The sequence below is a fragment of the Leptidea sinapis genome, chromosome 6 (genome assembly GCF_905404315.1).
Source record: "Leptidea sinapis chromosome 6, ilLepSina1.1, whole genome shotgun sequence".
NCBI lineage: Eukaryota > Metazoa > Arthropoda > Insecta > Lepidoptera > Pieridae > Leptidea > Leptidea sinapis.
Window position 1 is genome coordinate 8751086 of NC_066270.1, and position 121896 is coordinate 8872981.

General features: G+C 34.3%; 9 protein-coding genes and 2 long non-coding RNA genes across 27 annotated transcripts in view; 6 read left to right on the forward strand and 5 right to left on the reverse strand.

The window, feature by feature from the left end:
* LOC126964947 (nucleosome-remodeling factor subunit NURF301) overlaps positions 1 to 13747 on the reverse strand; it is a 25973-nt gene extending 12226 nt beyond the window's left edge. Inside the window, exons 1-12 of one of the 3 annotated variants that reach the window (XM_050808282.1) lie at positions 12179 to 13747; positions 9886 to 10168; positions 8846 to 9279; positions 8536 to 8757; positions 8220 to 8392; positions 7940 to 8137; positions 7596 to 7836; positions 4982 to 6717; positions 4239 to 4470; positions 2029 to 2555; positions 1311 to 1817; positions 1 to 69 (exon numbers count right to left, since the gene is read on the reverse strand). The exon at positions 1 to 69 is cut by the window's left edge and continues 46 nt beyond it. In XM_050808282.1, coding sequence (XP_050664239.1) covers positions 1 to 69; positions 1311 to 1817; positions 2029 to 2555; positions 4239 to 4470; positions 4982 to 6717; positions 7596 to 7836; positions 7940 to 8137; positions 8220 to 8392; positions 8536 to 8757; positions 8846 to 9279; positions 9886 to 10168; positions 12179 to 13196 — 5640 coding nt within the window. In that variant the 5' untranslated portion in view covers positions 13197 to 13747. Of the gene's footprint in view, positions 70 to 1310; positions 1818 to 2028; positions 2556 to 4238; positions 4471 to 4981; positions 6718 to 7595; positions 7837 to 7939; positions 8138 to 8219; positions 8393 to 8535; positions 8764 to 8845; positions 9280 to 9885; positions 10169 to 12178 lie in introns of all 3 variants that reach the window. The other 2 variants (XM_050808281.1, XM_050808280.1) reach the window with 2 other exon arrangements.
* A 14810-nt stretch (positions 13748 to 28557) lies between these two features.
* LOC126965082 (cyclic AMP response element-binding protein B) lies at positions 28558 to 41172 on the forward strand. Of its 6 annotated transcripts, none has more exons than XM_050808537.1 (7): positions 28558 to 28684; positions 29013 to 29183; positions 29260 to 29412; positions 29990 to 30152; positions 30404 to 30475; positions 38683 to 38805; positions 38903 to 41172. In XM_050808537.1, the coding sequence occupies exons 2-7, from the start codon at positions 29028 to 29030 to the stop codon at positions 39103 to 39105; spliced, it is 870 nt and encodes a 289-aa protein (XP_050664494.1). In that variant the 5' UTR covers positions 28558 to 28684; positions 29013 to 29027; the 3' UTR covers positions 39106 to 41172. The 6 variants fall into 6 exon arrangements, with proteins under 6 accessions (XP_050664494.1, XP_050664495.1, XP_050664493.1 ...); XM_050808538.1 differs by lacking the exon at positions 28558 to 28684 and adding an exon at positions 28692 to 28862; XM_050808536.1 differs by lacking the exon at positions 28558 to 28684 and having other exon boundaries at positions 28692 to 29183.
* Positions 41173 to 51679: 10507 nt separating this feature from the next.
* On the reverse strand, positions 51680 to 53032 carry LOC126965069 (UV excision repair protein RAD23 homolog A). Its single transcript, XM_050808519.1, has one exon. It carries the CDS (start codon positions 52928 to 52930, stop codon positions 51959 to 51961), a length of 972 nt encoding a protein of 323 aa, XP_050664476.1. The 5' UTR covers positions 52931 to 53032; the 3' UTR covers positions 51680 to 51958.
* A 2670-nt stretch (positions 53033 to 55702) lies between these two features.
* Positions 55703 to 56144, forward strand: LOC126965165 (uncharacterized). The gene is made up of 2 exons (XR_007729487.1): positions 55703 to 55984; positions 56050 to 56144. It is a non-coding gene; the product is annotated as an uncharacterized LOC126965165 (long non-coding RNA).
* Positions 56145 to 62824: 6680 nt separating this feature from the next.
* Positions 62825 to 66071, forward strand: LOC126965087 (uncharacterized). 2 transcript variants are annotated; one of them, XM_050808546.1, is made up of 4 exons: positions 62825 to 63123; positions 64349 to 64495; positions 64781 to 65006; positions 65700 to 66071. In XM_050808546.1, exons 1-4 carry the CDS (start codon positions 62986 to 62988, stop codon positions 66044 to 66046), a joined length of 858 nt encoding a protein of 285 aa, XP_050664503.1. In that variant the 5' UTR covers positions 62825 to 62985; the 3' UTR covers positions 66047 to 66071. The 2 variants fall into 2 exon arrangements, with proteins under 2 accessions (XP_050664503.1, XP_050664504.1); XM_050808547.1 differs by having other exon boundaries at positions 62830 to 63105.
* A 2382-nt stretch (positions 66072 to 68453) lies between these two features.
* On the forward strand, positions 68454 to 69384 carry LOC126965189 (uncharacterized). The gene is made up of 2 exons (XM_050808630.1): positions 68454 to 68576; positions 69124 to 69384. Exons 1-2 carry the CDS (start codon positions 68454 to 68456, stop codon positions 69382 to 69384), a joined length of 384 nt encoding a protein of 127 aa, XP_050664587.1.
* A 3757-nt stretch (positions 69385 to 73141) lies between these two features.
* On the forward strand, positions 73142 to 89216 carry LOC126965006 (actin-binding protein IPP-like). 2 transcript variants are annotated; one of them, XM_050808405.1, is made up of 10 exons: positions 73142 to 73566; positions 73653 to 73797; positions 74186 to 74324; positions 75121 to 75286; positions 75746 to 75925; positions 78161 to 78324; positions 79430 to 79565; positions 81662 to 81872; positions 84139 to 84359; positions 87606 to 89216. In XM_050808405.1, exons 1-10 carry the CDS (start codon positions 73414 to 73416, stop codon positions 87840 to 87842), a joined length of 1752 nt encoding a protein of 583 aa, XP_050664362.1. In that variant the 5' UTR covers positions 73142 to 73413; the 3' UTR covers positions 87843 to 89216. The 2 variants fall into 2 exon arrangements, with proteins under 2 accessions (XP_050664362.1, XP_050664363.1); XM_050808406.1 differs by lacking the exons at positions 79430 to 79565; positions 81662 to 81872; positions 84139 to 84359; positions 87606 to 89216 and adding an exon at positions 78570 to 78700 and having other exon boundaries at positions 78161 to 78353.
* A 767-nt stretch (positions 89217 to 89983) lies between these two features.
* Positions 89984 to 102592, reverse strand: LOC126965046 (lanC-like protein 2). Of its 6 annotated transcripts, none has more exons than XM_050808483.1 (9): positions 102343 to 102590; positions 102113 to 102220; positions 101785 to 101967; positions 100380 to 100537; positions 99010 to 99148; positions 96956 to 97096; positions 95935 to 96120; positions 94176 to 94322; positions 89984 to 90551 (listed from the first exon to the last, which is right to left on the reverse strand). In XM_050808483.1, exons 2-9 carry the CDS (start codon positions 102194 to 102196, stop codon positions 90369 to 90371), a joined length of 1221 nt encoding a protein of 406 aa, XP_050664440.1. In that variant the 5' UTR covers positions 102197 to 102220; positions 102343 to 102590; the 3' UTR covers positions 89984 to 90368. The 6 variants fall into 6 exon arrangements, with proteins under 6 accessions (XP_050664440.1, XP_050664442.1, XP_050664439.1 ...); XM_050808485.1 differs by having other exon boundaries at positions 102449 to 102584; XM_050808482.1 differs by having other exon boundaries at positions 102113 to 102590.
* Positions 102593 to 108474: 5882 nt separating this feature from the next.
* Positions 108475 to 111891, reverse strand: LOC126965157 (uncharacterized). 2 transcript variants are annotated; one of them, XR_007729479.1, is made up of 5 exons: positions 111678 to 111891; positions 111066 to 111260; positions 110694 to 110777; positions 109456 to 109523; positions 108475 to 108692 (listed from the first exon to the last, which is right to left on the reverse strand). It is a non-coding gene; the product is annotated as an uncharacterized LOC126965157 (long non-coding RNA). The 2 variants fall into 2 exon arrangements; XR_007729478.1 differs by lacking the exon at positions 111678 to 111891 and having other exon boundaries at positions 111066 to 111414.
* A 3328-nt stretch (positions 111892 to 115219) lies between these two features.
* Positions 115220 to 117325, forward strand: LOC126965065 (uncharacterized). 2 transcript variants are annotated; one of them, XM_050808513.1, is made up of 6 exons: positions 115220 to 115498; positions 115571 to 115805; positions 115888 to 116047; positions 116132 to 116242; positions 116810 to 116965; positions 117041 to 117325. In XM_050808513.1, the coding sequence occupies exons 1-6, from the start codon at positions 115329 to 115331 to the stop codon at positions 117244 to 117246; spliced, it is 1038 nt and encodes a 345-aa protein (XP_050664470.1). In that variant the 5' UTR covers positions 115220 to 115328; the 3' UTR covers positions 117247 to 117325. The 2 variants fall into 2 exon arrangements, with proteins under 2 accessions (XP_050664470.1, XP_050664468.1); XM_050808511.1 differs by having other exon boundaries at positions 115223 to 115498; positions 116129 to 116242.
* LOC126965093 (lys-63-specific deubiquitinase BRCC36-like) lies at positions 117288 to 121559 on the reverse strand. The gene is made up of 6 exons (XM_050808556.1): positions 121203 to 121559; positions 120902 to 121112; positions 120732 to 120829; positions 120541 to 120651; positions 119610 to 119756; positions 117288 to 117473 (listed from the first exon to the last, which is right to left on the reverse strand). The coding sequence occupies exons 1-6, from the start codon at positions 121305 to 121307 to the stop codon at positions 117348 to 117350; spliced, it is 798 nt and encodes a 265-aa protein (XP_050664513.1). The 5' UTR covers positions 121308 to 121559; the 3' UTR covers positions 117288 to 117347.
* Positions 121560 to 121896: the final 337 nt, after the last annotated feature.

The following is a 121896-nucleotide window of genomic DNA, read 5'->3' on the forward strand; positions in this document are numbered from 1 at the left end:
TTGTGGTGTTAGGTTGTATCCGTGTAGACCTTGCAATACTATACTTGGGCCACTACTAGTCTGCATAACCTGAAATTAAACGATAAAATGAAATCATGACATTGAATTGAAGTAGAAGATTTAACCTTCGACTATTAACCTGTCTAGATCAGCATTTCCCATTAGCCGGGTCACAACCCGGTGCCGGGCAAATAAAATAAAAGATTATACAATTGCCAATTCAAGGTATGCATGAATAATAGTTCTACCGTAATAAAAACGACAGGGAGAATAATAGATGAAGAAGCCAGAAGGGTGACCCATAAAATGTCTGAGCTTAAGTTAAACATTGATAACAACCCTGGAACGTCGGATTGCGAAGTTGCAACAATTTTCGAAACCTTATTTACAGATATACCTGTTTTCACCAAAATTTTGTTGAACTCATCACAGGACTCCGCTCTTTATCATTGAAAGATTCTTGAATGTGACATGATGTTATAATTGCTTTTAAATCTATTAAAAATAAGGCGACAAATAATATTTGGGGCATATCAGTTAAACACCTGTTGTTGCGGAATCCATGGGCGGTTGCCTCACCTCTCCCCATCCTGTGAGCCTGTTGCCTGTTTGCCCCCTCTTATATAAAAAAAAACTTGTCAAGTCTGCAAAGTTGCACCAGATTTAGCTGTTAGAATTAACAATTGTATAGGTACCATGGGGAATTTCCTGACCTAATGAAACTTATTAAAGCATCACTGCTTAAATTTAATGTTTGAGTATTTTTGTTGCATCAGTATACATATTATATTGTAATTGAAATTATTTGTAAAACAATGAAGCAGTAAATTGACATTTCAAGGAGTGTCAATGAGTTTCTTCCTACATCTTCTCAAAAAATTCTACAAATTTTTCAGAGTGTAATTTCCGTGACATACATGAATAAAGTGATTTTGATTTGATTTTAATACAATTATTTCGGTTTGAAACTACCAAAAGTTGGAGACTTGGATCTTGATTCCCCGTAACTTCAGTTAAAATAGAAATTATAATATATGAACTTATGGGGTGTTACAATTAAAATACTCATGAATGAATAATCTGTTAGAGCTGTTACAGCTTCTTGGATCTTATAATATCTTGTCCCTCTTCTTTTTTGTTTCTTCTGCTTCTAACTCTCAGTATCTCTTTTGCAAGCTGTGGCAATTTCTAAGTGGGTCTACAATTTAACAATAATATGCAAGTACCTCATTTTGTTTAGTTTAATAATGATTAATTGTAACCCATTGATTGTCCTTAATAAATAAATAAATAAAATAAAAAATCTGTACCTGTGCAGTAACTGCTTTGATGACAGTTCCGGGTGGTTGTCCCGCCAACAACCGCTTCTCGACAAGTTGGTCTTCCGTCAGTTGCTGCGCAGCGGGCGCCAGGGTGGGCGTGGCCGGAGCCAGCGCGGGCGGCCGGATCACAGCGGGGGCGGGGGAGGGCTGCGGGGGCGGCGGCTGCGGCGCACTCACGGGGCTCTGTCCGATGTGCGCCACGATCTGCGCCTGGTTGTGGCCCGTGGGCCGGATCAGCACCTGCTGCCCGTTCACGGTGGCCAGGTGCACCTTGCCGGCGGCGATCTGCTGCGCCAGGGCCGAGTTGTTGACCAATATCTGCTGCGAGGCGGGGCGGGGCCGCGCCACGGAGGGCGGGGCGGCCGCTCGCTGCAGCAGCTGGCCCTGCAGCAGCACGGCTTGAACCCGCGGCCCGGGCGCCCGGCCGCCCGCCTGAACAACCATTTGATGCGGCGACTGAACCATCACTTGCTGCGGTGTTTGCATTACCACCTGCTGATAATGATAAAACTCTTATACAACAACTTATCCTGCAGTTGTCTGTCACTGTGATCACTGTTATCTTGACAAAAATAAAAACATTAAATTTATATGAACTTATTATTAATTTAAGTTTTATTCTATGTAGTAGTTAGAAGTAAACAGTTACTGCAACTAATTTTTCAAGGTCTTATATAAATTATTTTTTGTATACTTTAAACTGTACCTGGGTAGCGGGCTGCACGACAATATGCCTTCCTGTTGGCGTGCTCACTTGTGACTGTGTCGTTACGCGACTCGATATTATTTTATTATCTTCTTGGCTAATTTTCACTGTCATTTTTTCATTATCATTTTTATCTATTTCCGTGGACTTTGCAGGTATGCTTGCTATAACTTGCCCTGGAAGACCTGTTTGCCCTGCTGATGCAACATGTAATTTTCCATCAGGCAATTGTAGCAACTGTTGTCCAGGTAGGAGACCTTTGATTGTTAATTTTCCATCTGGTGCTCGTATTATTTGTACTCTTTGAGGCCCATCTTTCTGGGTAGTCCCAGCTTTGACTGTGCTCTCTGTCTTGGCATTTGTTACCGGTTGACTACTAATGACTCTTGTTTTACCATCAGCACCTTTCGTCATAATTATTCTTCGTGTACCTATAACAGTTTTCTGATTCCCTGTTGTAGGAGTATTTGTTGTTAGCAGTGATGTTAATGTACTTTTGCCAGAATTGGGGGTGGATTTAACTGAATCTGCAAAATTTGAAATAATTCATATTCATATAATAACTTACATGCAACATAATATACAAAACTTTAGTAACTCAGTAAACTACACCATTATACACCACCTAACTACTTTATTACATTCTACCTCTGCAATATAATTCGGAGAATTGATATGAATGGTGTATTATTATTTGGTTCACATGTAGCAATGGTGGCGCCACATGGCTCAATATTAGGGCCATTTCTGTTTGCTATCTGCATTAACGATCTACGTAAACGTCTGTTAGAGGACGAAAAAAATTCGTAACCAAAAACCATATCACATTTACTTTAGTAACTTTCACAGCACCATGTGGCCCGTTACTGTGCAGTAATGCCACAGATATTGACTCCATCTTTGTGGTCGGAAGACCGATGTCCGCGCCATATATAGAACTGCACGTGAGTCGCTAAGAGATAAATTCAAGAAGATAAAAATAATGACTTTTTACTCTCAATATATATTTGAAAATAATTTGTATGTACATTAAAACAAAGAATGTATTAGCATTAATTGTTATTTATATACTCTTTTGAATGGTATTCAATATTTGTCAATAAATAGATTTAAACTATGTATATATAAAGTAAATTAAATTATAAGACCTTATGCAGTTTAAAATAATTCATTCAAAGGTGCTTAAAAGTGAAATAGATTAATTCTCTTAATCAGCTATGTTGTTTATTAGCTATTAATTATTATTGTTTATCATTTATATTGAAGATTTCTTCACTATTAAAGTGTTCCTTTGTTCCATTGATTTGAGATCACTCCTCTAACTGTCACAGGTAGTATCGGCGTCGATATATCGAGCAACGTTTTGTTCCCGGTCACTTGGAAGAGAAGGCCAAATTGGCCTCTAAAAAGCTTAGTGTACTCAGTAGGGAAGGACAGTACTTCACTTCTGGCCACCGCGTGCAACTATATTAGCCGCAAATTCGACCTCACATAGAGCACTATAATCAACTCTGGGCTGGCTCTCCCCAATACCAGCTTCTTCCATTTGACCGCATACAACGAAGAGCAGCTCGAAACAATGACGATCAAGACATCTCCGATCGGCTTGACTTTTTTGTGTATGTGACACTTACTAACGCACGCACGGCATTCTCTAACGCACACGCGGAAGTCGTTAACGCACACGCAATTTTTTTATGAAAATTGTTGACGAGATGAGCAGGACGTTCAGTTGTTGGTAATTGATACAACTTCCCCATTACAACGCAGTGCCACACAGGATTGAAACATAAGATGTTAAGCCTCATTTGCCCAGTAATTTCACTAGCTACGGCGCCCTTTAGACCGAAACACAATAGTCTTTACACATTACTGCTTCACAGCAGATATAGGCGCCATTGTGATACCCATAATCTAGCCGGCATCCTGTGCAAAGGCGCCTCCCACTGGTAAATGGTAGCTAATCTGTAATCACCATTACGATCGGCCCTGCGCTGCCCTCATCCAATTCCGGTGATCTTGACCAGATCGTTTCATCTTATGGGGTCCTAGATTTCCTTAATTTAATTGCAAACCAAAGAGACCTAAATATGTTCTCACAAAAAAAGTATCATTGAGTTTTTTGTGGCTAAAAGCTTAAATGCTAAATTTAGCATTTAAGCCTAACAATTCTAAATGATTATTTTGATCATCCATATATATCTACACACCTTGAGACATTTCATGTGCCCTCTTCTGTTGATGTGCTGCTCGTTGCTCCTTTAGCTGTTGCTCCATTTTGTCTTTTAGCTCTGAAGGATTAGTAGGTGTTGGTGCAATATTGCGTGTTGGAAGTTTCCCAGTTGTAGTCCGAGTAACAGGCGTAATACGATCAGCCCTTTCGCCGTACTGCCGCACTTCCCATAACTCTAGTTTATCTTCATCAACCCATTCCTCTGAAACCTACAATTTTAATTTATATAATTAATGCAAATAGGTCAGTTTCATCTATCAAAATTAAATTATGAAAGTATGCTATTTATAGTGTTTTTGCCATTCGAAATACGTATTCAATACTAATTTAATATAAAAAATCGAGAATTATTCATATTTTCAAAATGAAAATCATAGTTTTATTATCTGTATCTGTTTAATTTGATATTAGCAACACACCAACGATACCGACTATGAAGTCATTATTTTTGAAAAATCAATTAGGATTGAACCGCACATTTGACGTTTCTTTGTTTATATTATAACGTCACGATCATGGCGGCTCTCTTTTTGGCGCGACTATATATAATTTAAATTATCTTTTCTTTGAATAAGGTGGAAATATTTTGAAGAAATAAAAATACCACTTGAAAAATTGAAGAATAGCCTATTGTATCATATTATGTCGTACTTGTCATTGTAGGAATTTATTACATGTCATTCATATCGTATAAACTATAAATTTAAATAATATTATTACCTGGGGTTCAGTATTTTGTGGTGACTCCGCACGTTTTCTCTTCCGTAAGCCACTGCGAATAGAAGTTACTTCTCGTACAGTTTTAGGTAGTTCTAGAGGTATCACAACCTTCCTTCTTAGGTATTGTGTCCTATCAGAAAACTGACCAATATGTCTATGTTTCAGCAACTCAAGGGATACAATTTCAGTGTCAGTTGTAAGCTGATGCTTACCATCAGCAGTAGCAGCCTTGGCTGCCATATCATCCCATCGTAAAGATGCCCACATAACTCTCAACTGAAGAGCTGCACTTGAAAACCATTGCAAGTTTACTGTTCGATACAACCAACAAGTCTTAAATAAAGGCCTGGCACAAGGATATGGCCAAACTAGTTGATTCGGTTTGGCACTTTGGCTGAATCCAGGAACTGTACTGTGACCTGCTTGTCTGCAAAGCTTTTTTAACTCATGATCTGGCAACACCAATATTGTTTTTGCTTTACTTTTAGTATGAAATGTGGAGCATAATGGGTACTTAACAGCAGTTCTTTTCTTTTTACTCTCAACTGAAACAGATTTCACTTTTTTTAAATAAATTTTTCCTCTAGCATCAGGATTTGAATAAATTCGTACAATTCCTTCCTCTTTTACTTCTTCTTTAATAGTTCTGTCTTCTTTTTTCATTGTTTTGTTACCACCAAATCTTCTATTAACTAATGCACGATATTGAGGTGCCTCATTTTTTTCTGTTTTTACAGAACATTCATAGTTCTTTGACTCTTTATTTAACTTCACTGATTTTCCTCTAGTGATTTTAAGCTTTGGAATTGGTGGACGTATTTCTTGGCTATCTTTATCAGCATTATCATTATCAGTTAATTCTTTCAATGGACCTATCTCAACTTCATTATCCTCAATGTTGTTATTTCCTATATCTATATCCATTTCATTTCCAACTGCAGGAATTGCACTTTCTTCTAATGTAGTTTCATTTTTGAGGAAACATTCATCTTCATTATTTTCCAATTTATGTTGAGCCTCAAACTCATTTGATCTCCGCTTAACGAAAGTTTCCACCTTTTTATTATCACATTCTTGAGCACATACTACTGCTGACAGCAGATCAGTTAAAATGTTTTCGTTAGAATTAGATCTTTTACCCATAAGGTATTGTTCTAATATTGATAGTTTATTACTATCACTTGACTGTAAATTTGTATTGTTTGCAGCTTCAGATTTTAATAATGCTAAAAGTTTATTTAACATATGCTCCTTTTCTATACATAAAGGTGAATAGCAATTAAGCTTGATATTGTCCTTAAGAACAACAGCCTCTAAATTATTACAGTCTTTTGAATAGCATTTATAATGCCTTGTTAGATTGCTAAGTTTCAAATAATTTTCTCTAAGCACATCAATATTTTTGTTCTGTAAATATAAATAATTATCTTTTTTACCATCACTGCTGCACATTGCAGATGTGTCTGAAGAATCGTGAGTTTCAACATCAATATTTTCTTCTTCTTCGCTTTTTATATTACATTCTTCTTTTTTAACATTGTTTAGTAAATTTCCTAATTTTTTTTCCTCCAGTAATTTTAAATATGTCCTTCTTGAAAGTAAATCATCTAATTTTGATTTTCTTGCTATTTTTGGATAATATCTTCTTGTTGATGAACTCAATGCTTTTTCTACATCAAGTTCCTCAATATCATCTATTTCTGTTTCTAGTTTCATGTTTTGGATTGATGGTGGTACTGAAAATAATAAAATACATATTATAAATAATATTAAGTATTAAAAATGTTAATTTTAGTATAATAATAAGGGTATAAGACTTAAGTATAAAATGGCAATTTTACTTTGAATTAGAATAAAAACGTCTTGATTCGAAATTTCATACTGCATCTCTTTTGTTTTGTTACATGACAGCTATTCTACAATTTCGATTGCTTTTATATTCGGCCTTAATAGAAAAGATGGATATATTGGTAATTACAGCAGTCTATCGTCATAGAAGTAACACAGCAGCAACAGCTTACAATGTGAATGTAGAAGATATGGTTAATTCATCACCCATTTGAAAGGGACGGTAACTATTTGAAGACCACTTCGTAATGCAATTCACTACAGGTTCCACAGACTCAGTTAAGTAATAACAGCCAATTTCTATTGTACTAAACTGCGGACCGACACTGGAAGAGACAGCCCCGAATCATCAACAAATCTTCATCACTTTTGCTCCATAACAGAAGTGGTCCCACAGTTCAAGAAACCATTTTAACTTTGCATTACCTACATTTAATAACCCTCTGACAACCTCCATAGTAATTGGACCTGGCACCAACCGACTACCATTTTTTCAGCAGTTTAAATAATTTTTACATGGTAAAAATAAATAATTTCAAGGAGCAATAGACCTGGACCTGTCAGTCCAGGTCACCAGAGAGCTATCACAAAGGCATAAACAGTATTTCCCTGAGATGGCACCAACGAAAAAGTAAAACTTTGAGGGGTAAAATAATAAAAAAGAAAAAAAAATGTTTGAATTTTTCAAGACCAAAAGGCAAATAAGTAATATTAGGGGTTACACTATGAAAATATATAAATTTACAGTTATTTGTTGAATGCTTACACTTTGATATTGCATCTGGATCATTCGTGTCATTGGATGTCAAATATTCATATGTTTTTGGTTCTACAGCCAGCACTTTAATTGTATTTCCCTCTCTAACTCTCACTGCTATTTTGGCAGGTCCATTACACAAGCTTAATTTATTTGATGTGTTCAGTTTTTTCCATTTTCTTGTGATTGAGTTCCATAGCCAACCCCACTGTCCATGAATCCTATACTCTTCACCTTTTTGTTTCCACACCTATAAATAAATTTCGTCAGCTCTAAATAGTTATTCCTAGAATATTATATTTATTACTTTGATAACATATAAAGGAAATATTTTGATTATAGTTATAAATTACCTGATGACGTAAGCCTAATGAGTATTTTACAAAATTGAATGCAGTTCTATTTCTCTCCTCTTCTTCATCTCTTTCTTTTTTCTCCCTCTTATCCAGCTTCTTACGCTCTTCACGGTCTGCTGCAGTGGTGCGAATGAGATGAACATGTCCCAGCTGTTCATGCCAGGCTGGTACCCACACAGCACTTTTAATGCACGCCTACAAATATTACAGCAATTTAAATTAAGTCAATTAAAGTAAACCATCTGATGTATCAAAATCATGACATACATAAACTTACTTGCAATACACATAGAGCTCTTGAGAAATCCTTTGGCGCTTGGCAGAGCTGCACAGCCTGTACCCAGGGTTTTCGTAGAAGATTCCAATTTGGATGCATGAATTGTATGACAATACTTGTCTCCAACTGCAGTAGGGTCTGTCTTAATGTTGCAATAAGGAATGGCTTTGTAGCTAGAATGTAATAATTAAGACTTAATATTTTTGTGTTTTTATAAATTATTTTAGCATTGTTGTATCTCAACTATAGCATGAACACTTAGTTATTCAATAAATGAATTTGTGTATGTGGAAAAAAAATTCATCAATTTTATTACCATTCAATAAATTCATCCATTTGAATTCTTGAGCTGATGACAATGAAAATTTATGTGAAATATAACGTTTTTTATCTCTTTCTTCATTTCTTTGTGGTTTATTTAAAGCCAATGGATTTGAGGTATACTGATTCACATAAGTTTTGAAGGTGTTCTCATTGCCCAACTTAAACAAGTAAGTCCCATTGGATATTTGATTCAATTTGTGTCTAGTTACTCTATCTGAAACTGAAATACATATAATATAAATAAATTCATGATGATAATATGATGTTTATGAAATAATGCTCACTAAAACTTAAGTCTTTACCTTCTTCCTTCTTACTTAATGATATAGATTTACATTTATTTTTTGGTTTTGACTCATCCTCGATAGTTTCGTCATAATCTTTACTTGTCTTTTCTTCATTGCCCATTGTAACTTCGGAAGCACCATCTTTATCAGAAATAATTGAAAAGTCATTGTCGAGTTTTTCTTCCATGTAACCTCCAGATCTTCTATTTTCTTCCAATTTTCTTTGCTTTATAATATTAGTATTCTGTACTTCCAAGTAAGACTTCCTATTGCCTTTAACCTGATTTGTAAATTTCTCTGTGATATCCATTTGCCTTATAATTTCTTGCTTCATTTCCAATAATTCACGAACCAAAGGTGCTTCCATTTCTTTACCATCTAATACATTTAATAGTTCTTGTAATTGTTGAGATGTTGTGTAATACCAGACTTCACCACTTTCAGACTCACTATAAAATTTTAATACAATTAGATTTAGATCATTAGCACAATTGGATGTTATTCCAGAAAAATGTTCCAAACAACAATCATGTTGTCAACAATTTAGTTAAGAACACAAGACTGGTCATGTGATTCGTATTAACCGACTGACATAAAATGGCAGCCCTACTATCACTCTTTAAATGACATCATGACATAGTACAACCCACATGTATGGAATACACTAATATTTGTTAAACTTTAAACACAAATTCCTTAAAATGTGATGTTTCTGGCTTTCGGAACGTTTTTCAGGAACTACGTCCAATTGATTCATTCATACTATATTCCTATCATATTTGTCTATATTGCTCAAAACATAATTTTATTTTTAATTTTTTAAAATAATATTGTTTAAAAAAAGAACTTTTTAACCATCAATATTTTAACTAATAAAACAACTACACCTTGTTAAAATATCACTTGGGCTTTTACGGTCCAAGTTAAAAAGACATGACAAATAAGTGAATATTCTCTAAATAAATCTTCATTAAATAACATTTAATCAAGGTTTTAATAAATAAGACAATAATGAGTTTTAATACTACCAAAATATATTTAAACACAGTCCTTACATAAAAATTCTTCTTGCAATGAACCAATATTTTCTGCCATGCCTGTCAAAACCCAAATGTTCATGGCGACACAAGAGTCCCTGTTTCTCAGCATCAGATAAGCAATCAGTTACTCCAACAGTTTTATGTTGCTTACAAAGTGCACATTGCCAATCTTCTGAAGGTACATCTTCTAACGGTGGATCAACACATTCAAGATGATATACCGCTGGACAAGTTTCGCAGCATAATAGATCACCAAGCCTGTGGCAAACCCGACAGTGGTCATCATAATGTATAGGAGCTGCAAACCGAAAGTTAAAAATAAGCCTTCACAGTATTTTCTTTGGATTAAAACATGTGTAAGTGTAACTGTGTTTTTACATTAGATTTTTAATATGAAATGATTGATATTTATACAATATTTGTGCTGTAGAAGAGGGCTACTCGCGCTATTTATAACCTAGGTCCTAAAGAAATATTGAGAGCAAAAATCAAAGAAGTTAACATCTTGACTGTTGCTTCTCAATATATTCTTGATAATGTAATGTATGTATAACCATAATGTTAACACCAGGAATAGACATAAACTTATAATGTATACTACTTGGCTAAGTTGAGTTAGTAAGTCTTTCGTGGGGTGATGTATATGCTTTTACAACAAGATCCCAGAAAATGTTCAAAACAAAAGTATTACATTATTCAAAAGAATTGTTAAAAAATGTTTGTGTGGTAAAGATTACTATAACAAATGACTTTCTTAATGATACCACAGATTGAGAGTGGAGCGACCACCCTCAGGCTATTAAATAATAAGTTTAAGTGTACAATATTACTTTGTAAACATATTTTTTTGATTAAAAAAAAAAGCCCGCTGAGTTTGTTGCGCCCATTCTTCTCAGGTCTGAGGCATTCATTTTGGAATGGGTGGTTGTTTTTGACTTTCAATAAGTGATGTCACATCCTATTTTGAATAAAAATATTTGAATTTGGATTTTGCATAAATTTTAAATTTTTGTTTGTTTATTGATTATTGTTTGTTTATTATTTAAGCTACCTCGACATTACTAGATCATGTTTTCAGAGGAACTGTGGTTGAAATGAGTTAAGACAGTATTTGTCATAGTTGACATTATAATGTTAAGTGCCATAAATGGCATTTTAATCCTTAAATAAGTGTTATATTTAAAAGATAGCCTTTACACTCAATAACTAATAGATCAGTTTTATATGTTATGACAGTTCAAAATTAGTTTCTGATAATTCGGGAGCACCAATCTGTCATGCACTATGGTTGGGTGAACTTTTGTAAAATTTGTTGATTTAGCTCCCAGAGACTTGAGGAATGATTTTCACAAAATTGTTTAAAATAAGTTAGTAAATGTTAAAAAATAAGTTTTAACTTTATTGGTGATTAAAAATTTAAATTATTAAATGTTTCACATACATTGGCAAAGCATGTTACATTAGGAATAAAATGAAATAGAAAAGTCAGTACACTTGCATATGTTGATCAACTATTTTGATCAATGTTCCACATTTAAAAATCACTAAGTCACTGTTAACTGAATATGCATGATATGGTTATAGCGTTGGAGTGTCAAGTGACAAAGTCATTTTTGCAACAATCTAGAGTCTACATGGAAGAGATAATGAAATTCTCTGCCCCACAACCTTGAAATGCCTCCTATCCCTAGTTTGTCACTCCTTTTCTAAATATTCAATGTAAATATATTAAACAAAATAAATGTCGTATTCACAGACTATTTTCCTACAGCTTGATGTCTTCTGTGTGCCTATTTTGTGTCCACCCTGGGTTTAAGCCCTTGTATGCCAGTTGGTCCATTTTTACACCGCCTGTGAATGTCTTTGCAAGTTTGTGAAAAGTTTCCTAACAATGTTTGCCTTCACCAAAAGAGTGTTGAATAAACATACATAACATATTGGTATATAGGGGTTGGACTATTGAACCAGAGATTCCCGGATGAAAGGCAACATCACTAACTTTTGTGCCACTGAACATCAAATCCACAAGTTTTATAGGGTGATCCAAATCTTAATCCACTAGACCAAAATGGACTATAATCACATATCAATCAAACTTATCTATTCATGCGAGATATAAGAGAATTATTTTATATTTTATACTACTCGCGCGGCTTTCCACTAGCTAACTGTGCAGATGTTATAATTCAAAAGTAATAGATAACTATTACTTTTGAATTATAACTTACCATAAGGAAAAAAGTAGTTATATAAAAAGGTAGGTAGATATGTAAAAAGGGATTCATTCAATTTAAATTGTTAGTCTTACCTTCACTTATTAGATCATCTCTCACTGGATTTGTGATAAGAAATTGATTACACAGAAATTGAAGTACTGTAAGTCTGTCTTCAACACTAGTAAATGGATATTCACATGAATTTAATATTCTGGAAACATTTTGGCCAAACATTTTGTCACTATCCACATAAACTCTTAAAATTTCAGGCCATGTCATTGCATCCAACAAAAAGAGAGTTATGTTAACACTGTCCTTATGGTCCAGAGGACCAAAATGTGTTTGTTGTGCATCTTCTTCTCTTAATAATGCTTTCAACAACATTATATGGACTTCAGTAAGTAAACTGCTTTGGTCTTCACAACTTAATGCTGCACATAAGTCTTCTAATCTAAATGGTGACAATCTTACTAGATGTCTGAAATGGCGCAAGACCTCATATATACCAACAACCTGTAGCACTAAGTTTTGAGGCATTATCAAGTCATCAGAAGATGGAGGGAGTTCTAGGTAGGGTATATGTCTTTCCTGCAGCCAAAGAGGCTCAGGGCTTGGTGGTCTAGTATAGTTTGTGGATACCTTTCGGGGAGTTCCAACATTAGAATTGAAGCTGCTAACAGAAAAAGCACTATCACTTGCAGCACCATCACTGACAGACCCATCAGAGCTTTCACTAACATGATCATCTTCTTGTTCTGATCTATCACTGGATTCATCACCAAAGTCAGAGCCATAGTGATATTCAGATTCGTGATAGTCAGCAGCTTGGGGGTTGTATCCTCTTCTTGAATATGAATTTGATAACCCTCCTTTTCTGCTTTTATGTGTCTTACCCCTTTGTTTCCGTGTACTGCGTTTACTAGTATCACTTCCTTGTGGCGATGATGCCCTAGAGGCTGAAGGTGTACTAGTCAATGATCCTGTCGATATATTTTGCGCTTGTAAATATTTTGGTTTTTTTAACAGATGATATTGGAATTTTCTACTTTTTTCAAAGTTTCCCGATTTTGGGGGACGTCCGCGTTTTTTTGCCCCCCTTCCTGACATCATAACAACTGTCAATTGTCCACAATTTGCACGTGTATCGCAAACATAATCTTGTTTACAATAACAAAATATTAGTCTTTATTTGAATGTATATTCATCATAGATTGAAAGGATCCTTATTCATAGCCTTATATGAGATTGCACGTTTGAAATGTGTTTTAAGTCACAAAAACGATAATTATAACATTTTTCGTAGCATAATTCGAATTTTTATCATCACAAATAATTACAGCATCAGCACGCAATTTTTAATTTCTGAAGGCACCAAAAAGCAAAATGACGCGAAATGTGAGTACCTATAATTTTGAAACGCTTGAATCTTGCTTCTGATTGGTTGATTATGAATCCGCCATGTCAGTTGGTGGGTTATTGATATTAAATTCCGTATGCATTTTACAAATGATATTAATCACAAAAAATATAATAACATAACACAATTGCAATTTAATTATGAGTACTTCCCGTAAAAATTCTTACACTGAGTTGTATAATTGAAATAGATAATTGGCGGCCATTTTATTTGCAGACATTCATTGAAACGTCTAGTGAATAAAAAACAAACTAAGTACTTTTTATTAAAACCAATATTTATATAGGTATTAATATAAAAACTGCATATCCTTAAAATTATGTTATTATTAAACAGTAGGAATGCTTCATATTTCGAGAAATAGAAAATCGGAATTATTGTACGGAAATACAATTAAATACAACGAATTGTCTATGCCTGAGCATAGATCAAAACATTAAAATAATATTGCAACAGGCAATTTAGCCAATTTTATGGTTCCGAAGCTTACAATATTAAGTTCTAACATATTGACACTAAATTAATATAACAATCACGTTTACCAACGACGTTCTATCTGTCAAAAATATGCAAGTAACCATGGTTTACTTTATAATGAAAAAAAAAGTAATGTTTTAGTGTTTCGGTCGGGGCGAGGTCCTGACTGCGTCCCTCCAATATATCTCAATAGAAAAGAGTTAGTAAATGTTAATCAATTTAAATATTTAGGCCATTTTGTTACCAGCACTCTAAGTGATGATGATGATATATAGAGAGAGAGAGAGAGAAGAAATTTGTCAGTTAGGGCGAACATGATAATTAGAAGATTTCAGAAGTGCAGTAGGAATGTCAAAAAGCTACTGTTCACCACCTACTGTCAGTCCTTTTATACAAGTAACTTGTGGGTGAAGTATACACGTAAAACTATGAACATTTTTAGAGTTCAATATAATAATGCTTTTAGGATGTTCTTGGGATTACCACGTTTTTGTAGTGCATCTCATATGTTTGCCTTATACAGAGTAGATGATTTTTATGCTATTCTGAGGAAAAAGATTTTTTCAATTAGGGATAGAATTAATAAAAATGAAAATAGTATATTAAGAGTCTTAAGTAATGTACATAATTTTATTAATAGAAAATGGAATATTATTCTTAAATCTAAAAATAAATCTTTGTAATATTACTAATCCTAGAATAAGTTAATACCAACAATATATGGGCAATGCTGCCTGAAATAAATAAATTTATTATTATTATTATTATTATATACAAATGGACATATCATTCTCATTTCTCAGTCTGATAGCGGAGCGGCAAAAGTGTGCGTAAAGACACTGTAAACACACTTTTCTCCTTAGTCGTGTGTCAACTGTGCGTCAATCACCAAGGCTAAGTGCGCTATAAAATAGTGCTCAAATAATACATTAACGATGCAAAAAAAGATGGTATGACTTAGCACAGGTAAGTTTATTTTATTTGTATACGATTGGTTTGCAAAAAGCGTTAATAATTTAGTAAAAGATTTTTTTTATTAAATATGGTACAATTATTGACAGATATTCACATCCCTTTCTCTGCCGCTAGTCAGAATGAGACAGATGAAAGGACGGCACCAGCACACAGTCAGAAATAAAAACTATAGAGTCGCTCTTTTTTTAAACGCCTCGTGAACAATGATTAACAATATTGTATTTTGTGTACAGAAAATTTTTGCCGATAAAGTAGCTCGGTTTTTCAAAGGCCCAGTGAACAATGATTAGCAATATTGTATCTTGTGTACAGAAAGTCATTACATAATTGATACATATTTTACACCGCAAATCTGTAAAAGCTTATATTTGTTCAGCTTTTCTGTACACGAGATAATGAAAGAGAATTGGCGTCAGTTGCTAGCAAGAGAGATATATGAAAAATTTCACAAACAAAATAAGTTTGAAAGTGAAAGCAAATATAACTGCTACAAAAATACCCTGAAGCTAGAATCAAAATTGTATCACTGACCTTCGACGGATGCAAATTCAATTGCATGAAAGCACTCGATTATAACCTAGAAAATTACGAAAATATGAATACACTCTCAGCACCCGAGCAGGGACTAAAGAGTTTCTGTGTTCTTAGACAAAAATTTTGAAATTTAAAAACTAACACACAACTACCAAACTAACGACAAAAATTTTACTTTAGAAATACTCTAGAAAATAGATAGATAGATAAACACTTTAGATTTAAAAAAAAACCATTGGATTACAAAAATTGCAGCAGATGTTAAGTATGTCTTTCTGTGCCGAAACAAAAAAAGTACTTGTTTTCCCTGAAAACAAACAAACTTAATACAGAACCCCGCATTGCATTTTAATACTAATTCATTAACTCCAATCACCATAGAAAAAACCCCTATCTAATTTGGAACTAAGTTCCAAATTTAATGGAAATTCTGTTTATCTTGATAGTTTCCCTCTTTTGCATAGTGGTTTGAAAAACATCAACAACTCTGAGTGCAGTTGTCGCCATGAAGACATAGAAGGAGACACCATATAACTGCAACGATAGTGAAAAAACGGCTCAATGAAGATGCATCAGAAAAACATCATAAAAGTAAATGCTATTGTAGGTGAAACTCCAAACAATGAAGTTAAGAACTAAATAGTTGGTTCAATTTCAGCATTTGTGATATACTAATTACTTAAATAGTTACAATTTGATGTTTGAAAAAGCCACGGAAAATTACTCATTTTCACACGTTCCATAAACTAGTCATTTAAAGGTACTAAGGTGACTTATGCTTTGTATCGGATGATTTATTATTGATAAATGTTAAAACAGAAAACATTGTAAGACATTATAATAAAATCAGCGGTGGCAAATTCGTGCTCAAAAACTATGATTAAACTTATTTAATATCAAAAGTATTGAAATCCTTTCGAATGTCAATATGTTTAGTCAAATTGTCGCACACACAAAAGACCTACTTAGCCACACTTATAATGTGACAAAAGCTGTTATACAAAGATATTTTGATGTCCGCTTACTCTACATATAATGCCATAAAGATGCCCTGGAAAAGATGACAAGGCACCAAAGACAAGTTTTTAACAAATTACATATATTTCAGGGAACTTTTCATTTTAATATCCAGTTTGCCGAATTATTTTATGTAAATAAAGGTATAATATTTTTCAAAAGTGCTTGTTGCTGTCATTATAGACCTTAATTTATTAGATCCAAATCCAAAGGAGTTGCAAATATGCACACAAACCAATAAATAAACTTACAAAGTGTCGCCTTTGTAATACAAGTTTGATTTTTGATTAAAAACATAAAACACTTCCGACTGAACGGACACTACGACAAAAATTGTGTAAAACTACTTGTTCCGACAGAAACCGTGCGAGTGAAGAAGTGCGAGAATGCTTGTGTATGATATACAATATAATTTGGAAAAAATAACTACTGAACTACATTGTACGATAATTTTTCCAAGTAAAGTAAATATATTTCAACATATTCCAAACTAAATAAACAGAAAAAAAACATAGAAAGGAAACGACGCTTCAAAGTCAATATTCAATTTGAATGGAATCTTGCATGAAACCCTATTTCAAGTCTAATTTACATTAACAAATACTATATATCCATACTATTATAATTATATAATATGATTATGTTATAACAATTGTTTATTATGATTGTGAATTAAATAGTGTTTGTTTCTCTCATTATAGCTTAACTTATTAGATCCAAATCCATTAAGAGCATTAAGAAGTAACAAATATACATAGAAACCAATAAATAAACTTACATACTTTCGCCTTTATAATATTAGAGTGATTATTGATTAAAAAACTAAAAAACCTCCGAACAGATCTTAAACAGATAATAGGGACAGACTGACAAACGTAACACTTATAGCATCCTCTTTCTCGCCAGGGCTTATAAAAACATCTAATTGCTACTCCTCTGATGTCACTGTCCAAATCGGGTTCTAAATTCAACACAATATGCACTGAATATTTTTTTTACATTGCTGCATATTTACTCATAATATTTCAAGCAACTGGAGTAAACGCAAAAATGTATAGATCTTATATAATAGCAGTCGAAGCTTATTATGATTGTTATTAGTGGCATGTGACTGGGCATGTGCCATATTTCGATTTTGTTTTTGCATGACGTGAATTATTTATATGTATAGGACGTCATTGGATGCACCTTTATCTTATATCCTTAAATGAGCAATTCTAGTATATATATATATAATTGGAATTGGAATCTCGGAATCGGCTCCAACGATTTTCATAAAATTTTGTATATAGGTGGTTTCGGGGGCGATAAATCGATATAGCTAGGAATCATTTTTAGAAAATGTCATTTTATTCGTGTTTTATCGATAATCAACTTAAACATAAACTTGTAAGAAAAATAACAAAAAGGAGGCGTTTGAGTAGTCTCAACTGAAAAATATGACTCTTCCTGACATCTATTGCCGAATAATAATACTATTTTTTGTGAGCAACCAATTGCTTTAACGACACAACAGCAGATGGCGTTGTTAAGTAACACGAAGTCAATGAGTGTTTGCTTTGAGGTTAGACTAAAATCAATTGTTTATGTTATTATTATTTATGTCTTCTTAATGCACGTGTTCACTTAAAAATGCCTAAACGATCTTGGAAAAAAACGCTTATAAACAATCTAACTTCACGAAGCCGCAACTCGTCTCAAGAACACCTTGAAGAGCATCGTCATCAAACTGATCAGGATTCTCAAACTTCTCACAGTGAAGACTCATTAAATACAGAACATAATCAGGTTTCTGCTCGTCCCACACGTGCTGCTAAAGTGAGATGCTTGCAAAATTTGACTGAAATTACACGAGCAGAAAGGTCTTATGATTTAGATGTTTCACGAGAGCGTGCGGCCCAACGTGTAGCTAATGAAAATAACGAACAACGAGAGCGACGTTTACAAGATTTGCGGCAGCGTGCGGCAGAGCGTGTAGCTTCTGAGAATGACGAACAACGAGAGGTCGTCTGCGAGATTTGCGGCAGCGTGCGGCACATCGTGTAACTCCTGAGAATGACGAACAACGAGAGCGTCGTCTGCGAGATTTGCGGCAGCGTGCGGCACATCGTGTAGCTACTGAAAATGACGAACAACGAGATCAACGTCTGCAAGATTTGCGGCAGCGTGCGGCACAACGTGTAGCTAATGAAAATGAGGAACAACGAAAGCACGGATTAGAAGAACAAAGACGTCGAGACGGAAGACGACGTAGGGCTTTAGAACTTAATAATTGTTTGCCGACTTATAAATGTGCCGTTACTGCAGCTGTGCAATATCACGCCTTAGGACCATTTGAAATTTTTTGTATCCATTGTGGTGCATTGCATTTCGCTGAGGAACGCGTTTCTAATCGTATAAATAGAAATTCTTTTGGTGACTGTTGTTTGCATGGACGAATTGTAATGGAGCAACCAAAATTTTCAAATGAATTAGTACGTCTCTTTTTAAACCGTCACCCATATTCGGAAGAATTTCATAAAAAAATAAGAAAGATAAACGCATCTTTTGCTCTAGCATCCTTCAATGTAGAAGACGATAGAACAATAAATAGCCATGGAATTTATAGTTTTATTGTTTGCGGACAAGTATATCATAAAATGAATATGGCAGCACATCCGACCCAAAATCATGTTGGTGTCTTTGAACGGCTACAGTATGGACAACTACACTTTTTAGACCTTGATGAAGCCGTGAATGAAAGAGTTAATCATCCACTCAATTCAGGAATTACTACCTCAATGATGAAGTTATTGGAGTTTAACATTCGAGCGCAAAATCGTTATGCACAGGGATATATAATGATGCGAGAAGTAGAGGATGAAATGAATATGTTAACTTCTGCCCAAGGGTTGGCCCCACCATACGTTATTTAGACTTCCAGATGAAGCTGATCGCAGAAGGTTCAATATACCGGCGTGTAATGAGGTTTGTGCAGTTTTTACACTAAGTGCTGATCAAAGCTTTCCAAAAAATGAAATGATTGTTCATCAGCGCAATAAAAAAATTGTCTCTTTAAGTAATGTTGATAAGCGAGTTGAGCCATTTACTTATCCATTATTTTACCCCGCTGGCACGGATGGTTTTAGCCCAGATTTGAAGTTACAAACGCCTTATGCAAGCCACAGTCATTTAACTCGGCTTGAACTGGCACAATATAGGCTTTCGTTTCGACCAGAATTTGTTAAATTTTTAACAGAGTCTCCATCAACAGAAGTACCCGATGTACGGGAACTTCCATTTAATGCACTGCACTTTGGGGGTCGATTATTTCAACAATATTTAGTGGATATTTACATTCGTGTAGCGCGTGACCATATTCAGTGGATGAAATACAACCAAAATAAAATTCTAGCTGAACAATATACGGGAGTAACCAGTTTCATTAACCAACTTGCCGAGAAAAAAAATGCCAGAGTTGATGAAAAGATTATTTTACCCTCTTCTTTTCCTGGTTCGACGAGGTATTACACAGAAAATTTTGAAGATGCAATGGCAATCGTTCGATGGCTTGGATCACCTGATTTCTTTATCACCATGACATCAAATCCTAACTGGCCAGAAATAAAACAGGCATTGCAAATAAATTTAGAAGATAGAACAATCTTGTAACAGCTTCCGCAGGATCGTCCTGATATCGTGGCTCGAGCTGCTAAGTTAAAATTTTACCAATTAATAGAAGATTTAGATAAAAAACAAATCTTTGGAAAAGTATCGGCTTTTGTATACACTATAGAATTTCAGAAACGAGGATTACCACATATGCATCTGCTAATAATTATGTCATCTGATGACAAGATTCATCAACCAGAAGAGCTCGATGACTTGATTTCATCCGAAATACCCGGAAATGATGACTTAGAGTTAAGAGAATTAGTACTCCAATGGATGATTCACAACCCATGTGGTGATTTAAATCCCAATGCAACGTGTATGGTTCATAAAAACGGAAGAACAAAATGTCGGTTTGACTTTCCAAAATCGTACCAGGAAGTTACGTCTTTAGTAGATGATGGTAAACCAAATTACCGACGACGCTACAATCCGCAGTTGGACCCTCAGAGTCCCCAATTTTCACACGAATATGCGGTTTATCGCAAAGACATAAACGGTCGTCGTATAACAAGAGATAATCGTCATGTAGCCCCCTACAACGCCTATTTATTGAAAAAATATAATTGTCATATAAACGTTAAGTACGTAGGGAGTATTTTGGCTGTGAAATATCTTTACAAATACATTTATAAAGGACACGACTGTGCATCGAACAAAGTTGTAGAAGAACAAAGGACACTGATTTATGATGAAGCAAATACATACATTGAAGGACGTTGTGTCACGCCACCAGAAGCATGCTGGCGATTATTTGCTTTTGAAATTCAAAAAAAAAGTTATAGTGTCCAACGACTGGATATTCACTTACCAGGACAGTATCGGATCGCAAACTTGGACCAAACCCATGAAGATTTAGCCGATATTGGCCAAAAAGGGTCTACTCTAGAGGCTTATTTTAAGCACAAACAGAAATTAAAAGACATAATCATTCAAGCGATAATGTCTCACGTCAATATCATTTTTATTGGCAGATGCCTGAAAATTTTAAATGGATCGGAAAATCTAGCAAATGGGAGCCAAGAGTTCGTCATTTGCGAGTCATTGGTAGGATTCATAATGTAAATTTCGTTGCTCAACCGGAACTTTACCACTTGCGATTGTTACTATTTCATATGAAAGATGCGACAAGTTTTGAAGACCTTCGAACCGTAACAGATATCCAATATCAGACGTATAAACAAGCCTGCTTAGCACGTGGCTTGACTTACGACGATCAACAATGGATAGAAGGATTACAAGAATCCGCATTATTTAAAATGCCTGTAGCAATGAGAAGCCTTTTTGTTCAAATTTTAATTTACGGATCTCCTGAAAATCCAAAGCGTTTGTGGGAAACATTTAAAGAAAATTTGTCAGAAGATTTTATACATGCAGCCCGGCAAAATGGGCAGCCTATAGAAAATGCAATTAATCGTGGTTACAGAATTATTGCTAAAAAATTAAACACTGAAGCAACAGAAGGCCGAAATTTCCAATACTGGGTACAAACTTTTGGCTTTGAGGACATTGATAATTACGATCTTGAAGATAATAAAGATAATTTAAACACGGATGAATCAGCAGTATTAGGAGAGCAAATGTACCAGTTACTAAAAGGAAAGCAGATAGAAGTAGTTAATTCTATTCTTCAAGCTGTAAATAATACAGCTTCTGAAACGAAATGCTTCTTCATTGATGGTCCGGGGGGTACTGGGAAGACATTCATATATAAAACATTATACTATATGCTGATTGGAAAACGATACAAAGTAAAATGTATGGCTTTTACCGGTATTGCTTCCATATTATTACCTAATGGACGTACTTCTCATAAAACTTTTGGACTAAAAGTATCACTGACACCAGATTCAGTCTCAAGTATCAAACCTAATTCTTCTAAAGCTAGACAATTAGCAGAAATAGATATTTTTCTTATGGAAGAAGCTCCGATGCTTCCAAAATATGGTTTGCAGAGCATTGATCAACTTTTACGATCCATTGGAAATTCGGATCTCCCTTTCGGTGGAAAAGTAATAGTACTAGGAGGAGATTTTCGCCAACGTCTGCCTGTACAGCCACGTGCAAATAAAACTGAGTTAATAGATCTTTCTATCAAACGATGCTCCTTATGGTCTGTTTTTAAGACTTTTAAACTAGAAGAAAATATGCGCGTTGATATAGAGCAACGTCAATTTGCTGATTATTTACTAAAATTAGGCAACGGCGAACTGACTTTAAATGCTATGGAAGAAATTGAATTGCCACAGAATATCATTTCAAGCAACAATCCTATTGATGAAGTATTTGGTAACTGCTTAGCCAATGAAAATTATGAAGGGATGAAAGATAGAGCAATTCTCGCGCCTCTTAACAAAGATGTTGAAAAAATTAATGATGATATAGTTGCTAAACTTCCCGGAGAGTACATAACTTACTATAGCCATGACTGAATGAAAGATCAACCTGAAGGAGGAGTCGAATTTACAACTGAATTTCTCAATAGTGTCAACATTTCAGACTTGCCACCACACGAACTAAAATTGAAAAAAAATGCGTTAATAATGTTGTTGCGTAATTTAGACGTGTCAGAAGGACTATGCAATGGTGTGAGACTCATGGTCACAAGTCTGTGCAATCACATAATAAAGGCTAAAATTGTTACTGGTGAACAATCCGGTCACCAATTTCCCGTTAGATCTGCATTTGCCATGACTGTTCACAAATCCCAAGGGCAAACTTTTGAATCTGTTGGGGTTGACTTAAAGTCAAGTCCGGTCTTCATGCATGGCATGTTATATGTGGCATTTTCTAGAGTTAAGCGATCCACTACGTTAAAAGTCAATCTTTCAAATGAAAGAAGTATTAGATTAAAATCCGATTTCAAAATTAAAACTGTGATGACATAAATATATATATATATATATATATATATATACTTACGTAATTGATTGATAAACTGTAAAAAATTAAGTATTTGTTTCTAATATAAGATTAAACTAATTGCACTCATGATTTTTTTCTTTAAATAACCAACCAACCAATTAAATTTCCAAAAAACACAATTAAAAAAAAAATACCGAGCAAAGCTCGGTCATCCAGGTACTAAGTATTACGCGATACGCGACCTTACGTTGTTTCTTTTTATAATCACCTGATTAGGTTATTATACGGATGAGCCATATTTATAAGCAAAGCGGATTAATATGGCACCTCGCTTCATCTTGATTCTTGACGGTCGCCTTTCAAGGCAGTAGCGATAGCAGAGTCGGGTTAGTCATTAACAGTTATTTATGCAACTGTTGTGTAATAAGGGGTATTAAAACACGAATGTGGGTTTATCTCACGAGGAGAAGCCGAGTGTGATAATAGTATCACATGAGTGTTTTAATACCTAATTATCAATAGTTGCATGCAAGACTTTATCTACTACCAGAATATGAATGCACAGTTAGCTTACTGCTAACATTAAAACACCAGTCTTATTAGTAACCTAATATCATTCATTACTGATTATATACAAATAAAGTAAGTATTAATGAAACAATTATTTATTTTCCTAGTAATTTACATTTTGTATAGTGCAATAATTAAAATTCACTCGAATATAATGTTCTTTTGCAGCGTTTAAGATGAATCGCTCATTTTTTGTAAACAAAACAATAAAAATATCGAAGAAAAATGGCGGGGATTCGAATAATCTTCATTTTTGTTACTGCGCGCGACGTTCTGGTACAGTGCGTTCACAGTTATTTTACCTCTAGCCGTTAGGTTAGCTAACCTGAGCGTTATATTGCCATATTTAGCTTCTATGACTCCCTCAAACGACAAGTAAAATTTTACGGTATTGATGATATTTTTTTTCTTACAATATAATGATTTGAACGTAAAGTTTGTAATAAGATCTTTTGTTATCGGGACGGTTGACAAATTTAAATTTATATTTGGATTCATTACAGAAGTCTGCTTACCAAATTATAATTTATATAACATAAGGTTAATTTTCAATAATAATTACATCAGTGTGATATATTTATTATTATAGTCTATTTTTCCTAACTTCCTAACAAATGTGGCGTACAGAGAACCAGCTCGTACCAAGAGATAATTCGTACAGATGGGGATCATAGTACGCATGAACGATTGATCTTAATGGTTTTTATGCAGTGAATGAATAGTATCGGGTAGAAGAGTAGAAATAATACGACAAGTTATTTTAATAGTTTTATTATTCGGATTCCGATGATAAAAAATATACTTATCTTATTATTTATACCTATCTTATTGTATTAATTTCCATTCGCTTTGTTATTTAATGTAAGACTATACCTTTAAATATCTTAAAGAATATGCCTATCTAATAATATTATTTTAAAATAAAAAAAATGTGAGCCGTCACGGGACGCCTGGCAGATGTGAAACATGGAATAATTTTGTAAAAGTAATATGCAGAAAAGAACATATTGTGATAGGAACTAAATATGTCATAATGATAAAACAAAATATTTCGATTTTTTTCCAGATAACGATGACTATTTATTGAATAAACATTTATTTTCATTAAATACAAAAATTTACGAATTTATTTCAAATCGTGACTACTTAATTCGTTTAATCAGTGACTTCGGTAATAGTTATATTCGATGTTGCCTCTGAGGACGGTATTACTGAGACAAGTCGACGCGTCGCCACGGCATGCGTCGCCACGCCAGAAATCGGTTTTACGTGCGGCTATAGATGTTTCACATGAAAAACAATTAACTGATCGGGAGATTTACGTCAGGAGCGAAGTTCGTTATTCCAATTTAATAAACTGTTCAGTAAGATACGAAATTATAATAATTATAATATGAAAATAACTCAAAAAATATGTGTAAGCTTATCAAAAGTATTTAACCAGTACCAAAGAATTACCTACCTATTTATGAGTTGCTACTTATCTTAAAAATCACGTTTAGAGTATTAATTGTAAGCTGTCATTTGTTATTGTATTAGTTATACAGTAATAACCACAATATATTCATCCGGATAATTATCTTAATCGGAAATAAAGTAATCTATTTGCGTTTTAGGCTACCTGTCATTCATAGCTATTAAACGTTTTTCACGATATTTCACATTCTCACAAGAAATATACAAATTAAAAATAGCTGTGTGTATATTTATAAAGAGCTATTTCTCACAATAATGTTCCTATTTACATTTTTACCTAGTCGAATCAAATGCTACCAAACGAAAATTGTAGTTCTAACTAAAAAAAATAGAGGTCAGCTTGGCATTTATATTATTTATTTATTCAAATCAAAACCACTCAAGGCGACTTATACTAATTGACAATGATTACTCTATATAATTATGAAATCATATAATATATTAAAAAGTCAAATATAAAGGACATAGAACTTGTATATAAAATTGAAGCAAATGATTGATTATATTACTATAAAAATAAAACATACAAAAAACATCACAAGATAGTTACTGTACTCGCAAGAACAACAACAAGCAGTCTAATATTTATGGTGAGAGAAAATCAAAGTTGACGCGACAGAAATTACTTACTGATGGCAGTAACGCTAGGACATCAAGTTTCCACTAAAATTGGGAAAAATACTAAAGATGGGTAACCCTAATTTACACACCCGTCATGGCGGCAACTCGTTGACGAACATTTCCAAATGGAATTAAAGGAGCATTATTTTATTTTTCTCTTTCACAGAAATCACGCACCGATAGTATAATATTTCTTACGCTACTTTGAATTCTTTTCGGCATGCTAATAGATGTAATATCACAAATATGAAGAAAAACGCTAGAAACTCCACAAAACGACTCGACAGGAATACCAACATAAAGAAAACATGTAATGACTTCTGTCAGAGGTAAAATAACTGTGAACGGACTGTAGTGTGGAACGCGCGTAAACGAAAATGTTCTTTTTTTGAAATGCATACAGATACCACGCATCGAGCAATAAGAATGTGGCTGTCTGTTGAAATTCTTTGCGCATGAAGGGGCAAAAAAAAGCATAGGAGTGTTATGAAATTCAGTACATCAATACAAGTTGTATGGTTGTACTGAATTTCATAATTGTAATTTACAACACTCTTTTGGATGATGTAATGGTTATTAGAACATTGGGTGTTTTAATGTGCAGTAAGCTAACTGTTTCAGAATCTTTAATAGAGGATTTAAAGCATGGGTGTAGATAAAATTGTTAACTTAAAACGTTAATTATTACAACACTGTTAAAAATTCAAAGTTACTACAGTGATATATTTTTCTGCGCAGTTATTTAAAAGCATATTTTGTCACATTGTTGTCATGAAAATTGTTAACTTAAAATGTTAATTATTATAACACTAAAAATTAAAAGTAACTACAGCGTTATATTTTACCGCGCAGTTATTTAACAGCATATATTATATATTTTTTAACAGCATATATTTTGTTGTAACATCTGCACAACATTTTTAAGTTAGCAACATGGTAATTAGCAATTATTATACAAACTACCAAAGAGGATGTAAGTACCTACTACTTCGTAATATGTGGCGGGGCCAAAGAGAATGTAAAAACTATGTAATATGAGGCGGGACTGCCTAAGTAAAAATTGAAATTTAGTTTAGTATAATAGTGTATGGCGATTGGCGACGAAGAATAATCAGCTAGGTTTAAAAGCAAACAGTTGCATAAAACGTAGTGGATTTCGGCTGTCTCCGTTTTTAACAAGATTATATTCGTCATCTGTCAATCTATCAAAGACTGCCCGTTTCAATCGAGTGAATCACTTTTATCTTACTTCACAGTTTCGCTAGGCTGCAAGTTCTATAAATTTCACGTAATCTTTATACGTTTTTATGGATCGATTACTGGGAGCTATAAACTATATCCTACGACCCAAATAATAAATAAATTATATTTGCAGTAATTTAAAATTTAAATTTTTTTGTACACTTAACACATTATTTACATTAATGAACTATAAGAATATTAAAAAAATATTATTAAACCAAAACTTAACTCAATTATAAATCAAAAATATTTCCGAAACAAAAAAGAGGCAAAGCACAGGCAAACACAGGCTTTATGAAACCACGATGCAAGTGAAACTTTGTTTCACAAAATAACAGCACAATATCCGAATAAATAAAAACTTATGCTTTACTTCTTTATAGAAATTTATATATAATATGATGATTAAGATAATTAATTTGTCAGACGTGGGAGTTAGCTGTGAAGATCGGGTTATTTTAATTTATAAAGTTTTGTGAAGTCCCAGTTCATGGCTAACAGACGCTAGTTTTTCCATGATTTCGCCCACAAAATGTGCCATGAGTACGTATTATTATATTTTATAGTTTCAGATGAATCACCGCATGATTCTGCCGTTAGCTGTGAAGATCGGGTTATTTTAATTTATAAAGTTTTGTGAAGTCCCAGTTCATGGCTAACAGACGCTAGTTTTTCCATGATTTCGCCCACAAAATGTGCCATGAGTACGTATTATTATATTTTATAGTTTCAGATGAATCACCGCATGATTCTGCCGCTACAAGAACAACAAGAACTGCCGATCATAAATTCCGTAAAACCAGATGCTCAGATTGGCCTGGAGCAAATAATATACGTCTTATTTACGATTGTAGCCGCTGCACTGGAGAAAAAGCATTGGAGATTTGAGGGGCCATTCTTCAACTTCGGGACAAATAAACAAAGAGTCATCGGTTGGCGATTAGCTTGCGAATAGTATTTTTATGATTTTATTATTTTCAAATATATTTGGTGCGATATAGGTATTCATCATCAGTTATAAAACTTTACAATATGCTTGGGTGTAGTGTGTCTAGTTGCTAAAGCCGTAAAGCTATTTAAAAAACCCAATACAATGACAGCGAGAATGTTGCCATAAAACAGATGTAGTTTTACCAATATTATATGATGTTTTGTTTAAATGATTTTTTTAAGTGAAATTTAAAGAAGCGGCGTTCAGCATTTTTCATTGGATGAGTATAAAATTACATTGTGGATGAAAGATGATTTTTCGGAGCACCCTCGAGAGCCTCTCGAGGGGGTCAATTGTCAAAATAATTTAACAGAATACGATTATATTGCAGTAACCGTGCAGTTCCAGGACAAATTTATAGCTAAGTGCTAACTTACTAAAACTAAAGCCATTGAATAGCTATTCCTGCACCATAACATTTGGACTTTAAAATAACTCAAAATTTAATCTTTTTGACAAGCGTCGCTTAGCAACTGCTAAAAAGATCAAACTGAACTCAGTTGCATTTTTTTAGTGGAATAATTCTTGCCCCTGTATTTTTTTAATCTGTGGTTCCCTGGTGTTCATTTGTTGATATTGAATTGCGCATGCGTTGAATTTTGACAAATTGAGATCCGCCATATTTAAAATGTTATGACGCATAAAACAAGATCATAGGTCTCCGCCAGTGACGAGTCTTCATACAGTTGACGTGGCTACTACGTACCGTCCCGTTCGCCCACTCCGGACGCAGCATATACAGTGACGAGGAATACGTAACTGGTGAGTGCTTGTATTGAAGACATCTTGCGGTCTGTCATAGTGCACGATTTCGAGTTCGTAACTAAGTGATAACTTTGGTTACAACTATGTATTCTATACTACGAGATGTACAAAGCCTAAAATAATGTACTAAGCTAACAAACGCAATAGGAAAATTTTCCTGATTATGACGCGATGGGTCAGTTTTAGTGTGTCATCAGTGGTGATTATTGTTGGTACAAATTAACAAAACCCTACAAGGACCGTGTTTCAGATACACTAATGGCCTAAACAAAAATATAATATTGAGAAGTATGACAAACAGAGAATGTGACCTTGAATATTTTAGGTGACCTAAGTGGGCATGGACGGAATGGTGGAGGAGAACGGTACTACAAATACTACAAACGTCACAGATGTTTTATCGAGTCCGGGGTCGTCGTCTGGAGCGACACCACAACATCAAGTTGTCACAAGTATTGTACAACTAACTTTACCAGCACAAGCGCCTTCAGCACAGGTTGTTTTGATTGTATACATAAATACAGTTTTTAACAAGACAAACTCCTTACTTATATATTGTTCATACTTTGCAGGTCCAATCTGTAATACAACCCAACCAGCAATCAGTAATTCAAACAGCATCTAATATACAGTCAGTGCAATTACCAAAGGGAAATGTTATACTTGTTAGTAAACCAAATTCTGTTATACACACTACTACACATGGAACATTACAAACATTACAGGTAATAATGAAGGGACTAGTATGTAGTTGTATTATGATAGATAAATAGTGAAAGTTGCATTTAATGTTAAGCTATAGTTCATTCAAATATTGATGTATTAAGCTTTTAAAACATGATCCCAGATAATCTACAAAACAATTGTGTTACAAAATTCAAAACATTTGTTTGATGAAGGTAACTATAACATAAATTACTTTCTTAATGATACCATAGATTGGGAATGACTGCCCTCAGACTAATAATCAATTAATTGTAATAACAATTTTGTTGTATGATATTACATTGTAACAGTATTAGTGCCCTGTGAGTTTCTTGTCCATTCTTCTCAAGTTGGAGGCAAACTTTTTTAAATAGGTGTTTAACATTTAAAAAATGATTTTAACCTTTTTTTGCACAAATGTATTTGAATTATTTGTAAACTATTAGATAGTACATAAGTAATTTGTTATAATTATACTATAATAATAAGTAACAACTTCATTGTTTTTTTCTGTATTTGTACAAAATCAGGGACAGGGAGTTAAATAAGGAGTATCGCAATGTATTTTTTAATTAGTTAAAACTTAATTATTTTTAGATAAAACCAGAACCAAATAGCATCATAAGTGCACAGGGGCAGTCTGGTAGTGATGATAGTGGTAGTGATGATGAAAGTCCCAAAAGAAAATATCGAGAAATGTTGACGAGGCGTCCATCTTACAGGAAAATATTAAATGACTTAGGAGGTGCAGAAATTGCTGGTAAGAAGATTTTTATTTTCAAAGTTGCCTAAGATGGATTACCATTACACAGATACCCTCCTTTACACCATTAAATTACAACTATATTCTTAAACAAAGAAATATAAGGATTTACTAACTTAAAAGATATGGGAAAATTATTACTGAATATTTATTTTATTTTTTAATTTGAAAAAAAAAATAATTACTTATTAATTGTTTGGGATCCAAAGAAGGCTCTTTACTTCATATGAGAAATAATAAAATTACAGACAATCGCATGGGAACTAAACCAGGACCCGAAAATGAAGTGTCGCTGACATCCCCTTTGTCATTTGCACCAGGTTAGTTTAATGTGCTGCTGACACTTTTTCTGTGTGCAACATGTGTCACTAACCTGTTACAATGCATCATAGTACCTCTTTTAAACCGTGACATCACGGCTTTTAATCATCACCTACTTGTACACCTCATTTGTCTCATAACACACTCCCGTCATTGGCTCGGTCTTGATTTAGTGTCTCATGGTGGTTTCTTGTATTCATTACATGTTACATATGCAATCATTTATCAAATTATGTCTTCTTTCAATTAACATGTTAATTTTCAAGTACTTATAGGAATTAACTTCATTAGAATTTTTAGGTATAACATTATAAAAGAAGGAAAATGTGCTTGCCAATAACCTGAAGGTAAATTTCACTTCTTCTAAAAATCAGAGTAATTAATAACATAAAATTATTATATGGATAAATATTTGTTTCTTACATTATCAATTATTGATTATATACATTATCAAATATTATGATTTTAAGAAGATATAGCTGTTGAGAAGGTTGTGTTATTGTTTGGAAAATTTGTCCTAGTATACAATGATTAGGTTAGATACTAATAAGAACAAGGTAAACCCTTTAATCCTCTAAACAAATACCAAGAATTAAATGTGTTTTTAAAATCCAAATGGTGTATGCTAAGCAATTTGTGATTTTAAAGTGAAAGCCCTCACTTCTGAAAGAACAACATCTTAGGTCAATTTCCTAATATGCAAATATTGGGGTTATGAAGCCACAACCTGAGAGTTGAATGGTTGGCTCAGTTGGTAAAATCATTTGAACGGAATCTGAGAAGTGCGGGTTCGATTCCCGCATCATTAATAAATTATGGTTACAAATTTAACTTACATTTAGGATTGGTCTCTGCTGCGCTACTAGTTACCGCAGGCGTAGTTGCAAAGTGTGGCAACTAATACTATGCCCAACTGGGCAATCTCAAACTATTTGTGATGTTGACATCCACATGTTCTGTTAAACTTTGCTTATAATTGAATCTAAAATGGCAGGTTGTGTAGTAAAACTTTGTAAAACGAATACTGCAAGAAATAAAAAATCTGGGATCACATATCACCAGTAAGTATTTTGTACTTTATTAATTTCAATGTAAAATAACGCAAAGATACCATTTAGTGTCAAGATGCCGCACAAACAAGCATCTAATAGTTGCCGTAATACATAATATTATATAAAACTATTGTTGTTAGGTAGTGTGGTATCTAAATGCAGCACAGCGAAGACCAATCCTTAATCTAAGGCTATTAACATATTATTATATTATTATTATGATTGATCCCACAAAGCCTATATTGTAACTTTCTGAGCATGAAAGTGGGTGTGTATGAAGTAAGACTGACACACAGTAAAACATATTCGATCAAACAAACAATTGCTATTTTATTTGATTAGGAATGACTAGTTTAAAATTTATGATATATAATAATTATTCGATACAACTACTGGATGCCAGTATATTAAATACTTGTTATCTTCAAAGCTATAAGTTTTATTATAAATTTGTGCCAGCATCATTTGGAGATCATCTTCTTTGCCAGATTACCAGGGTTGTACTATTTTCATTTGAGCTCGCTTATCTTTATTTGAAGTCTGTGAAGAAAATATGTTGTTTTATTTATTTAAATAGGATAAAATGCCATAGATAACTAATACAGTTCATAAAATGTTTGTGTCTAATATATGAGTATTTTTCTTTTAAATATCTGCAGTTAGTCTCCAAACTATGAGCAGATGTGTTGAATATCTAGAATTGTGTGGGAAAAGTGGTCCATCGACTTCTTCTTTGACAATGCTATTTCGGTTGAGTCTCTTTAGATGGTTATTAGTAACTTGACTGTTGCTTCTCAATATATTCTTGATAATATAATGTATTTTCATAGGCACATAAGTGAATTTGCTAGAAACTGTCAATACAAACAACATACAAATTTATAATGCCTAATATACTAATATATAAAGCTGCAGTGTTTGTTTGTTCGTTTGTTTGTTTGAACGCGATAATCTCTGGTACTACTGGTCCGATTTGAATGATTATTTCAGTGTTGGGTAGTCCATTTATCGAGGAAGGCTGTAGGCTATGTTTTTTTTTTTCAAAATTAGGGATCCGTAATAAAATTGCTATTTTGTAACACAAGGTGTAAAATCGAAAACCTATTTTTGGGTGCGCTGCAAAATCTATTGACAATAGAACAAAATGATGTACAGGCTATAATATAGGCAATATTTTATTACTTATAAAACTATCGCGTGAATTATACTTTATATGGCAAAACAACGTTTGCCGGGTCAGCTAGTGCCTAATACTTGGCTAAGTCAAGTTAGTAAGTCTTTTGTGGGGCGATGTATAAACTTTTACAATAAGAATCCAGGAAATGTTCAAAACAAAAGTATTACATTATTCAAAAGCATTGTTAAAAAATGTTTGAGTGGTAAAGGTAACCATAACATAAATGACTTTCTTAATAATACCACAGATTGGGAATGGAGCGACCACCCTCAGGCTATTAAATAATAAGTTTAATGGTACAACATTAATTTGTAAACATAATTGTAATTTTGTTTTGATGAAAAAAAAGCCCGCTGAGTTTGTTGCGCCCGTTCTTCTCAGGTCTGAAGCATTCGTCTTGGAATGGGTGGTAGTTTTTGACTTTCAATAAGTGATGTCACATCCTATTTTGAATTAAAAATATTTGAATTTGAATAAATAATATTGAATAAATTATGAAAACAGTACTTGATTTGAAATGTTACCATGGTATGTAATAAATGCTAAATCTATTTCAATAGCGATGACGTAATCGCTCTTTAGAGCAAAGGCGATGACGTCATGCCAGCAGCTGTGCGACTTGTAATGTTTTTAAAGGCTAAGTTATGCAAAGTGTAATGAAAATTTAAACTGCTAAATTAACTATTGTAGATTTATCTTTTAACAGAAATACTAACAAAAAAAAGAGTGTTTGTACTTATGTACACGCGTTTGAAGTTATACTTCTTTGGCGTATGGAAAATTAAATCAAATTTTAACAAATAGTTAAGATCAAAGATAGTATAAACACTCAGCATTTAAGGTTAATATAAACAAGTATAGAAAATTAGTTAATTTTATAAATGCATAAAATTAGTTAATATACCAGAAATAAAACAAAACAAAAAAAAATAGTTTTTACATAATAATGTAATAATTTTTAATTAACGATGTAAATAAATTATACATTCCGACAATAAACCTCAAATCTATAAATGCACTCAAAACAGTTTATTCAAATCAGTTTTATTACTAATATTCAATAGATATAGATATACTAATAAATTATTAGTAAATACTATCACCGTCGTATATGAAATTGAATTAATAAAAACACCAAAATAATATTTATTTATTCACACTGTTTAATTGTACAGATTTGATACAGCTAAACCAAATATTAATCTTTATTAGTTACATAAACCAAGTAACTTATATTTTTAAGCTTCAGTACCAAAGTAGGTGTAGCGCTAAATTTTAAAATTGTCTGTTGAGAAAATTAAAGCTACTTACTACGAGCGTGAGAAGAGAACTTTGTTGAACACAATCCATAATTCCAGTGGGAGATTCCTTTGCACAGGATGCCGGCTAGATTATGGGTACCACAACGGAGCCTATTTCTGCCGTGAAGCAATAATGTGTAATTAATTATTCTGGTCTTTGGTCGGAAGGGTGCCGTAGCTAGTGAAATTACTGAGCAAATGAGACTTAACATCTTCTCTCAAGGTGACGAGCGCATTTGTAGTGCTGCTCAAAATATTTGGGTTTTTCAAGAATCCTGAGTGGCACTGCATTGTAATGGGCAGGGCGTATCAATTACCATCAACTGAACGTCCTCGTCTCGTCCCTTATTTTCATAAAAAAAAAATCTATGTGTCCCTTATTTTCATGAAAAAAAATAAACTATGTGTCTCTTATCTCTCATATTTTTTTCCATCCAGTTTGGCATCCAAATGATCAAATATGATTTCAATTAATAAAGATATTTTGACTTTGTGAAAAGGAGCCTCCAACTGGTAGTACGGACATATTTTTTTTTATATGAGAGGGGGCGAACGGTCAAGAGGCTCACGGGATGGGGAGAGGTGAGGCAATAGTAATCAACAATCAGCCACTCCCTCGACATTACGGTGTTGTTCAGTACCGGATTAGGCAAGCGCGGGGCCCGCAGCAAATTCTGTTGAGATCTTTGCCCTCTAGTCATTTACGGAGCCTGAAAAATAGCGTCAGTAATGAGTAAGCAATATATGGCGTACAAAAATGGGCAAATGAGGTGGTTTTGTAAGAATAATAGCGGATAATCAAGAAAATGTCTCTTTATTTTACGTACAATTGTAACTCATTATAGTAACCATACATAGATTAGGGTTTGGTCTCCGCTGCCCTTCAACTAGATACCGCAGGCGTAGTCGCAAAGTGCGGCAACTAATACAACGCCCAAGTGGGCGAGCTCGTGCCAGTCTCGAACAATGTGTGACGTTGTCGTGCCGCATGTTCTGTTAAACTTTGCTAATAATTGAAACTAAAATGCTAAAAGTAAAATATTTAAAAAATAATACAACAAGAATTAAGAACATCAAAAAGAATTGTAATAAATTTTGAGAAAATAAATACCTTTTATCATCAGTTAGTATTTTGTATTTTATTAAAATCAATGTAAAATAACACGACGCGTATATAAGGTACAAAATTTTAATGATGCCATTGAGTGTCGTGGTATCATATCATAGCCTTACAATATGTACCACCGTATAGACGCGGTGACAGTTCTCTTCTGAGTGACCAATTTGGATTTGGTTTGGTTGATATGCTTAAATATTCAAAATACTTAGGAGCTTATTCCAAGTGTGGCTGACTGTCTCCGCAAAATCTGTTATAGTATATTCGCTTATCTTTTTTAAAAGAACAGTACCAGTGGGAGGCTCCTTTGCACAGGATGCCGGCTATATTATAGGTACCACAACCTATTTCTACCGTGAAGCAGTAATGTGTAAGCATTACTGTGTTTCGGTCTGAAGGGCGCCGTAGCTAGTGAAATTACTGGGCAAACGAGACTTGACATCTTATGTCACTGTGTTGACTGTCATGTCAATGTAAATTTTTGGGTTTTTAAATACTCTTGAGCGGCACTGCATTGTAATGGTCAGGGCGTACCAATTCCAATCAGCTGAACGTCCTGCTCGTCTCGTCAATTATTTTAAAAAAAATCTAGCAGAGTTTATATCACTGTTAGAGCTGTTCTTTTCTCGTGCTGAGTGATACACTCATTGATGTACTCGTCACTTTTATTACGTTGAGCCGTAGATGGAAGATGGACACTAGATTCGCTGTCACCGTTTGTAAATGAGATAGCAATAGTCTGTGAAGTGTGTTATGTTTCATGTTTTCGTTCTGGACGATTTGTACAACGTAATAGACAACAACGTCCCATATTTTAATAATAACTGAATTAACACTAAATCACTCAATTACGTATAAACAATTAGAATTTATTAAATTACAAATTAAATTAAATAGTCACGGACTAGTAAAAAAATAAGGACTCCGCGCCGTGATATTAGCAAGTGAAGCACCTTTATGCTAGTGTGTGTGCGGTTACGGGGGATACCAGTTACACAATTTTTTCTCCCTTAAATAATCATATATGGCCATAAATAATTTTATATAATTGTTTTTACACTTTTACACAACGCACGACGGCATTTTTAAAACAATTTATTGCGTCGCAAACGGATCTGGCACAGACGATGGCAAATCTCATAATGGCAGCCGATCGGCTTGTATTAGTGTAAGTGCATGCGTGGGGCTATGTATTTACACGTTTACCGACTTATTTTGGTGCCTCACTGTTCTGTAAGGTGACACGGAGTCTTTATTTTTTTTGTCTGTGAAAATAGTATTGCACCATGCCAACCATTGTTTGTTGGGAGCCGATGGACTCCATGGTCCAAACAAAAAAATCGCATACGCGAAAGGGATAGTAGATATTGTAGTGTATCTCGCTTACTCTCAATACCAGTCTAATTTATGTGTCTCTGTCACATTATTATTGTTATTTTAATGATTCAATTGTTCATCTTCTATCTACGCGTTGAGCACTACTGTCTCTCTTGCCATTTATGGGTTAGTTAGTTATAATATCAAACCGTGAAAAATTGTAAAACTCGATCGTTAATTCGTCAATCTTTTAATATTAGTAGAGCTCAAATTGCTTAATTTTACGAATATTTATTAAAAATTCAAATAGCGTAGATTACTAATTATGGGAAACTATTGGTAATTAAAAAGCTCTAGGTTTTATGTTACGTATCACTCACTGGAGGCGTTAAGATTTGAAAATTTTTGGTTGCGAATGGACTTTTAAATTTAGATTTTAGAGCAAGCCGTACTCTCTAAAACTGACCATAAATCATAATCCAGCGGATTAAGATCGGGACTAGACAACGGCCAGTCTTCAGCTCTGATGAAGTCTTTATGACCCGGCGCCGAGTCTTGCTGGAAGGACCATTCTTGGTTATTGAACACGGTGTTGTTAAGGGGCTTCACTACCTTCTCAAGAATGGTATTTTGATACACTTGTGCCGATGTTTTGATACCTTTTTCAAAGAAGTGTATGGCTCAGTCACTCCTTCATAGCTAATACCCCACTAAATCAGCACTCGGATAGTGCCCACGTTATACTCTGTCGATTAATTGGGAAGCTTCCTTACAGATCAATACGGTGATGTTTTTTATTAAAATGTTGCTCAATTGTAAAAAAAAATCTCATCCGTAAACACATTTTATCTGTGACCTCGTAGTAATTTCGATTTTACCGCCATATTCGTTTTTAAATTATCAGTTAAGAAATGATTAGTACGTCTCGTATAGGCTGCAAGGCCTAAGTCATCTTTTAAAATACGCGACATGGTTCTTTTGCTTTCGGACAGGATTTCCTCAAATTCTTTCCCTTACTCGTTTGATCACCTTTTTCGCATGAACACTACGTTGACGGCCTGATCTTTTTCTGTCAAAAACAGAAGAGGTCTCATTGTACCTATTTTTTGTACCATTGTACAAACATTTTTACTAATACCAAGCGTATGGAGAGTTTTAAAAATTGTATTTGGCTCCATACCTACTTTGTGTAATGCAATCACAGCGATTCGGTTCTCTTTATAACCCAACTCCATTTTAATATCGCAAAATGTTGCACAATGTATTGGCGCCAAATTGAGAAAACGCAATGAACAATCACAATATAAAAATGACAGATTCCAAATTCAAATGTAATATTTTGTTTATTAATTAATGGTAATTGTAACAGTATTTATGGCCAGACTAAGTAATCTTATCATTTGACAACAGACCATGCAATTACTTTAGATTTTTTGCTGGACTATTTTAAGCCTCTTGGTTGGCCATTGTGTTTCCTTGGGTATAATTAAATTATTATGGAGATAACTTAAAACAAGATTCCTTTCCTTACGTCCTATTATTGTCATGCCTACTACGCGAATTGGTGGATTTAGTGAGTCTGTAGTTGAGTGCGGTATGTAATTTTATAAACAACTTTGTAGACGCATATATACCACCTACCCTAAAAGCGTACAAAATACATGTGTCGAAAATTTGAAAAAAAAAATTGTGAAAAACATTTGTGTGGTAAAGGTTACTCTATGATGTACTTAAATTACTTGATACACCTTGGAATAGGGGAATTCGACACCAGGCTTATATTGCCCATATTATTTTATGATAACAAGCTAATATTACTACTTTAGATAAAACCAGTGGGAGGCTCCTTTGCACAGGATGCCTGGCTAGCTTATGCGTACCACAACGGCGCCTATTTCTGCCATGAAGCAGTAATGTGTAAGCATTACTGTGTTTCGGTCCGAAGGGCGCCGGAGCTAGTGAAATTACTGGGCAAATGAGACTTGACATTTTATGTCTTACGGTTGTTAGCGCTGTTGTAGTGCCGCTCAGAATTTTTGGGTATTTTAAGAATGCTGAGCGGCACTGTATTGTAATGGGCAGAGCGTATCAATTACCATCAGCGGAACGTCCTGCTCGTCTCGACCCTTATTTTCATAAAAAAAAAACCTCAAAGACCAGTTGAATACTCATATAACACTTAATCAGATTCTAAGTGGGTTCCTAATACTATAGAAACTTATCAAGAGTTACCTTATTTCAGTGATACCCGCTGGAGCTCTGCAAACTGAAGGGGGTCTACATACACTGGCGGTGTCCGGTACGACGGGCGGAGGGGCTATCGTGCAATACGCAACGGGGCAAGATGGACAATTTTACGTGCCGGGTATGTGCCTAATGTCATATAGTATATAAATATCATCCGGATTTAGTGCGCACGAAAATATTTTTGAGTAAATGATCAAATGGTACCATACTTACAGGTCCAATATTAGAAGATCAGACTCGTAAGCGTGAGTTACGTCTCATGAAGAACCGGGAGGCTGCCCGGGAATGTCGTCGTAAGAAGAAGGAGTACATAAAATGTTTAGAGAACCGAGTCGCTGTTCTGGAGAATCAAAACAAAGCATTAATAGAGGAGCTCAAATCGCTAAAAGAATTATATTGTCAGCAGAAAACCGAATGAGGTCCAGCCGGCTAGCCAGATGTGCCACTGAAATGCTGGCAGTCATTGAAGGCACACCAGTTTTATGCTGGACACGAAAGAACCTCGGGTTTTGTGGAAACACTGGGGTAAATTTTCAAATTCATAGAGTTAAGTCGGAAACTGTGTCACTAACTTCAATGAAGTTGTGTCATGTATTATGGCTAGCACCTCAGAGAAATGTCGAATTACAAAGACATTAATATATTTGTTATGAAGGGTATTAAACGTAACATGTGAACATAGAAATTACAAATGTCATAGGCCATCTAGTAGCGTGGGGGTCTATCCAAGATGAATATGATTGTATTGTTAAAAGTGATATGTTTATCTATTTTATAATAATTAGTATTTAATGTTGTTTATTTCTTCAGTTACTTGATGAAGATTTACAGTCTCGTAACTGTTTTTATTCTATTGAAAAAATGGGCACACTTACCGATCAGTTGTTGTAATGTGATGGTTTTTATCAGATACTATATACTGACCCCAAAGAGATTAAGAATGACAATTTTTGTATTACTAGTAAGTGAAACAGATTCTACAGTAACAAATGTGTTACTGAATAAAACTCAATATTTAACTACAGATGGTAGCTGGAATGTACAATTGATCTAAGAATATCTTTGCTTTTGTTTTCATCTGTGTTCGTATCTAAAATAAATATACGGTCTTACAAATAATTTTGTAATGAGAATAAACCAATAATATGCAAAGGCTTGTGTTTTTCATTCGTATGTATAAAGTTTCCGGCTTTTCTTTGAAAGACTGCTGCAGAAAACTTTAGAATTATCATTATATTGACAGTGTTGTCGGTATATATATTGATATAGTCAACATTAAGCATATTAATGGTTTTTTCAGCTATAACTAGTTTACATGTAAGGCCGTTAGTGTCAAGATTGAAATCTTCTGCCAATTTTCAATAGTAAAACTCGTCTCACAAGGTCCGATCAAGTTCAGAATACTGCAAATAAAGTTTGTCTGAGGATACCATTGTCAACTAATATTTTTATTCATGTGATGATATTTTTGCATTGAAGTGATGTGACATTTATAATAGAACCCAAGAAATATTCTGTTAAAGGATGTGTGCCATCGCTGTTGCAATTTTCGGTTTATTCGTTGTTTACAATTGTATTATTATTAATGAATTTTAATTGATAATGTTTTTATCAACATAATTGTACAGTTGTAAATAGTTATGCATTACAAAATATTATGGTTTCAATTTGGAATGATAATGTTCACTCATTGATTGATTGACTATCCATTCTAAGTTAGTTTAGATACATCACCAAATGGTTTTATAGGTAAGCCAAAGTTAATTATTTAATTTACCTGTGCAATAAGTTATTGCGTTGTACAGTTTTGACAGTACTTGAACGATTGTTTCCGGCTCTTGATAAAAAGAAATAGAATGTACAGATAGCATAGATTTATGTATAGAGTGTATTTATTTAACAATTTATTGTACATATTCCATAGGGAAATATGAAAGAACAGATGATTTTGACACATTTCGCATATCACATGAAATTTTATGCCCGTTAGTTTTTACAAAGAGTCATATTTTAATATTTTTTTTTGCAATGTGAAAATTTACTATCTGTTAAAATTTACTAATTTCTATGAAGTACTTTATAGTTTCTTGGAGTATATAACTGACTTTCAACTAAATAATAAGATTTTATTAGTGGTTCATTGTCATTGTTAATATCTTTAAATGTACTTTTTGTATAAATTATTATTGTTCATAGGCTTAATAATTATGTATTTTTGTTGTTTATTTTTAATACGCATATTAATAGTGACAAATGACCGCGATTTAATGTAAGACATTGTGGAAAGTGCCTTTTTAAATTAGATTAAATAAAGTTTATACCAACATAGCTTTTTATGTTATAACTGATGCGATTTATATTATTAATAATTATTATTAACTGTTTGATGTAATTGTGGGTTATTTTATTTAAGCTCTATTGAGGTGGATTACTTAACTGTGATGGAATCAGAATTAATAATGAAGTAAAATGTCTATTAATTTCATGTAATTTTTGAATTATGCTGTATCCTTATTACACTAGCATATTTATCTTTATGACATCTTTACACTTACCCATATATTTGGAAAGCAACTATTGCTACTTTAAAAAAAAGCACAATAAAAAAATATATTTATTGGCATATTGAGTTGGTTATCACTTGTTGAAATAGGTGTCACAGCAATTTATTTGGTATTCGTTTATTATTCAGTAATCATTTTATAATGTGTGAATAGAGAAATGTACAATAAAAAAGTAAAAGTAAGAATTTACCTCCTATGGTAAGTGATGAACATAAAAAGAAGTATCCTGAATGTTCCAGCCATATAGTATAATGTTGGTTAAAACCAACATTATACTATATGGAACAACAAAGTAAACTAACAAAAGAGAATTTGTTGTAAACAACAAATTCTGTTTTTAACGTTTCAAGTGCGGACCGTCGGTTTTCGCGCCAAATATCGGAGGAGCGCGGGCCCCGTTTAGCAGGTTAATATAAAAATTTGCCTTAAGTCACGTGGTCTTTGTGGCATTTTCGCAGAAATAAATATATCGTGGATATTCCCTGCAAATTGGTAAGAGAATAATAATTGAGAGACATGCCGAGATCAAAGCGAAATTAGGTCCAAGTGGGCGTGGGTATGATATCTTGAGGAAATGCATACCACTCCTCTTTAATTGCTACTCGCAGCTCTGGAAGCCTTGTTGGAGCAGGTACCCGGGCTTGAACCCGACGTTTCAGCTAATCCCATAAGTGTTCTATCGAATTCAAGTCCGGGCTTCGAGCTGGCCAATCCATTGTATGAATGCCGACGTTTCGTAGATACTGGGTCACCACTAGAGCAACACGAGGCCGTGCAGTATCATGCATCAGCTGCATATTCTGTCCGATATATCCTGCCTGAGGTTGGTACCACACGGTCTGCGAGGATTTCAGTAATGTACCGATGAGAAGTTTTTCAACGTGCACGTGCGGTTAATGAGATGCCATCCCAGACTGTTACAGATCCTACTCACACACTGAGAATAACGTTCTCCAGGGCGACGATATACTCTCTGACGTCCCACCCTAGTGAAAAGAACATTACTCCACTACTATAACACATCCAATGCTCTCAAGCAAATTCAAGTCGAGCTCTACGGCTAGCTACCGTTAGTACTGGGCTTGTTGTAGCCTTCTTTGGAGTCATGTTCCGTTCAGCAACTCTAATTATGACGGTATCTGAACTTATGACCACTTAGCATTCGTGACGCAGACTTTGACTTGAACTGCGTTCAGGCGGCAATTTCATAGAACAGTAAGTTAGATATAACGATCATCTGCTGTTGATGTAATCCTAGGTCTGCCCGTACCTGGATGGCGCTCGAATCCTCCAGTCTCTAGGTATCGTCTACAAACTCGTTGCACTGAAGATCTGCTAATTAGAAGTCTTCGAGCGAACTCACGTTGTGTAAGGCCTGCTTGAAGTAGTGCTACAACTTGAGCTGCAGCCTGAGGTGTATCCATTTTCGACCGAAAAAAGTAACAAAAATTCGCGCGTCTGATCAAACGATTGTCTAAAACTAAAGAAATGATAAGAAATATCCGACTACCTTACTTACCTACCTAAACGCTAATCGCAGTCTCTAGTCAAAACAGAGAAAATCGTTAGAATCGTGGTAGTTGCTTGATTGCAGTGTGATTTGTTGTTAGTTTAGAATAAATTTATAATAGTCATATTAATCTTCATGAAACGTACTTTCTGTAAGTAGGTATAATTAGGATAGATGTAAGTCTTATACTTTCTGAGAAAATGGAATCAGAGATCCGAGGTAGTTCGTGGCCCGGTTTATTTTCTGTCCAGTGTAGTAAATACAATATGGCGACGATGTATAATCCGTCTTAGTTTGAAAGCGAACAGTTGTAACGTAGTGGAATTCTCCGTAATAATTATCACTGTGCGTTTCATACAATCTCTATTTTCTTTTAGAGAGAGTTTCGCTAGGCTGCCTATTGCACTATTGAACAAAATGAATTAATAATTATCATGGGATAGTGTGAATTCTTTTTTATGGAAAAAACTAACGAGCGAAACGGGTAACCTGATGTTCTCCTCTACATTGCAGTTATCACCAGTTTCATAACTGCTGCAGTTGTAACATTTTGATGAGCATTGTAATTACGTATGCCCAAATCGACTAAAATTTAAACATTGGTTAGTAGGGTTATAATTTACTCGTCTTACCTCAAAGAGGATGTAAATACTACGTAATCAGCGGCGGGACTGCCTCTTTCGCTAGGCTGGTCATACCTTATGAACGTTACCACAACCACTAGGCACAGTTCTTCAATTAAGTACTTCCTCAATTGGGCAGTCAGAGGGCACTCCCTTTACAAAGCTCATGCGTATTATTTGAAAAGATGTAATAAATGCTTTCAAACCCATCGTTTCTAAGTTGGAATTATCAATGAATGTGTTGGCATTAGTTAAACTCGAGAAAGCTAAATAATATTGTTTCTACCTATTTTCTTTTACAGAACCTATAATATTTCGAATATTTTTTTATGGAATGATCATATCTTATCAAATGAAACTGGGTGCAGAGTTGTAGGTACTATCGTTTTGGTGATTTTGTTTCTTGTAAGTGCGTAATAAATGAAGTCATTTTCCTTGTAGGTACGTAGTATTTCCAATGGAAATGTAAGCTTTGGGCTCGGGACCGCTAGAGGGTATTGAAGGAATTATTTGATTGTTTTAAATAGATAGTTTCTTAACATTCATTAGTGGTTTCTCTAGTAGTGTCACTAACTCCACTGTCTCCATAGCGACATTCTGCCTGAGCGTGCTTCCTACCTTTTCTGATTGCAAGTTTAACAAATTTTAGGTATTCAATTGAGATCTTTTGCGACATGTGCGCTTAGAAACAGAACTATCCGAACATTTCATCTCCACCTCCAATACTGGTAAGTCGGGCGGCTTGTTAATACGAGGGCTGCACTAAAAGTATCGGGAATGGAATATTTCCACAGTTCCTGTGATATTGAAATCTTTTTAATTGAAAACTCCTTGGTTTTAAAAATCGAATATCATTTATTTATAAAATGATTCTCGGTCTTGTCACAAGGTCAAACTTGTTTAGTCGTTGAGAAAATGGAATTGACTCGAGAAAATTCTAGAGCGATAATTTATTATGACTTTCGAAGTGGTTTAACACAAAAACAGTGTGTTGACCGGATGGTTTCTGCATTTGTTGATGAAGCCCCATCAAAAAACCACAATTTATCGCTGGTTTGCTGAATTTCAACGTGGACGTGTCAAGCTCAGTGATGATCCCCGTCAAGGTCATCCAAAAACTGCAGTCACCAAAGAAAACGTTGATGCTGTGCGTAAGCTGATTGAGGAAGATCGACAAGTGACATACCGCGAAATTCAGGCAACTTTAGACATTGTTGTAAAAAAGTTGTTTTCCCGATGGATACCGCATTTGCTCTGTGAAGAGCAAAAAGCGGCTCCCGTTACTTGGTGGTCAGAACTCTCGAAAGATTCCACGCATGATCCTCAAATGCTGTATACATCATCGTATCAGGTGACGAATCCTGGATATACGCGTACGAACCCGAAACAAAAAACCAGTCACGAGTTTGGGTGTTCGAAAATGAGTTAAAGCCAACAAAAATTGTTCGTTCACGGAGTATTGCAAAAAAAATGGTGGCCACGTTTGTCTCCAAAACCGGCCACGTTGCGACTATTCCTCTTGAGGGACATAGAACGGTTAATGCAGAATGGTATGCTAGCATTTGTTTGCCACAGGTCTTTTCTGAACTCCGTAAAGAGAACTGCAACCGCCGCATCATCCTCCATCACGACAATGCGAGTTCTCACACCGCGCACAGAACAAAAGAGTTTTTAGAGCAAGAAAACATAGAATTATTAGACCATCCGCCGTACAGCCCCCGACCTAAGCCCTAATGATTTTTATACTTTCCCTAAAATAAAGAATAAATTGCGTGTTCAGAGATTTTCATCACGTGAAGAAGCTGTGGACGCCTACAAAACGGCCATTTTGGAGACCCCAACTTCCAAATGGAATGGTTGCTTCAATGATTGGTTCCATCGTATGGAAAATGTGTCAAATTTCGCGGAGAATACTTCGAAAAGCAATAAATACATTTTTAAATAGTAATGTTGTCTCACTTCCTTGATTCCCGAAATTTTCAGTGCCGCCCTCGTATTATGAAATCATTCACGTACTATAAACAACTAAGCCTAATCTGGGCTAATCCCCTAGTGAAAGGTCGTCAAAGAATGTCCGAGCGGCGTTGACATAAACTTATACAGATAACATTAAAATACTCATTCAAATTAACACCTAATTTCGTGGCAGTAATGTTCAAAGTCTATGAAAGAAATCTCTGCCTAATAGACGCATAAGCAGAGTTTTGCTTCGGACAGTTTTTGAGCGTGATTGTGTTTTTCGTTGTTTATGTATAAGATAGATACATGAAAACTTACCCGAGTCCAGACTCTTAACACTAAAACTTATTTATTTATACTAGTTAAATATAAATTATATAATTTACACTTTACGGCGACACATATAGACCAGTGGCTAGTAACCCAGCCGACTTGAGCTAGAGGTCCTGGGTTCGAATTCCGGTAGGTGCCAACATTTATAATATAATGTTGATTATGGAAGTTAGTTTCAGAATCGTGGAATTTTTATTTGTATGTAAATATATCGTTGTCTTGCAACCCATAGCAAAGGCTATGCTCAGTTTGGGGCAAGACAAGTTGTGTGTCATTATTAAGAATTAAAAAAAAATACTTAAAATCTTAATCAAAAATACAAATTCGGCGAATGAAAATTGGACCAATCGATCCGTTTACCGCGCTTTTTTGAGGACTTGTACCTTTGTCATTGAACAAAATTGTATTGTCATCGAGCCAAATAAATACCCACGCGGTACAAATTAGTACAACGCTTTTAGAAAGCATCGTGAATTTCTTCTTGGATAAATAGAAATCTTAATTGATAAAATGAAATGAACATAACGAATAACTCTAAATAATGATGCTAATCCATCAATCATCATTTAATCCAAGATATTCATAATTATCATTGCGAATCCCGTCTTATAGGAATCTAAATTTAAAATAATTTAAACCTACAAACTAACTTATAATCCGGTATGTATTCGTTTAGTTTAGTATGTATTTCGTTCGTGTATGTAGTATAGTTTCGTTGTTAAAAAAAATGTAAAACCGGTGATATTATCGCTCTTCAGGAGACATGGCTTCTCCAGCGCGAACTCCACTTTGTATATCAGATAGATGATAATTCGCATCATTCTCGAAGTCATCCGTGGATGTCCCTACGGAGGTTTAACTATCTTGTGGCGTCTCTTTTTTTTTCCGAAACGAAATGAAACGGTCCATATGTCAGACTCGAGTGTCCGCGCAAGCGGCACCCCCTACCGACTAAAAACCTCTATGCTGTTAGCCCTGAAGGCTTTTACAGCGACATAGGACGTGGGCCGGAAAGACTACGCAACAACAGTCGCGGGGCGTCTCCTAAGGAGACTCGAACCTCGGACCGGCTGTGTGCTTGTGGGAAGGAGAGAGAATGAAGGTGAGAAAATGAGAAGAACACACTCGCCGGAGAGACTTATTACAATAAGGAATAAAAGAAAATGGTCCATTGATTCTTCTGCGGTTAGCAAGGGATATACCGAAAGGGACAGTGTTACTGAAAAAACTCCTACGTAAGCAAATAGCACTTACTGTCTACGTCCGCTACCTACCCCAAAACTTGTTTTTATAGTTCTCGATTATTCCGCAACAGACAGCATCAATATTTCGGTCATTTCTGTACGTTAGTATATTATGTCGGACTCGAGTCGCCTTGCGGCTTGGATCGGCTTGGCGGCGATCGGCGATGTCATGGCGTCATATTTATTTCGTTAGAGAAATAATGAAATCAAATACAATGTTATAATCCATGATTTCTTTACTGTGGTATGTAATTCTATGATTTTTCTTTTTACTTTCGTAATAAGTGCATCATCCCATAACACAAGACGGCATTTTAGTGGTTTATCTATGTCAAATTGTAAGCAATTCTGTCAACAACAAACGCGTGCGTACCGTTTTCGTATCGAGAAAGCACCTACGACCAAAGAGGCCAATTGCCTCCATTTAGGGGATTTGTTTTCGGCGTGCTAGTGACATAATCTAAGTACCTCTTTTAATACTATACTATCATTGGGTTTGTGCGGATATAGATGTATTAGGAGCAGACTCGGGAACATTTTCCTTCCTTAGTGAGTCTCATGGAACGATCAAGTGGCTTGATCATTGCCTGACAACAATTGCTGTATGTGGATAACAGTGTTAGTTGGTCTGATCATTTCCCACTGTTTCTTAACTGTGATATTAAGCTAATAACCAAGAAAGTAGATAGTAAGGAATGTAATTATAATTTAAATAAGGATATCAGATGGGGACAGAGAAATAAATACGTGTACTAATTTATGTACTGAAAATCTAAATAAGTTACTTGACTCTAGTCACTATAATGCAAAGAATTTAATTAGCTCTCCTTAGAGCTGTGTTTAGATCCGAGCACCATGAAAATCGGCGAGCGAGCATGTTTATTTATTTTTATTTACTACCCGAACTGGTGTCTCATCTACTAAACCTGGTGGTTACCAGCTCTAAGATTTCTAATTTGGCGTTACTTTCGCTAATTATGTCGTTCTTTTCGTTACTAATTTACGGAGACCATTTATTGAGGGGCTACGTAGCACCGTGTCATCAACGTAGCGTAGGGTAGTAAATAAAAATAAATAAACATGCTCGCTCGCCGATTTTCTAGGTGCTCGGAGGATGTTAAAATTACGTTGTTTAACGTACTGTATGAGTTTTTATACTTCACAATTATGGATCACCTACACCAAAAGATCCTTTAACATCCTCAGGGTACAATATAATGATGCAATTCGCATTTTATTAGAAATGCCGGGGCATTGTAGCGCGTCGGGCATGTTCGCCGACGTTGAAGTCCCGGACTACTACGCCATTATACGGAATAGAATAAAGGGTTTCTGGGAAAACGTCTGTAATTGAAATAATAAGATGATTAAAGTCGTCGCTCAAGCATGAGCTGACAATGTGTTTTGTTTACAAACACTGGCTAAGGATACACCAGATCCCTAACGTTAAATGTCTACTATTTTTTTTAAGTGACCTTAATTTTTATATTATTTATTGTCTGTATACTTAAATATTTTAATTTTTATTAAATTTAAAAATATTCTGACTACCTTATTATATGTAAACAGGTTTTATATGGGTCCCTGACCTGCAATAAAATGATTATATTTTTTTTATTTAGTTTTAAAATAAAGTGGAATGAGAAAGGCCTAGTGCCTTTCTCATTTCATGTGCTTTTTTTTATACAGGTGTAATATTTAAATGTGACCAGGCGATTATTACATATATATATCCGATATCAAACAACTTTATACTGATTTTGAAAGTACGTTACTTATTCAGTAAAATGACATCAATAACTTTTTAAATCAAACGAGAAGTATATAAAATTTTGGTATTAAGCAATTCAATACATTTAGTATGAGATAAGTAGAAAGGTCATTGTATCGCACTACAAGGACGTCACTTCGAAAATCTGCTTTGAATACAAAATGTTGTAGTTACTAAGAAATTAATATTATTCAATTAAAATATAGTTTTATTACTTTGTTAGATAACTAAAGTTTCCTTTAATATACAGTACCTACTAAGCTAAAATAAGGAAACTAAATCCCTTCTAGTAATCTCATTCTAAATGTATGGAGTGTTTAATAAAAAAAATGGATATGTACTTACCTAGGTACTTAATAACTCTCGTTTGATTTTCAAAAAAAGTTACGTCATTACTGATTGGGTAACGTACTTTTGATAGGTATCAGTTTAAAGTTTTTGAAATGTGTAACAGTTAAGGATTAATCGCCTGGTTACACATAACAATTACACCCTGTATAGAAAGAGTTGTAGTCGATTAAAAAGTACCAAAAAAAAAGAAATCGACCTCAGAATACCATACCACAAAAAGGTAAAATTAAAAACAACTTCGGTTTGTAACTAAATATTTTAATTGCATGATAAAAAGCTTATTATATTTATTTCATACGTCTAGTAGACTATGACAGCTGTAAACACGTCGAAAAAATACCAGCTAACTTAGCAGCACCTATTTTTAGCAATTAATGCACTTTAAAATAATGTGACTGACACTATATCATTTAAATACGTCTTGACGTACTATGACAGCTGCTGTGAAAGCGTAGAAAAAAATTTAGTTTAGAACTAACCTCTATTTAGAGCAATGCACCCACACTGGCACAAAGTGTCATACAAACCGCGAGTGTAAGACGTAGCTGATCACGCACACTAAACTAATATTCCTGGCCTGTTATTGACGTATAAATAATCTAAAATAAAAAGCTTGTAAAATGTTCTATGCCATCTTCTTATAAAATATTTTATTGTATTTAAAAGTAATTGGTCTACTTACACGTGAAAAGTGATTCCACTACTTTACACTTTCATCTCCACATACACACAATTAATACTTGTGTACTTAGTTATTACTTTTAGTTAATTTCTTTATTTGATTAGATAAATTTTAATTGCTTGTTGTATATTTATAAGCCGCTTGTATACTTTTATTTTCTGTTAATTCTACTATTTTCCCCACGAGACCATTCTCGTTACAGTAAGTGTTCTGTGCACACGAGACTGGCAACGCCTAGTCTGGGGGTCAGTATAAAATGTTAATTTGTACAAGTGCGAAATAAATGATTTTGTATTTTTGCATTTTTTTAGTTTAATATTCTTACGTTATTGTATAACCAAACATTTTACAACCTAATAAGATTTTTCCTTACGCTAGATGCTAAATACCTACGGTAAGCAATCTCTGGGTTGCATATTCCAAAGCTCAACTACAAATAGTTACATATTTTTAAATTAAGGTACTCCGTATATACAGCGCCGCCTACCTTGCTAGAAAACTAATACACGCTCGTTAGAGTAAAACTGTTCTGTGAATGCACGCCCCTGGTACGACGCGACGATCCGTAGGTGTGAGTTCTGCACAACATTACGACCCTAAAATGATTTTAGATCCTTGAATCTGTTTATATATCCCGTACAACCATTATCGGATCGTGCTCACTCGCCTTACAAAACTCATACGCGTGTAACGGTACAGTTTGTATTTTGTAAGCCCTGCCCACTACGGATAGTTTAAAGTTTTAGTTGCGCTATTTTAAAGTATCAGAAATGCTACCATGTTTTATAATGTGTTCACTAGTATCTTAAATTCGTTGAAATGTATCCGATATGACATTCAATCTTTCTTATTTATTAGTATTTTACAAATTACATGTGAAATAAAAAATGGTCGTTTATCAATTTGGAACATGTCAAATAAAAATTATGACAAACACAATAACAGTAAATTAATCATGATTATTAGGCTGCATTCAAAGAATATATATTTTAAGATTTCAAATAATTGCTTTAGCCTATGCTTCTATTATACAAAAAAAAAAAGACTAGGTCTTATATTAAGGATTGGTCTCCGCTGCGCTCCTACTACATACCTTACCACCTCAGAACAATAGCTTTTTTATTACGGCAACTATAAGATGCTTGTGTGTGTGGCATTTTGACACTCAATGGCATCTTTCAAATTCTCTAACATATGCTTTGTGTTATTTTACATTGAAATGATGATATGTGATCCGAGTGCTTTCCTTATTTCTTGTAGTATTATATTTACAAATGTTTACTACACAACTCGGCATTTTAGTTTCAATAATTAGCAAAGTTTAACAGAACTTGTGGCACTTCAACATTACACATTGTTAGAGACTGGTTCGAGTACACCCACTTGGTCGTAGTATTACTTGCCACACTTTGCGACTGCAGTATCTAGTTGGAGAGCAGTGGAGACCAATTCTTAATGTAAGGATTAGGTATTAAAAGAAAATATTTTCTTCTGACAAGTTACTCACCAGTCCAGAAATTCCAATCAAACTGCAAAAAGCCTAAGCTAATTTGACAAATCACACTTACACATCACACATTACATGACACATAATACAATATGAAAACATACTCTGCAAAGATCACAAAACCAATTGTTACTTAAATAAATTATAACAAATGTAAATGTTTCTTGCAAATACCTGTAAAGTATTTTAATTAAATATGACATTTAAATTATTTATTACATATTTATTACCTTGTTCCAAATGTAACTGAAATTATTACATGAAAAAATGAAAAATATGAAGTAGTCCTATATATACTCACATAGCACCCATTTTTTAAGGTTCTTTTGTAATGCATTTGGAATTCCCTGTACAATACATATGCAGGCAGGCAGAAAAGTTATGAAGGGGTAAATAACATAAAAGCATGACTTTTAGAATTTTTGGAATAATGAAAATAAATATCCAATTAAAATTTTTGTATACAAAATTTAATTTTAATACAACTTAAGAAGTACTGAGTAGTACAAGAAACAATGACAACAGTGGGTGTAAGTAAATTAACAATGGATAATCAATATCATTGAGACAAAGTGATATTATTCAAAAAATATTAGCTTTCTTGCAACAATCACTTTATAGAAAAAAAAAAAAACAAAGCAAAAAATGTAAATATTAGAATTTGGTTATTATTTTGCAACAGTATTCTATGTCTCATAAAATTAATAACTTTTGCTAAGTTCAGTATTTATTCATCAAAGTTCTGGGATAAGAGAAAGTTTGCAGCAAGGTTTTCATTTTTTTCACACGCGAAGTATGCTTGAATTACCATATGCTCAGGAAAGCCAAGTGCTTTTAGTCTTTCAATTGCTTCCTTATCTTGAGAAGACACATGTATAACATTTTGTCCCGGCTGAGGCCCTTCAGTCTCTGGGGCTGGGACTTCATCAGGAACAGCTCCACCAGCAGGTGCACCCGCAGGCTCATTTAGCATTCGAACAAATTCTTGTTGGTGTTGACTAATAACTTGAAGAAGAGCTGGGTTACTTTGGCCTATTTGTTGTAAAACAGTATTTAACAGGCTAGGGTTTTGTTGAACCACTGCACGCATTTGTTGGAATTGTGGTTGGTCTCTCAGAAATCCTAAAGGATCCTCATCTGAATTTTCCTCAGCCTCCTGCTCTTGCAGCAATTCTTCAGGTATACCAGTTATAAGGTATTCCACGGCTCTCTCTCTATTGTTGAATGAAGCACGTAAAGCTTGTTCTACTTGTTGTCTGTTATAACCCATATCCATTATACTTTGTACTGTGGCTTCAAAATCAGGGTCACTTGGAATTGCTAAGGGTTCAACAGGGCGCTCCGGTTCTGTAGGTGGTGTAACTTTTGGCGTTTCATCCGTTGTTTTGGATTTAGCGTCGCCACTCTCGGTTGACGCACTTTCACCTGCTGCTGCTACGGCCGTAGATGCTTGCGGAGCTTCCGTTGTTTTAGGTTTCGTTACCATTATAACAATAAATTTTTTTTCATCTATATTATACGTATGAAGTTTGTTATCGTCGAGTAAAATTTTACCAGCGTAAATAAGCCTCTGATGTTCGGCGGCATATTCTTTACCTTTTTCAACTTCGATCTTGAGCTTTAACGATTTTACAGTTTCATCCGGATCTATTTCCACTTGAAATGTTTGCTGTTGAAGAGTTTTAAGTGTGACTAACATTTTCAGTTAATAAGTTTATTTATTTAGCTAGTTGTTTCAATTCAATCTTATTCTGACTCGACAAAATCGTATCTATCCAGTAAACATAACCTAAAAAACGACAGTGACATAACAATTTTTGTATCTAGAAAAGAAACTGTAGAAAGAGAATTAATTTTAACGTAGATGGAACAAAAAATTTTTTTTTTTAAATACTACCGCTTGGGAATGGAGTGACCGTTCTCAAGCTATAAAATAATATATTTTTTTTAATGATATAACATTATAACCATATATTTATGAAAAAAAAAAATAACAAAAGAACAACGGACTTCAAAAAGACTATTCCAAAACAATAGATATAATTTGCACTAAAAGTATAAAAATAATTGCGTAAACTATGTTATGGTAGATGACTTAAATATCCGGATAGCATAAAAATGATTTGGCCGAGTATCGTTAATTTGTTCCTAAGAATTGAAAAGTTCCGTTACTTTATCCTAACCAAACTCCACCAAACTATCTTTGAAGTATATCCCTTCCAATAAAAAAAGAATCATATCGGTTGGCGCGATATTGAGTTATTCGTAAATTTATCATCCACTTTGCTACATATCATACGTAAGTATAGCAAATTTAAGACTTTTATGGTTTTCTCATGGATGCTATTGTCAGATCTGGACCGAATTACAAATGGGACCCGGGAAGCACCAGCTTTCAAATAAAAAAGAATTATCATAATCGGTTCACCCAGTCGAGTTTGAGGTAACAAACATAAAAAAAAATACCGACGAATTGAGAACCTCCTCCTTTTATGAAGTCTGCTAAAAATAGCATTGATGCATGACACTAATTTTTATACATCAATCGGCATATCTAACCAAACATTATTTTATATGATTTACTTGAAACTCCCAAAATTACAGTAAGTACAAAATAATCTTACGATCTACTTGATTAAACCTGCAAAATGACTGCACGGAAGCTGCTGTCATCACAATTAAAATGTCAAAATAATTTAACAGTGCAGTTTTATTAGTGGAATATCTGTTATTTTTGTAGGAATGTTGCGGTACACATTCTTGCAAAAATAACTGACATCAAAATTTGATCTTTTTGTCAGGCGTCACGTTGCAGTGCAGTTGCAGTTTTATTAGTGGAATCTTATTGTTTGCGCTTTACTTCTGTATCTGTTGAGTTGATTTGTTTACTCATGCATAATTTATTTATTTATTCAGGAACAAAGCAGTCTTGTACAATAGTTAGGTGAATTTTATTAGTTTAATTCAGTTATTATTTTATTCATATATATTGCATATATTATGATATATATGGATACCCTTACAAACTAATTTATTTTGTATATTACAGCCATTGTAAAATACTCTATTGATTGAAAAAATTGGCCGTCGTATTTCTTGTATATTCTTTACAAGAGCTCTACTTTTTCCGAACATTATGGTAGATTCAGAAATTTCAAAGAACAATTTATAGTGACGATTCAAAAGCCCTTATTTGAAGCCTAATTGAATAAAGTTTATTTGAAATTTTTTTTTCGGCCGTCCATTAATAATTTTACTATCGCTCCTCTTGTAATTTTGCTCGCACGCGAAGTGCTACAGAAATGACGCGAGCTGCCGCTTACTGCAGTGTAATGCAGTTGTAGTGCGGTAGGTACCGTCTAGCGATGTGAAGCACGCATCGCAGCGCCGCTGTAATGCATTCCAACCTATCTATTTCAGTAAGATGTAAATTGTAAAAACTACAAGAGCGCCTCACAAATGTATTTCCTGCTTAATTGGTTTTATTAGGTGATACATAAAAAGTAATCTTAGAACGAGAGGAAATGCGCGCAGTTTTAAATTTAATTAAATTTAAAAATAATATTATAATCATCACACAGTGATCATCATATTCGATAAATTCTTTTGTTAGTGTTTGTGACAATATGATTTGTTAATTTGTGAAATAACAAAAGAGAGTGTCATAATGATAATGATATATTAATGTTGTAGAAGGAAAAATAAATGACTTGAAAATTATGTTCTTGTGTTATTACTATATTATCCATAGTTATGTAGGTAACAGTAGTAATTAAATACTAGGTATAGGTATGTATAGCTAAAGTTTTAAAAATTATCAAAACACGCTAACAGCCCACTTCTGCTCTTCCCGTTTTAACAGTTGAGATAAGTCTCTATTACTAGTTTACATACAGTACTTTATTTATATTTTGCCAAAAAATTGAGGTCGTACCTACATCAAGATTTTTTATGCCAATAATTTAAAGCTTCGGTTTGAGCTGATGGTTTTGTTACCAATGCCCTAAATAAAATATATTAAAAAACAAAGGTGCAATGTGTCAACTGTCAAGTGTCATGGTGAGAAAGGGCGGGAAACTTAAGATCGGTCGCACGTAATTTTAATAATTTTTCATTTTATTTTTAAATTTCATGTAAATATTTAGATATTTTGATCAGATAAGTTGTAGTTTGTATATATTTTAGTAGTTAGTTTGTATTAAAGTGTTAATTTGTGTAAATTTCATCCTATTGGTAAGTCTTCTTTTCTTCACTTTTCTATAATATGATGGACCCCCCGGATGATCCTGGGGGGACAGCCCCTGATATAGGTCATGTAGTGACAATCTCTAATAATGACGAAGGTAGCACTATGGATACAGATGGTTCTGTGTCTCAGACATCTAGTGGCCGTAAAAGAGTGTCAGCTCGACCCAGAATATGCAGACACTGTAATAAAAGACGACGAAAACACCGTGGTGATAAGAAAGATATTAACACATTCAATGCCACCACGATTTTCTAATACTTCCCAGCGATGCCGCCCTATAAAAAACGCAAACATGCTAGGTGTGCTCGCGGCACTGCAGGATGGAATTACGTAGCACGCTAGGCGTGTTCACCGGCACTGTTAAGAGGTAAAATCAAAGAAAGCGTTATTTCGGCTTCAACCGTGTTTATTGATCAGTCTTTCTCGAGTTACTGAAGAGATATTTTGTTTTTAGCAGTGTTTGTGCTTTTGAAAGTTAAATTATGGCAGTTAGTAGATTCCAAGGTAAGTATTTATCGTAATTTGATCAGTGAATTTCAACCTTTGGTTACTTATTTATGATTTTTTAGGGAAAACAAAATATGTGCAAGAAACAGTGGAATATGATGATGATGCGACGCAAGCAGATAGCCCACCCTCACAAAAACGCCCAAAAGTAGGAGGTGAGCCGATAACATATTTCTCTTATCTTGTCTTAAAACTTTTAGTGCACTTATTGTGACGTAGTGGATTAGTGTTAAATTGTAAATCATTCGGTCGGTACCTGGTACCTACTTTATGATATGCAGGTACCTATAGATAGCACATTATATTGTCAATATTAACGTATTTCATAAGGTTTTTGAAGCAGCACCGCAAGTAATTAACCGCATCAATTTTACACAAAAGAATTAAGGAACAAAAAGATTCTTAAAAAACCGACGATTGTGTTTGAAAACATTATTTGCACTGTTATATATTATCGCTAATAACACAATAAACAAGCCGTGCTGACTGCTGACGCATCTATTGTTTTACAAATAGGCTGATAACATTTCAACTCCAGATGTTTAAAACGTTACAGGAATCTGTCTACAATTCTAAGAAGTTTAGATTTTAATTTGGAGACAGTAAATGTTTTGAACTTATTGATCCGATGTCGAACACTTCGAACACTGATGTAAGGAGCTATACTAATGTTAAAGACTTGCTGCCCGTGGTGCAATAAAACGTGGGAATAGGACGCCGCCTGTTGCGCTCTCTGTTACAGACCTTACGGCAGGCATGGTAACGTCCCAATGTGCGGCTCACCTAATCTTTTTATGACACTCGGGTTTGTTTTATTACCAAAAAAATAATTGGCAAGCAACTGAAGTAAATGGTATTCCTACTAGGGACTTTATTTATAAACGATCGCCAAACGTATCTAATATTAGCAGTGCCCCGCGGTTTTACCCACGTCTTACGGGAACCATTTACTTTTTAGGGATAAAAAGTAGCCTATAGCCTTCCTCAATAAATGTGCTATCAAACACCGAAAGATTTTTTCAAATGGGCCCAGTTATTCCTGAGATTAGCGCGTTCAACCAAACAAACAAACTCTTCAGCTTTATAACATTGGAATAGATCCTGGGCAGGGTTTTGTCTTCTTCCGATGAATGAAAAGATATTGGTGAAAGAGAGAGAAGGAAACAGATCCGAGTTACACAACAGCTGATAAGCGTTTATAATTAGGTACCTAAAGGGGTACATTATAGGTAAATATTTTATGCAATTTATTTTATCTTTTTTGTTCAACCTAAGTGCCAAGGAATAAAATAAATGATAACTTATAAAAAATATTCTATATATTATTATTGGCATTATAAATGTAGTAAATTGACCTAATAATATAAAAGATTGAGAACTGCTGGAGATGAACACGCCTGGTATGTTCGCGGCATTACATAATAGATTATTTTTGATGAACCTTAAAAAAATATCAGATCCTGGAACCACTTCAGAATACTTTAGCTTACGGCAGAAAGTTTATGCTCAGAGTCTTTCGGACAATAATATTGTCTAATCTTTGAGATATAGATGAAAAACGGTGAGCACGCCCGGCGTGCTGGCGGCATGCAGATAAGAATTAGTGTGGACACGCTAGGCGTGTCAATGGCACTGAATGTGTTAAGGAAAGTGATTGCAAATGTGTAGACATTACTGACAAACAAATTCTTTCCAAAGTCGATTCCTGCAATAATTCTTCTATAGTAGTAGAGACAATACAAAAAAATAACACAGACACTCCACAACAGCCACAGCCCCCTGTTGCAAGGCTGTTATATAACTCATTAGATGCTGCTCCTTTTGTTGTACACATTCAGAAACAGTATTCATCTCCCGATGATAATGTTACTTTACATCCAGTTACGTTTGGTCGTTTTCTCAAAAGAAATTCTATTAAAAATATTGTGAATGGAAGTTTAAAAAGGATTGGCCGGAATAGGTTATCTATTTCTTTTTCTAAGTACCAAGATGCAAATGAATTGTTGAAAACAAAAATTTAGAAAATGAAAAATATAAGGCTTTTATTCCATCATTTTCTGTGAGTAGAATAGGAATAGTCAGAGGAGTACCAGCTGAGTGGTCTGAAGAGGAAATAAAAGATAATGTTTCTGTTCCTATTGGCTGTGGCCCAATCATAAAAATTAGGAGAATAAAACGAAAGATGATGATTGATGGACAAAACCATCTTAAATGTACTGAGTCTGTGGTATTTACTTTTGATGGGCAGTTTTTGCCTAAACGAGTATATATGTGCTACACTTCTCTTACTGTAGACTTGTATATATATCCTACTATTCAATGCTACAATTGTTGTCGGTTTGGTCATGTGAAATCTCAATGCAGATCTAAACCAAGATGTTTTAGATGTGGTCAAGGACATAGTGGTGATAACTGCTCTGTTCAAGATGATTTTATATCTTGTTGTTTATGTAAAGGTTCCCATATAGCAACTGATAAAAAATGTTTAGAATATGAAAGACAAAGAGCTATAAAGGAATCAATGGCTAAAAACTGTATTTCCTATTCAGAAGCTTCAAAGATACATCCATCTGTCTCTCGAATTTCATATGCAGATACATTACTCTCATCACCTAACATCACTCCTAATACTTTTCCAACCCAGCATCAACATTCAACACCTAAAGCTATAAACAATACTTCATATAAAAAAACTGTTTTTGTTAAACCAAAGCCTCCACCTACACTTAGCAAAGGATATGACAAATCTGCTCACCAAGAAATTTTAATATTCCCCAACCCTCTAATGGATGTGCATTAATTAACAAAGAAAATGAAAATCCTTTGGAATCCTCAGTAATTAATTTAATTATTTCTCTTATAAAATCTCTTAGTCAATCGAATGAATTTTCACCGTCCAACGCTGCCTTATTAGTTTCTGCAATTACTCAAATTTATAAACCAAATAATGGACAAAGTTCTTCAATGGAATTGTCAAAGCATCACTCCTAAAAAAAGTGATCTTATTTATTTATTAAATAAATATAAACCTTATATCTGTGCTCTTCAAGAGACATGGTTGAAACCAGGATCTTTATTTAAGATTCGTGGTTATTCATGTCTCAGAGAAGATCGTGTGGATGGGCATGGCGGAGTAGCCATGCTTGTGAAACACCCTCTTTCCTTTTCTCTCTTCTCTATTCCTTCTCACAGTAATGATTTTTCTATTATTGCTGCTTTAGTTGAAAATATCTGTTATGTATCTATTTATATACCTCATCCTTCTTCTGCAATCTTAAATGAAATTAAAGATATTATTTCCATTCTTCCGAAGCCTTTTATGATCCTTGGTGATTTTAACTGTCGCCATGAATCCTGGGGTTACTTATCTTCTAATAGTTATGGTAACACATTAATAGATATATTTGATTCAGTGAATTTGTGTATATTAAATGATGGTCGTCCTACACGACGTTCTCATCCTGACGAGGGCCCAAGTGCTCCAGATTTAACAGTCACTACACCTAATCTTGCTTCTTCTTTGTCCTGGGATCCATTACGATCTACTTTTGGTAGTGATCACTTCCCACTATTATTATCATTTCCAACCTGCAATAATAACAATAAAGTATTACATAATACTTATTCTCCTCGTTTAAAATATAAGCTTAATGATGTTGATTGGGATTTATATAAAGATCTAATAAAAAACAAAATTATTACACTTCCAAAAATTAATCCAGGTACAGAATCTCAGTGCGCAGATTCTTTAGCAAGAATCTTTATTGAGGTTGCCAATGAGATATTTCCAAGTAAAAATAGCTCTTTGGGTTTTATTCCTTCTCCTCCTTGGTGGGATAACGAATGTACAGAGGCAGTAAAGAGAAGAAAATATGCTGAAATTACATACTGTCAATGCTCCACTGATGAGAATTTTGAAATTCTTACAAAGAGTATGTCAGAAACTTCAAAATTTCTAAAGAAAAAGAAATTTGATGGCTGGAAAAAATTCTGCTATTCAATATCACCTGATGTCAAACCATCTCTTGTATGGCAAAATATAAGAAGGTTTAGATCTGCATACAAAGATTCATCTCCAAAATCAATCCCTTTTCATTTAGTTAATAGCTTTTTAGATAAATTGGCTCCACCTTTCGTTCCTGAAGACTTAATAATTGGTTACCCTGTAATAAATATAAATAATGATAACTGTTTTGGTTTAAACAGTATATTTTCTCTCACTGAACTAAAAGGTGTATTGTCTCATGTTAAGGATTCTGCTCCTGGACTGGACGGTATTCCGTATTCCTTTATCTCTCATTTAGATGATGATGCTTTATTTTATTATTTATCTCTTATAAATTCCATAGTGACATCTGGTAACATCCCCTCCACGTGGAAACGTCAAGAAATAATTCCCGTACTGAAACCTAATAGGTGTTCTTCAGACCATTCTGCCTATCGCCCAATCGCACTTACTTCTGTTTTGATGAAAATTACAGAACATCTTATAAAAAATCGTTTAGAATGGTTTGTTGAGCATAACGGTCTATTATGTGAATCCCAATTCGGTTTCAGACGTGGGAAAAGTACTATTGATAGCTTAAGTATATTCATTTCTGATATTCAATTATCATTTTCAAATAATAAATCAGTAATAGCTGCGTTCTTAGATATAAATTGTGCCTATGATAATGTCGTTATAAGTATTTTAAAGAGTAAGCTTTTACAACTTAATATACCTCTGCTATTAACAAATTTTATCATAAACATGCTTTCCGAAAGATACATAATCCTGAAACTAGATGACAGGAAGTCAATTACTCGACTTGTTTCAAAGGGCCTCCCCCAGGGATCAGTACTTAGCCCAATATTGTATAATATTTATACACACGATTTAAAATCATCACTTAATAGTGTAAATGTTCTTCAGTATGCTGATGATCTATTAATTTACTGTCGTGATACTTCTATTGAAAAAGCTAGTTCTTCTATAACACAACCGCTGATAAATTTAAAAACTTGGTTAGACTTAAATGGCCTTGATCTATCACCTGAAAAAAGTACAATAGTTTTATTCACGAGATCAAGAACTCCTCCTCCTATTTCTATATTTTATGAGGGTTATCAGATTCCAGTTAAAGATATGTTAAGTTTTTGGGAATTGTCTTAGATTCGAAACTAACTGGTATCCCACATTGTGATTACCTAAATGCTAAATGTGAGCGTACTCTTAATATTTTAAGATGTCTGTCAGGTGTTTGGTGGGGTGCGCACCCTTTTTGCATGAAATTGTTATATAATGCTCTTATAAGAAGTATATTAGATTATGGTACATTCTTGCTGGAGCCTGGTAGTGTTAAGGCATTTAAAAAACTAGATCTCATACAGTCCAAAGCTTTACGAGTAGTTTCTGGTGCTATGCGGTCAAGTCCTATCAATGCTCTTCAAGTAGAATGTGGTGATTCTCCACTACATCTACGTCGTCAATATTTAGCAGACAAATTTATATTCCGATCTTTTCAGTTTCTTAACCACTCTCTTTATAACAAACTTCAGAAACTTTCTCATTATATAGATTCATCTGCATATTGGTCAAATAAAAAACCACCTTGTCTGATCAATAGTTTTAAGAAATTTATCAACATAAAAGCTCCTATTCATCGATCCATTAATTATCCTCTTTTCAGTACTAGCTTTGAAGCATTAATGTTGCTTCCAGAAATTAATTTTAACTCGGATTTAAATAAGCACGATATTAGTACAAATTTTTCGTTTAATCTTCTTAAAAATACTGTTTGGGTTGATTACCATCATATTTACACAGACGCGTCTAAACATTCCTCCTCGGATCCCGTTGGTGTAGGTGTCTATCACGCTCAATTTAAAATATCACAGAAAATTAAACTACCTCCGGAAACATCGGTGTTTACTGGGGAATGTTATGGTATTTTTAAGGCTATTGAATATATTATTCTATTTAAACTTCCAAAAACAATAATTTTCTCTGATTCAAAAAGTGCCTTACAGTCTCTCAATAGGTTCCCATTTAAATCAAAAAACATTTCTTCTGTTGTCATAGAATTAAGAAATCTATTAAATAAATGCAATCACTTTGGTCTTTCTGTGTTGTTTGTATGGATCCCCAGCCATAGCGACGTTCCTGGTAATATAAAAGCAGACCAACTAGCTAATGAAGCCGTGGTCGATGGCGACATTTTCCCTTATAAAGTTTTTTGCCAGGATCTAGGTGCTCTTCCTATAGTTCACCTTCAGGGTTGTTGGAATAGACTTTGGACTGAAACTGGTCAATCAAAAGGCAGGAAATATTTTAACCCTTCAGCCACTTATTTCATTTAAACCATGGTTTTTCCGTGCCAAATGCAATAAGTTAGTATGTTCTTCTATCATAAGAATGCGTTTGGGTCATGTTTGCACTCCTGTTCATCTTAACAGATTAGGCATTGTATCTACTGACATGTGTGAATGTGAATTCGATAAATGTGATCTAGATCACATTTTCTTTTCATGTTCTCTATACGACCGCTCTTCATTCCTGAATGATCTAATATCTCTTAATGTTCCTTTTCCTACCTGTATATCCTCTCTAATTATGTATCCATGTAAATTTTATAAAATATTGTCATCTTTCATTCTTCAGAATCATATCAAAGTTTAAATATTTGTAATGTTGTGTAAGTAGCAAGTATATATGTATATTTATGAAATTTTTAATATCCGTTTCAATCCTCTTTCTACTTATCTGATCCTTTCCCGTGTTCCGTATCCTTTTTTAACTTAGTTTCCCAATCTTTTAATTTACGTTATTGGCAAAAAGTAAACGCTATTGCCAAAAGAAGAAGAAAAAAAAAAGTGTCATGGTGAAAAAAATTAGACCTCGTTAGAGTAAAAGTGTTCTGTCTCTGTGATTCAGAACAATATTGAATTTTGAACACACTTTCAAAGTTTCACTTTGATTTCATGATTTGTGTTAGTGATAACTTTGTTCGTTTTACAAAATGTATCATATGAAAAATATTATACCATTTGATGATATCGAGTTACCACAGATTTTGTATCCCTTAAAACCAATGTCTACTACTACACGGGTGGAGAGTGAAATCAATATTCGTGAGCAGGTTATCAAATTTATTAAGGTTTATTTTGTTATTATTTTATAATATAATAATGCATGAAAAATTTTCAGTATGTTGTACTATATATAATATTATGTTCAATAGTTGTTTTAGTCGTTTTAGAACTAGTTTAATTTCATAGGTCACCCTTCAGTTCACCGGCTATTTTGATTTACTCTTTCATACTAAAAACTTTGTCACAATATTCATTTTGGTCAAACAAATGAATGAAAATGAAACTTTTGAATGTAAATGTTTAGTCTCATTTAACTATTTACCACCACTCCAAAAAAAGCACTTTGAGAAGTGGGCAAGTGGCAAGAAACTCGATGTCAATGATTTAATAAACATTTTCAGCATCATCATTTTACTAATTATTTTAATTATTATCATTAAATACAATGTCATGCAAGAAAAATAATCAAGGTTTTTACTCATACTTGACATTAAGTTATTTTATAAGTTCTAGAAATATTATTTTATATACTTACATGAGTATGTTAAAAAATAAAAGTTAATTTAAAAAAAAATCAAAGAGTTATATAAATACAACTAGTGGACCCGACAGACGTCCTGTACACACATCTTAAATTTGTAAAATTGGTCCACCCGTTAGGAGGAGTTCACTAACATACACATAAGCAGGAGAATTATATAATATGGACGGAATTGAGAATCTAAACCAATCTCAAATTCACTGAAACAAACAAAAAAATCATCAAAATCGGTCCAGCCGTTTAGGAGGTAGTTTAATTGTGAATCTAAACCATTCCCCAATCCACCTGAAGACACACACCAATCTCAAATTCACTGGAACACACAAAATTATCATCAAAATTGGTCCAGCCGTTTAGGAGGTAGTTCAATTGTGAATCTAAACCATCCTTGAATCCACCTGAAGACAAACAGAAAGTTTTATCAAAATCGGACCAGCCGTCTAGGAGGAGTTCAGTGACATACACACGCACACAAGAAATATATATATTAAGATATACAAATGTCAATCTTAAAATGTTTGAACCTTTTTATGTGTTGTTTCTTGTAGCACCTAGCAATATTATTGTCAAAAAGATGGGGTTGATTATTAATTATAAGGTTTTTCATACCCAAACATGTGTAAGTAGGTATTTTACATCAAAATATTTGGTAATAAAACTTGTCTTTACAAACAGATAGACAGTGAAGTAAAAATATAGGTATAACCATTCCTTTTAATATATTAATTTTAAGTCTTAATTAATTACAGAACCCACAAAGTAGAAATTTACTTGACCTGGAAGACAGGCAGATTCAGCTTCTAAAGAAATTAGATTTTCTCTATGAAAAGATAAAATTTATCAGCACAACATGTCAATTATCAGATAGCAATAAAAATGTGTCTAAAGGGTCTATGGTGAGTTATTTCATTTTATTTGCCTTGTATTAGTTTGTGTTGGCAGTGGGAAGAAGGAACTCAACACAAAACCTATATGGGCAGTGTTTGTCCAGGTCTGCCTTCACATCAAAGTCTGCCTTGTAAGAGATGCTGATTGTATGGCATGTTACTTTTGAACTGCTGCAATGACACAGATACCCCTGCTGGAACTTAACAAATTTTTACCTGTCTATAATAAAATATCATTTTTATATGATTCTTGAAAAATAAATTTAATAAGCATTAAAGTTGTTCTTTTTTTAGGTTAATAAAACTGATGAGATTGTGTTGGAAATGAATTCTGATAGATTACCATGGTTCTTAAGATATTTTTTAAAACAAAATAAAGATTTATCTTTATTATGGCATATTCACTCTTCAACTCCATCAACCAAAGTACAAAATTTAAAAAAGTTTTTTGAGGATTTGAAAACAATTACCAATAACAAGGATAATGATAGACCTAACTTGAGGCTGATTTTTAAAAATGGTATGTGAATATTTGATTATTGGAAATAAATGTGATGTTTTTCCAAAAACATGACTTACAGAAAAGTTAAACAAGCATCATGGGAAATAATGGACATTAAATGGTTGCATGTCATTTAATATTGCAATTTTACAAGAATAACTTTGCTTGATGCAAGGCATTTTCCATTCAAACTATGTATGACATAAATATGTGGTTGTGATATTTTTCAAAATATAAGAATTTGTTATTATTACTATGCTCTTTATTATTATTATTTCTATAATAAAAAAAATATTTTAGTAAAAAAACAACCGACTTCAAAAACACTATTCCAGAACAATAGATATAATATACACTAAAAAGTATAAAAATAATTGCTTATTTTTATACAATCTAATTAATTAATCTAATTCTAGTTACGATGATTGTTATTTTTGGAATCTGTGTCGTATGTCAGTTCGATTCTCAGACCTACCGATATGCACACATAATTTCATGAGAATCGGTCAAGCCGTTTTGGAGGAGTTTAACTACAAACACTGCGACATGAGAATTTTATATATTAGATAAAATGTACCTAAATTATTATACACCTGTTAACACAATCGGTCTCTACATGCTAAATATAGTTTAATTATAGTATCTTGTACAATTTATTTCTGCTAACTACAACCTTAATACAAGCCACTTAATAAATTAAATTACCTACAGTTTCAGCTGACACAGAATTGAAAATATCAGCTCTTGGAGTACCAATAATTGGAAGTGTTAATGTTATCAGATATCTCTGTGAATTATATCCAAACTCATTGGGGTATGACTACAACGATTATGTTGTGGAAGGAATACTGGATAATTGTTACACTTTAGAAAAGATGACTGGCAAACACAAACAAGCTTCAATTAAAAAGATTTTCCAATCCAACAATATGTTGCTTAGTGGAAAGTTTACTATTGTAGATCTTGTTTTATTTAATGAAATCAAACAGAGCAGTGCATTAAGCGGTGACTTCATTCCACAGCAGTGGTTAGACAAGTGTAAAAAGGAAATAATGTAAAGAATAAATTTTATTTATTGCTTAACGATATTATTTCATTTAAATTAAGTTTTAAGTCACCTAAAACAGCATTACCCCAGGAGGCTACTAACCCTAAGGCCTACTAGGACTCCCTCCCTATTTGTAATTGTATCCTGGTGATACAGCAATGCTTCTTCCCAGACAAGTGGGGTGGCCACATAAAAGTGCTTCATGCCCTTGAACTTTGGAATATTGACACTTCATACTCTCTCAATTCTGTCTACCACCTTGTGAGATGCTTCTGACATGAACTTCATTCAAAATTATGGAGAGTATTGTGAATCACCAGCATGCCTACAAGTTGATGAACGATCAATAGGATTTTGCCATGGCTGATTACTTGATGGAAATGGAGTATTGCTGTCATCTCTGGTCTAGCGGACTCCAGTGTCATCTCGAACCATATGACCGCGTGCAGCGCACAGCTGCTCGAATTGTCGGGGACCAAGTGCTCTATAAACGGCTGGATCATCTGACGTCGGGTAGAGTATTAGACCTTCGCACGTAACGCCTTACGTTCTTAAAGACCGGCAACACTCTTGTGATTCTTCTGAGGTTGTAAGATAATGAGGGTGTCAGTGATCACTTAACACCAGGTGACCCATACGCTCGTTTGGCCTATTACATAAAATAAGAGGGAAAGTAAGAAGAAATACCTGGCTAACAAGTGAAACTGAAAAAGGGTCGAACATCCTAATTGGTTGAGTCGCCTACGCGGCTTCCGGACATCGATAGCTATGTAGCTCTGGTTCGAAGCGTTAGTTAAAGGAAAAAAAACTATAGAATGAGCTTTTAGGGTGTTTACAGGATGAAACGACAAGGGGCACAATACTTCACTTGGCTTTGCGGAGAAACGTCACTTCCTTGTATGTCGTCTACCGCAGTTATTATGGAGAGTGTTTCAAAGAGCTGTTTGCGACCCGATTTCTGCCGCCAAATTCCACCTCTGCCTCTGCCCTCTTACCATCTGAGTGTGTGGCACAACAGGTGAATCGAACCTGCCTTGCGGCGCTTAAAATAAGAGATCCGAATTGGAGAGTTCTGAATAGGAAACATAACCATGCCTCCAGATTCTTTAAGCAACAAATCGAGCATGCCATTTCTATCTTAGTCATTATAACTAGTTATAAATGTCCGCAATACGCTGGTAACTGCAGTCCGCATGGGGTATGGTTCCCTGCCCCATAAGGTAAAGACAGGTTCCAATCTACAGGCTACACATCTACTTTTTTATAGACTAGTAGTAAATAGACTTTGAACAACAATGGAAAGCACCGCCGACCATCTCGCAGTGCCAGAGCTCTATGCTTGAAGTACAGACAGAAAACAGTTCGTCGAACTCTATTTTCGTTAGACGTTAAGAAACCTAAGACCGGATGTAATTTCTCCCATCGTACTCAGTAGGTGTGCCTTTGAGTTGAAGCGGGTACTAACGTTTATTCCGGTGGGTCTCGAGGAGATTCAGTATTTATTCCTCGGATTCCCCTAACACTGCATTTAGCATAACGAATTCATGAGAGCGCAGTTTCCCATCAAAGATTTTACATTGTAAATATGGTTTATAAAAAAAGAAGCCCGCTGTGTTTCTTGCGCCCATTGCCCCTTGCGCCATAGCTTCAAAGATTTTCACATATCTTTGACGACTTTGCAAAGCATTTGAACACATATTGACGTAACCTGCCCGACTTGCTTCGCAAACATTTTTCTCCACAGCATGTAGACAACAAACAAGATGGACGACGATTTCGTAGACTCAGTGTGCTTGTATTATATGTGTGCATGTAATTATTTTTTACATGTGCAAGAAAACAATAATACTGTTTTAGTCGATTCCTTGATTTTCTTTAAATGTTCTCTATATTGTGTCAGCAAACTATTTCTTTTCTTTTTTAATTCTTCAACAGAACAGAGCACAGAATATTTGTTCATTATTCTCACCCACGCGTCATTTACTAAGGTTCTATTTTTGTGTTTGTTGTTTTTCGGGTTCCATATACATGGTTTCCCCTGTAATGGCTCTACAAATTCTAGAACGCACTCGCTACTCCAGTCCATTATATAGCCGCACGCAGTATTGCACGCACACAACCGTTCTGCTCAACAACGCTCGAGCAACTGAACACTGAACAAGTGTGGCAGGCTACGCAAACATTTGAACAAATTCAACTTTGAACGCTTTGATGTGTCGAAAAAGACCGACACCGCATGGCAAAGTGCAAATCTTTATTCAAACTTTGAACACATACCTAAAGTCCCGTGCCACACTTAGCAATCAAACCTGTGTTCAAACGTGTGAAGCTAAGTCTGGCGCCCGCATCAGGTTGTAGCTTAGCTAGCGTTGTTATAATTTTTTAGAGTTTGTGTGTATCTATGTGTATTAGCAATAATGGAACATGCGAGACCACCGCTGGAATTAAGCCTAGAACTAGGGCCGGCGAAGCGGCGCTCGTGTGATAAATGTGGTGGATCCTGGTGTGATAGTGGTTATAAATGTCCAGCGAAAACGGCTGTGTGTTTATTTGTGATACTATAGGGCATTTTAAAAATCTCTGTGCATTAAATTCACGTAAAAATGTATATGAAATAGTGGAAAACAGTGCCACCGATGAGGAGCTATATATCTCGATGATCGACGGTACGGTAAGTACTCTACGGTGATTCACAGTGTGAGGACGTAAACAGATGGTATGAAACTTTACAATTACATAATATATCGATACCGGGTCGGAACTTAACGTTATGTCTTTGGAAAATTTTAAACAGCTAGGGTGTCTCATGTCATCTGGTAACTCAAAATAATATTAGGGCCCGATCCTTTTGTGGTAATAACATTCCTATATTTGGTACATGCTACATTACTTGGATGTATAAGAATAATGTACATAACCTTAATTTTTGTATTTGTGAGAATGAATGCCAGAGTGTATTAGGTAAATATGCCTGTGAAAAACTAGGTATTATTAAACGGGTGTTAACTATAGATATAGATAGGTATTCTGATTTGTTTGGAGGATTAGGAAGGTTATCGGGCGAGTATAAAATTATTATCGATCCAGCGATACAACCGTCGCGCGTCGGTCTGTCCAGTCAGAAAAATACCTATCGGTGTTCGTGATAAGCTACAAGTGGAATTAAAGCGTATGGAAGATATGGATGTCATAAGGAAGGTATCGAATCCTACGGAATGGGTGAACGCGATAGTAGGGGAAGCCAAGAAAAACGGTACTATTCGAGTGTGTCTCGATCCGCGACCGCTGAACCGAGCGGTGCGGCGTGCGCATTACCCGTTGCCGACCCTCACGGAAATAGCAGCCTAGTTGCAGGGCACGCGATACTTCAGCAAGCTGGATGCTCGCTCAGGGTTCTGGATGATCCAGATTGATAATGAAAGTGCGGATCTGTGTACATTTGGAACGCCCTTCGAGCGATATCAATTTTTACGTTTACCTTGCGGAATCAATTGCGCCTCTCAGGTATTCCACGCTAGGGTGCGGCATCTCTCGGAGGATCTGGAAGGTCTACACCTCGTTCATAGACGATATCTTGGTATTGGTAGATAACGCAGCACGATGAAAAATTAAAATGTCTATTAGAAAGGGCCGGGCAGGTAGGTATAAGATTTAATAGAGAAAAGTGCGATTTTAGTGTTCATGAAGTGAGTGATTTGGGGCACACGCTTAGTGCTCGAGGCATGGCGATCGATAAAGGAAAGCTCAAGGCTATCGAAGAGATGCTTACCCCGCGGAATAAGGTCCGATTTAGAAAGGAAATTTTTGGGTATGGTCAATTATTTATTTTATATTTTAAATTTGCTGTTGGCAAGAAGCGAATGATAATGCCGTGCGCGAGCTCAAACAGAAGCTGTGTGCGGCACCTTGACTGGCGCTATACTCGCCGCACGACCCCGTGCTGCTGTCGGTGGACGCGAGCGCGTGCGTCCTGGGTGCGGTGCTGCTGCAGGCGGGCCGACCGGTCGGGTTCGCGTCGCTCACGCTGACCGAAACTCTACTACTCGCCATTGTTTTTGCCTAAGAGCGATTCCACCAATATGTTTACGGCAGGAGTGGCGTAACGGTGGAAACTGATCATAAACCGTTGGAAAGCCTATTCAACAAGCCCTTAGACGCGGTGCCTGCCCGACTGCAGCGCATGATGCTGAGAGTTCAAAGGTATGACTTTAAGGTTGTATATAAGCCAGGAAAATATATGTTTGTTGCGGAAACACTATCGCGTGCTCGTTTACCTGAGCTGTCGAAGAGTGATATATCGATCGGAGTCGAGGAGCAATCTTGTTTTGTAATGAGAACGAGAATGTTCGATTTAGCAGTGAAAAGCTTAACTCGGTTAGAGCGGGCGTCGAAATGGATAAAGAATGTCAAACTATTATCAGGTATATTAAGAATGGTTGGCCAATATATAAATATGATACCGATCCGTGCGTGTGGCACGTATGGTCTTACAGGGAATGCTTCGAATACATAGATGATATTATTTTGAAAGACAGTTTAGTCTATATACCTCGAAGCCTTCGTTCAGAAATAATAAACAGAATCCATGAGGGGCGCATGGGCATCGACCACTGCAAGCGACGTGCGTGCGACGTGATGTTCTGGCCGGGCATGTCACGCGATGTGGAGCTCGCCGATGCGCCACGTAAGCGCATCTCGATCTACGGCCGCTGCGTGAGCCCATGATACCGCACGAGATTCCGAGCCTCCCGTGGTCAAAAGGCTCAGATATTTTCCACTATCGTAAGAGAATATTTTTAATTCTCGTAAATTACTTCTCAAACTTCATTGAAGTCAGTTCGCTGAATACTAAGTAAGGCGGTAATAGCGGCGGTGAAGGCATGGAATTCCAGCTCAAGTCCTGACGGCCAACGGTCCGGCCTGCAGTTCGAAAGAATTTGCTGATTTTCGGGCTAAATGGGGTTTTTCGCATATTATTGCGTCACCTAACTATCCTCAGGCTAACGGCCGGAGTGAAAAAAGTGTACAAACTATAAAGAATATGTTAATTGAAGCGACTCGGGATCAGATTTTTATTTAGGTTTGTTGAACTTTCGAGCGTTCTCTCGCGACGGCTTAAGCTCACCCGCTGAATTGCTCATGGGACGCAAACTAAAGACCAGGCTTCCGGCGCACGAGCGTCAGACCGCACCGCGATAACTCTTCGGACTACCAGACCATGTTAAGTAAGCAGGTCAAGAGTAAAAATTATTATGATCGACAACTGACACCGGGGCATAGTGTGGTTATGGTCGACGATGGAAGACGCAAGCACGCTAGGGTGCAAAGTGCAGCGCCTCAACCGCGCTCGTACTTCGTCGAAGACTTCTCCGGGAGACGATATAGACGTATTAGACGTCACCTACTTCGCATGCCTCCACTGGAAGATTGCACAATGCCAAAGGATGAGGATAAGTGGAGTAGCTCAGATAGTGAAGGCCCAATGACGCCCCAGGATATGCGTACTACCTCTACTGCTTCAGCGGATACCCTTCCGGTCTATGAAAATATGACTATACAAAACGCTGTCCATCAAAATTTTAATAATAACACAGACAGGCAGACCGGCAGCTATCAGAGCTCGTAATAATATAAAAAATATGAAATAACGATAAGTTAGCATGATTATTACAAAGTATACATGTATACATAAAGTTATTTTTTTTTATATAAAATAAAGAATGATGTAGTTAAAAATATTGTTAAAGGTACATAGGTAGATGATAATTAATTAAAATCAACGTTAACGGTTTTATGGAATGCAGCATGCTTAAATAATAAATAGTATCTAATTATAATAATAATAATAAAGTTCTTTATTGGTTTTAACAAATTCACCATACTAAATAGTGGCAAGAACCTCCTTTTAAGCATAATATAAAGAATGCTTGTGCCAGGAGGCTCCGTCTCGTCTTTCTTAGCTGTAAAATAACATACTTAGAGAACGCGTGCGTGCGTGTGTGTGTGTGTGTGTGTGTGTGTATATAAGTAATAAGTATGTGTGTTTTAGCGTTTATGTCGTAAGAGCAACTCAGTATCATCATAATTTAGTGGTAGTGTCCAGGCGATCAATGCAATTTTACATTCATGGGCGTTTCTATTATATATATTATGTAACTGTTTGTTTATTTTATTATAAAGAGATGCCGCACGACATTTATACTGCATGCTAGAGAACTCGGTCCTAAATGGTGTAACAAAGGCAACTTTGTCTTTCCTTCGTTTGTGTTCAATATTAGGATCGTATGTTATTGTTTTTTGCAATTTTAGAACTCATTGTACAATGTATAACTTTCTATAATTATAATATTGTATAATGATATGACCTAGAACTTACTCAAGTTAAGTCAATGAAATGTTAAGATGGATTACATATATTATAATAATTAATTAATAATATTAATAATTAATAACGTATACATAATTCCAGTTACTTGTTATTTTTAGTATATTTTATGTGAAATGTTTCTTTTAACTTAAAAAAATAAGGGAAAAGATGTGATGTTTTTATTATCACTATATTAATATGTAGGTATCTTTAAATAAAGTCAGTTCTCAGCGAGCGGTTGTTTGATTCACAACAGTTTTTAGATAAGTTAGTAGTTTGATATCCATCCTTTCCCTACAGTTATAAAAACCCCTCTCCCTAATTCTGTTAGTCCTATATTATTTAGTATACTTTCTAAATATATGTATAGTAATAGCATAAAATTGTAAGTAATGTATAGTAAGTACAGTAGCGTGTTTAATTTTTTTTTATTTAAATTTAAAATATAATCTGATTCTTAAGCTTGACGGCCAACCATAGAACAATGTGTAAGAATGTATTTTGTCTGTAAATTATAGTTTTCATGTATTTTTTGTATCTATTTATTTAGGATTTTTACTCACCAATTAACCATATCAAATCTTGGAATAAATAAAAACACTTCGATATACACGATGCATTATAACTTCCAAAGAAAGAAAATTCTAAGCTGGCTAATGTATGGAATGTACCAGCCAAAATCTTCGAAAGGGAGTGGAAATTAAAAAAAATACAATTATATGTTTGTAACTTGGAGCTTTAGCTATAGCTATTATTTATTACGGATAAATTCTGTATTATTTCATATTAAAATGTTAATTGGTATTAATCACAACATTGTGAATTGTGGTTGCAAATCGTGCGCATTTTAGAACACATAAACAGTGGTGGTTGTTCAAAATACTAATAATGAAAGTTATTACTAAGCGTTAACAGTGATTCACACCTATTTGTTTATTATTGCTTATTAACTTTAAAAGCATAACTTAAGTTAAAGTTACAAGGAGGCAAAGCAAATATTTTTGTTAATAATGACCTCAATTTTTGAAAGGCATTATAAAGAAGGATCGAAAGTGTATAAATGTGGAGAGTATGCTACTAAGGTTTCATCAAGTTTAAACCATTTTAGAAGCAATGGAAGATTTTGTGACCTAGAATTAATATCTGGAAGAACTAAAGTTCAGGTGGGTGACCCATTCTTATTAAGTATAGAAAAGGCGCTCACTTTTCCGTACTTACCTCCTTTTTAATCAAATAATAAAATTTCCAGGCTCATCGCGTAGTTTTAGCTGCCAGCTGTGAATACTTTGATGCTATGTTCAATGTAGGGCTAGAAGAGAGCTTAAATGGCAGAGTTATGCTACATAGTGTACCTCCTTCAATATTACCCTTGATTATAGATTTTATATATACAGGTATTATTTTTTATTCTGGTTATCAAATTTTATCTGCTAAATCCTCTAAATCAGATAAGTAGTGAATGACAGAATTCCAAGTGATAACTGAACTAAATTTCTGCATGCTGTATTTTTTTATAGATTTGTCTTTAAAAAATGTCAGTTTCTGTGAGTTCTAGAATCATGAAAAAAATTTACATGCTGATTTTCAATTCTATATAATATGAACATAATAATTATAAACCTTCTGTGTTTTTTTAATTTGGTTCTGGGTTTGCTTGATCCTAAGATAATGTAGAAAAGCAGCATGACCAAGTGACAACAAACACATTAATGAGTTGTGTTCAGGATATAACTAACTTACTAACCAGTCTGGGCTATAGATGTTATTAATTTTTTTTTGCAGGTGAAATTGTAATAGATAAAGGTTCAGTACAGAACCTACTTATTGCTGCTGATATGTTGCAGTTGAGAGAGCTTGTAGTAGGATGTGGAGAATTTTTAAAGAGAGAGCTTCATCCCACAAATGCTCTCGGTATATTTAGGTAAATTTAAAGATATTTGATAGAACAACAAGTACATGGATATTAGATACATATTTTTTTATATATAATATAAGAGGTGGATAAACTAGTGTATGGGTCACCTGATGTTAAGTGATCACCTCTACCCACATGTTCATATTGCCGGACTTTTTTAAAGATACCTATGTCATATCACCCCGGGATCACAACACAAGGAAGCTCATAGTTCAGGAATGTACCTTGAAAATCACACTGTAGAGAAAGGTCATGCATACAGATGTTGGGGATGATATCCTAATTTAGTATTTTCTTTGATTAACTCAAGTATTTTTAACAAGTACATTTAAATAAAACACTCTTAATAAGATTAAAACATGTGTAATTTTAGCTTTGTTTTTACATTTAATTTTTTAGTAAATGTTGAGTTTTTATTATTATTGTACTAAATGCGAGATTACAAGACTTTTCCAGATTAAGTCCCCCTGAAAACAAAATTAATTATTAAAAAAGTTATTGCGTTTATGAGAGCAGTTTGTTTTGTTCAGCAGATGGTAATTGATATGGCCTGCCCATTACAATGCAGTGCTACTCAGGATTCTTGAAGAACCCAAATTCTGAGTGGCACAATTGCGCATGTCACCTTACAGACACGATGTTAAGTCTCATTTGTCCAGTAATTTCACTAGCTATGGCACCCTTCAGAGTGAAACAACAATAATGCCCACACATTACTGCTAATTATATTATTATTATTAAAGTGGTGCATAAATGGGAGGAGTAATATTATGTTCAATATAATTGAAGTGTTTATGCTTAGGTTTGCAGAAACACACAATTGCATGGAATTAGCTGAAGAAGCTCTTGCACATGCGCAGGCACATTGGGATCTTGTAGCAAATGGTGATGAACTCGTAGAACTACCCTTACAGCAGTTGGTAAAACTACTATCATCGGAACAACTGAAAGTGGATAATGAGGCACAGGTGATTAATTATTTCACAAGTTATGAAATAAATCAAAGGTTTTCAACCAGTGTGTGTTGCCATGCTGAAATATTGTATGCAGATATTGTCGCTAACTATGGGCCTTATTTGAAAGCTTATGGTCGCTCAGAGGGCTATGCTCAGAATTTCCCTACGAGATTGAATCAGAAATGATAAGATCCGTAGGAGAACCAAAGCTACTGATATAGCCTAAATTATTGGGAAACTGGCAATGAGCAGCCCACATAGTTCGACGGACAGATGACCACATACTGGAAGACACAATACACATACTTGGTAGGCCCCCCACAACATGGACTGACATTGGATGACTTCAGCACAGGAACAATTGTAGTGGAAATCTTTGGGGGAAGCCTTTGTCCAGCAGTGGACGTCTTCCGGCTGATGTTGATAAATCATGTAAATTACAGTGATTATGAAGTTCATTCATATTTACAGGTACTATATCCAGCGCTGAAGTGGTTGGAGCATGATCCAGCCACTCGCAGAAGGCACTGTTTCGAGGTTCTCAGCCATGTGAGACTGCCTCTAATATTACCACAAGTATTGGATATCGCTATCAAAAATGTACAGGACCCATCAATAGCAGTTGCACTAAAAACAGTTGGACTTGATATGGTAATTGATTCATTAATCATAACTGTATATAATAATATTGACACACTTTTTACACAAATTCTCTTGCCCCAAGTTAAGCATATACAGCCTGTGTTATGTGTTACAAGACAATGATATATTTAATACAATATACTTACTTAAACATACATAAATTCATATAAACATCCATGACTCGGAAACAAACATCCATATTCATCATATAAATGCTTGCACCTACCGGGATTCGAACCCGGGACCTCTAGTTTAGTAGGTAGGATCGATAACCACTCGGCTATACAGGTCGTCTATATAGTTGAACCTTGATAAGTTGAAAACCTCCAAATCACAAAAAAATGTGATGCTCCCTTCCCTTCAAACTAACAAAAACCTCCATTACTGAAAATCTCCCTCTATTAGTCGAAATAATCAGTGAGTCGCTCCGAGAATATTAAATTTTACTACTGTATCTTGAACATAGCAATATATTATTTTATAACCTTTATCTACACCAATGCTTTAAATCCTCTATTAAAGATTCTAAAACAGTTAGCTTATTGCCAACATTAAAACACCCTAATAACCATTACATCATCCAAACGAGTGTTGTAATGTTGTACTGAATTTCATAACAACACTCCTTTGTTTTTTTTTTCGATCCCTTCATGCGAAAGAGTTTCAACAGACAGCCACATTCTTATTGCTCGATGCGTGGTATCTGTATGAATTTCAAAAAATGAACATTTTTGTTTACGCGCGTTCCACACTACCAGAACGTCGCGCGCCGTAAAAAAAAGTAGGTTATTTGAATCCCCGCCATTTTTCTTCGATATTATTATTGTTTTGTTTACAAAAAATGGGCGATTCATTTTAAACGCTGCAAAAGAACATAATATTCAAGTGAATTTTAATTATTGCACTATACAAAATGTAAATTACTACTAAAATAAATAATTCTTTCATTAATAAATACTTAGTTTATTTGTAGTAATGGATGATATTAGGTTACTACTAGGACTGGCTGTTTTATTGTTAGCAGTAAGCTGTTTCAGAATCTTTTAGAGGATTCAAATTCTGGGTGTAGATAAAGTCTTGTATGCAACTGTTGATACTTAGGTATTAAAACACGAATGTGAGTTACCCCTTATTACACAACAGTTGCATAAATAACTATTACAACAGGTGAATTTCTACCTCTATAGTTGGCAAGGTAAATAGGTACACCATTGTTTCTTAGAAAGCAATTAAGGAGTTAAGAAAGAAGAGAATTACCATGATTTAATGACTCACGTTAATACGCGTTTGCTTGCTTGGTGTCAGGTGTTTAATTTTATTATTTTTGATTTATAATAAATAAAAATTATAATGAATCTCAACCTCTTTATGTCAAATCAAAATCCGCCTAAGTAGAAATTGTCTATAACCCGAATTTTGTGACGTCTCTCTTGATGTTCGACTTACGGCTGTTCCCAATAAACTATCTTGATCTAGAGATAGATTACTACCTTCTACTGTCAATAATCTGAAGCTATCCCGATATACCCCGATAAGTCATTCTTATCGTCATATATTGGAACGCGTGAATTGCTATTTCTATACAAACTTCTATCGCTGGTAAGCTATACGTCCTCCCATTGACAGACAGCGTGTACGGATAAGGTGAGTTACCGTCGATAAGTTTATTGGGACAGAAAAGTCAACGATAGTTACGGTTTTTATCTCAAGTAGGCCACAACCGGAGATAGACTGAAAATTGGGAACGGCTGTTATAGAGGTTCGACTGTTTTTATACATAATAAAATTTAATACTATCAGTTGAGCCATACTTCAGCAAATTTGAATTCGAAAGATATGTGAGAGTGAATTCTTTAAGAAATTTTGTTAAAGGTCAAGTCTAGTGTAATACTAGTGATTTAGTAGTACTGTTGATGTCTTATTAAAATAAGGGACGAGACGAGCATGACGTTCAGCTGATGGTAATTGATACGTCCTGCCCGTTACAATGCAGTGCTGTTCATGATTCTTGAAAGTCACCTTGAGACCTAATATGTTAAATCTCATTTGCCCAGTAATTTGACTAGCTACGGCGCCTTTCACTACCTCACGGCAGAAATAGGCACCGTTGTGGTACCCATAATCTAGCCGGCATCCTGTGCAAAAGAGCCTCCCAATGGTGATACATAATAAGAAAGGCACTGATATCTAGGATAGATGATAGATAGGATATGCTGTAATTGTGTTTTCTTTTATAATTATTAGAAGTCTGGCCGTGGTGCATTAGTGTCTTTGTCTGCGGAGCCCCGGGCTCGCGCCCGTCGCTTATTGGTGGTCGTCGGCGGCTCCTGTCACAACACGGCACAGCATCCTCCACTCACTACGGATAATATTCTTTTTTCCGCACTTAAATTTGATCTTCACAAAAGGTATGAACTGCTCATATATGGAAGTAAAAGTATGTATAGTCTTCTTTAGATTAATAGCTTCAGTTATACGTAACAATGTGAAGATGGATAATTATTTTTTTGTTTTGATTGGCACTTTTACATTTTCATCATAAATCATTTCATTGTCTATCTGTTAATACAGCTATTCTCAGGAACGCTAGTAGGCAAGTTGAAATTAACATCAAAACCTTATCTTTAAAAACATAATAAATTGTTTATATTAGCAAGAGCGACATCTCAAGTTAGTTTCCTAAAAGCAAATATTAGGGTTGAGCAGGTTATCAACTGTAAAGTAGATTCTGTAGATGAAGCCACAATCTGAGAGTTGAACAAAGCATACAAGATTTTATGACGATACGTCACTCGAACGGTTAGCTCAGTTGGGACAGCACTCGCACGGATCGCGAGAGGTCGTGGGTTCGAATCCCGCATCGTTCATAATATTTTGTTTTCAAATTTTATTCGTGTATCAAGACCTTCTTGTCCTTGGATATCCTTTGAAAATAATAAAAGCTTCTAAATCAACCCGATCCAAAAGATATGCTCATTTAAGGCTCAATTTTTAACAAAAAAAAATTGAATTAGGCGTTACTTTGCGGAAATCCATAATTATACAAATGATTTAAGTTTTCTTTAGTGTTAATCCCGCTAATATTTGTTTTTAAAACACGTCTCACGTTTGAGTCTCGTGCCAGATTTTGGCGAAACAACAAGTCCTGAGGATGCCTCTACACGAGGCGTGAGTGAGTAGTGAAACACGTGTCGAATTGTTTTAAAAACAAATATTGGCGGAATTAACACTAAAGAAAACTTAAATCATTTGTATCAATTTTTAACACTAAGGTAAATCAAAACATAGAGACATCATTCAATTGATAATGAATTTTAAAATTTGGTGAGTACCAATATTTAATTGCATGATTAAAGAAAAATCCAAGTCATAATTTGTTTGAAAAATACTTCAATTTTTTTTTAGTGTATGATGTGCAAAGCCCTTTAGCATCTGCATTGTATTACATATGTAATTAAAACATTTTAATGGAAGTGAGCTAGTCAGACTTTTTTACTCATTTTTTTTTTTTAGAAAATGGGAAGATATGTCAGCCATGGGGATAGCCCGGATCCAACCGGGGGTGGCGACGTTGAGAGGAAAAGTTTACGCCGTAGGTGGAGAGCAAGGCAGCAAAATACTTGCTAACGGGGAAGTGTTCGATCCACAGGTAGAAAGATACATAATATGCTATATTTTAACTATTGAAAATAAGTTGTTTTATTAAGGCTATATTTCACCGGGACACCACCGTAGCGCAACCTGTCGCGCCGGTGTCCATTAGCTACCAAACTAGACACCAGAGGCATGAGTCGTTCGGAACCGGACACCAGGTGAGTAACTCCCTATATAGCTGTATTTATTGTGTTGTTAGCGGCGACTGGTTGCGCCACCATGGTGTCCCGGTGAAATATAGCCCTAAGAGTAGGGTTACATTTACTGACCATCTACTATTAACCACTGGACTGGCGGCAGAGTGCTTTTGTGCCTCTTTGATATTCGCCATTTTGGTACTGTTGGCCATAGCGAGAGTACGGTACTAAAATAAGTGATGACGACCTCGGCTAAACACACATATACAGATGGTGGGAAACAAAAAAAAGGGGACTTTATTATGTTGAGTGCTGAAGTATAAATAACACGGAAAACGAACGAAATTAGTTCAAAATGCAAAAATACTTCAAGAGTACTGTATTCTTCTGTCGCAGCCATTTGTATTATACGTCAAAATTAGTTCTCTGGATGCTCGCGAGTGGCGCTTCAAATTGGCACAAAAACAATTCTGTCAAATATATGGAACAGCCTGTCCAGTGGTATTTATACAGGCCAGTGGTTACATTTCAATAAAATTTCGCATCAGTTTAATAAATATATGATGCATGTGACTTTTTATTTGCTTTTTGTTCACGAGTTGTTAAACAAGTATAACATATTAAAACTTAATAATTAAAGAACATAAAATAATTTAGTCAATGACTTTTTTTTTATGGAATAGGAGGACAAACGAGCGTACGGGTCACCTGGTGTTAAGTGATCACCGCCGCCCACACTCTCCTGCAACACCAGAGGAATCACAAGAGCGTTGCCGGCCTTTAAGGAAGGTGTACGCGCTTTTTTGATGGTGGTTGGATTATTTATTTAATTATTACATTTTTTGACACCACAGTAACAAAAAATTGCGCAAATGGCGATCTTATCACTACATAGTGATCTCGTTCAGGCAACCATTTGTTATAAAATAAAAGTGAAAACAATAAATTAAAAGGGTAAGAAAGTGTCAAAAATATACACACAAATACATATATGATTTATACTATAGTAAAATATACATAAATATTTTGTAAAAATAAATAGTTCCGCTCGCGAATAGCGAAATCCGCACACGAGCGTACGCTTCATCTGTCGTTAAGTGATCACCGCCGACCAGATTCTCTTGCAACACCAGAGGAATCACAGGAACACTGCTGCGCTTTTAGGAATGTGTACGTGATTTTTATGAAGGTACCCGTGTCGTCTTGGAAACAATTCGCAAGGAAGCTCTTTCCACAGATTGTTTTTGCGTGGAAGAAAGTTAATTGTAAACCACAGTATAGAATTACGCCACCCACACATCCAGGTGATAAGGGTGATGAGTAAGTTTATTGAGTCCAGAGGATTCACCAGACCATTTAAAAAAAGATTATTGGATTTATGTATTAAATAAAACACTTTTAAACCCGATGTTTCGTCCACAGCACTTTATTTTGCTCAGGAAAGGTCACGAAACGTCGGATTGACTAAAATAATAATAGACATGTAATTCTTACGCAAAAACTCTTGTAAAAGCTGAGCTGTTATAATTATACGTGTTTTAATCCTTTATCTACACCCATGCTTTAAATCTCTATTAAGGATTCTAAAACAGTTAGCTTATTGACAACATTAAAACATCCAATGACCTAAGAACCATTACATCATCCAAACGAGTGTTGTAATGAAATTCAGTACAACATTATATCATCCGATTTCATTACAACACTCGTTTGGATGATGTAATGATTACTAGGACTGCCTTTTTTAATATTATCAGTATGCTAACTGTTTCAGAATAGATAAACTCTGGTATGTATCTGTTGATAATTAGGTATTAAAACACTCATGTGATACTATTATCACAAGAGGCGAGCCCACATTCGTGTTTTAATACCCCTTAATACACAACGGTTGCATAAATAACTATTAAAAAGTATTATTTTAATATTTGATTTAAGTCAAGTTTAATAATAGACAGAGAAATGGTCGGACATCGCGCCTATGAAAGAGGCCCGTTGCGAATTCGGTATGACGGCGTGGGACGGGCGGCTGTACGCGTTCGGCGGCTGGGTCGGCTCGGACATGGGCTCCTCCGTCGAGGTGTACGACCCGGTCACCGACGAGTGGACCCTGGTGGGCTACATGCCCGAACCGCGCTTTGGAATGGGTGTCGTTACCTTCGAAGGTACGTGCTACATGTCCGGCATCAATACAATTTTGTTTTTAAGCGACTTCAAAATGGAGGAGGTTCTCAATACGATCGGTAATTTTTTATGTGTGAACACCGATTACGCTGAGATTTCCGCAATTCTTCTTTAGTTCGTTGCGGAATAGATGCCATTTGGTGCCATAAAAATTTTACATAGTTTGGCCCAGTAGTTTACATTTTATAAACATTTTTTATGAAAATGTTTGTTTACGTGGATGATGTAATTGTTTTTTGTTTAAGATTTTTTTAGGAGTTTGCATTCAGGTTGATGATTAATATATAATTATTATTATGAACTAAAAAGTAAAAAATAAAACTTAAATATTGAAAAGTATAAAATAACTTAATAAAGCGTGAAGTTTGTATTGTAAGGTGTTAATTGAAGTCGATGATGGCATTGTGAAATCCGACATGTTTCAATATGACAGTATTCTGTTGATATCTTGAGCATAATTCGCTAATCAGTCACCAAATCACTTTTAAGAGCAAAAAGGTGACTTTAACAAGGACCCTAGAAAGGATGGTATGATTGAAACCCGAGTGGTTTTAGAGTCTAGAGCTAAAATGACATGACAAGCTAATGTTCTCTCAAGAAATCTATGTTATAAGTTATGTTCAGACTGATAGCATTGAAGTCCGGACCTTAATACTTTAATAAAAATGGATAAAATTATAATGTTTTAAAAATAGTACCTATAGAAATTTTGCCGTGTCAAGGATCCAAATTTTACATTAGTGTCGTCGTCATTACCAGTCCATAGAATGGTTTGCATACTGACGTCATATTATAGTTAATAGGACAAGGTTCTTTCCCTGTTCCATCGCGCGGGGACAATGTAACTTATACAGTTCAAATAGATTCACTTGACGGTGAATATCGATGTGAGTCGCTAGCGTTCTTTTGTTACACACAAAACAAACAGTTTAATATAATATATATTAAAATAAAATAGGCATATCTATTCATAGCTGGGTTACCAAACATTCGATTAATTTGTAAATTGCAATTTTTAGCTTCATATTTTTTTATGTAATGCTAGCGCAGGAATTCGTTGGCGCTAACCTGGGAATAGTTTAAAATAAGTGGAAGTTCCCTTAAACTTCGTTAGATTGGGAATGGAAAATGTATTTGACGACCCCTATAGCCCAGTGGTTAGTGACCCAAAGGACTACCTACTAAGCCTACTGACCTAAAGGTCCCGGTTTCGAATCCCGGTAGGTGCAAACATTTATATGATGAATATGGATATTTGTTTCCGAGTCATGGATGTTTATATATGTATTTATGTATGTTTAAGTAAATATATTGTATTAAATATATTGTTGTCTTGTACCCATAGTACAGGCTATGGTTAGTTTGGGGCAAGTTAATTTATGTAACAGTGTATCAATATTATTATTGTTTACAATATGTACACTGATGACATATGGGCTACAAATTATCTAATTAACTATTATAACAACTCATGATAGTAGCTATTATTTTAACTGTTAAAATCAATAAAGATATTATTAATTATTCATCTAAAGTTTTATTATTATTAGTAGAAAATCAAAAGGGTTCAGATGCATAAATAAAAAAACAAACTTAACTAAATAAATATTTTTTTCTCTTTTCTACTATTTTTAATACGGTCCCTTTTAAGACCATCAAAAGCAACCGTGTTGTCTACGGCTGCTGTTCGACAGGTCGACTTAGTACCTACCCATTGAAAATCAGTGTCGGGATCTTTTTCATGACTTTATATTTTTATTTTGTCTATTTTATTATGTATACAGGAACAGACATAAACTTATGATGCCTACTACTCGGCTAAGTCGAGTTAGTAAGTCTTTTGTGGGGTGATGTATATTCTTTTACAACAAGATCCCAGAAAATGTTCAAAACAAAAGTATAACGTTATTCAAAAGAATTGTTAAAAAACGTTTGTGTGGTAAAGGTTACTATAACATAAATGACTTTCTTAATGATACCACAGATTGGGAATGGAGTGACCGCCCTCAGGCTATTAAATAATAATTTTAATTGTACAATATTACTTTGTAAACATATTTATTCGATGAAAACAAAAAAAAGCCCGCTGAGTTTGTTGCGCCCATTCTTCTCAGGTCTGAGGCATTCATTTTGGAATGGGTGGTAGTTTTTGACTTTCAATAAGTGATGTCACATCCTATTTTGAATAAAAATATTTGAATTTGAATATATATGTTGTGTCATGTCACCTTATTATGTGTGGTCTAGGATTAATATACGTAGTGGGCGGGTGTACCCACACGTGGCGCCACACCCGCGATCTGTTGAGCTACGACCCGCGCACGCGCGAGTGGCGCTCGCTGCAGTCGATGCGGAACGCGCGAAGCCAGGCGGCCGCGCTAGTGCTTGACAATTACCTGTACGTCGTAGGCGGGAACGCACCGCGCCGAACGGTACTTTCGTCCGTTGAGAGATACAGCTTTGAGGAAGTAAGTGATATATATTTGATTATTATTATATCATATCCTCAAAATGTTTAAAAATTAATAAATAACCTTCAAATGACACTATTTCATTAGTTTTATTAATTAATTAAATTCGGTATATTACTTTGAGTCTTATCTAGATTTGGTTTTCTGAAATATTACTATAAATACTGGTTGTTGCCCGGCCTGCGGTAGGGTTCATATGTATTTATGTTCTAACTTAACCTAACCTACCTAACTTAAGTTTCTAGTAAAGGATTTGGTTTCCAGATTAGTTTTAACTTGGTATAACTATAATCTTTAATCTCATTTAGATTCTGTTATCTGAAATACTACAATAAATAGTGGTTGTTGCCCGGCCTGCGGCCAGGCTCATATATTTTTTGTGTTCTAACACATAACCTACATTTAGTTTCTGGAAAAGGATTTGATTTTCAGATAGGTTTTAGCTTGGTATACCTATGATCTTTTATCTCATTTAGATTCTGTCATCTGTAATATTACAATAAATACTGATTGTTGCACGGTTAACTTAACATAACCTACTTTTATTTTCTGGTAAAAGATTTTATATGCTCAACTTTAATTATATAGGGATCGGGCTTTCTTGGTGATAATAAAACTTAATTTTATTTATCTACATGCTTTATTGCATACATTAATTCCATAAAAGGATCCTTTTTGTCTTGACGTTCCGCTTCCACAAATATTCCATAATGAAATCTGCAAAATTTTCTGCATTATAGTAATTTTCTTTGCTAAAAAATCTTTTGACTAATCACTTTCGATATGCTGAGTATGTATGGGTACCATCTTCAGCCACAAATGGATTATCTGGGTTAATATGATTCACCTCTTTGTGGATGTACCCATACTAAGCTAAGCAATCGTTTGGTCGCCAGCAATCAGTGTGTATAGTGGTGCCATTCTCGACGCGCTATATGATAATGATGATGAGGACATCGGCACGCCTATATGTTCCATATATGTCCCCAGGGCACACTGGAAGCCTAAGGTCTTCACTGCCATCTTCAATAAGGCCTAGGACCCCTTCAATGTCTCTTCCTAGAAAAAATTGCACTTATTAAGAAATAGACATTGATATATACAGATATTTAGATATTGCGTGTATGCCATCAAAAAATATTTCGAACTAAACTTCTAAAACAACTCTATTAGTAGGATAGACAATCACATGGAAGTCATGAGCTTTGAATTGCAAAACTTTAACAATTATAAAAACTCAACCAAAACTTAATTTATATTTTTTTTTCTCAGAATTTCACAGAATTAATATTAATCCAATAGTGTCTGTTGCAACATACCTATTTAAATATTATTAATAAGTAATATATTATCTTTATTATATTTAAGCATCCAAAATGTGCTTTCGTCTATTTGGACGATTTTCCCAGGGCCATCATCTTGCCAAATTCTTGTTGTTTCTGTATTTGGTACAAAACAACCACTTTCTCGGCAATATGAGTAACAGTCACATATTGTGGCTGTTGACAATCTATGCTCTTCTTCAGTAAAATCTTCATGAATTGCTACATCGTATGAAAACCTAAGTGCATAGGCATACATTAAATAAAACACTCGAGGCATTTTTATTTTAATATTCTCAAATCAAGTACTCTTGGCTCTGAACACCTTTGACTTGACACGGCACTTGCCTTTGTTGAATACAAAGGATCAAACTGTTTTATTAAAAGGCATAAAAGGCATTTATTTTCTCAAATTGATTCCTTTAGAATTCTTTTTGATGTCATTTCTTATACTACTAGATACTACTACCGCTTCGGAAACAAATGGCGCTCTGAGAGAGAAGAAGCGGCGCAAGAAACTCTCCCAGCATTCTTTTTTTTGCGCTCTTTTCAATAAAAATATACAATATTGTACAGTCGCTATAAAATAATCACAATCTAGTCCCAGGCTGTCCGATCATTTAGATATTCAGCAGTGGAGTAATAGGATTTACGACAGAGCCATTTTTTTATAAAACATTTAAATTTATTTATAGATAATGCCTGAACAGTGGCTGGGACTTTATTGTAGAAGTGTATACATTTACCCTTAAAGCTATTATGTATCTTATGAAGCCTACTAGAATTAGTTATTGGTGCTGTATTCTATTTGCATTGGCATACGATACTGCTTAGAGGCAGGAATCAACCCATGATCTTCAGAAAATGCTTTGCATTGTACACGGGTCCGTAACTGAAGAACTAACGTGGCTAACCCTCCACATAAAGAACACCTCCGCTAAATAAATGTCGTTTTACCGGGGGTTCTTCACTCCCTACTCCAGAGCTGGTGGATGGTTGTTCCATTATTATCGTAGAACTGAAACAAACTCCAAGAAACAAAGCAACTGCAGAAATACAGTGTGCGCGCGAATGTCGGTTAAAAACAGGCCAATTAATCGGTATTTAAGGTAAAGCCAAAATCGTCGTAAAAATCCACAAGCGAGCAAAATAACAGAACATTCACGTAACGAAAACAGAAACGGAATGTCAGATTGATACATCAAACAAGCCACAAAGCATTCAAAATGGCGGCCTTTGGCGGCAAAAACAATGTCGTGAAATTCTGACGTCTGTGACAAAACAATATACTTTTTTCTATTTACTAATAATAATTACATTTACCTGTAAGCACTATAAATTTATAATAGTACCTAAATGTTATTATTTTGTATGAACAGAATCGTAAAATATTTCTCATCGCAATCACTAACTGTCAAAGGCAAACTTCATAAAGAAGTTATAATATGAAATATTTAAAACTTTTAAAATTCATATCTCGTAAAGAAGAAGTAGTTCCTCGCAAAATGAATAGTACCATAGGATTCCTGATTTTTTTCTGTTATAATAGTAACCTTGTTTTATCGAAAATCGTGCCAATGCATTCTAAAGCGTAGCCTATTAATGTGTTTTTTAATAGAAACCGTTTCAGTATGAGTCCTTCTCACACTAGTACGAATGGTTTAGTCTTTATTACTGTGTTGTTATTGGGGCAGTAGTGGAGGTCCAAAAAATTTAATTGAGTGTCTCAAGTTCTACATTTTACCATTTACTAATTTAAAAAGTTGACTTTTATGAGAAGATGTGGCAAAAAGCTAATTTCCACGTTTATTTACAGCTTCACCATTTTACAAATTATTTATATACATTTGGTTCGCTCTTTAGCCCGTTTGATCGTTGAGATGTTCTTTTAATATTTCATTTAAGATATCCATTGTCTTAGGATATATGGGAAGATATGGGAAGCCTGAGAGAAGGTCGAGCTGGGTGTGCGGCCGGCGCGGCCGAGGGAGTCATTATAGTGGCCGGAGGTGACAGCGAGAGTGGAGGGGAGAGGACCTTCTACCGTGCGAGAACCACGCTCGACTCGGTGGAGATCTACGTCCCTTCTGAGGATCTGTGGAAAGCTGGACCTCCCATGCCTCACTCCAGGGCTGAAGCCGGATCGGCGCTGCTCTGACACGATGAGATACTTGCAATCAGGTAATGTCATCGTAAAGGCATTCGAAAAGAACTGATAACAATTAGGATTTCTGTAGTAATCTAGCGACTTTGACATTCACTCCAGTATATAATCGATATAATAAGTACAGATTACGCGTGAGTTGAATGCAGAGTTTAGGAATGCGATAGTGCTGTGATCTAATTATAACTGATGACGATAATCATGAGTGTGTCGAATATATAATATAATTAACAATGGTTTGAGTTTACCATTTTACTCTTGGATAAAAAAAAATAAAAATTAACAAATTTATTTAAAATATAAAAATTCATAAAATATTTTTTATCAAATTCTTGTCAAATTGGGAGATGGCATAAAAGGCATTTTCTCAAAATTGATTCCTTTAGAATTCTTTTTGATGTCATTTCTAATATGCTAGACTCTACTACCGCTTCGGAAACAAATGGCGCTCTGAGTGAGAAGAAGCAGCGCAAGCAACTCTCCCGGCTTCTTTTTTTGAGCTCTCTTTAATAAAATATACAATATTGTACTTTCATTGCTATAAAATAATCATAATCTAGTTCCAGGCTGTCGGATCACTTAGATTTTCAGCTGTGGAGTAATAGGATTTACGACAGAGCCATTTTCTAATAAGACATTTAAATTTATTTATAGACAATGCAGGAACAATGGCTGAGACTTTATTATAAAAGTGTACACATTAACCCTTAAAACTATTATGTATCTTATGAAGTACTAGTATTAGTTACAAGCAATCCCTTATTTGTAGTGTTATACTCCCCGACTGCATTCAACTCACGCGTACTTTTAATATTTTCACGTTTTAAACAACTGTTTAATATCATCCATCTCGGTGTATTCATTTGTTTCATAAAGTGGCACTTCTACTTATAATGTTAATTGATGAATTACAAATAGGAAATATTTTATATTTTTATACATCTTTACCAGAGTACTTCATACATTTGTCTTGACTGTGAACACCATTTAATAGTGAGTTTGATATTATCTAGATATTGCTTGATATATGAATATAATTTAATGCGTAAAAATTTATGAAGTGAATCAATTTAAGAAGTGAAATTTAATGCTAAACTATCACAATCCCAATTTTAATATTAACATAATATTCAAATGACATACAAGAGATTCATTTTTTTTCATTATTACAACTAAAGACACACTTATTAAGAAAACGCATGGCTACAAAACTTTATCAAGGCGCAGTTACTAATGCGAAGTACTTCTTGTAGTATGCCCACCAAGCGGTTAACCCTAAAGCTACGTTCACACGGAGTCACATTTTGCCGGATCTTATTTTCATCGGATCTGGCAAAACCGAATGTTGTGTACACTCGGCATATCTTGCGTTTTTGGGATCCCGAGTGAACACACCATCCGGTTTTTTTTTAATGCGCACAATCCCTGTTTGATGTGGAAGCAATGGATGTGAACAGTAGTCTTGCTATAATTTAAGCCTAATTATGGCTGTCAGCGTCGTGGAAAAATAAAATACTCACTTGAGTCTCGTGCCAGATTTTGGCGAGACAACACGTCCTGAGGTTGCCTCGTGTAGAGGCGAAACACGTGTCGAATTGTTTCAAAAACAAATATTGGCGGAATTAACACTAAAGAAAACTTAAATCATTTGTATAATTATGGATTTGCGCAAAGTAACGCCTAATTCAATAAAGTGTCGTGGAAAAAGATTGTGGTTAAACCCAACATTACAAAGACGATCCAACAGTTGGTGTATTCCATGGCAAATAACCGACTCTTTTGTGTGCGCTATAATGTCACTACACTGGATCCTACATGCAGTACGGCCGGACCGGTTTGTAGTCGCCAAATCAGATGTCAACTTCAGCAAGATTCGGTATTTTTTTGCCTTGTCTTGAAACTGAATGCATGTGTGAACTCATGTATCATATAAATACTGTTGCCACTGGAACGAACACTGAAAAAACCGATCGGAATAAACACATACAGTTGAGCTGTTTCGGCTAAAAGTGAAACATATAACGAAGATTCGTTTTGGGCTGAAAGTCCTGTTTCGGCCAGAGAATAAAAATAACATGAAAATATAGATTCGAATAGGTATTATTTTAGTAGGTAAGTTAAAATAAGGAATTCAGTTTGTATAGACAATTTTATTTAGGCAAAAAGGCTAGATTAAAAAATATGAGATCATAACATAATTGGATGTAGTTCTTGAAAAACGTTCCAAGCCACAAACGTCACATTTTAAGGAATTCGTGTTTAATGTTTAATAAATGTTAGTGTAATCTATACATGTGGGTTGGGCTACTAAGTCATGATGCTATTTAAAGAGTGACAGTAGGGCTGCCATTTTTTTGTCAGTCCGTTAATATGAATCACGTGACCAGTTTTGTGTTCTCAACTCAAATTTCACATGATTGTGGTTTGGAACGTTTTTCTGGATTTACGTTACGTCCGATTTAAATTTGGAAACAATCAGATACTGATATAATATGATGTACATCAGAACGAACATAAAGTTTACAAACAAAATGCCGGAAATAAAGCATCCATTGGTTTATTTATGTCTTCTGCCAAGTAAATTCTCCCGAGCAAACCTTCAAACAGTGAAGCAGGTCGGTCTGGTTGATGTAACTGGGATCCCGGTCTTTCCAGAGCACACCATTCCATAAAACAACAAGCTCTGTACAAGTGAACTGGTTTCTGTAAATTTTAAACTTTTCGATTTAATTATGATTAAATATGAGATGTTATAGGGTTGTTCCGATATGCACTGAGACTACTATACAGTGTGACGTCAATTTAGTATACTGTGAAGCAGTTCCTTTATAGCCAGTTATACTGGTTACTGTTTAAAATGGAACGCAATCCCGTATACTGTCAGTCGCATTTTTTGACGCAGCATTCAAATGAGTGTATTAAAGTTTTCTAGTTCATTAAAAAAAACTGTTGTTGCAGTACTGTCGAACTAAAAATATTAGGCGTAAAAGTGAGGCACTCGAGTCGTTTTGACTGATCATGTGATCAAAATACTGCGGGTACCTTACCTCGAAAACGCCAGTGATCACAGTAGAATATGGCGGCGATTTATGACGTCATATATTTCCCTAGGGCACTGCGGCTGTATACTGGCAGTCCATAACGGAACGAATTTTTCTACAGTGATAGCACTGTGCAGTGCTCGCAGTGCATATCGGAACATACCCTTAATATAATTCAACACAAGTAGAATAGTAAAAGAGATTGTGATTGGACAATTTTGTGTTGTGCCCCACAGCATGTGCATTATTACATAATATTAAACTTTTAACATAATACTAGCTAACCTTAGATCATTTATACGTCCAGATATGCTATGACAGCTGTGAAAACGTCGAAAAATATTGTGCATTTAAATCTAACCTCTATTTAGAGCAATTCACGCACACTAACACAAAGTGTCATAATCAATCGCGAGTGTAAGACGTAGCTTGTCACGCACACTAAAGTATTATTCCTGGCCTGTTCTCAGCGGTTGTCTAGCAGCAAGAGACTAGACGTATCACGGCCGTTCCCAATATTCAGTCTATCTCTTACTTGAGATAAAAATCGTAATTATCGTTGACTTTTCTGTCCCAATAAACTTATCGACGATAACTCATCTTATCCGTACACGCTGCCTGTCAATGGGACGACGTATAGCTTACCAGCGATAGAAGTTTGTATGGAAATTGCAGTTCACGCGTCCCAATATAAGGTGATAAAAATGGCTTAGCGGGTGTATTGGGACAGCTTCAGATTATTGACGGCTTATTAATGAGAGTAGAAGGTAGTAATTTATCTGTATCTGTAGATATTATATTGGTAACGGCCGTAAATCATCTAAGTAGCTAACACTATTAAAATACAGTGTGCTGTAAATTACAGTAAAGTCTGTCAATGTTCAAACTGGCCCTCTTTTAATGAATTATGAATACATCCACGTAATACAAAACACAAGTGGAAGTGCCACAGCTATTACAGGTCACATAATAGGCTATGCTTCGATTTTTTTTTAATTATTTCCTAAAATGATCGTAAAGGATTGGACAGTCAACTGATATTTTTATTTTCTCAAAATAATTCCACTTTATGCTAAGAAAAACTGTTTAACATTTAAATGATAAATAGTCGCGCCAAAAGGTAGCCGCCATGATCGTGACGTCATAATAATGTAAACAAAGAAACGTCTAATGTGCAGTGCAATCCTGTGTGTTGCTTTATTCAAATTGTTTCTGCTATAGTGACGTCACAAGTAGGTGGTCGGCGTTTTCGGTCACGTGACATAAATATAATAAAACTGTTATTTGAATTTTGAAAATATAAATAAATCTTAAGTTTTTACAACAAATTAGAATTGAATTCGTAATTTTTATGCTAAAAACACTATAAATAACATACTTTCATAATTTAATTTTAATAGATGAAACTGGCCTATTATGCTGAGGTGTTATATATGAAAAATAGTACAACCACAAATAGTTTCATTAAGCAATAGATAACAGTTTTATGCGATTATGACATCTATTTTATAGGTATTAGAGTTAGAATATGTCTGCATATACACGACCTGAAAGCCCGATAATGCTTGACCAATTTTAATAAGTCAATGTGTGCGTAAGGAACTAAAGCCAAGCGTGGTTAATAATATATTCACTTTACTTTTGTATTTTGCGGTTAGACATAACACTAGTATATTTATAAGTCTATGTATATGCAATATTAGCATGCCAAATTGGCACTGACCTCTACTATATACCACTGGACTGGCAGCTGTCAACGTGCTTTTGTGCCAGTTTGATATCAGCCATTTTGGCGCTGTTAGCCATGTAGCGAGAGACTGCGATACTAAAACTAGTGATGACAACCTCAGCAAACATCGATAGATGGCGGGAAACTATTTACAAAAAAAAGTATAAATAACACGGAAAACGAACGAAATTAATTCAAAATGCAAAATTCAAAAATACTTCAGAGTATTGTACTTCGCAGTCATTTGTATCATACGTCAAAATTAGTTCTCTGGACGCTCACGAGTGGCGCATAAAATAGGCACAAAAAATTTGCTGTCAAACATATGAAACAGTCTGTCCAGTGGTATTTATACAGGTCAGTGCAAATTTGGAGTAATGTGGTTACAGCGTCCTCTGGCATTTAAAAGTCGAAATTGTTCTTCATTAGACTCATGTACGTACCTATTAGCACTTTATAAGAGGTGCGTGCAAATATGACATCAATATTCAAGATTTTAAGTGTTCTTATGTACATACTTACATACGTTGGTCACCGCACCCTCTATTGTAAAATAGCAAAATCAATTGTTCATTGTTAGCTTGAGAAAGCGATAACAGTTGCAACATTTAGTTCTAAGTTATGAGAGTGCTTCCTGGAGTGAGACTATTGTCTTAATTTAAAATAACGCACGAAATGTCGAGTGAGACAATCGACTTAATATAGATATAGATTAGTGTTCTCTAGCGTTGATTGGTCGAATAAATGCTTTAGTGCTCGAATTGGATTTTGGAGATCGAAAATATATCTTTATTGATCTTGACAATTTTCACAGTTAGCCCAAGGAAGGTGAACTTATCACCTATAGAATATAGGTTATTTAAACGCTACAAAACATGTATGGCCACTTTAACAGCACATTTATATTGTATGTAAAAACATATTTGTATAAAATGGCTTTCATCGAATTCGCCTTTGTAAATTGTAGCCAATTATAACATTATTTTCTGTGTATTACAAATACATTTTGGTTCGGGCGACATAGTAACGAAGTTTAAAGGCGCTTTCGCATGGTTTGACTATTCACTGTACACATCAATAACAGTTATTGAAATTTGTTAGTGATTTGCTAATTTCTTGGGATATTTTATAGTAATTTTTGGTATTTTTAAAATAGTGGCATGATAGTACATCTCATCAAAATAATTTATATAGTTCAGCCATGAAAGAGTAACAGATAGACACAGTTACATCAACGGTATTATGTGTAATATATATCATTTATGTATTTGTATTATACCTATATTCTTATTTTTTAACGAACTAAATAATCGTAGTTTAATCCTATTTAATAGTGATATTTCTCAGCCATTTACTGGTATATTAATATAGGATGTTGGTATTGTTCCGACAAATTAAGGGCAGTTGTTAGGTATACATAAATAAGAGTGAGTAAACATTTTTTGAACCGGATTGAAGTGTGCCGATATATGTACATCAGAGACCATAACCTGAGGGTGACGAGCGCAGTGCGATATAATAAGTTTTTGGTGATCAGTAGGTCGAACTCAATTTTACCTTAGTTATTTGATATAGTTGTAGGAACGCGTATGTATTGCCACTGACGCCATGACAAATACTGTATCCTTTCGTGCACAAGCCTCGCTCCCACACAACTTCACCACATTGTAATGCAGTTTTTAAATATTTTTCCTCTTTGAATATCTGAAAATTAATAATAACGTTTTTTTTTTTCAATTGTTGTACAGTAGTTTAAGGCATCTTTTGTACATTTATATTTTATGCAATAAAGTTGTTTAAAAAACCGACAGAGCCCTTGTTTTGTTTACCTTTACAATATTTTTTATTGTTAAATATAATAAAAAAACCGACTTCAAAAACCGAAAAGTATATATTTTTTAATAAAGATTTAATTTGTTAACCAGTTTACCCAGTAGGCTCCTTTGCACAGGATGTCGGCTAGATTATGGGTACCACAACGGAGCCCATTTCTGCCGTGAAGCAGTAATGTGTAAGCATTACTGTGTTTCGGTCTGAAGGGCGCCGTAGCTAGTGAAATTACTGGGCACATGAGTTGGGCACATTGTAATGGGTAGGGCGTATCAATTACCATCAGCTGAACGTCCTGCTCGTCTCGTCCCTAATTTTCATAAAAAAGAATTTAATACACCTCTTAGCAAACCTAACTAATACCTTTAATATTAATAAAATACTTCATTATTTGTATGTGCGACTTATTGATGATAGGTTTTAAGATAATTCCTTTTAATACATATTTTACTAACCTTGACCTAACAAGGTTTCAACTTTAGATCATTTATACTTCTGGATAAACTGTGACAGCTGTGAAAACGTCGAAAAAAATTAAGGTTGACAATATAACCTCTATTTTGAGCATTACACGCACAAAAAGTAACATATAAATCGCGAGTGTAAGACGCAGTCTGTCATGCACACTAAAGTAATAAACCTGGCCTGTTTTCATCGGTTGTCTAGCAGCAAGAGGCTCTATCTAGATATATAAATTATCTATGGTTTGTTTAAACAGTAAAGAATTGTTTTGCGCTGATATTCTTCCCATTTGAACCAGCCTTAGTCAAAAAAAAAGTGTGTGTGTGTCAGCTCCGACGCACGACTGGAGTTTACTGCTCAAGAACGATTGTCTTTGAACAGGTACTAAACAAAATCAAGACCAATGGAGTCGGTTACAAACATACATACAGCAGAAAATAATAAAAGCGTATTAATTTAAAAAAAAAAATATATATATATATATATATTAAAAAATAAAATAATAGGTTAGGTTAAAAATTGTCTATTTGGCGTGAAATGCGCTATATATACTCTCCATAATAAATTAAACATTTAATTATGTGCATAGCTCATATAAATTTGTATCAACTATATTGATAATTCAATATTAAATAAATACAAAGCACACATGTTTATATATACAACACATGCCATTTTAATGTATGAATTGTAACATACTTAGTACCCACGTGCTTATCAGATTTTCCGGCAAAAGTGCCGGAAAGTAAATAATAGTATTTACACCACTTTCTTCCATAATTTATAGAATTTTCACTTAACTTTATGAAAGTATAATAATAAATAAATTTCAATAATATAATAAAAGTGAAAGGTGCGCGAGAAATGATGCGCACCAAAAACGTTAGTATGACATTTTGATGAGCTGATTTTACTATCCATATTTTTCTCATACCGGGCGCCTTATATGAAAATCGATTCTTAAGGAGTAAACTCCAATAATGTATTAAAATAATTAATGTAAACTACATTTACAAGTAATTACCTTATATGCTGTTATACAAAGTGGCACAAGGCCAGGTGCACCATGACACCATTGCACAAGCCGGTCTCCAGAACTGCTCCCCAATGAAGATGGAAAGTTGCCACTTGAGAAGCGAAGACTTAACAACCAATCAATACTTGGTTTCACAAACAATCTCAACTCATTCGATTTGATGTACTCCGCAGCCTGAAGTGAAATAAACTTTATTATAACATTTCAATTATATTCTTATTGATGCAGAATGTAGTGTGAGTGGTTCATTTACAGGGTGTAATATTGGAAATGACTTCAAATTTCAAAGAAAACTCAAAAATAGCATAAATTATTGGGAGCAATTGCCTGTAATGTGATGTACACTTCTAAAATTACATCTGTGAAGGAGAAGAAGTGAGAATGTGAAACCTGTAAAATAATATTTTGACACAACCTGTATAACCATGTTGCTGTGTTCAAATTAGAGTCTTGCCAGTCAGGGAGGCAAGATTGTAATGTGGTCAAAGCTGAATCTGAAATGTTCGATTACAGGAAAATGCTTCCAGTGAGTGAGCACCTTTACTTTATTATACATTAGCTAATATATATTAATTACGTGACACGTCGTTTGTCCGCGATGGACTCCTTTAGGAGTCTATCCGTTCACTAGTTTACTAATGAACGGTACAGGAACAGTGCAGTTTAGTCCAACTTGAGAGTTAGGATACTTTTTATTTTGATTTGGGACCCATAATTATTTTTATTTCCAATATTTGTTTTGTATGGACATATTTTCTGTGAGAGAATTTATTGACGCACGGTTTGACAGTTCTGCTGTGAAACAATTTCATTATAACAACAGGCAGCATTTCTTACGAAATAATTCTTGGTGTTTTGAAATATTATTGGCAAATTTCTATAAAACAGTTTTTTTTTAATTATCTACAGAACGTCTGTAGGGTCAGCTTAGTGTTATATAAATATTTTCAAATATAAATTATTAATATAAAAGAATTATTAAAAATACATACTTGGAAAATATAATTACCTGTAGCAACATATAGAGTATTCCAGCCATTCCATGAGCAGCACCCAGGTATACTTTATCATGCCATTGCCAAAGTAAGGGGCTCTGAGACTTTGTTTGTGCGGAGAATTGTTTGCCAGATGCCAATATTGCACTTGTTACCTAACAAAGGTTTTATTTATTATAAGTATTATCAAGTACTAGTGGATCCGACAGATGTTGTCCTGTACACACGTCTTAAATTTGAAAAATCCGTCCAGCCGTTAGTAGTTCACTAACATACACATGAGCAGGAGAATTATATTATATGGACGGAATTGAGAATCTAAACCAATCTCAAATTTACTGGAACACAAAAAAAAAAACATCTAAATCGGTCGAGCCGTTTAGGAGGAAGTTCAATTGGGAATCTAAACCATTCTCGAATCCACCTGAAGACACACAGAAAGTTTCATTAAAATCGGTCCAGCCGTTTAGGAGAGGTTCAGTTACAACAGACGCTCAAAAGAAATATATATAGTAAGATAAGCTATATATTTGAAGTGAAAATTTCTTTAGCATTCGTTGTGATTTGGAAGTCGATGGAAAGAAAAAACGAGACAGACACATAAATTCACAAGATTTCGTGGGAGAAAATAGTAGATTTTACGAGTGCACAAAACGAACCATTTTTATCCGAGATTTTAGACTGATAGTAATGTCGAGGATAAGTTTTGTGTACGAGTTATAAACTCTGCTTTTCATTTCGATTGCGAGGAAATAAAACAGTAGTATACATTGGCCATTTTAACAATTTTAGCAAATTTAAAGAAATTAATAAACGCACGAAAAAACATGACCTGTTTCCCGCCGCTTTTTTTTTAATCTTACGACATTGATATAAGGCTTGGGCTCTAGACCTATACAGCCTACTATTGAATTAAATTGGTAATATATATATATATATATATATATATATATATATATTTAATTAATTAAATAACCTATCGTATTTAAATTTTAATATCTTTTATGTCTTAAAAAACACTTGAGGCAAATAAATTAAAGTGAATATTAAATAATAACAAATTTTATCTCTGAACTTTTTATTGTGTTTGGCTGTATGGCTCATTTTCTTTGCCTTAGTATAGATACATTTATGAGTAGATCCTTTTGTGCACTTGTGCACAAAAATCGATTTTGTGCAGTCTATATCGTGCACAAATAAGCAATTTCAGAGCATGAGAAGTGAAAAAAATATTGTCTTTTGTATGACGCGAGTATACTTCAATATACTCTGACGTCATTCGCACGACGTATTACTACATAGACACCAGGAGAAAATAAGTATGGTAGCGGTAATACTTAATAGTAATGACTTTCAAAGCGGTTGAAATCATGTGTTATCCTAGCGACATATACTAGGACTTCATATGCAGTTTAGAGGTTTAATTTGAAAATGTGCAGTATTCGCACTGTATGAACAACAAGATCAAATACAGTAATTGACGCAGTATTTCAACGAGATATTGATCATATTAAGACCAAAGGATTTATTTCATACTTTAATTACCATAAGTCTCTTGTATCATTTATCGAAAATGTAAGCTCTGAGTCTGAATAAATCTATGTAATATAAATTAGTGTGATCATTACTAAAACCTACAATTATTATACTCTTCATTCTACATTCGTCTCATTATCTTTAAGCCAAAATATTAGAAGGTTTCACTTCTACCACGTGTGAATTGCACATATGGTTTTATTTTAAAGTGACTGAGGTATTTAAATTATTTTAGACATCACTCATATTACGGCCACCACTTCTTTATTTTCTTCATCGGAGACTAGAAAAAGCTTAAAAAACTCTCCCAGTAATCTTTTTGCCGCTCCAAATATCGTACTAACAACATGTTAACATTACTTTCTCAACCAATGTTCCTTTAACATAATTCTTAGTGCCAATATAATAATAATAAAATTATCAATATTTTGTGATATGCTGTACTTTTTTTTTCAATTATTCATTATTTTTACTCTCAATTCAATTAATTTAAATTCAACTATTAAACATGGAAGTACTTGAAAGACCTCACCTTTTCAATATGAGATGATGGTATGATATCCTTTCCATTGATATATTTCTTAACAAATAGTAAAGAATATAGATATCCAGATTTTCCATATAAAATTTCATCAGGTGAAACACTGCACAATGATTCCAGATCTAATAACCTAAAATAATACCTAATAATAATAGCTAGCTAGAAATATTGAGCATCAAAAACTACCAACATTACTATATTTTAAGTATAATATGTATTTTGTACTTTGGCGTTGCGTAGAGATGTGAGTTCTCTCTGCATCTTCTACGGCATTTATCACGTTGCGTGCTCAGAGGAGTTGTTCAGGTTGCTACCGGCAGCCGAATTACACCACCGCACATTACGTCAAAGTGCTAAATTCCAACGGCCCATGTTAAATTCAATTTCTGGCGTGAAGCAATGTGTAAGCATTATTGTGTTTCGGGCGCCGTAGCTAGTGAAATTACAGGGCAAATGAGACTTAACTCATGTCACGATAACGAGCGCAATTGTAGTGCCGTTAAGAATTTTTCGGTTTCTCCAGAATCCTGAGCGGCACGTTATGGGCAGGGTGTATCAATAACTATCAACTGAACGTCCTGCTCGTCTCATCCCGTAATCCTGCCGCCGAATTCCACCTTCGCACGACACGCCACAAGTTAGGATATCATCCCCACCATCTGGATGTGAGGCGGTCCCCCACTGTGCGGCTTTCAAGGAACTTTCTTCCACGTACTACAAAGCTGTGGAATGAGCTTCCTTGTGCGGTGTCCGGGACGATACGACATGGGTACATTAAATACTTTTTTTTATGGAAAAGAGGACAAACGAGCGTACGGATCATCTGGTGGTAAGTGATCACCGCCGCCCACATTCTCTTGCAACACCAGAGGAATCACAGGAGTGTGCCCGGCCTTTAATGCGTTCTACGCGCTTTTTTTGAAGTAACTCATGTGGTATCGTCACGGAAACACACAAGGAAGCTCATTCCACAGCTTTACTACAAACATGGAAGAAAGTTCCTTAAAAACTGCACTGTGGAGCACCACCACACATCCAGAGTTTGGGGATGATAACCTAATTTGTGGCGTGTCGTGCGAAGGTGGAATTCGGCGGCAGGAATCAGATGAATGAAATCTTACAGAGGTAATGAAATTTTACTTAATAGTTTATAATATTACTAGCTGACCCTACAGACATTGTTCTGTTCATAATAAAAAAAAACTCTTGCGGATGTAATTTTAGAAAACCCGGCTGACCTCTACTCGGTGAAAAGAATATTCCTACCAAATTTCAAGTCTTTAGCTCTAATGGTTCCAGAGATATCATGATGAGTGACTATATATATATACGTGGAAATCTCTTATATATATATAGATTACCTCCTTGTTAGTTCCTTGTAATGGGGTACATTTTCTGGACATGTTCTACTTAGTTTATATGAAATAATGGTCGCTATTGCCAAAGGACCAGCATCACCACAAAGAAAGCTAATACGTTTGCCTCTCAGATTATCAAGATTTATGTATTGTAAAGCTCTCTGGAATATCAATAAATAAAAAAAATTAAACATTATTACCACTAAATATTTGGGCCATGTCTTGAGACACAAGAGATACCAACTGGTCCAACTTATAATGTTGGGCAAAGTAAAATGTCCGTTTGCTTAACATCCAGGAATGGACGAAGATCGCCAGGTGAGCTGCTGAGCTGACGGCCAAACTTCAGTAGTGGAGAGGCACAATAAGAAGAAGGAATAAATAATTAAATATTATAATATCAATATATAATAATATAAAAGTCAAGTAAAAGACATATAATCAGAAATAAATTAATTTCCTCTGATAAGAAAATGTTTATCAAACTTTGAACCCCTGTTATAAAATAATTTATAAATATGACACTTTTATAGATCTAATTCATATCAATGGAGCTGGTACTGTGTTTAAAAGACTTATAAACTTATGTCTATAGTTAATTTATAATATACGACCCATATAGCCCAGTGGTTTGTGACCCTGCCTACTGAGCTAGAGGTCCCGGGTTCGAGTCCCGGTAAGTGCAAACATTTATATGATGAATATGGACATATTAATGTAATTAAAGTAAGTATATTATATTAAATATATCATTGTTGTGGCCATGTACAGGGTATGCCTAGTTTGGGGCAAGATAATTTGTGTAAAAGTGTGTATAAGTATTATTATTATTATAAATATAATAATTTATTGCAAAGATGTTTAATAATTTTTTTCACAGATATTTAATAATTTTAGAAAAGAGCATACTTAAACAAATTACCAATCAATACTATGCAATGATAGAGGGGACAGACAGATGGAGAAAAGTGAAGCCTTCAAACCAGATAGGTGACTTTAATAATGAATTATTTCAAAACACATCAACATTTAACAAATTAGTATTCAAGAAAGGGTCTGTTTATTTGACTGTGTTATTATGTGTGGTTGTAAGTCTGCAAATTATCTACTTCAAGTAAGAATTGAAGTTATTTTTTGCACTTAAACAGACTCAACTTGATAATCTATTAATCTGTAGTCTATTTAAGTACATTAGCGGTAACATATACTCATATTTCAGTACACAAATTTGGTAAGCAATTACTCAATTCATCCACCATTTACTTTTTAGTTCAATTCGGACCGAAACACAGTAATGTTTACACATTACTGCTTCATGGCAGAAATAGGCACAGTTGTGGTACCCATAATCTAGCCCACATCCTGTGCAAAGGAGCCTCCCAATGGTTGTTATATTAATGTATGTTACCTGTAAATAGTCATTGCACATGTCTGGATTGCCAATAGCAGTCATTAAGTAGTACAGTGAAAGACCTGCAGATCCTGTGTACACTGTTCCATCATGAAATATTTCTTTTTGCAAATTAGTTGTCAAGTATTGTAGTTTAGATGTTTTGAAATTGTTTAACTTCTTTTGGAATGCTTCAGAAATCTTAAATACAAAATAAGAATGAGCTTTGATGTTACATCTTAATATATTGCTTAATTAGGCTTAGTCTACACTCTACATTATCATTTTTCATTCATTCATAATTAGCTGAAACTAGATAAATATTAATAATGTATACTATACTTACTGCATCCTTAGACTTTAATAAGGTTTGTGTCGTGTTTTGATCATAATCAGGGTATTGATTTTCAAAAGATCCTTTTCCTGACATAATTATGGTTATGCGAGGAGATAGCTTCCAAAAAAGGAATAGGTAGGTTATATATTTATATTTAGATCCTTCTAAACATCTTTACATTGTACAAAATAAGAAATTGCAATTAATTATTTAACAACAATTAAAATAAATATAATCACCAGCAGGCGAATTGAAAATTCCAAATTGTATTTTGAATTCTGATGCCTTGGCGGGCTGACGGTCTAAAACAAAATTAATATGTACTAGTAGTAGTATAGGTATTACCGGCAAAAAATAATTTAACTCAAGAGAAGAAGTCTCATAAATGTCTCCCAGTTCGTAGTTACTGCATAATTTGAATTTAATAGTAATAGTTACTGTAAAATATAAATACAGTAAGAATTCATAATTTATTGAATAATGTTTTTCTTTTTTTTTTTCTTCTTCTTTTGGCAATAGCGTTTACTTTTTGCCAATAACGTAGATTAAAAGATTGGGAAACTAAGTTAAAAAAGGATACGGAACACGGGAAAGGATCAGATAAGTAGAAAGAGGATTGAAACGGATATTAAAAATTTCATAAATATACATATATACTTGCTACATAAACAACATTACAAATATTTAAACTTTGATATGATTCTGAAGAATGAAAGATGACAATATTTTATAAAATTTACATGGATACATAATTAGAGAGGATATACAGGTAGGAAAAGGAACATTAAGAGATATTAGATCATTCAGGAATGAGGAGCGGTCGTATAGAGAACATGAAAAGAAAATGTGATCTAGATCACATTTATCGGATTCACATTCACACATGTCAGTAGATACAATGCCTAATCTGTTAAGATGAACAGGAGTGCAAACATGACCCAAACGCATTCTTATGATAGAAGAACATACTAACTTATTGCATTTGGCACGGAAAAACCATGGTTTAAATGAAATAAGTGGCTGAAGGTTAAAATATTTCCTGCCTTTTGATTGACCAGTTTCAGTCCAAAGTCTATTCCAACAATCCTGAAGGTGAACTATAGGAAGAGCACCTAGATCCTGGCAAAAAACTTTATAAGGGAAAATGTCGCCATCGACCACGGCTTCATTAGCTAGTTGGTCTGCTTTTATATTACCAGGAATGTCGCTATGGCTGGGGATCCATACAAACAACACAGAAAGACCAAAGTGATTGCATTTATTTAATAGATTTCTTAATTCTATGACAACAGAAGAAATGTTTTTTGATTTAAATGGGAACCTATTGAGAGACTGTAAGGCACTTTTTGAATCAGAGAAAATTATTGTTTTTGGAAGTTTAAATAGAATAATATATTCAATAGCCTTAAAAATACCATAACATTCCCCAGTAAACACCGATGTTTCCGGAGGTAGTTTAATTTTCTGTGATATTTTAAATTGAGCGTGATAGACACCTACACCAACGGGATCCGAGGAGGAATGTTTAGACGCGTCTGTGTAAATATGATGGTAATCAACCCAAACAGTATTTTTAAGAAGATTAAACGAAAAATTTGTACTAATATCGTGCTTATTTAAATCCGAGTTAAAATTAATTTCTGGAAGCAACATTAATGCTTCAAAGCTAGTACTGAAAAGAGGATAATTAATGGATCGATGAATAGGAGCTTTTATGTTGATAAATTTCTTAAAACTATTGATTAGACAAGGTGGTTTTTTATTTGACCAATATGCAGATGAATCTATATGATCAGAAAGTTTCTGAAGTTTGTTATAAAGAGAGTGGTTAAGAAACTGAAAAGATCGGAATATAAATTTGTCTGCTAAATATTGACGACGTAGATGTAGTGGAGGATCACCACATTCTACTTGAAGAGCATTGATAGGACTTGACCGCATAGCACCAGAAACTACTCGTAAAGCTTTGGACTGTATGAGATCTAGTTTTTTAAATGCCTTAACACTACCAGGCTCCAGCAAGAATGTACCATAATCTAATATACTTCTTATAAGAGCATTATATAACAATTTCATGCAAAAAGGGTGCGCACCCCACCAAACACCTGACAGACATCTTAAAATATTAAGAGTACGCTCACATTTAGCATTTAGGTAATCACAATGTGGGATACCAGTTAGTTTCGAATCTAAGACAATTCCCAAAAACTTAACATTATCTTTAACTGGAATCTGATAACCCTCATAAAATATAGAAATAGGAGGAGGAGTTCTTGATCTCGTGAATAAAACTATTGTACTTTTTTCAGGTGATAGATCAAGGCCATTTAAGTCCAACCAAGTTTTTAAATTTATCAGCGGTTGTGTTATAGAAGAACTAGCTTTTTCAATAGAAATATCACGACAGTAAATTAATAGATCATCAGCATACTGAAGAACATTTACACTATTAAGTGATGATTTTAAATCGTGTGTATAAATATTATACAATATTGGGCTAAGTACTGATCCCTGGGGGAGGCCCTTTGAAACAAGTCGAGTAATTGACTTCCTGTCATCTAGTTTCAGGATTATGTATCTTTCGGAAAGCATGTTTATGATAAAATTTGTTAATAGCAGAGGTATATTAAGTTGTAAAAGCTTACTCTTTAAAATACTTATAACGACATTATCATAGGCACAATTTATATCTAAGAACGCAGCTATTACTGATTTATTATTTGAAAATGATAATTGAATATCAGAAATGAATATACTTAATCTGTAATTTTCATCAAAACAGAAGTAAGTGCGATTGGGCGATAGGCAGAATGGTCTGAAGAACACCTATTAGGTTTCAGTACGGGAATTATTTCTTGACGTTTCCACGTGGAGGGGATGTTACCAGATGTCACTATGGAATTTATAAGAGATAAATAATAAAATAAAGCATCATCATCTAAATGAGAGATAAAGGAATACGGAATACCGTCCAGTCCAGGAGCAGAATCCTTAACATGAGACAATACACCTTTTAGTTCAGTGAGAGAAAATATACTGTTTAAACCAAAACAGTTATCATTATTTATATTTATTACAGGGTAACCAATTATTAGGTCTTCAGGAACGAAAGGTGGAGCCAATTTATCTAAAAAGCTATTAACTAAATGAAAAGGGATTGATTTTGGAGATGAATCTTTGTATGCAGATCTAAACCTTCTTATATTTTGCCATACAAGAGATGGTTTGACATCAGGTGATATTGAATAGCAGAAATTTTTCCAGCCATCAAATTTCTTTTTCTTTAGAAATTTTGAAGTTTCTGACATACTCTTTGTAAGAATTTCAAAATTCTCATCAGTGGAACATTGACAGTATGTAATTTCAGCATATTTTCTTCTCTTTACTGCCTCAGTACATTCGTCCCACTCATTCCCACCAAGGAGGAGAAGGAATAAAACCCAAAGAGCTATTTTTACTTGGAAATATCTCATTGGCAACCTCAATAAAGATTTTTGCTAAAGAATCTGCACACTGAGATTCTGTACCTGGATTAATTTTTGGAAGTGTAATAATTTTGTTTTTTATTAGATCTTTATATAAATCCCAATCAACATCATTAAGCTTATATTTTAAACGAGGAGAATAAGTTTTATGTAATACTTTATTGTTATTATTGCAGGTTGGAAATGATAATAATAGTGGGAAGTGATCACTACCAAAAGTAGATCGTAATGGATCCCAGGACAAAGAAGAAGCAAGATTAGGTGTAGTGACTGTTAAATCTGGAGCACTTGGGCCCTCGTCAGGATGAGAACGTCGTGTAGGACGACCATCATTTAATATACACAAATTCACTGAATCAAATATATCTATTAATGTGTTACCATAACTATTAGAAGATAAGTAACCCCAGGATTCATGGCGACAGTTAAAATCACCAAGGATCATAAAAGGCTTCGGAAGAATGGAAATAATATCTTTAATTTCATTTAAGATTGCAGAAGAAGGATGAGGTATATAAATAGATACATAACAGATATTTTCAACTAAAGCAGCAATAATAGAAAAATCATTACTGTGAGAAGGAATAGAGAAGAGAGAAAAGGAAAGAGGGTGTTTCACAAGCATGGCTACTCCGCCATGCCCATCCACACGATCTTCTCTGAGACATGAATAATCACGAATCTTAAATAAAGATCCTGGTTTCAACCATGTCTCTTGAAGAGCACAGATATAAGGTTTATATTTATTTAATAAATAAATAAGATCACTTTTTTTAGGAGTGATGCTTTGACAATTCCATTGAAGAACTTTGTCCATTATTTGGTTTATAAATTTGAGTAATTGCAGAAACTAATAAGGCAGCGTTGGACGGTGAAAATTCATTCGATTGACTAAGAGATTTTATAACAGAAATAATTAAATCAATTACTGAGGATTCCAAAGGATTTTCATTTTCTTTGTTAATTAATGCACATCCATTAGAGGGTTGGGGAATATTAAAATCCCTTAAAATTTCTTGGTGAGCAGATTTGTCATATCCTTTGCTAAGTGTAGGTGGAGGCTTTGGTTTAACAAAAACAGTTTTTTTATATGAAGTATTGTTTATAGCTTTAGGTGTTGAATGTTGATGCTGGGTTGGAAAAGTATTAGGAGTGATGTTAGGTGATGAGAGTAATGTATCTGCATATGAAATTCGAGAGACAGATGGATGTATCTTTGAAGCTTCTGAATAGGAAATACAGTTTTTAGCCATTGATTCCTTTATAGCTCTTTGTCTTTCATATTCTAAACATTTTTTATCAGTTGCAATATGGGAACCTTTACATAAACAACAAGATATAAAATCATCTTGAACAGAGCAGTTATCACCACTATGTCCTTGACCACATCTAAAACATCTTGGTTTAGATCTGCATTGAGATTTCACATGACCAAACCGACAACAATTGTAGCATTGAATAGTAGGATATATATACAAGTCTACAGTAAGAGAAGTGTAGCACATATATACTCGTTTAGGCAAAAACTGTCCATCAAAAGTAAATACCACAGACTCAGTACATTTAAGATGGTTTTGTCCATCAATCATCATCTTTCGTTTTATTCTCCTAATTTTTATGATTGGACCACAGCCAATAGGAACAGAAACATTATCTTTTATTTCCTCTTCAGACCACTCAGCTGGTACTCCTCTGACTATTCCTATTCTACTCACAGAAAATGATGGAATAAAAGCCTTATATTTTTCATTTTCTAAATTTTTGTTTTCAACAAAGTCATTTGCATCTTGGTACTTAGAAAAAGAAATAGATAACCTATTCCGGCCTATCCTTTTTAAACTTCCATTCACAATATTTTTAATAGAATTTCTTTTGAGAAAACGACCAAATGTAACTGGATGTAAAGTAACATTATCATCGGGAGATGAATACTGTTTCTGAATGTGTACAACAAAAGGAGCAGCATCTAATGAGTTATATAACAGCCTTGCAACAGGGGGCTGTGGCTGTTGTGGAGTGTCTGTGTTATTTTTTTGTATTGTCTCTACTGCTATAGAAGAATTATTGCAGGAATCGACTTTGGAAAGAATTTGTTTGTCAGTAATGTCTACACATTTGCAATCACTTTCCTTAATATCTTTCTTATCATCACGGTGTTTTCGTCGTCTTTTATTACAGTGTCTGCATATTCTGGGTCGAGCTGACACTCTTTTACGGCCACTAGATGTCTGAGACACAGAACCATCTGTATCCATAGTGCTACCTTCGTCATTATTAGAAATTGTCACTACATGACCTATATCAGGGGCTGTCCCCCCAGGATCATCCGGGGGGTCCATCATATTATAGAAAAGTGAAGAAAAGAAGACTTACCAATAGGATGAAATTTACACAAATTAACACTTTAATAAAAACTAACTACTAAAATATATCCAAACTACAACTTATCTGATCAAAATATGAAATTTAAAAATAAAATGAAAAATTATTAAAATTACGTGCAACCGATCTTAAGTTTCCCGCCCTTTTTCTTGAATAATGTTAATATTTAGGTCCCTCAACATAGACCAAAGAGTATAATAATATATAGGGAAAAGAGAGCCCTCTCTACGCATTATGAGCTGTCTATTTGAAAACTAGCGCCATCTGAATATTGGCCCCGAAAATAACTATATATTAACTCGAAATTATGAAATTAATTTTTAATGTTGTGACGTAATTAAATAACTTACTCTACTTTTTAATGTAGGTATTGCAATTACCATGTTGAAATTGCGCGTAGAGTAAGTTATTTAATTTTGCCACAACATAGAACATAAAGGATAGGATTTAGTAGTGTTGGTATGAGTAATTGAATTGATTGGGTGGGAGAAATAAAAAGCAATGTTTGCATATTATTTTTTATTTTTATAATGTTTATGTTTATCATAATATTGTTGGGCAGCTGTTTTTGTTTCGCCTTCACCCACATATGTTAATTTTCCTGACAAAATTCGATTGATCGATCTGCACCACCTTTTAATCTTGCTTTGAAAGATTGTCCTTTTTTCGCAAGCGCGATATTTCTGCTTGAAGATGCTTGATCTTTTGTGGAGCCATTAGATCTGTGAAAGAATGTTTAATTTACAAATTGTATAGTATAATATATGTATTATATGGTATTAAATAAATGGACAATATGAAAAGGGATTCAGTCTTAAAGTCTATATATATAAAAATGATTTGCTGTTCGTTAGTCTTGCTAAAACTTGAGAATGGCTGGATCGATTTGGCTAATTTCAGTCTTGAATTTTTTGTGGAAGTTCAGTAAAGGTTTTGATAAGAAGAAGAATTTAATATGTACAGCACGACGTCTGTCGGGTCAGCTAGTAATGAATAAAAATATATTCAAAATTTCATTCCCAAACGGACATTAGCTGTTCTCAATCCTATCAGGTACCAATGCAGCCTTCATCAAAAAAGACATTTGGCTCAATAGTCTTATGTCATGTCATGCATTAATCTGCTGTTATAAAATTACTGTCACATTTATGGTTAATGTTTGTTAAATAAAGACCTTTCGAATTTCTTATTATGTTTAATTTCTTATGAGTGTTGTAATATTACAACAAAGCCCGCCATTGTCAGGTGTGCTACTCCCTAACTTTGCTGACTCACATACTACAAAATAAATGATGGGCCATTACAAGAATCTTGCTGATTTTTGTCCCCAGCTCCGGGACTATGAGGGAACTACTTTGCCAGCCTAGACAAAAGATCATAAACTATGTCAAATTTCATACAAATTTATTCAGCACTTTTTGGATAAAAAAGTATAAAAACAATATATCTTTACCATTTGTAATATTAGTATAATAATATTAATACCTTTTCCAGATGTTCTTTCAGGCTTGCTAATAAAACTATGTTCCAGCATCAAGCACCTTGAGATGCATCTGAAATTGGAAATAATACTCATGTAGTTTGTTGCCCACTTTGTCAGAGTGAATTTTAACTATACTTTTCAAATCATTTCAATTGTCAATTTCAATCAGACGATAATGGAGAAAAATAAAAATAAAACCAAAAATCAAATCATAATGAAGTAGCAGTCAGAAAATGTAGAACCAGGGCAGGATTTCTTAAGAGTCTAGAGCTGAAATTAAATCACAAGTTGAAATAAGCTGTCAAACAAAACCATTAAAGAAAAAAAGACATACCGACACTACTCACAAAATTTAAAATTATAAAATATTGTTTTTATTTATGGTTTAGTTGTGTATAATAGATAGAAATATATTAGATTATATAATATTTTCGTATGTGTTCAAAACAAAATATAATCATTAATTTATATATTTATTATATTTGATAATAGCCAACAAATTGAAAAAAATATGTGAATTTAACCTGCAGCCACAGGTTGGAATGTTGTTGAAGTTGATGCTTTTTCTAAAATAAAGTTGCTCACATATATGGCTCTATAAATAATAAATATAATAATAGATTAATGATTATTTATTATTTGTATGCCACAGAGAACCGGAGAACTTTTATTGTGATTTGTAAAATCTTATGTAACTGAAATGAAATTATGAAGACTATATTATATGAAAACATGACATAAAGATCAAGATCAAATGTTTAAGTTCAAAATTTTCAATCAATAACATTTTATGGGGCCAAGATTTTAAAATTACAACCAAGAAATACATCAAATTGTTGTATATGTATGTCCATAAATACCAATAATTTTAAGAAGATACATAAAAGACATGGGATTAAAAGCAGAACAAAATCAAATTGTCAATGCCCTTTGACTGAGTTTGACTTTATATTCTTTCTGAATATTTTATTTGAAATAGGTTATAATATCACTTACAGAAAGTCAATACTACATATTGGAAAAAGTATACCTCAGACCTGAGAAGTAAGGACATAAGATACTCAGCGGGCTTCTTTTCTTTACATAAAAATATGGTGACAATGTTAAATCATACAATAAAATTTATTATTTAATGCCCTGAGGGTGGCCGCTCCATGCCATTTCTGTGGTATCATTAAGAATGTCACTTATGTTATAGTAACCTTTTTGACATTGTAAATAAGTTTATAAAAATATTTACCTGAACAGTCTTGCTGTATTATTGTAGTCAGTAAATGTTGTGTGGATGAAGCTTGTCCTAAGATTACTTGACTCTGTAGTTGTCCTGAAAATTAATGTGAATATGTAAAGATTATGTTTCATTATTTAATGATTATAATGAACCAGTTTCAGCTAGAAATGCAACCATTGAATTTTGTAATCACAACTGTGTAAGAAAATCAGGTGTTTCCAGAATGATACAATATACCTTCAAAAAAACCATCAACTCAACAAAGATTCTAAATGGTGTGACTAAATCTGACAGAGCTAACTCTGATTCTAGCTAATTCGATTCTATTCCTAAGAATAGAATCGAATATTAACTCAATATGTGTTAAATTAGGGGACTTACCAAGCAGATAAAGCATCGGAACTGCCAATGTGCTTAGCCATTGATTATGATTTCTGTGTCTGTCAGAAAAGTGTATATCACAAATTCTCTTCTTCTTATAACATTCAAGATCAGATGTTTAAGGGTTTCCACCAACAAGACTGACCCAAGTTTTAAACTGCTCAAGAAATTGACAGCAACTATGCATTGGAATCTCTGAAAATAATAAATAACATTATTAAATAAATTGAGTGACTATTAAAGCCATCAGACAAATTGTGATAACCTAGTGTTATGACCATTGGGCTAGTATTAGATTTTGGACTCATATATTGACTTTTCTCTTGATAAAAATGGTGTCAGAAGCTAGCCCAGCTGTCAATTATTATTAAACCATATAAGTCAGGGGGAGCCTGAAGTCTGACATAAGATGATTTGAGAGATTGGAGTTTAATCTTTGGGGCAAGATACAGAAAACCGGTATGTTTATAATAGTTTTAACTATGATTGCAAATTCAATCTACGGACCGGTAGTAGAACCTGAGAGTAGAACAAACCTTATATGATACTTTATTTTTCACAAGATTAGTCAATAAACTATACTATTAAGATTTAAGAGAATAATTTTCTTACCACGGAGCGCACAACCGAAAGCACAACGTCTCGGCATTACACCAAAGTTCATAAATTCCACAAAAAGTAGAAATACACAGAATAAGGAGATTTTTGGAGTGAATTCGCAACAGCAAGGCGGAGGAGCACAAGGCTCGACTCGACGCACTTACACTTCGATTTCAATACCATAAAATATGCAAAATGGAACACGAGAGCTACATACAAGCGCAAACGTTAGAAGTAGCCATTTTATGACCAGTGGGCAGGTTTCAAAGCGAGTGACAGCTGACAAAGCTTTAATTTTGGGGCCAACCATCAGATGGCACTACAGTTTTCTGAAAACGTATAAGGCGACTGTCCCACCCCTGACATAAACTCGGCACCTGAGTAAATAATAAAAATACTTTTTTTTATCTTATTCTTTGGGCTGGAGTAACAGTTCTAAGAAGTACAGTCAGCAAAAAAAGTCAACAGAAGCTGGCGGATGCACGGAATGTACGGCCCAAAATCACCGAAAAGTAGTGGAAATTAAAAAAAAAAATAGTCTGAGTCGTACCCCTCGTTAACACCACGGTATTATACACGTATTTGACAAGTTTCATGCAAACTACAAATACAAGTTGTATGCAATGTTTTCAAAATACAAAAACATAAAACTAGTCGTTATTTTTATGAAACTTGTCTGATGAAATTGTTTGTCACCTATTAGTTGTCTACATGTATATGGTCTCATGTTTTATACTTGTTGTAGGCTTGTAACTAAACTTGTTTAAAGCATGTCAGTGCAGAAGTTAAAGAATTTGACAATACAATTGACTACTGGTACAGACAATAAAAAGTGAAAGTAGGTGCTGCGGAACTTAGCTTCATGAATGCAGTATACTTGTACATCATACAGAATGAAGAAAATTCAAGAAAACCACACAAGTTCTGGTCGCGATCATTTTCGAGGACACGAGAGCAAGATGGGGCCTATCGTACCTTATTAAATTAGGAAGTGGATTCAGAAATTTTGTTAGAATTTGCTTCAAAAAGTTGCACCATACTTTTATTAGCAGAATTCACAGTATCGAGATGCCATCACTCCAGCAGAGCAATTATTTTTTTTATGGAAAAGGAGGACAAACGAGCGTACGCACGTCAACTGGTGATACGTGATCACCGCCGCACACATTCTCTTACCTCACCAGAGGAATCACAGGAGCGTTGCTCGCCTTGAAGGAAGGCGTACGCGCATTTTTAAGCTATTGCATAGCTTTTATGGCGGGCTTTGAGCGCGGTGACCGAATCAAGGAATTCCGTAACGTAAATAAAACCTAACACCCCCCAGTGTTCCGTGATCACTGCCATCTATCGGAAACTGTTATGTTGTATTACACTCGATAGATTCAACGTTCGATTTGGATATACGAAATAGTTTATGAAAGTGACACTAGATGTCGCATAAGCTAACACTATTTATTTTTAAATTCAACTTAGATGGAATAAAATTATAATTTTGTGACCATTATGAGTGTCTGGCAAGGGGTTGCCACGATGGTAAGTGTCTGACAATGAATCACGTGATTTTTAATAATATTCTGAAGGCAATACCGAAAAATCGCACTTTATTCTTTGATGTATTTAGATCGGTATTTTACACACCTTTAGTACCGTTTACCTGACAATGCCACTGCAACCCAAACTCCACAATGGACCATCGTTCTTACCTGTTTTGGGAGCATGCGCTGACAAACTTTCAGCTTTTATAAAATGACGTAGATCTGGGGTCCACGGGCTCTTGCTATAGTAGATACATTCTGAAATTAAATCGAAAGTTTTTTTTCTGTGCTCAGTATTCCTCAAATCTCAATTAGTCTTCATTTTCATAATTTTATAGGCATAGTGGTGCCGTGACAAGTCGAGCGAACATTATTGGTTCGGAAATTGTTGTTAGGTACATTTTGGTTATTAAATTTAATTCTTATTTCTACTTGATTAGTGTTAGTAATTAGTGATCACAGTGTACAAAAACTTGAAAGTTTACAAATAACTGTAGAAAAAGCTTTTATTTATAATTATGGCGGAACCACGACGTTTTGCTGCTAAATGGGACTATTTTGAGCGAAGACACTGTAGACAGCCTCCTAAGCCTGTTTAAGTATGAAGTAAAATTCACTGATAGATGTCTATTTAAATTCAACACATAGACCTAGGACCTATAGCCAAGCCTAGTGACCTACAGATCACCCAGTAACTGATTCATAAATACGAAAAACGTGTAGGTAGATTGTTTATTAATGTAATTAATAATAACTAACTGCTACTAGAATCCACAACAAAATATGAGACCACCATTGACGCGGTATTTTCTTGATATTTAGAGGATATCAAGTCTCAAACTTATGTTTCTTATTTCAGTTACCATAAACCTATAGTTTCAATGATAAAAATTCCTGAATAACCTACATGTATTGTATGATAATAAAAATATTTTAAACGATATTAAGTGACTTCTCATTTATTCAATAAAAGAAAAAAAATGATTTCTTATCGGTCACCAAGCTCAAAAAATGTAACTTGAATTATTATCAAAGAAGAATAAATAAATAATTATAATTGTATAAGTTGATGAAAATGCTATGCTATGTTGATAAAATAGCTTCACCGCGGCAGTCCCCGAGTGCCACTCGTCTTTTTTTTTGTTAGCTGTTTATTTGAGAATTCTAGCTACTGGTGACTCATATTCATCTTTGTATTTGCATGACCACTCCATTTATCTTCTTTACCACTAAAAGAGCCGTCTGTCCGGTAAATGTTTAAAATTTTATCCACCAAGCGTGGATAGAGTATGAAACTTGTTTTAAATAATTATTATACACTAGCTGACCCGACAGACGTTGTTCTGTATATAATAAATAAAATAATCTTTTTTATGAATTTGTCAATAATATATAACAACATCAAGAATTACTTCGTAAAATATGCACCCTGTTGTACTGAAATTGTTTCACAGCAGAACTGTCAAACCGTGCGTCATTAAATTCTCTGATAGAAATTAGGTATCACATCACATCAAAGGAAAAACAAAATTTTTATTGTTTTTATTTAATTCCGAGCATTTTCATATTTATTAACCTTTGCTGGACTTCCACGAATAATTCAAGACCAAAATTAGCCAAATCGGTCCGGCCGTTTTCGTGTTTTAGCGAGACTAACGAACAGCAATTCATTTTTGTATATATGTATGTATATAGATAAACTCCAAAAAATTAACAATACTTGTATATTAAAAACATGTATGTTTTATGCTGGTGTCAATGCTTTGTGTCAATGTATCAGACTGTATCAAACATGTCTCAGATCTATATGTGAACGCAAATGTGTTTTATACTTGTATAAAAACTTGTTGTCAACACAGTGTTAACGCAAGAATGTTGCAGACAATTGCAATAAATGTTAAAAACAAACAATTATGTTTTATCAAGTATTCTACAAGTTTTGTACAAAACAAGTTTTTGACTTGTTTCTTGGTGTAAACGAGGGGTGACAGCTCTGAGCTCACAGCTAACTTCATTTCTATTTTCTATTTCATTGTTATTCTTTTTATTGCTTGTCATGTTGTTGGTTATTTATTTTATTGTAAGTTGAAAAATATCCAAATTCCTTAGATTATTGTAATGTTTAAAAATGTTCAAAAAGATCTTTATGTGGAAAAAAAGATCTGAACAAAATGAAACTAATAAAGATGAAAAATCATTATTTCTTGAGATATTTTATGGTATTATAGAAGACGTATTCTATTGGAGAAATTCGTGGTTTTCTTTGCTATTTATTTTAAATCTCCATTTAATATTTTTGTAAGTATTATTTTTTCTATTACTTCGACAGATAGGGCTTATTTTTATTATAAAACACATTCAAATTTGCAGTGTGGTGTTTTATCGTCAACATAACTTATTACAAATACTTTGCGGGATATTTATATTCATTTTATGTGTTGATGCTCTCGAAATATGGCTAAAATATAAACATCGTACCACATGTCTAAAGCGATTAGCACAGAGAAGTGGAAGCACATCCTTCATTGATGCCAATGAAATATATATTTGGACTAAAACGCAAATATCGCATTATATTGAGCTACGTGAAGCCAATCCAACAAAAGTAAGTGAAAGTAAAAATATATGTATTCTTTTTTTAATATTTTTTTTCAATAATAATAATTGGGATTCTATTGACATTTCAGGCATTCTTAATCATGAAGATAGTGTTTAGTATTCTATTCCTGTTTGGGAAATATATGTCTGGATATGTTTTATTTTATATTTTGTTTATTTCAATAGTATTTTTAAATAAATATCTACCACCTATTAAAAGTTTAATATTGAAAATCCATCATACTTCAGGTAATGCCAAAAAATAATGCAGATCTTATAATCAATTTATCATTATTGTAGTATTGTTGTTAATTAAATATGAGTTTTTAGAAGATTGTGATACTGAATTTGAAGGACTAGTGCCTGATGCTTCACAAGCTAATTTGGATTTACTAACTCTTGAAACAGATTTTAGAGTTCTATCTGATGAAAAACAGAGTCTAGGTAAGTAACTTGCTTCACATTTAAACAAATGTGCTCATATTTCGAATGGTCTATATGGCTAGCAAAAAACCTGCAGAGCCAACAAGAAAGAGTATGTTGCAACATGAGGGAAATATAGAGGAGACTTGTTGTTTGATGTTCTGTTTTTACAACATTTTTTTTCCTTTTTTTTTGTGGACAAGACCTAAGAATTAACACAAACAACTTATATTAGTAACTTTAATATATAAGAAGTTGAGTGTTCAGATGTGCAACATTTAGGCAAATCTTCTTTTTATCACCACAATGTAAGAACCTAAAACTATTTTGAACATAAAAAAACTTAGATAATTATATTTCTAGATAGAGCCTCTTGCTACTAGACAACTGATGCAAACAGCAGACTGTGACAGCTGTGAAAACAACACATTAATACAAAGTGACATACAAATCACAAGTGTATGATGCAACTTGTTATGCACACTAAATGACTAAAGTAATAAACCTGGCCTGTTTTCATCAGTTGTCTAGCAGCAAGAGGCTCTATCTAGACATATAAATTATCTAAGAATTACAATTATATTTCAGATGATTGGAATCCCCATGATTTGCCCATGGAAGATGTTAGTGATAGTTCTGACAACAGCAGTTCTTTAGTTACTAATATTTCGATGGAAAAACTTAACAGATTAGATAAAGATGTTGATGTTTCTGATTCCAGTGATGAAGATTATATCCCTAAAGGTAATATATACACTTTATTCTTAACTTGATGCTTTATTTTTATTATTCTAAACAGGTTCTGATTGATATTTTTAGATCAGCACATTGAACAGATCCAAACGACACTTGATATTCAACCACAAGATACTTGGACATCATCCGCATATAATGCTTTGTCCACATTAGGTGGTGCTGTATCAAATATAGTGTATAGACATCCAGAGGAAAATAAAAGGAAGAGATTTACTAGCAATGACTCATCAGATGGATTTGAAATGATAGATAAAAATGATGTTATGTGATTTTATGGTATACTTATTAATTGTAAATAAAAAAAACAGGATTGTAGTATTAAAAGTATAATTTTTAGCTTAAAATTGATTGTCTTGTTTTATTAATTGAATTAACTATTATCTGACATATTGTCTAACTTGGACATTAACTCTTGATGCTGTTTTTTTAAGGCTCTTACTCTGATTTTGTTCAATGCATTTCTTGCTACCAGAGCTTCCAACATGGGCCGAGATATCTGAAAATATTAGTTAACTTTATATTATATTCTATTTTACTTCACAATATTGATTGATAGAACCATAAAGTATGTACTACTATTTTTTTACCACTATTGTATAATAGTAGATTATTGCCCTATACATCTGTTAATCCAAGTAGCCTTTTTTTAATGTCAGTAAATAAACACAGAGTAGGTAGGTATTTTCAGACCATACACGGAAAATTATTAACAACACAGTGTCTGGGAGAGAACATCTACAGTTAGATGGAAAATGCAAGCAAATCTATTGTTACCCTAACCAATTTTGATTGACAAGTTGTGAACATTCAGCCACACCTGGCCAGGCAACACCAGAAGGGTCACAGGAGTGTTGCACCCTTTTACAAAAGTGTACAGGTTTTTTCAAAAGTACCTGTGATGTCTTGAAAACCACACAAGGAAGATGATTCCATAGTTTGGTTGTACATGGAAGAAAATTACTTGAAACTGCACTATAGTGCATACGCCATACGCATATAGATCATTTGGATGATATCCAAGTGCAAATGTGGAATTCGCAGAAATCAAGTGAAAAACAGCTCCCATGATAGCTACGGTGATGAGGCGACAAAATTTGCCTTCCAGGCATAATAATAATAAGCAAGCTGCAAGAGTCCTTTTCGAGTAGAAATGTTTTAAAAGATACAAAATAATAATAATAAGATAAAAGGTCCAAGATACAGTTTATCTTTTATGGAACTGGAGGACAAATGAGCCTACGGGTCACCTGGTGTTAAGTGATCACCACCACCCACATTCTCTTGCAACACCATAGGAATCACGGGAGCGTTTCCGGCCTTTAAGGAAGGTTTACGCGCTCTTTTTTTCAAGGTACTCATGTTGTATCTTCCCGGAAAACAGCACAAGGGCATTCATTCCACAGATTTGTAGTACGTGGAAAGCTCCTTCAAAATCACATTGTGGAGGACCGCCACACAACCAGATGGTGGGATGATATCCTAACTTGGGGCGATTCGTGCGATGGTGGAATTCGGGGCAGGAATCAGGTGAAACAGCTGTTTCGCGATACAAGAGCTCTTCGGAACACTCCCCGTGATAATTGCGGTAGAGGACACACAATGAAGCGATGTCTTTACGCAACGCCAAGTGGTCACAGAGCACTGGGTCCCAGACAATTCGAGCTGCTCTGCGTTGCACGCGGTCAAATGGATCGAGCTGATACTGGGATGCGCCAGACCAGAGGTGACAGCGACACTCCATATTTGGCCAGACCTGCGCTGTACAGGTACAGCACTAGAATGTGGGCTGGCTTGAAGTATTACCGTGCTCTATTTATGATGCCCAGTTTTTTTGAAGCCAATTTGCCTTTGCTCTCCAGATGACTGCGGAATTGGCAATCTCTCGAGATTTCGAAATCCTGAATTCCGATAACACTTCCATAAGCCCAAATGATGGAAGTTTAGCGAGAAGCTCCTTGTGCCATACATGATCAAATGCCTTTTCTATATCCAGGCTAACTGCCAGGCTTCCCACTTGCTTTCAATAGCCGCCGCCTATCTATGTGTAATAAGAAGCTTGTTTAAATTTAAGTGCATGAAAAAGTATGTAAAAAGGTTTAGTGAAACAAAAGAAAGATGAAGAGGAAGATAAATTTGATAGAATTTGAAACATTATCTGACAACTTCCGATACACTATGAACCTAAGCTTACTGACCCATTTCCATAACCGCCAACATATCTCCCTGTGGGTCAACGGCTTACGCCTCTCCGTTCGAACCGGGCTTATGGGTGAGATATACAATATCTTTACTTGGGCATCAGAAATCATACTGGTAATCACTAATTAGCTGGTGCTCGTCTAAAAAAATATTCTAGAGCTGGCGATTAACAATCAACACCATAGATTCGAAGAAAGTGAAGGCAGAAGTAGGAGCGATACGAAATTAAACCTTTCTTAGGGATCGGATGCACTAAAGCATCATTCCATAATTTCGCCTAATTGATTGAGTAATAGATCAAGATAAGACAGGTAACAACTTTAAGAAGAAATTTTTTATCTCAGGCATATATGAGTGACACCATGAAATAAACAGTGTCACACCATGAAATATGGTGTACACATTTAAACAAAAAGCATTTTAAAGAAATCACCTTTTCCACAATGTGTCCAATAGCCATTGTTCTCACAGCAGTGTTATGTTGCTTGATAATAATATCATCTGTTTCATCTAGCCCTGCCTCTAATGCAAACGCCTCATCTTCTTCTTCCTTTAATGTTTTTGGTAACTGTGTAAGTAGCTAAAACCATATATATGTATATAAGTATTATATAAACCTATTTGCCATTAAAACAGGCACCCAAAACTTTTCTGTACAACTATGGAAATCTTTAACAAAAGGCATTTAAATGAATTCAATTAATTAGAAACATTTGTGTAAGTATTAAAAAGTACTGGCAACTAAAAAGTCCTATTTTTGAAAATTTTAAAGTCACTTAAAAATATGTGAGCATTTGCTCACATTTTGTGTTTAGATATTGTGCTGTACATAAATTAAAAGGGTTTTTTTGTTTTTTTAATTAGTTGATGGTGATCTAAAAACGTTTAAATTGGTTTTTTGTACTGTAATATTGCAGACAAGACAATTACCAGTTTCTTGAAACCTAGTCCAGCCTCAACTAGGTTTTTACGAAACCAGTCCTTGAAAAGAAGACCGGGGCCAGGATGAAAATGATGAGCTGAGCTCAGAGACAATTGATATATAAAACAATGTAAGTAATGTGAGTAACATATTATGGACTATGAGAAGGAGACTTCTAGAAGTTGATATACCTACACAGTTGAAGACCAGTTACAGGTCCTAAATTACTATGTACAGAAATAGTTCTTATTATAAATCACTCTCAATGTACCTCATATTAATTTTTTTTTAAACACTTTGTAAAAAAGCAAATACCATATAACTAAAACTATTGTGTCAAAATATTAGTTGCCATATTCCTCAGAAACAGCTTGATTGTTTTTCATAAAATTTTATATGTGTATTCTGAAGGTCTGTGAATCATTTCATAAAAATAACTTACTTCAAAATTCTTTCTTAATAAAGAATTGTTATTGTTGGTTATTTCTAATTCAATTTCCCTTCTGCTTTGACTTGAGCCATCATTTATAGACTGGAAACATGTGATTTGTACCTAAAATAATTAGAGTTATTAATTTTTATGTAATGCTTTATTTAAACCACACCAATATGTATGTAATAATCATAATTTACAGAGGATGCCTTTGCTGCTTGGTCTGTTATAAATACAGCAAATATTATGCCAACAAAACTTGAATCCATTCTTTGATACATGGTTTGTGTGGCCAGATCTGAAATACCAATGTAATGAATTAATAATTTATAGAAATGTAAAAGGTGTTAAGTTATCTTAACTGACATACCAACATGAGATGGCCAAACTGTTATATGTGGATGGGAATGATACCATCCCACTACTCTCAATGGCCTGCCTACTTCCGCAGCAAGCTCTTCAGCCCTCACCGTAGCTTGTACTAATTGCTCTTCAGAGATCTCAACTCTATCTGGTTTTTTATCCAATCTACGTAATATGACTGATGAGACAATGGAAACCAAGCTGTTATCATCACAGACCTAAAAAACCGGATACAATATTGATAGATTTTATTTAAATGATCAAATGAAAATTATGCTTGTAGTCATGGAATATTTTATATTGTTTACCTCTCCTATGAGAAGTCCCATTATTTCTTCTTTCTCAGTAGAAAGAGCATGTTGCGTACAAACTAAAGCTACATCGGTTGAGAGCAATACTTTATTGAGCATCATATCTAATTGCTCTAGAAAATATTATATTTGATTAGAATATTTACATATCCTAAGAACCAACTATAAGCATGTTAAAACATGGAAACTTTGGAAGAATATTTCTACTCTGATCACAAAGTTGAAAACACTTATTAATAATTTATATTTAACACACTGTACAGCCTAAAGGATAAAAAGTTATTTAAAATTGAACTACAAAAAACCAAATTAATTGCACACAGGTAGCACAGAACTGACTTTTACTCTAACGAGACAGGTAGACAGTAGACACATAAATATTAAATAATTTTATCTTTTTTCCTTCTTCCCATAAGGAAAAGGCAACGGCACATCCATGCAGCCTAAACCAAAGACAATTTAAACACTATTTATGTTGCCTAAACTTAGGAGTGACACAGAACCAAAGAATATATAATTACAATATTTACCATAGAACACTATAACTTAACTCGTTTCCTAGCTCGACAGTTCTAGGAAGTACAGTCAGCAAGATTAAAACAAAAGCGGTCAAGTAGTGACTGTAAAAATAGAATTTAACCCGCACTAAATTTTGGTTCAAATATTTTTGTAAGGCTTAGAGTCACATACT

Bases quoted from the DNA above. Each gene is read 5' to 3' on its own strand.
- LOC126965189 (XM_050808630.1), top strand. From the start codon at position 68,454: ATGGAACATGCGAGACCACCGCTGGAATTAAGCCTAGAACTAGGGCCG. The intron at 68,577-69,123 runs GTGTGTTTATTT...TTATCGATCCAG, and splicing joins AATGTCCAGCGAAAACGGCT to CGATACAACCGTCGCGCGTC.
- LOC126965069 (XM_050808519.1), bottom strand. From the start codon at position 52,930: ATGTTAGTCACACTTAAAACTCTTCAACAGCAAACATTTCAAGTGGAA.
- LOC126965006 (XM_050808405.1), top strand. From the start codon at position 73,414: ATGACCTCAATTTTTGAAAGGCATTATAAAGAAGGATCGAAAGTGTAT. The intron at 75,287-75,745 runs GTGATTAATTAT...TCATATTTACAG, and splicing joins AAGTGGATAATGAGGCACAG to GTACTATATCCAGCGCTGAA. The intron at 78,325-79,429 runs GTATGAACTGCT...TTTTTTTTTTAG, and splicing joins AAATTTGATCTTCACAAAAG to AAAATGGGAAGATATGTCAG.
- LOC126965093 (XM_050808556.1), bottom strand. From the start codon at position 121,307: ATGATGCTCAATAAAGTATTGCTCTCAACCGATGTAGCTTTAGTTTGT. The intron at 120,830-120,901 runs GTATGTCAGTTA...TTGGTATTTCAG, and splicing joins AGTTTGGCCATCTCATGTTG to ATCTGGCCACACAAACCATG. The intron at 120,652-120,731 runs GTAAATTATGAT...TAATTATTTTAG, and splicing joins AAGCAGCAAAGGCATCCTCT to GTACAAATCACATGTTTCCA.
- LOC126965046 (XM_050808483.1), bottom strand. From the start codon at position 102,196: ATGTCAGGAAAAGGATCTTTTGAAAATCAATACCCTGATTATGATCAA. The intron at 94,323-95,934 runs GTAATTACTTGT...ATTAATTTTCAG, and splicing joins TTTGTATAACAGCATATAAG to ATATTCAAAGAGGAAAAATA. The intron at 90,552-94,175 runs GTAAAATTGAGT...TAAAATTTACAG, and splicing joins AACTATATCAAATAACTAAG to AAACCAGTTCACTTGTACAG.
- LOC126965082 (XM_050808537.1), top strand. From the start codon at position 29,028: ATGGACGGAATGGTGGAGGAGAACGGTACTACAAATACTACAAACGTC. The intron at 29,184-29,259 runs GTTGTTTTGATT...CATACTTTGCAG, and splicing joins CACAAGCGCCTTCAGCACAG to GTCCAATCTGTAATACAACC. The intron at 38,806-38,902 runs GTATGTGCCTAA...CCATACTTACAG, and splicing joins TGGACAATTTTACGTGCCGG to GTCCAATATTAGAAGATCAG.
- LOC126965065 (XM_050808511.1), top strand. From the start codon at position 115,329: ATGTTCAAAAAGATCTTTATGTGGAAAAAAAGATCTGAACAAAATGAA. The intron at 115,806-115,887 runs GTAAGTGAAAGT...TTGACATTTCAG, and splicing joins GTGAAGCCAATCCAACAAAA to GCATTCTTAATCATGAAGAT. The intron at 116,243-116,809 runs GTAAGTAACTTG...ATTATATTTCAG, and splicing joins TGATGAAAAACAGAGTCTAG to ATGATTGGAATCCCCATGAT.
- LOC126965087 (XM_050808546.1), top strand. From the start codon at position 62,986: ATGTATCATATGAAAAATATTATACCATTTGATGATATCGAGTTACCA. The intron at 64,496-64,780 runs GTGAGTTATTTC...TTCTTTTTTTAG, and splicing joins ATGTGTCTAAAGGGTCTATG to GTTAATAAAACTGATGAGAT. The intron at 65,007-65,699 runs GTATGTGAATAT...AATTACCTACAG, and splicing joins GAGGCTGATTTTTAAAAATG to TTTCAGCTGACACAGAATTG.